Genomic DNA, 110,964 nt, shown 5'->3' with positions numbered 1-110,964 from the left:
GAGGGTGAAATGCTGTTTGGGGCACGACTTTATGCCCACAGCCCAGGGTTCGTGCACACGGTAGACACTCAATAAATCTTGAGTGGAAGGAGATTAATCAGCACAGAACTTCACCAAAACACAAGTGGCCTCCATGAGGGAGAGGGAACTAGAATTTAGTTCCACTGCCCAGCTAATAATGGTGGCTGGGCTGAGGACGTCGGCCAGGGCAGAGACTGGAGGTTGGGGGCGAGGGGCCAGGAAGTCTGAGGTCTCCTCCCCTATCCACCACCCCCCGCTCACTACTAATGTGACCAGGTGTCCGCCCCAGAGTCAGGAAGGAGAGCCGGCCAGAGGTGACAATAGGGCTCCTGTGCGGCGGGCGGCGGGGAGGGCAGGGACTCAGGCAAATGAGCGGGGCGCGCAGATATAGAGGCGTGTGGGCGGTCTGCACTCTGCTTCCAAGGGGTGCTGGCCACGATGGAGGGCGGCCTGAAGCAGCCCGGCCAGGGGAAGGGGCCCAAAGAGGTGGGGGACAGCCAGGCCCTGGCCAAGCTGCAGGAGCTGGCCTGGACGTGGTTCATGGAGACACAGGCGCCCCTCATTCTGCACGACGGAGTCCTGCCCCCCTGGTTTCACGGATTCGTCACCCGCAAGTAAGGCTGCCCCGTCCACATGCCCAGCAAGACCCACAGCCCCTTGGGGCCACTAGAGTGGTCTGGGGGCCCTGGGACAAGCCTGGCTCCTGGGTCCGCTCCTGGGGGCAGGGCGGGGGGCACGCCGGCCCCCACTCTGACCGAGAGGCAGGTGCAGGGTGAGTGCAGACCGGGCCCAGAGAACCGGGTGAGTGACCGGGGGCCGTGTCACCCGTCCCCCAACCAGAACACTGCTCATAAGGAGGCCGACAGAGCCATTTGGGGTGGGGGTCGTCCCGGGCAAACCTGGACGTGTCCTCACTCTGGAATAAAGGCTGCGGTGTGGGATCTGTAACCTGCCAGAGCAGGAAAGGAGGGACAGCAGTCAGCCTGGCCGTCCCACAGCACACACCGGCCAGCAGCCCTCGGGGGTCCCGCACTCAACTTAGCCCTTTGCGGTCCCCGTCTTGAAATGCTTACTTTTTGAGCAAGGGGATCCACACTTTCTTTTTTAATTTTTTTAAATGTTTATTTTTTGAGAGAGAGGCAGAGCATGAACAGGGGAGGGTCAGAGAGAGGGAGACACAGAATCGGAAGCAGGCTCCAGGCTCCGAGCCGTCAGCACAGAGCCCGACGCGGGGCTTGAACTCACAAACCGCGAGATCATGACCTGAGCCCACGTCGGATGCTTAACTGACGGAGCCCCCAGGCACCCCGGGGCTCTGCATTTGCATTCAGCGCTGGGCTGGGTAAAACCTGCAGTAGGCCTTCACAGAGTAGGCACTCAGTATCTGGGGAGCAAGTGGTCTACCTACTGCCAAGACAGAAGGTAGCTGGAATTTTCCACCACGTCTCCAAAATACTTGGCACCGTTCAGGAATACCCAGAGCTGCCTAGGGCTGGAAGGGACATGCAGGGGAGACGAGGACCTAGGGTTGCTGTTGTGACCAGGCTCCAGACATAATAGCACCTCCTCCCTGCAGAAACTTCTTGTGTAGTGCACAACGTGCACAACGGTACAGAGTGGTCCTGTGGCAGGGAGCTCCCTGAAACTAAAGATCTCTAGCTATATGGATTCATTCTTACCACAGAGCCATTCAGGTGCAGAGTGGGTGGCCAGGGTCAGCGGCTATTGTGCCTGCCAGTGAGGCTGCAGTGGAGGGTGGTGCATGGCGGTGGGGGCGGTGGGGTCGGGACCCCAACCCAGCCCAAGAGTAAGTCTTGAGTTTGCCTGACTGAGCCGGGACAGAGCTCAGTCCCAGCCGAAGGTCTGAGAGAGCCTTCTACAGAGGGTTGGAGGGGTGTGCGCTGGGTCTGGAGCCCAAGGGCATGGCCAGCAGGGACTCTGAGGCAGGCCCGGGGCCAGCCAGCCGGAAGGGCACAGGCTCCGGTTAACTGCACATCCTCTGGCCAGGCAGACGGAGAAGCTGCTTGGGGACAAAGCTCTGGGCTCCTTCCTCATCCGCCTCAGCGACCGGGCCACCAGCTACATCTTGTCCTACAGGTAGGAGAGGAGCCGTCTGTGAGGCCCCCGCAACGCGGCCATGCAGATAATCACAGGGGCCCGACAGGCCACAGGGCTCGGCTTTCCCCGGGCGCGGTCTCCCACCCTGTCCGCCGATCACAGGCTCAGCGGACGTTTCCTGAGCAGCACTGGCCCTAGGAGGCAGCCCCGGCCTTCAAAGGGAGCGGACCGGGAGCAGGAGAGAGCGTCCCCTGGGGGGGGCTGGGGGGCTTCCCGGAAGTGAAGCTTGAGCCGTCTGCCAGGGATGAAAGAGGGTACGATGGGAGTCCAGGAGGGCCTTTCCAGCCGATGGGGCCGCACGTGCAAAGGTACAGGGGCAGGGGAGACTGCGGGCTTGGGGGAGGCGCGGTGGCCGGGGTGGCAGGGCGCAGGCTCCTGTGGAGGGGGGCTCGCGCGGTTCGAGGGCTCTCCGGCCAGCCTGCGCGGGGAGGCCCAAGCGCCCTGTGAGATGACGAGGGCTGGGCTACGGTACAGGAGAGGGGGCAGGACAGCCAGGACGGAGCGGAGATGGTGACATCAGACCCGGTCCGGAGAGGAGGTTGGGTGGGGGAAGGCAGGAAGAGAGAAGTCCCCTCCCCCGGTCAGGAAGGGGGGGCCAGGGCTCCAGGGCCAACCTCAGAGGCCTGGGATCAGATTCAAAATTATCGCCTGCTCAGACCGCTGCACCTCAGATCCTAACCTTGCCTCTGCGCCTCTGTTTCTTCATCTGTAAAATGGGAACGTTGTAGTATCTTCTTTGTAGGATTGCCGAACGTGTTGGATGAGTTTATACGTTGAACAGTGCTTGGAACATCGTAAGGACTAAATACACATCAGTCATTATTAAGACACTATTATTCTACGTGCCCGGTACTACGCTAAGTACTTTGAAACACGTGAGCTCAGCAGTTTTCAAATGTCTTTTTAGCATCAAGGCTCTTTTTTCCAAACATGATCTTTGGTGGACTCAGCTCTGGGAATGGATCGATCCGCGGAGCACCACACGGTCCAGAAACAGTCCCACACATTCGGTCGCCTGATGTACAGCAGTTCTGTGGGGAAGGCAGTAAGTGGTGGGGAAGCAACTAGATATCCAGCCAGAAAGCAAGGGCCCGCCCATCCACACCGCACGCAAAAACTAATTCTAGACGGACCACAGATCCCGGTGAGAAAAGCAAAATAGTACACTTCTCTTTTTTCTAAGTTTATTTATTTATTTTGAGAGAAAGAGCTTGTGTGAGCAAGCAGGGGAGGGGCAGAGGGAGAGAGAGAGAGAGAGAGAGAGAGAGAGAATCCCAAGCAGGCTCCATGATTTCAACACAGAGCCCAACGTGGGGCTCAAACTCACAAACCATGAGATCATGACCTGAGCCCAAATCACGAGTTGGACACTCACCCGACTGAGCCACCCAGGTGTCCCAAAACAGTACGATCCTAAAAGAAAACGGGAAACTTTTTCAAGACTTGGAGAAAGGCAAACAATTCTTAAGACACAAAGCTACTAACCATAAAAGAGAAGGTTGATAAATCAGATTTCTTTAAAACTGAGTCTTTTGTTAATCAAAAGATGTCGTTAAGTGAATAAGGGACAAACCAGAGAGTTGGAGAAGTTACGTATTGTATTACATGTATCTAACAAAGGACTCGTACCGGAATATATCAAGAGCTCCCGCAAATCAATAAGACGAAGACAATATGATAAAGGCAAAAGACTTGACAGGCGCTTCACAAAAGAGGATACGCCAAGGACCATAATGTGTCGGCATTCAGCAGCATCAGTGACAGGGAGATACAAACGGAACCCACAACGAAGGGCTACAAGGGAAGGACGGGGGTGCTGGCCCCACCAGCATACTCCTTGGTGTATTCCCAGCATAAGTGAGCGCACACGTTCGCCAAAACACACGTAAAACAATGTCCACGGCAGCTGTATGTATAGCACCCCCAATCTGGAAAGGACCCAAACGTCCACCAGCATAATGGGTAGATTGTGGATCTTTTCATTAAATGGAATACTACGCATCGGTGGGGGAGGAAGGAAGCTAATTCCACCCGGACATGAATCAATCTCAAAGATACCATGTTGAGTCAAAGAAGAAAAACTGATTCCGTTTATGTGAAGTTCCACGACCCGCAAACTGATCTCTGACGGCGGGGTCGGGGCCCAGGCTGGAAGGGGGCAGGAGGGGGTCTCTGGGGAGCTGGACGTGTTTCCGGTTTTGCTCTGGGTGCCGGTCCCTTGGGCGTGTTCACGTGTGGAAATCCGTCGCTGCCCACGGTTGGGACATGGGTGTGTGTCGCTGTAGAATTATCCTTCCATGAAAGAGGACAGGAGGGGGGCAGGGTTTTACAGGCTGGATTGGGGGTGGGGCCGGAGCCCCATCTTTACAGCGGGGACGGGGGGGGGGGGGGACGGACAAGTGAGGCTGAGTGTGTGTGTGCCCAGGGTCGGACCTTGTCTTAAGACTTTGTCCATCACAGAACTTCTGGTATTGATTTTAATTTTCTAGAATATTGCCTTACTGGTTGTTTTGATTACGGAGCTTTGTGGTGACTCTTCAAATTCTGCACCCCAGTGAGTGCCCCCCCTCCCCCCCGCTGCTGGAGCAGGCTCAGGCACTCTCCAGGGGTGCAGACCCTGCACGGCCACCTGCCAGCCTGGGCAGTCTGTGCTGGAGCCCCCGCCCCGCACCCTCGGGGGCCCTGAGTCCCTGCCCTGAAGCCCCCACCCCGCGCCCTCCCGGCCCACAGCCCCAGGTCACATGTGCTTGTGTTGCAGGGGCAGTGACCGCTGTCGGCACTTTGTCATCAACCAGCTCCCCGACCGGCGCTACCTCGTCTCGGGGGACACGTGCAGCCACGGCACGCTGGCCGAGCTTGTGCGCCATTACCAGGAGGTCCAGTTTGAGCCTTTTGGGGAGACCCTGTCTGCTGCCTGCCCCCGGGTACGCACTCCTCTCCTCCTGAGTGGGGGCGGTGGGGCAGGGCGCCCAGGCCTGGGGTGTCCACCGCGGGGGCACATGACTGCACTCGCCTTCCCCACTCACTGCCATCCAGGGGCACTCGGTGCCGGCTCGGGGTCCCTATTTGGAAAGGGGAGACCGAGGCAGCATCCCACCTGAGGTCAGGGGCCTGGTGAGCACATGGCAATCTCCGGCAGGAGGCTGGAGGCCGGCCAGGGGTGCGTGACCACACGCCTGCTGTGCCCCCACCACCCCAGCCGGAGGACAGCGATCTGTACGATGCCATCACCCCTGGCCTGGAAAACCCGCCTGCCACGGCGTCTGCCCCGAGGGGCCCAGTCGACGCTGCCAGCCCCTGCCCCTGTCCAAAGCCACCCGTGTCCTTCCTCCACACGAAGAAGAACCTGGACGTGAGTTCCCGCAGCTTCTCTGAGGACAAATGCATGGCGGTGAGGAGCCTCTCGGGGCGGGGCTGTGCCCGTGTCCCCAGGCCCAGCCCTTGGGCTGCGGGGTGTGAGAGCCAGGCCCGGAGCAGTGCGGGCTCACCCACGCCAGGGCCTGCCTCCGGCCAGCCGGATGTGTTCAAGCCTCGGCTGGGTCTTTCTAGCTGTGTGCCTCAGTTTACCATTCCTAAGGTCCCCTGAGGCTTGAATGAGAAAATGAGTAAGAAGTGCCCGAAAGGAGGCCCCTGGGGGGCTCAGTCAGTTGAGCATCTGACTTCGGCTCAGGTCGTGATCTCACGGTTGGTGGGTTTTTGAGCCCCGCATCTGGCCCTGTGCTGTCAGTGCAGAACCTGCTCGGGATCCTCTCTCTCTCTCTCCCTCTCTCTCTGCCCTTCCCCCTCCCCTCTCTCTCAAAAATATTTTTAAAAATTTATATACAAAAAAAATGCCTGAAAATTCCTCTAAACTGTAGGGGAGGTGCCTTTACCTCCTGAGAGGGGCTCAGGGAGGTTTTCCTCCTACACAGATCACAGCACACCCCAGGCCTGAGGCCTTCCCCAGGGTCCGTGGGGGCCTCAGCAGGGCTCCTGCACCCCCCACCCTCTTCTCGCTCTTGTCCAGCCTCACTGGCCTGTGGATCTTCCCCGATCACACCAACCTCGCTCCTACCTCAGGGCCTTTGCACTTGCTGTGCCCTTGCTGCAATGTCCTTCCTGCAGATGCCTGCAGCTCGCACTCCATTCCCTGCTTGCATGCCATCTTTCCAGAAAGCCCAGAGGCTGCCCTGCCCACCCATCATTGTGCCCATCCCATTACCCTGCCTCACTCTTCTTCGCCCCACCGATCCTGACCCGACAGTCGATCATCTCGTGGCCTGTTATCGTGAGTCAGTCGTATTAGATGACGTAACAGGGTGGGTCGTTGCCCGTCTCCCAGCTTAGAGTGGGAATGCTCGCCACGAAGTCCTTGGCACCTGGGACAGTGTGTGACACACAGTTTGCTCAGTAAACGTTGGTGGAATAAATACCCAAATGACGGACTCGGGGGTGGTCTGTTCTAGAGGGAGGGAGCGGCGCGTGAGTGGGCTCAGGGGCTTTGAGGGACCAGTGGACCACTGTGCAGGGAGGACAGGGCAGGACGAGTCTGGGCGTCGACGGCAGGCCTCGGATGCCAAGGCAGAGGCCAGACTCAGGAGTACGGGGGCGGCGGGGACCTGAATGGCGACGAACGCCGACACACAGCAGGTAGGCCGAGCCAGTGCGGGGCTCTCAGCTTGTCCGAGACAGTCTTCCGCTCACCTGAGGGCATCTTAGCGACAAGGCCACCTGCAAGACGCCCAGTTTCTTTTCTGTCTCCCCAGGTCCCTGTCAGGGTGCCTCCCCTCCCTGAGAGGAGTGCCCTCCTTCTGGACGAGTCTTTCGGAAGCCCCAACGACATCATCTACTCAGACCTGAGGAAGACGAACCAGGCACGGCCAGGCCTGGGCGCGGAGGTGTCCAGCAGGCACGGCCCGGGCCCAGTTGGCAGCCTGGCTTGCTCCCCAGGCGAGGGGCCCCCGAGGAGACGCTCGGATGGAGGCCGGGACGGGCCTGACGGCCCAGGGCCCGCCCTCTCCGGGGTGAGCCCAGACCGGGGTCCTGTGGTGCCTCCCACTTCCCGGGGCTACCTCCCGGCCCCCCCTTCTGAGGCCCTAGGATCCTCTGCTGCCACCTGGAGCCAGGCGTCTCCGACGCTGAGCCACAGGGCTCAGCCCTGCTCCCAGGACAGCCCGGCAGACGCCTACGAGCTCCTACAGACAGCAGGTCCCCCACCAGAGCCCGGCGACGTGCCAGACCAAGAAGGCGGCACCCGGGCACCGGCCCCAGTTTGCTGGGGCAGCTCAGCCGGGCCCCCACGTCCCGGAACGGGCGCCCCGTCCAGCAAGCTGCCAGGATCCACAGTCTACGGTTACGGGAGCCTCTCGGGGGCCCCGGGGCTCCCCGAGCCCAGAAACACCTGTGAACAAATCCCAGCAGCCAGGAGCAAGGAGACCGGACGGACACACAAGGTGGGCTCCGTGGTGGGAGGGGGTGGCCGCCAGCCCCTGCTGGTGAGAGGGACCCGTGGCCCTCATGCGTGAGCAGCTCAGGTCACTGCGACTGCCCAGAGGGACCCAGAGTTTTCCAGCTCTGTCATATGCTCACAGGTGCTCGTTTGAATGTAAGGTGGGGGGGTCTCTGGGCCCTTCCGAGGTCCTCCTCTACAGACCAGGTTTCCCTGTCCAGGCCACTGCCGGGGTCTCAGAGCCTTGAGAGGTAGATTGGGAGCTGTGCCCCCCACCCCCACCCCACATATCCTGGGACCCAGGTCACCCAGGGCGGGGCCCTGACTCTCCCGGGACCACAGACCCTGCCTGTGGGCAGCCCCTCTAGGAATCCCGTGGCAGCCCCCCCTCACCCCTGCAAAGTCCCACACCCTCTCTGGTCCCTGTTGGTGCCACGGACACCCCCACACTACCCCCCCCCCCCGGGGACTGGCCTGGCTGCACCCAGCTCTGGGAGACCCCTTCCTCCCCTCAGCCACAAGGGACAGACCCTTCATCCAGAACCGGGGACTGGAGGTGGGATTTGGGGCACCGTGCGGCCTTCCCTGGGCTGGGGCCCCAGTCTGCAATCAGCAGGCCGTGCCGGGCCTCCCCCTGTCCAGGGGCCCCGGGCTCCAGCATCTTCTCCCTCTTTGCAGCCCGACAAGCACCGGAGGATCTTCTTCACAGACAAGAAGCACAGAGCCTGAGGAGTGCCCGCGGGGGGGCTTCCCGGGGAGCCCGCGGCCCACCCCCGCCTCCCCAGCGCCCCCCACCGGCCCCAAGAGGGGTGAAGGCCCGGGAGGTGGGGGACTGACCACAGGTAGGGTCAGCACCCCCATCCCCAAGGTGAGCACCCTGAGGCCTGGGCTCGCTGACCGGCCCGCCCCTCCCCCCACCCCGCTGACCGTCACCGAGCACGCGGCCAGCCCTGCGCTGGGGCGGCCGTTCTGTCGGGCTGAGCAAGGCCACGCGGTTGTTCCTGAGACCCAAGCCGGTTCCCTCCTGTGGCCCCGTCAGCAGAAAGGGGTGGCCGGCCGGAGCCACGCCGGGGAAGCCTCGGCCTGAGGCAACAGTTCTGACCCTGGAGGGCCGGGCTCCCGGCGGCAGCCCCCCCTTGGCCCTTCTCTGCCCCCCGCCCATCCCAGCCGGATCATGCAGGCCGGGCGGCCCTGACCCAAGCCCTTCCTGGCACGGACGGGAAATCCCAGGCCCGGAGGGGAGCGGGAGGCTGCCTGACATGACGCTGACAGCCTGCGCACACACCCCCGTAAAGCAGGCCGGGCCCGGCTGGCTGCGGGGCTCAGCCCGGGTGCACGCCTGGGCCACCCTCGCCTGCCCTCTGCCTCCGGCCGGTCTTGGCCTCTCCGGCTAGTTCTCAGACCTCTCCCCTGAGACCCAGACCCGACGGGCGGCCCGACCGGGCGATCGCCTCTGGACGCAGGCGCTCCTGTCTCCCGCTCTCCCTGGGTCCCCGCCCACAGGGTCCCTCTTCCCCACGCGTCCCCCTCGTGTAAGACTGAGCAGGCGGCGGAGGCAGAAAGCCGACTGACCCCCCCCAGAGGGAGTGCCGTGGCCCCCGCCCGCGTCCCCGAGCTGGCTCAGGCCACGCCTGTGGACTGTGGCGGCCTGTGCCGCTGAGAGGCCCCCTCCAGGGGCCTTGTAGGACAAGGGTACAGCCAGCAGCCCCGTTCAGACACGTGGTTAGCAAACGCTCCATAAATTGTCACTGGAACGACCACTGTCATGAGGGAAATGGACACGGTTGTCACCTTGGGGATCTGGGGCACCAATGTGTTTTCCTCCCAAAGGCACAAAGGTTGAAATAAAAGTTCGTGCCCAAAGCCGGAGGGCAACACTTGACCCTGAGGTGACGCGCTGGCCGTGGGACTTCAAGGGTCAGGAGAAAGGGGCCACTGAGCACGTCCTAATGATGGCAGGCAGAGCACAGGGACGCAAAAGTGCTTTACTCCCAGAAGTTCACCAGTGTGTGGACAGCACGCACCAGTGAGGATTCTGTCTCGGTGCCCAGCGCCGGGGACAGGGATGGAGCCCTCTGCCCAGCGTCCACACAGCTTCGCACTGGGTTCTGGAGAAAGACCGCGCAGCTCATAAAACCTTGGTCTCTTTCATTTTTCACTTTGCCCTGGGCGACCAGGACGCCTACCCAGCACCGGGACGCGTCCGTATCCCCTGCCCCGCGAGGCCTGTGCCTTCCCCCCTCGGTGCAGCCATTTCCGGTGGGGAGAGGATGAGGGTCTGGGGAGCTCGGGGGGACGGAGGAGGGCCTGTGGTGGGGTCTGGGGTCTGGGAAGGGCCCTGCCCTCACACCCCCCTTCCCTGGTTAAGGATTTTTTGCTGAAAGGGCCAAGGAAATGTTGGTATGACCCCAGAGGCCATAGCGTCTTTTCCGGGCAGCTTGGAGGTCACTTGTGTAGACAGCAGAGCCAGAGGGTCAGCTTCTGGGCCCCGCACCCTCAGCAGTGTCCTCAGATCCGGATGTGGAAGGTGCTAGAAAGAGAGGAGGGCTGTCTGGGTGAGGGCCCCTCGGTGGAACACCAACAGGCCCCTGGCCCGTGCTGGACGGTCCCTTAGGGAGGGTGCAGAGGACACAACTGAGCAACTCCAAGGACAGGCAGAAAGCTGGACACCCAGCTGTCCCCGGGACCCCAGCCCCCAGCCACGGCCGCAGGGCCACACCTGAGGAAGTCGGGGGCCTTGGCGATCATGTCCTCAAAGTCGGCAAAGCCCAGCTTGCCGTCCCCGTCCAGGTCGGCCTCCTCGATGACCTTGTCGCACACGAGCACCACCTCGTCCTCGTCCAGCTCAGACTTGGTGAGCCGGGCCAGCGTCCGCGTTAGGTCCTCCTTGCAGATGAAGTTGTCTGTGTTGAAGTCTGGGGGCGGGTGGAGGTGCTCAGGCCAGGGGTCCCGCCCGGCACCCCACGGCCCTCAGCCCGTTCACTCTCCGGGGCCCCCGGACCCTGTGCCCGGCCGACGGGGGCCAAGGGGGCACAAGACGGACACCACATCCGCCAAGTCAACATCTATGACCCTGTCGAGTCCCCACAATGTCCACAGGTACAAACCTGGTCTGAGACACTTCAGAGTCTGAATCTGAGGCTTGTGGGGACACCAGGACCTCCTGGCCGCACCCCACAGCAGGCCCTGTGTCCCCCCCTCCCCCCCGGAGCGGAGGAAACTGAGGCCCAGAAAGGCCAAGTGACCGAATCCAGGTCTGAGGGTGGCTTGGAGGGGGAACTGGCCGCCAGCCGAGCCTGTTGGCCAGTAAGCACACCCTTCCCTAAGCTGCACCCTGCAGCCTCCCGCAGGTGCCCCACCCCCCGCCCCCCTGCACCGCCCGGCACCACGGGCATCAGGACTCAGAAGCCCTTCGGAGGGAGGCCCAGGCTGGCCATCGCGCACAGAGCCGGGCACACGGTTTGATTCCGCTGCCCACGGCACAGCCGCACAGCTCAGAGAGGCATGTGATCACGGCAGTGACCCCGACATGTGCCCCAGTCTCCAGCCTAGCTCCCAGATGTCTGCCCTTCTTCCGCCCAGACCGTCCCCCACTTGTCTGTCCTGCAAATTCCCGTTGGTCCTTCAAGTTTCAGCTCAAACACCACCTTCAGGGGGCTTTCCAGACCTCCGGGCTCCTCCTGCTGAGCCCCCTGCACGGGCCGCACCCAGACGCTGACGGTGATGAAGAGTGTGGCTGCTGGGGGGACACCACGTGCTCTGCCTCATGCCCCCCCCTCACCCCCCACCAAACACAAGCTGATTGGCAGGTCCAGCAGAGTCCCCATTGTGCAAGGATGAAGCACTGGGGTCCTGCAGTGACATCCCCGGTCAGCACTGGACCCCAGCGTCTGGCCGCTGCCCACAGCACCGCCTCTGGGACAGGCAGGGGTGGGACTCATCTCCGCCCCACAGGGGCGCCCAGCAAGCCCTGTGCAGATGTGCGGGCTGCTGGCTGGATTCCTGTGCCCGTTTCACGTGCACAAGCTGAGGCAGGGGCGGGGGGGGTGGTGACCCTCGCCGGAAGTCAGGCCCTGATTCTCCCCAGCACCAAACCCCCTCTGTCCGGAAGCAGGGCAGCAAGGGACCTGCCCCTCCTGCCCGGCTGCGCCCCCACCCCCCCCGGCTGGCAGACAACAGCCTTCCCCGGGAGCGATGTCGGGGCCCCGGGACTGGAGGGTAGACGAGCTGCGGTCTTTCTGATGTGCGCACACAGGGGTGCATGCGTGGACCCAGACCAGGCCTCTGAAACGGACAAGCTGACTACAACAAAGTGAAAAAGCCTGAGAGGCCCGGGAGCCACCAGCTGATCCAAGGTGCTGGGACAGGAGGTCTGCCCACGGCTCCTCTGGTCCACGATGGGTCCCAGCCCTTCCCTGGGCCTCAGTGTTCCCTGAGGACTGAGGACCACCGGCCCTGGGCAGGCCCAGCTCACGAGGTTCTCTCCTCTGGGGGTCCAGCGCCCTCTGGTGGCCGTGTGGCCACGGTCATAGGCGGGGCTGGGGTGCGAAGTCAGGCGGCCCACCTCCGCCTCCAGGGGCCTGGGAACCTCCCTGCCTGGCAGAGGCGCCCTCCCCCGCCCCTGGTCTCCAGTTCACACCTCTAGGACGCCCAGTGACCTCTCCGGAGCCCAGAACTGTCCTGCCCTACCTGGAATCCTGCGGTGGCCCCGTAGTCCTGGGCACCAGATTCAGACTCCTCGGCTGGCTCCTCACAGCCTGTCCTGTGACCTCCCTGGGCTCACACCACCTGGGTGCGTCTCACCTCCCCAAGCCCGGCACGTCCTTGCCATTCCCTCCACTGGGCACGCCCACCCCCACCTGTCCTATCCAGGGACACCGCCCCGCCCCCAGGGAACCAGGACCTCCCTCCCCCCCAGGACCCCTGGTGCCCTCACACACTATCTGTCCCCACAGGTCAGGCACTCTCCCGGGGTCCCTGAGCACCCCACCACCAGCAGCGCACAGCCCGAGGGGAGCACCCCCACCACCAGCACTCAGCCCGAGGGGAGCACCCCCACCACCAGCACACAGTCCCTGAGGGAGCACCCCCACCACCAGCCCTCAGCCCGAGGGGAGCACCCCCACCACCAGCACACAGTCCCTGAGGGGAGCACCCCCACCACCTGCACTCAGCCCGAGGGGAGCACCCCCACCACCAGCACACAGTCCCTGAGGGGAGCACCCCCACCACCAGCACACAGCCCCTGAGGGGAGCACCCCCACCACCAGCACTCAGCCCGAGGGGAGCACCCCCACCACCAGCACACAGTCCCTGAGGGGAGCACCCCCACCACCAGCCCTCAGCCCGAGGGGAGCACCCCCACCACCAGCACACAGTCCCTGAGGGGAGCACCCCCACCACCAGCCCTCAGCCCGAGGGGAGCACCCCCACCACCAGCACACAGTCCCTGAGGGGAGCACCCCCACCACCTGCACTCAGCCCGAGGGGAGCACCCCCACCACTAGCACTCAGCCCCTGAGGGGAGCACCCCCACCACCAGCACGCAGCCCAAGGGGAGCACCCCCACCACCAGCACGCAGCCCCTGAGGGGAGCACTCCCGCCACCAGCACTCAGCCTGAGGGGAGCACCCCCACCACTAGCTCGCAGCCCGAGGGGAGCACCCTCCACACCAGCAGTCCCCGAGGGGAGCACCCCCAATACCAGCAGCCCCCGAGGGGAGCACCCCCACCACCAGCACTCAGCCCGAGGGGAGCACTCCCACCACCAGCACACAGTCCCTGAGGGGAGCACTCCCACCACCAGCACTCAGCCCCTGAGGGGAGCACCCCCACCACCAGCACACAGTCCCCGAGGGGAGCGCCCCCACCACCAGCATGCAGCCCCTGAGGGGAGCGCCCCCACCGCCAGCACACAGTCCCCGAGGGGAGCACCCCCAACACCACCACGCAGCCCCCGAGGGGAGCACCCCCACCACCAGCATGCAGCCCCTGAGGGGAGCACTCCCACCATCAGCACTCAGCCTGAGTGGAGCACCCCCACCACCAGCACGCTGCCCCTGAGGGGAGCACCCCCAACACCAGCACTCAGCCCGAGGGGAGCACCCCCACCACTAGCACGCAGCCCGAGGGGAGCATCCTCCACACCAGCAGCCCCCGAGGGGAGCACCCCCAATACCAGCAGCCCCCAAGGGGAGCACCCCCACCACCAGCACACAGTCCCCGAGGGGAGCACCCCCAACATCAGCACACAGTCCCTGAGGGGAGCACCCCCAACACCAGCAGCCCCCGAGGGGAGCACCCCCACCACCAGCACACAGTCCCCGAGGGGAGCCCCCCCCAACACCAGCAGCCCCCGAGGGGAGCACCCCCACCACCAGCACACAGCCCAAGGGGAGCACCCCCACCACCAGCACGCAGCCTGAGGGGAGCACCCCCACCACTAGCTCACAGCCCGAGGGGAGCACCCTCCACACCAGCAGTCCCCGAGGGGAGCACCCCCAATACCAGCAGCCCCCGAGGGGAGCACCCCCACCACCAGCACTCAACCGAGGGGAGCACTCCCACCACCAGCACACAGTCCCTGAGGGGAGCACTCCCACCACCAGCACACAGTCCCTGAGGGGAGCACCCCCACCACCAGCACACAGCCCCCGAGGGGAGCCCCCCCAACACCAGCAGCCCCCGAGGGGAGCACCCCCACCACCAGCACACAGTCCCCGAGGGGAGCCCCCCCCAACACCAGCAGCCCCCGAGGGGAGCACCCCCACCACCAGCACACAGCCCAAGGGGAGCACCCCCACCACCAGCATGCAGCCTGAGGGGAGCACCCCCACCACTAGCTCGCAGCCCGAGGGGAGCACCCTCCACACCAGCAGTCCCCGAGGGGAGCACCCCCAATACCAGCAGCCCCCGAGGGGAGCACCCCCACCACCAGCACACAGCCCAAGGGGAGCACCCCCACCACCAGCACGCAGCCTGAGGGGAGCACCCCCACCACTAGCTCGCAGCCCGAGGGGAGCACCCTCCACACCAGCAGTCCCCGAGGGGAGCACCCCCAATACCAGCAGCCCCCGAGGGGAGCACCCCCACCACCAGCACTCAACCCGAGGGGAGCACCCCCACCACCAGCACTCAACCCGAGGGGAGCACTCCCACCACCAGCACACAGTCCCTGAGGGGAGCACTCCCACCACCAGCACACAGTCCCTGAGGGGAGCTCCCCCACCACCAGCACACAGCCCCCGAGGGGAGCCCCCCCAACACCAGCAGCCCCCGAGGGGAGCACCCCCACCACCAGCACACAGCCCCCGAGGGGAGCACCCCCACCACCAGCACGCAGCCCGAGGGCCCTACCGTAGATCTTGAAGGCATAGTTTGCCTTGAGCTCGCGGGGAGCCGACTCACAGAGCACGGAGAACATGTCCACAAAGTCGTTGAAGGTGAGGTTGCCCTCACCATCCTCTGAAAAAGCCTCTACGATCCTTTCCTTGAAGGGGTTCTCCTGGAGGAAACAGCCACAGTGGTTGTGTGGGTGCAGGGTGACCCTGGACGAGTGACCTGACCCCGAGCAACCCTCCACCCCGTCCCACCCGCAAAGTGGGAACCACCACACCTGCGTGACTGGTTTGTGAGGGCAGACACAGCACGGAAGGTGTGGATGCCAGTCCAGGCACCGCACTTCGTGTCCCACCCATCGCTCAGACCTGCACGGAGCAGGGCCAAGGTGTGCTCCCCACTGCCCCAACGGGTGCACAGGGGTGCCTGCCACCATGGGAGGAGAAGAGGAGGCCCAGGGCGCAGGCAGCCCTTGGCTATGTGAGGTCAGGCCAGGGTCCTGCCGCGCAGAAGTGGGGCCCCAAAGGCTCGGAGAAATGAGCCCGGACAAGCAGTCAGACCCCGGGCCTCGATCAGCTCCAGGGGGCCCCTCCTCCAGGGAGCCACACCCGACTCCTCCCTCTGATCCCAGGTCTCTGGGGGCTCATGTTTCCTGGAGCCCCCACCCCAGCCCCCACTCTGTGCTGAGCCCAGGAGGCTCTGGAACAGCCGAGGGGCTGCTGCCAGACTGCCCACCCCTCCAGGGACCCTCTGAGCCGTGGCCAGGCCGGTGCCTCACTAACCCTTGGGACAGAGGCGCGGGAGTGGCTGCCACGTGGTGCCCTGACCCCGGGAACACACACCCAAGGGCTGGCAGGGGGCTGCTGGCAGAGTTGCACAGCTGTGTGGAGTTGTGCCCCGAAAGCCAACCTTCCCTACTGCGGGACTGCCCTCGACGTACTACAGGCAAGGAGCTCGTGAAATGAAACCTTCGTGTCAAATACCCATGTGGTGTGGCGTCCAGCAGGTACAGCCTCACCTGGGAACATGCTGCAAAACAGAATCTTAGTGCCCACCTGCTGGCCCAGACCGGCTGACCTTGACCTGCCGGCCCCGACCTGCTGACTCACACCTGCTGGCCCTGACCTCCTGACCTTGACCTGCTGGCCCCGACCTGCTGACCCACACATGCTGGCTCTGACCTGCTGGCCCTGACCCTGAACTCTTGACCCAGACCTGCTGACCTTGACCTGCTGACCCACACCTGGTGGCTCTGACCTGCTGACCCTGACCCTGACCTCCTGACATTGACCTGCTGGCCCAGACCTCCTAGCCCTGACCTGCTGACCCACACCTGCTGGCCCAGACATGCTGACCCACACCTGCTGGCTCTGACCTGCTGGCTCAGAGCTGCTGGCCCTGACCCTGACCTCCTGACCTTGACCTGCTGGCCCTGACCTGCTGACCCACACTTGCTGGCTCTGGCCTGATGGCCCTGACACTGACCTCCTGGCCCAGACCTGCTGACCTTAACTTGCTGGCTCAGACCTGCTGACCCTGACCTGCTGGCCTTGATCTGTTGGCCCTGACCTGCTCACCCAGACCTGCTGGCCCAGACCTTCTGACCTTGACCCGCTGACCCTGACCTCCTGGCCCAGACCTGCTGACCCTGACAAGATCTGCAGGCAGCCCTGTGCACGTTCAAGTCTGAGAAGTGATGGTGTGGATAGCCGTGCTAGAGAGGGTAATGCCAGACAGGGAGACAGAGGAATCTAGAAAAGCAGACATAAGGTCGGCCATGCACAGATGACCAGCCGTGTCACAAAGGGGCAAGCAGGTGACACAGACTATAGGGCAGCACTGACCACCCGTATGCAGTCCCCACACGTGTGGCGCATTTATTCAGAGAGTACAGGGGAGGAAACAGGCAGAGAGAGGTCCAGTGATCCTCTCAGGACCACACAGCCACCAAGGGCGGAGCCGGCTTCCACCAGGTCTGGGTGCCTCCGCTGCCTGCCCCCCAGCCCACCTGCCCAGCAGCAGCGGCCTCTGTCGTACCCGGAGCTCTGGCATCTGGATGATGAGGCTCATGGGCACATGGACGATGGGGCTCTTCCTATAGTCCATGGGGACGAGGTTGGGGGCCAGCTCGTAGAACCGTGCGTGCAACCTGCGAGGGAGGCAGAGGGAAAGAGCTGGGCGGGGGGGGGTGGGGGGGGCGGTGCATCCCCTGAGTCCCCCTCGGCTGATGCTGCCCCACCTGCACCCAGCCCCCCGCTCCGCACAGGCCCCATGGCCTTGCTCTGAGCGCAGGAAGTGGGGCCTGGGAGGGGGGGCAGCAGGCCCCCATGCTGATAACCGGGTCGTGTCCCCCACCCCCAGGTCTCCGTGTTCCCTCTCTGGGCCACATAAAGGCCTTCTGTATGCCAGCGGTGTCGCCCCATTAATTCTGCCCTCGGCTGTGCACACAGGTGAGCTGCGCTCCCAGCTCTCAGCGTGGCAAACTGAGGCCTGAAGAGGTTAAGAGCCGTCTGTCCAGGGCCACACAACTGGAAGTACAAGGGACGTGGCTGGAACGAAGGCCCGGAGAGCCAGGGCATTTACCCCTCCTCCCCAGTCCTTAAGCTGTCGAGCCCCGTTTGCTGCTGGGTCCCAAGCAGGCTCTGAGGGTTGGGTCTCTGGAATAGCCGCCGGCGGCACTCACGCCCACAGGCAGGCCCTGCCAGGGCCCCAGTCACTCCCACCTCCCACCCTGCCGGCAGCCCGGTCAGTGCTCAGGTGGCCCCAGGACACAAGCTGGCCTGAACGACTCGAGGACCCTCCAGGGTGTGGGACCTCCTGCCCCTAGCTCCCGGGGAGGCCCATCCTCCGTTATTCAGTCCTCTTCTGCCCCTAACATCCGGGAGAATAGCCCCCAAGTCCCGCCCCACACAAATGCAGCTCAGGTCAGATGAAATCGTGTCCAAGACGTGCTGCCAGATGGGGGGATGAGTTCAGGGGGCACCGACCAGGGGCTGAGGCGGGTGACCCACCCAAGGGGGGGCCTAGGACTCTTGGGAATTGGACTAAAGCATCCCCAGAGCCCCCGCCCTGCCTGGCCCACTCCCCTAAAGCCAGTGTTCTAAGTGGCTGGCCCACTGACACACCCCAGGCGCCCGCAACAGGCCCGCAGCCCTCTCCGGCCAAGCACTCTACTACCTGCCCGGTGCACACGTAACGCCAGCCCCGTTTAGCGAGTCCTCACTCTGTGCCAGGCTCTGGGTCGATTCCCCCGTGTGGATGACTCAGTTTAATCCCTCAACCACCCTGGGAGGCGGATGCTGGTGTCTCTCTCAGGCCGCCCTGGCTCCGCATGGGCGGGGTGAACGCAGAGCAAAACGCCATGAGGCCACTCCCCCAGACGCAAGTCCCCACGAACGTCCAGAATCGCACAGAAGCGCCACCACTGGGAAACACAGGGCTGGAGGGAAATCCCAAAGCCCGACCCTCGTCAGCAGATACCCGAGTGACAGCATGGGGCCAGGACTCTCCGCCAGGGGCATTCGAGGCCTATCTTCGCTCTCGCTCCGAGTTGAGGAAAAACCTGTCCTTGTTTACTGTCCCCAAACACAGAACCAGCACTTGCATATCACAATTTACACAGCTGGCTTCGCGTACTTGACAGACGTGCTAAACTTCTGTTACATTTCACCCTGCCCTTGACCTTTGACATGTGGGGTGTGATGCTGGGTGCCGTGGGCATTGCCCTCCACCTCCAAAGGCATGTAGGGTGGCCGCAGCACGAGCCACACGGCAGACTGAGGTCGGACCCCCACGGACCTCCCTATCAGCGAATGGGGGCTGTCCTGCTGTCCTCACACTTGCGGGGTCAGGGAGGATGGCATTAGCAAGGCCACCTGGCCCTCAGCTGCCTGCCCGCCAGGGGCACCCCACCAGGGAGGTGGGGAGAGGGCCGAGTGCTGGCAGATTGGGGTGTCCCCTGGGGCGGGAGGGCCGACTCCTGCCCTGACGCCAGGACTAAGGTGACCCTGCTATTTTATTTACTTATTTTTTCTAAGGCGAACTCAGAATTTGGAAGGCTGAATCACTGTGGGGAAACCGAACAGTCACCCCGTCCCAGTACAGGGCATGCTGGCCCTGTCCTAAGACCCCGGGGCAGAAGTCACACCTGTGCTGCTTCAACTCCCCGGAGTCCGGAGCAGTCGGGGAGGCGCCTCCCCGTTCATTTTAGAAACTTAGTAAGAACCTTGCTCGCAGAACCCGACGGGTGGCATCCAAAAGGGACCCACGACGCGCACACAGATGCAAAACTCTCGTGAAATATTGATAAATCAAGTCCCACGGTATTGAGAGAGTGACACATTCAGACCGTGTAGGATTTAAGCCAGGAATACGCCGTTGGACTGACCCTTCGAAAATCTGTGACTACGAATCGTATTAATCGGCAAAAAAATTGTTTTGTCAAGTTGGTAGCTATATTTATGACCTGATGGGTGTATGGACACAGGAATAAAGGCCAAAATATGCACCACACATTTACGCTGTTGGCCCCTGCAAGGTGGGGGCAGATAGGAGCGAGAAGAAGGGACCAGCTTTCACTTGTCACTTCACCTGCTCCCAAACTGCTTGAATTTGTAAAGTGGTCACTAAAATATAAATATTTTTAAGTAGTAATTTTATCAATAATAAAGCTTAAAATCCTCAGTAAAACAGAAACAAAGGGATGCTCTACCCCAAATCAACACCCCACACCACACCAGAGCCATCCCCAGAAAAGCCGGAGGCCGCCTATCACCACCGCTACACGGCATCGCCCCGTGACGGCTGGCCACGGTGGTCAGTGCGGGAAGAGACGGTATATTTAAGTATTGGAAAGGAGGAGAATTATTATTTGCCAGAAAACCAAAAATAATCAGTTAAAAAACTATTTGAATGAGAAAGGGCTCAGTAGCCCTTTTGCACAAAATAGTTTTCTTTTTTTTAATGTTTTATTTTTGAGACAGAGAGAGACAGAGCATGAGTCTGGGGACGGGCAGAGAGAGAGGGAGACACAGGCTCCAGGCTCTAAACTGTCAGCACAGAGACCGATACAGGGCTCGAACCCACGAACCATGAGGTCATGACCTGAGTCGAAGTCAGCTACTTAACTGACCGAGCCACCCAGGTGCCCTCAAAATAGTTTTATATGTACCAGCATCAGCCTATTCAAAAATAAGATATAAAAGACCTAAATCACAATAGGAAAAAAAAAATCACCCCCCCCCCAACAACAACTAAGTATGAAAACCAAGTGTGTAAAAAGATGTAAAGTATCTGGGTGGCAAGGTAAGTGCCTCTATTTCCTGTCTCCACATTTCTGCCAAATGAAGACGATCCTAACTGAAACCTGCAGCGGTTTGTTTGAGAACTTGCCGACCACAATCAAAAAGAATGAAATCTTGGCATTTGCAACTACGTGGACGGAACTGGGGGGATTATGGTAGTCAGTCAGCGAAAGACAAACATCACATGACTTCACTCATATGAGGACTTTAAGAGACAAGACAGATGAACAGAAGGGAAGGGAAGCGAAAATAATATAAAAACAGGGAGGGGGACAAAACAGAAGAGGTTCATAAATATGGGAAACAAACTGAGGGTTACTAGAGGGATTGTGGGAGGGGGGATGGGCTAAATGGGGAAGGGGCATTAAGGAATCTACTCCTGAAATCATTGCTTCGCTATATACTAACTTGGATGTAAATTTAAAAAAATAATTAAATTAGAAAACGAAACAAAGAACTTGCCGACCAGATTCAAAAGTCTGTGTGAAAGCACCAGTGTGGGAGGGGGGGCGGGCCTGAAAGAGGGCACCCGGGGGGGGGGGGGGGGGCGTCTGCCCCTCAGCTGTGACAACAGAGTCTGAGGGGACAGCCGGTCACCTCGCGGACCAGAGCGGCACGGACACGGCACAGCACGGGTGTGAGGACAGTCCACGACAAAGAGCATTTGAAATCACTGGGAGAAGCGGATTCTTCTGGAAGTCGCAGACTGGTTGGTGGTCCGCATTTGGGCTCAGCGCTCACGTACATATACTTAAATTAAATTGAAACAGTAATCCAAACTTGGGTTGCCAAAACTTACAAGTGAAAACAGGACACGAAAAGTCTGGACTGTTCCGGGCCAATGAGCGGCGGTTCCTGCAGAGTTCCCCGAAAGCCACCACCGCGTGGGTGGGCCCGACTGTGGGCTAGAACCCCGGGGCAGTCAGTAAATGACTGGGGGAACGGAAGACAAAGACGCAACGGCCAGCGTGACTGAGGAAGGAGGGAGACGGGACCTCACGCAGGGCAGCTGGCAGAGCAGATGGTTCAAAAGCGCTCTCAGGGGTGGGGGGCAATTTAGCAGTAAAAATCAAAAGCCTTAAGAATGTCTATACCAAGAAAGAAAGAGAGAGAGAGAGAGAGAGAGAGAAAGAAAGAGAGAAAGAGAGAAAGAGAGACAGAGACAGAGAGAGAGAGAGAAAGAAAGAAAGAAAGAAAGAAAGAAAGAAAGAAAGAAAGGAAGAAAGAAAGAAAGAAAGGTCTATACCTTTCAATTCAGAAATCTGTTAGGAACTTATCCCAGGGGCGCCCGGGTGGCTCAGTCAGTTAAGCGGCCGACTTCTGCTTAGGTCATGGTCTCACGGTTCGTAGGTTCGAGGCCCTCCATCGGCCTCTGTGCTGACAGCTCAGAGCCTGGAGCCTGTTTCCGATTCTGTGTCTCCCTCTCTCTCTGTCCCTCCCCCGCTCATACTCTGTCTCTCTTTCTCTCAAAAATAAATAAACGTTAAAAAAAGTTTAAAACAAAAAGAAGGAAAAAGAAATTTACCGCAGGGGTGTGGGGCACAGCCGTGCTGTCACAAGACTAATTACAATGGCCAAGTGCTGAAAACCTACGCATCCAGCCAAATGAATTAAGGATGTGGCAAGACCATGTTTTTAAACCTATTTTTAAAGTTTGCTTAAGGAAAAGCAATTTTAAGCACATTATAAAACAACATGAGACACATTTTTGATAAACACAGAGGAAAAATACTGACACGATACACAGCAAAACATCAACGCTCATCACCGCCAAGTGATGGGGTTACAAGTAATTTTTGTCTTCTCTCGACTGGCTTTATTTCTGATTTTTTTTTAATGTTTATTTACTCACTTTGAGAGAGAGAGAGAGAGAGTGAGCAGGGAGGGGCAGAGAGACGGAGAGAGAGAATCCCAAGCAGGATCCGCACTGTCAGCACAGAGCCCGACACGGGGCTCGAACTCATGAACCGTGAGACCATGACCTGAGACAAAACCAAGAGTCAGATGCTCACCTGACTGAGCCCCCCAGGCGCCTCTGTTTTCGAATTTCTCTGTGGTCATCACATATCACATATGAAATAAAAAGCTTAAAGTAATTAAAACAGAGCCCACAGAGTTTTCAGCACGTTGAGAAACCAAGGTACGAAACACTGACGCAGGGCAACACTCTGCGGTGCTAGCTTGAGGGCCTCTCTGCACCGGGGGGCAAGGACTCGGGTCCCCTCACCGAGGAGCACAGGCCCATGGGGGGCAGAGGGCAGTCAGAGTGCCACCTGGGACCTGCTAGGAACAGGGCTCCGCATGAGGGTGGAAAAGGTCATGCGAGTAACTGAATCCACGTGGCGGTGGCGGGGGAGGTGGGGGGGGGACCGCTGATGGTTATCGTGACCCAGGGCCGCTGCAAGGAGAACCTGTGCTCGGGTTTCCTCCGCGCCACCCACCGGGCCAGGGCTGGGGGCAGCTCACCAGGCGGGCCGGGGCCCGGCTCTGCCGACGGCCTGCCGCACGCTGCCGAGCTGGGCTCCGGGCCCCGGTTGCCCTGCCTGGACCTGAGGTGTGAATGGCGGAGAGGGCTCACCCGGCAGGGGTGGTCAGTCCCTGGTAGGCTTCACTGGCCCTCGCTGGGGCCCAGAGAGAAGGTTGGAGAAAAGAGAAGGGGCCAAAATGGAACGCAGCTATCGTGGTTCCTCCAGGGGCCACAATCCCACGTGCTGCCTGCTCTCACCACCCCTGCCGAGGGTGCACGGGTGGGCCATAAAACCCCAAGCGGCCCTGTGTTGTGCTGAACACAGGGGCCTGCTGGGGGCGGGGGGACAGTGCAGAGACAGGGAATGACCCACAGCAGGCGCTCCATCCCCCGCCCCCTCCTCCTGACATGACCACTTTGCAGAAAAAGCACCGGGTCTGGTCCCTTGGGTCCCCAGTGAGTGTTAACACAGTGGCAGAGCCTGAATGAACCAGGGACGGGACAAGCAGGAAGGGGCATCCAGCGGCCAGAAGGGATCCTACCCGTGTCTGGACCCCAGGCCCGGCCCGGGCTCTGGGTCGAGCTACAGAGGCTGGGGTGCTGAAGGGTTCAGAGTTGGGCAGGCCAGGACTGCGGGGCATCCCCCCATCTGCCTGGGGCTCGCCACTTGCCAGGGGACAAGGGACACCCCAAAGACTACCATGTTTAGTCTAATGCCTGGCCTTCGTGCCACGTGCCCGTACCACGGGCAACCTTGCTGCTCTCAGTGAGACCACTGGAGGTGGGCATGGGGTGAAGCAGACCTGTGTCCTTGGCCCTGCTGCTCCTGGCCTGGAATGTTCTCTCATGGCCAAGCCTACTCCTTCTTCGCCCACGTGGTCTTCAAGCGCTCACTGGGGGTTACCAGGTGCTGCGCCCAATTACGGGGCGGGGAGGCTGGGGCCCGGCTGACTGCGACTTCAGGGGGAGCCAAGCACATGAGCCAGGAGCCCCTGGAGCATCCAGGACACTATAAGAGCAGTGACACAGGGGACACGAGCAGGACACATGAGCTGGGGTGGCATGGACGACCACGGAGGTGGGTCTGGAAGGGGGCACGGGAACGAGGTGGGTACCAGAGGTGAAGAAGGGGCCGCCGGGCAGCGGAGACAAGCTTTCGCTGCCAGAGCAGGAATGAGCCCGGGCCTCGGAGGACGAGCAGCCGGGGTGTGGCCTCTCCAGAGGCGGGGGCCCTGCACAGAGGATGAACATGGTGAGGCTTCGGTGAGGGTCGGTGCCCAGGACGCCACCGGCAACGGCTGTCGTTACGGCTCTGAGGGCCACCCCGTCCGGACGGGGTCCCCACCCCACACGTCATTCAAGTCACAGACCAAATCCCACTGTGCAAACACCGCGCCCTGGTGCTCCCGCCTCTCAGCCCTGCCATGAGGTAAGTGTCCCCGCCCCCACTTTACAGAAGAAGCGAGGCTGAGGCTCGAAGCTTGCCCGGGGCCACACAGCTAGGATGCGGGAGTAGGGCCCAGGTCTGCTGATGCCACAGCCGGGGCTCGGCCCGTCACCCCGCCTCTCCAAGGTGGAGAAGTGGGGACCCCTGTCTACCCGGGGGCAGGCCGAAGAGTGTCCGGGGCAGAGGGGAAAGGCGGAGGGAGCTGCCCGTGTGAGCGGAGTGGTCAGGACAGTGACAAAGCACAGCTCGCCTGGGAAGCTGCTACAGGCTCTAGCCCCAGCCCGCCCATCGGCCTCCGGGGAAAGCGGTCCTGTGACCTCGCCGGCTTTTAACGCCGCCTGGTAGCTCAGGCACAGGGCCCGTGAGAGGCCGGGCCCGGCATCCTGTGGGTCGTGCTCACTGCCTGGGCCTGGGGCTCCAAGGCTGCCAACCCCCTTCCTCTCTTCCCTCAAAGCCCGCCTCCTCCATCCCAAAGAAAGGAGTTGTCCCGGAAAGGGAAGAGCCCCTGGCAGGCAGCTCAGGCATGCTGGGGGCATGCAGGCCAGGCCCTTGACTTCTGGGCCTCCCAGGGCAGAGGGACATCAGGGCTGGAGCCAGAGGGCATTTCAGGGACCCCGGGTCTGACAGATCTCCGGACACGGTCAAATAACCAGCAAGGGGCCTGGAGTCAGAGGCCAGGTCTTCAGGCCCCACAGCCAAGTAGGGACAAAAGGTTTTCCTGTTACAAGGTCGCAGGGAGGATAAAATGAAAACGTGCCTGAAACGGCCCCCCAGAGAGCCGGGCACGCAAGACGGAGACACTTGGTTCCTGGCAGAAGGGTCTGGGCGCCGGGCGGGGGGGAAGTCCTCCAGCTCACAGCGGCCTGCGCTTGGCTCCCGACAGGCAGATGCCCCCCTCGGTCCCAGCCCGTGCAGCCAGCCCACGCGAGGTGCCCGGCCCAGCTCCAGCGGGCGAACCGCAGGCCACACTTACTTGAGGATGTCCTTCTTATTGAAGAAGGTGCAGTCCTGTGAAGGGAAAACACACACACAGTCCGCCGCAGGGCCCACGCCCCGCTTTCCCTCGGGACCTCTCGGGAACCGCCTCGGCCTGGGCAGAGAGCAGCCTGGTGGCCGGGAAGCCCCCTCCTGAAGCTGTGGCCTGGCCCAGGGAACTGCAGCATGGTGTGGGGGTCTGTGGGGCAGCCTTGGGGGCGTGCACGCACAGGCAGGGGGACGAGCCGGAGGTGGATGGCACTGACTTGTAGTCTGCTCTGTGGGACGGCGGGGAAAGGGGCTGGGAGACCAGTCAGGAGGTAAGGCCGGCAGGGTCTCAGCTGCAGGGGGCGCCATCCACACTGCAGCGCGAGATCGGTGCCCCGCGTCGTGTGCCATGTGTCCCAGGCACAGAGATGGAAGGCCCCGGGCACACAGGCTGGGGAAACACCGGCATCTACGTGGCATCTGAAGCCACAGGAATAGAGGGGGTCACACGGGGAGGCGGTGGAGGCCAGGTGAGCGGAAGCGAGGGGAGGAGGAGGCAGGGGGCAGCGGCTAGGATCCTCAGGGTGGGGGCAGCGCTCGGGTCCTAAGGTCGCCCAGTTATAAACTGGTCTCCGGTGTCCTGCCTTGTCTGTGTGACCTGCCTCTGTCCACGGGCCGGCCTGCCTGGTGGCGGCGGCTGTGGTGTCTGGCCACGGTGTGACGTATGGAGGCAAAAACACCCCAGGGATGAAGGGCTTTTGTGCTTATCCTGGCCCTGGCCCCCCTGCCCTCGCCGCCGTTGCCCCTGGGGATGTGCTGACCAGGGGCTCACAGCCGCGGCCCAGGCCTGCAGCCAGCCAGGCCTGCCCCGCGTGAGACCCGGAGTCCCTGGGCACCGGCGCAGCTGTGCCGCACACTCAGGAAGCCCAGAGAGGAGGTGCCCGTGGGAGGGCTGGAAAGGGGGAGCCAGTGGGAACTTCCGGGTCCCCTGTCACCCAGTCTGCCGCCCAGGAGTTAGGCCAAAGGCCCGCTGGCCGCCCTGCCCTTCTCGGACCCCAGGGACTTGTCCTAGGGGGCCAGGCTTTGCCCTAGGCAATAGCTCCTCTGCCCCCACCCTCACCAAGCTCGGAGTCCCTGTCTCCGACTCAGGCGGGGACGGATTTCCTGAAGACCCTGGAGCAGGCCCCAAAGGCAGCCTAGCTGAGTCTTCAGGCACAGACCCTCCTCGGCCCCTCCCAACCTGCCTGGTGGGGGTGTCGGCATAACCAGGGACAGGGAGAGGCCCTGGCCTCCCCTCTTCCCCTCTGCTCTCCTTTCTCCCATGCCCTGGGTTGAAAAGGAAATATCTAGGTCCTGACCCAAAGGCCCTACGAGCGAAAGGACCCTGGTCCCTTATCACAACCACTTACACCTGTCTACATCAACCGTCCTCAAGGTGTGGTTCCAGGACTGGCCGCACCAGTATCACCTGGGGACTTAGTGCAAATGCAGGTTCTCAGGCTCCACTCCAGACCTGCTGCACCAGAAATTCTGGGGGTGGGGCCCAGGAATCCAAATCTTTCCAAGATGCTCCACCCGCAGTGATGCTGTTGCTAAAACGAGGCCCTCAGCTCTGGAGCAGAATCACCTGGGGTGGAGCCTGGCATCAGAGTTTGCAGAGACATTCCATGACTGCAACGTGCAGCCCAGGCTGAGAACCACACCCCACCCCGTCCGTGATCACCACAGGCCTGGTCCGTGGGGGCTCTGGTTATCCAATTTTGTTCAACCCTTGTCCCTAGCCCATGGTGGGGGGAGAGGGGGGAGGCAGGCAGGCATTATCTCCCCACTCTACAGATGGGAAAACCGAGGTTCGGTGAAGTTGAATAGCTTGCTCTAAGTTGCACACGCAGCCCAGAGGGCTGACTGCAACCTGGGGCTTTTGCTTCTTGACCGCAGTCCACAGACTGTAGAGTCCAGCCATGACCACGTCCACTGACCGTTTCATGTCCTGCCCCGGCCGTGTACTCCACATCCAGCGCCATGGGTGCTCGACACAGGGCTCCGGGACGAGGAACAGGTCTTCCCATGTAAGCCCTCCACACGCTTCACTGGCTGCAGGATGTCTCACAAAAGGCATTGGCCCTGCTTAACCGAACTTTCTCCTCGTCCTGAACACGTGGCAGCAGCTGTTTGTAGGTTTTCAACATTACCACCAAACTGCCACGAACCTGCTCACCCACTAACGTTTTGCTTTTTCTTCTGTTGACCTTGCTTGGACCTCATCCCAGGGAGGCAGCTCCTAGGGGGTGAGCGCGGCAAGTACCGTAAAGTCTTCTCAGGATTCTGGCAGTGTTGGCAGAGAATAAGGTTTTGTACTCAGATTCTAAGTGTCTTGTCTTGCCTTGGATCCTTGGGTGGAGACAGAGGAGGGGGTCCCCAGGTGAGTTACAGGGCTTGCTCTTAACTGAAAATGTGGGCTGCCTGTGAGACTTGAATGGCCAGAGGAGCAGTGGTGGGTTCTGAGGGAGGCTGGGAGCCCTGCTCTGCAGTTTGAGGAGTCTGGGAGATTGATCTGGAGGGCAGAGAAGTCTGGAAAGAAACCTGAACTTGGGAATCACTGGCACCTGAGGACTGGGGAAAGGGGGCCGTAACTGGGAGCCTGGCAGGCGTGGGGCTGGATGGAGCGCAGAGGGCGGGAGACTGGGGCTCTCAGGTTTCGTCAGCTCTCATTCCTCCCACCCTGCCCGGCTCTGGTGGAGGATCACAACCCAGCACTGGGACTGGCTCCCAAGTGTAACCCAACGCTAGGCTGGTGTGAGCGGAAACTCAGGCTCCCCACCCCCCATGGGGCTACGCTTCACTTCTGGGCAGGGTCCGCCTGCTTGCCTGTGCCACCCCCCAGCCTTCACCCACGTGCTCCCCTCCACCCAGACGCCTCCTTCTGGGCCTGCGGGGGCCTACCTTTCAAAGGCCCTGCTCAAGCACTGCATTCTCTCTGAATCTTGCAGAGCAAAAGTTCCCCTTCCCTCCGGGTCTTCCACGGACCACTAGTACCCTCCTTCCCTGGAGCACATCGTACTCTCACGAGGCCAAGGTTGACCTCTCCGGGACAAAGAGCACACACAGGCCCTGCCCCCAAACAAAAGCAGTGAGCCTTGGATTAACGGATTCAAATTCCAGTTTGAGCCTGGACTGTGCCAGGCACTGAGTGGCTCCTCGGCCTTTGTCTACTCTTCTGTGAAATGGGGCTGATAATCCGCCCCATCGTGAGGATCCTAGAGGGTATCCGTTCCAATGCCTGGCACACAGCAGTGCTCCATGAATGTGGCTTCCTGGTCCTTCTCAGGGCCTCACATGGAGCTGATAACCATTATTGACGGCCAGCGTTTCCGAGGAGAAGGGGCCTCAGAGGATTCACACTTCAGGCCCATTACCAAAAGAAATATTCATGAAGGCAACAGGCAGCCACAGGAGACACTGCCGATGTGCCTCTCTCCCACAGCACACTCCAAGCAGTCCCCCTCTGACCAGGGGAGTCGGGCAGAGGCGTCCCAGTTGGGGCTTGAAGGATGAGGGAAATCTGAAGGGGCGTCCCAGAGCATGGGCAAAGGGAGGGAGGAAGGAGGCCAGCGACAGCCCAGGGGTGGCTGCCGCACACAGGGCAGGGAAGGAGCCCCGGAGGCTGGCCAGGGCCCCATCAAGTCAGGGGGCTGGGCTTCATCCTGCAACCACACAAGCCTCCCCATGGCAGAAGGGCTTCGGGGCCTCGGATCTGGGCAGTTTCCTGGCTCTGGAGGCAGCAGGTGCTAGGAGGGTCTTAGCAGGTGGCTGCTGGGGGCTGAGGGACCTTGCAGGGGGGCGTGGGAACGGGCACATGGCCTGCCTTCTTGCTCCAATTATTTCCATGCTGGGGCCAGAGGTAGAGACCCCAAACGGGTAAACAGGACACCCCCAACGTAAATCTGACTTGGGGTCTGATACACCTCACTCCCCACCCGGACAGGCCCCCAGGTCATTTCTGCTCTGCAGAGACTCATTCTCCTGGGCTGATTCCTGGGATCGGGGACCCTCCCTGCAGCCCACGTTTCAGGACCCTCCAACTCCGTGCCAAGGTGGGCGCTGGGACAGGTGTCTGGGGAGGGGTTCGAGGCCAGCGAGGGGCCAAGAGTATGGAGGCTAAACGGGGATGAAAAGGAACGGCTACCGCGAGGAAAGCGCTATCAACGCAAGGGTGGGGAAACTGAGGCTGCAAGTCACATCCCAAGGTCACGCTCCTACCTGAAGGCAGGGGCAGAGTCCGAACCCAGTAACTGGCTTTGGGGGCCTCGGCACGCGGCCAAAAGCAGGGAAGGGCGGGCGCCGGCTCACCTGGTAGTTGTCCAGCTGCTCCTCCGTGAAGATGGTCTGCTTGTTGCCCATGGCGGTCGCCGCGCCGTCGTCCGGGCGCCGAGCCCGAGCCCGCGGCCACCCGGAGGCGGGAGTGCGACCGGAGCCGGGCGGGGAGAGGCCGGGCGACCCCGCCCCGCGGTGCGGTGCGCCCACCCCGTCAGGGGGCGGCCCCTTCCCTCCGCGGGAGGGGCTGCCCGGCCTCTCCCCGCCTCACTTCCGGCTGGGCGGGGCCAGGATTGGGGCGGGGCGCAGCCGGGACCTCCAGCTGGGCGGGGCCAGAACTCCCTGCTGGGCGGGGCCAGGACTCCTGGCTCGGCGGGCCGGCCCTCCGCTGCAAAGGATGGGTCAGTGAGTTGGCCTTTCTTTGCAGGTGAGCGGACCTCTGGCCTCTGCGCGGGGGGGGGAGTGGTGTGTGCATCTCGGGCCCTCTGGGTTCCTTAGCCGGACAGGATTCACTAGCCTTTCTTTGCATCTTTGGCTGCACACGAGACCGAGGAGGATTTACAGGACTTACCGTGTCCAGTGAAGTGTGACAAAGGCCAGGAACTTTTAAAATCTTTATTTATTTGTTTTAGAGACAGAGCGCGTGCGCGAGCAGGAGAGGGGGACAGAGGGAGAGAGAATCCCAAGCCGACTCTAGGCTCAGTGCAGATGGTCACTGGGCTCCATCCCACAATCCTGGAATCATGGCCTGAGCCGAAATCAAGAGGGTTCCTACACCGACTGAGCCACCCAGGCGCCTCACCTGGGACTTCTAAGCAAATGCCAAAGACCACAGCAAACAGAGCCACTGCTAAGTCCTTCCAGGAATCCCACCCAACATGTGTTATTTCCAACCCCAGGACGGTTGATTCTACTGGCATTATCTGCATTTTATAGGTGGGGAAACAGGCTGAGAGAGGATCAGTAACACTCCAGGTCCTACAGCTGGGAAGCAGCGGGACTGGGCTGGACTCAGGTGCTGACTCAGCCTGCTGTTCCACACCTGGACTTCCATGAACTCAGCATGTTATGCTTTAAAAATAGATGGTTCCTTTCTTTAAGCACGTGGGAGGCTCCACCCCCAGAGTTTCTGATTTAGTATGTCTGGGACGGCCCAGAATGTGGGGGTCTAACAAGATCCCAGGTGTTGCTGGTGCTGCTGGCCCCGACCACACTTTGAGAATCATCGCTGGAGGTTAGAGGCTCCGAGTTTGGCAGATTTCCCAGGTGTTTCTACATGTTCCTTTTACCTGAGGTTCCTGTTTGGGGTTTACCTAACATTTTGCCACCTTCAGGTGAGAACAGCAGCTATCTGCTAAACAGAACAAGCCACCCTGTTCAAATCCAAAGAGTCACGAGAGGCGATCAGAAGGGCAGGAAGCAATTCAGAAGACGTGCGATGGGGTCTCAGCCGTGGGAAAGAAGGCAGGCTATGTGACCAGTAATTCAGAGACTGTGGAATTTTAGAGCAGAGACACCTTTGTAAGAGTCTCTCTGTACCTCCCTTTTCTCCCGTGTGAGAGAGCTGGGGAGACGGGAGCCCCCTTAGACCACACAGTCACTGTTACACGTCTCCTTCTCGTCATCTTCGACGCCACACTGCCCATGAGTGAGCCGGAATTCAGCGTTCAGATCCTGCCTGGGTACATTGTCTAACACGCTGCATATTTGTGTGACACGCGCTCCATGCAGAGAAGCCAGAACCTCTGTGAAGAAGACTGGGTTTTCAGTTCTTTGATTCTGTCTTCACACCCCTGTGAAAGTTCCCTTACAACCTCCGTGATCACTATTGCAATGGCAATAGTGGAGGAGGCCCTCTGTCCTAAACTATTACAGCAGTGCCGTGAGGAGGGCAAGTTACAGTCCCATGTTACAGTTGAGAAAGCCTGGGCTCAGAGAGGCAGAGTGACCTGCCCGGAGCCACCCAGCAAGGAAGGGGCAACACAAAACATTTTATCCACGCCTCTTAAGTCTGTAGAGTTGGCCTTATTGCCCATTTCACAGATGAAGCAATAGTCTCAGAGAAGAGCTGCTCCGTTGGTAACAGGTGGATTTAAGTCTTGATTACACGATGATGGGAACACGGGGTTACCACTGCTTCCGGGAGCTCGACTCCTAGTCAGCCGCCGTCTTATACATGACACGCCCCGAGAAGGTATGCCGAGAGGGAGCTGAGGGTCCCATGGTGGCGCCTGGCACTTTGCAAGCACTCATTAAACGTTGGCTTTTTTCCTTTCTGACTCCTTCCATAAAGTTTAAAAGTTGGACGGAAAACGCGAGGGATCAAAACCCAAGGAGTGAACTTACACAGTGAAACACGAATCTCTATCCCTCTTTCCTGTCCTTCCTCCTGCACTAGTTGCCATTCTTTGTGATGAAATGTCCTTGGTCTGCAAGTAGTCTTCTACGACTTGGAGACTGAGGGGACCTCTATGACGGGGACGGAGACGCTGCCCCGGGCCCGAGGCCTGGGCGGGATGTCTTCTACGGTGAAGACGCCTCGCCTCCCGCAGACCCGGCCTTTGCTGTCCCGCCTCGGGGCCCCTCCTGGAACGTGCTACCACTATCTCGGCTTCTCTATCTTAGTGGCCATTCAAACCTCATTCCTCCCGGAAGTCTTATCTCTGGGCACAGAGCACTTGTCATCTTGGCCTCTCCCAAGCTGCAATTTATATTCTGGGAGCGGTTACTGGGTCCACCTCAATCTCATACACATACCCCTGCAACCGCCTACTTAATCTAACTCAGTCCTAGCACTGGACAGTTTGTCTCCTCATTTCCCCGTATCTCCAGCATTTCACACATAGATCTTACTACTTTGGGACGGATGCATACACAGCCTGGGGCTGTGTCTTTTGGAGGGGGCAGGTGTTGTTTCCTCTCCAACACTAGGGTTCAGGACGGCTGCAGCACTTCTTATCTGGCTCTATCCCCAGGGTCTAGGACACGGTCTTGGTAAATAGCGAATCAACATTCTTTAAAAGCCTGCATTTCCTGGGCCTGTTCACACGATGAATCAAGTAACTCCCCAAATATTCTGACGTGGAGAAGGTTTTCCCGCTGGAGGATCAAGAGACCAAGCCCTTTAGTGCACGGCAAATGAGGTGAGCCCACCTTCTCCCCGAATGGCCCCAGTGGGCCTGTTCCGGACCCTCTGCCAGAAGACATTCTGGATGTGGGAGGCTCCCAGGTGCTTGAGAACGGGACCGACCTGATGGTGACTTCCTGCAAACTGTCCTTCCAGGTGCCTTTAAAATCCTCGGGGACATCCGTGACCCCCTCCTTCCCTACCCGTACTCACCCCTCAGCACAGCCTGCTCCAGCCAGAGCCCCTACCTGTAGCACTGTATCCCCATCACTCTGGGATCACTGTGGTGTATCTGTCAGGAAATGACCAGGGCAGGGCACTCACCACCGGACTCAGTTTTGCCGTGGATCTGAGTCAGCTCCGGTGGCGAGCGGCAGATGAGCGGAGCTTTGCTGTTGGAGCGGGGCGGCTGAGGCGACGCGAGAAGTCTCAGGCTGAATTCCGCGCCGTGGACCGTCACCTATTAGCAAGGAGGTCCTCAGCGGCTACGTAACCTGCTCGGTGAGCACAGTGGACTGCATACCTGTCCTTTTAGGTGTCATAACAGGCGCTGACTCAGTCCAAAGCGGAAGCAACAGTATTCAAGGATCAGGATCCACACAACCTTCGACTCGGGATCAGGTCACCGTGCCCTCGCTCAGCAGCCTGACCCCGAGGCCACGTGGTCCTTTAAGACCAGAGCCCATGGAGTCTCGCGCTCTGTCCGTGGGAGAGGAGAGGCCCGTGGGCGGCACCTAACACACTTGGGGCACCGCTGTCTGAGCCAGGCCAGGCACTTTGCCCATCCATTTTGCTAGTGAGAGGATCCTCCACTGCTGGGATGGCTTCACACCGCAGAGGCACTGGAGGACGAGCCTCTGGAGTGTGGGCTTCTGGGGAAAGTCTGCTCGCCTCCGGGCAGCTGCCCTCCAAGCACGGTCGCCGGGATCTTGACAGAAGGTCTGTGAGGTCGGCATTATTATTTCCACAATGTAAAACATCGTTCGCTGTTTTCACTCTCATCTTCTCACAAGTGCACGGTGGAATTCTCCAGAAGTTTCACGCACGGTGCTGCAGCAGGCTGAACGAAGCAGCAGACACGAGAATCCAGCGGCCTTCCGCTAAATTAAGCCAGGCTTTAAAGACATTTGCCAACATGTGAAACAACGCCACTCTTCTCACTAAATGTTTACGTCTTTAAAGATATTATTTTCCGTAGAAATATGTGCACTAAGCTAGCACATGGCGGGTTTATTGTTATAATTGTTTAAAACATATGTTTAAAATAGCTATTGGGGGTCATGTGCAGCTTTAACTTCTAATACGATAAATATTAATAATCTGTATTACCAAAGTTTGGGTCCTCAAATTTTAAGAATGAGAAATAGTCTTGAGACCAAAATGAGCATCATTACTGTATGGTTCAGTGAGCCTTTTCTGTTTGGGCCAGATGGGAAAGAGTTCAGGCTTTGCTGGCCCCACAGCCACGGCCTCTGGTACATCTACTCCCCTCTACTGTGGATGCGGCCACCAAACACACGGGCTTGGCCGTGTTCCAGCAAGACATTACTTAGCGACACTGCGACTCCAATTTATATAATTGAAGTCTCACAAAGTGTTACCGATTTTTATGAACTTGTTGATTTTATACACTTTTAAAAGTGTAAGTGTGAAAGCAATTCCGTAACTCCTTAGCTTAGAGGAGGCCGTGGGCCAGAGCTCACCCGTGGCCTGTAGTTTTCCAGCCCCCGCTTTCCTGACACAGGGCCCCCGAAAGAAACCTTTGCAACTTCGTGAGGGATAGGAGTGTCCTTTGTTCTAATGAGGTGATCCCGGGTGGGCTCCTGGAGGGGTCTGGTCAAAAGAAAAGTCCAGCCATGATCAGAAGTTTCGAATTTCCACCCCCTGCCCATCCTCTGGAGAAGAGAGAGGCTGGAAGCAGAGTTAGTCATTGATCATGCCTACATGATGAAACCTCCGTAAGAGTCGCACACGCCTGAGGTTTGGGGAGCTTCCGGATTGGTGAACACGCCCATGCGCCGGGGGTGACACACACCAAGTCCACAGGGACGGAAGCTCCTGTGCCCGGGACCCTCCCAGACCCCGCCCTCTGTATCTCTGCATCTGGCTGTTCACCTGCACCCTTCGGCGCACCCCTTAATACACCGGTGAAGAGTTTCCCTGAGCTCGGGGGGCCACTCTGGCAAAGGAACCGGACCCAAGGAGGGGAATGCGGGCAGGTCGTGTTGGCAGCTGACTGTCAGAGGCAGGAGGGACTACCTGCACCCAGTGCTGTCATGGGGACAGTCTTACAGGACTGAGCCCTTGGTCCTCGGGATGTGACAGCTCCGGAAAGATGGCGTCAGAATCGAGTTACGCGGTAGGACACCCAGCTGGTGCTGCAGAGTTGCCTGTCGTGGGGAAAACCCCCCATCTGGGCCATGGGGGGCGGGAAGCAAGAGCAGACTACTTAGGGCCTGAGGCACCATGGTCAGAGCGCTGGCTTTTACTCCAAGGGACAGATGTCGCTGGCTGTTCTGAGCAGAGGACGGTGTATTTGTCCCCTGCTTTAACAGGACCCCTGAGGCAGGACACGGACTGTGAGGGGCAGGGGGAAGCAGGGAGACCAGCGTGCATGCTATTGCCCTCGTTCTGCCCAGAGAGGACTCTGGCTTAGACCTGGGAAGGCGGGGAGCATCTGCCTGTAGCTCAACCTCAAAAAACAGAGCTGACCCTCAGGTCTTCTGACCTGGGCACCTGGGAGACTGGAGCTGCATTTCACGGAGAGGAAGGCTGAGTGAGGGAGCTGGTTCCCGCTCGTCATCGCTCACACGTAGAAAGAGGTGACGGAGCACAGAAGACACGTTCAGTTTCGATGTATTTTTTCTGACTATTGAACCGTAAAGAATTACCAAGATGCCGAAGAGTCTTCCCAACGGTCACCTCTGAGGGCGGTGCAGCGCTCCACTCGATTCTTTACCCTAAATCATGACCATTCCCTCGTTAATCATGAAGACTGCTTTTCTTTCAATTAACAATATTATAGACAACCCTATAATGAGTATCTTTGTGCCGATGGATCTGTCTTTGTGGGGTTTTTCGAGGGACTGATTCTCAGGAATGGATTTATGTACGAGGTGAAAGAGTGAAGACACAGAAGTCTTGAGACACACTGAACTGTTTCCAGAAAGGTGGTGGCGGTACAGTATTTGGGAGCCAGCCAGAACTCAGAGTGTAGCCGTTTCACCACCAATTAGACCGTAGAGGACATGAGCATTTTATCCATACTTTCTAATAAAAGGGCCAAAGAAGTTTCTAACTTTTAAAAATTTTGCATGTACTTGATTATGGTTAAGGCTGGTTAAAAGTTTCTTGGTTTCTTTGGCTGTGAAAGGATTGTTCGGGTCCCTTGCCCATTTATTTACTAAAGTTCTAATATTTAGGAAAATAAATTAGGGAAACTCTACTGAAAAAAATTTGTGTTCCTTTTGTAAAAAAGCAAAAAGAAGCATTTAGCATGTGAATAAATATAATGTATTTTGCTGATTTATTAATTTAAAGGTCACCACCTTGATTAAAACCATTTTGTAGAGTACAGCACCCCTGGACGGGGTAGTGCTGTAGTCACAAACAAGGACACACCTTCCAGATCCTTCTCCTGAGTGGCAAGCATACCTTGGTCCCAACATGCCTTGCTGATGGCACGTCTGGGCGCTCCCAAATGCCAGCACAGGACAAAGGGGCTTGTCCAGGGGACACTGGCCTGCATGTTGGAGGAATGCCAGAACGTCTATGAGCAGTTCTGGAACCTGTGGCCCATCGAGGGAGGGGCTCCCAGATGACGTCTCTCCAGCTGCTCGGGAAGCAGGGAGCACCTTGCCATGGGGGCTGCACCGGGCGACCTCTGAGGGCTGTTTCAGTCTGAGAACCTAAGCTTGTGAGGATTCAACGCTTTCCTGCCTCCAAGTCTTTGCTGGCACCGGTCCGTTCGGACCCCATCTCAGGCTGCTGACATCTTACCTCCTCAAGGACTGCTTTAAACACCATCTCCAGGACGGGATCTTCCCCAGCCAGCCCCACCCGGTCCAAACCCCTTCAAGCACCTGTCACTGAATTTCTGTGTTTCTCCCTCACTAGACTTGGAGGGTAGGCCTGGGCGTATTCATTACTCGTCCTCAACCAGCACCTGATAGGACTTCTCTTGGGAAGCCGTTGTTGAACTGCATGGCCCCTCACAGAAACTTAGCAGTTAGGAGAACTGTCTCAGTAATCAGGCGTCCCAGTGTAATGCCGCCATCACTGCTACTCGCTGTGCCTCGGTTTCCTCATGGGGTTGATGTGAAGATTGGATATGGACTGGAGAAAGTCCTTCAATCTTTGTCTCAAAGTCACTGAGCAGCTGGGTGTGCTGTTTTCTGTTCCAGAAGCAAAGCCATGAGAGATCCTCTCTGGGCTTGAGGAAGATCTTCTCAAAGACACGTAGCAGGAGAGAATGCCATAAGGTCCCCAGGAGCGGGGAGGTGGGAACCAAGTGTTGGCGCTGGGGTGGGGGATGGGGGTCCTGAGTAGGGAGAGGGATAGGTGGGCAGGTAGTGGGTGCTTCCCAAAGGAACCAACATCCGAGCTGTCTTAACAAGTGGCTGGAATTTCAGCAGGTGGAAACGGGGGCAAAAGGGCAGTCGGACAGTCAGAATGACATGAGCATGGGGCAAGTAAACCATGGGAAGCATTTGGGGGCTGGCCAGCAGTCCTACTTGGCTGGTGCTCCAGGACAGTGGGGCTGGAAGGAGTGGCGGGACACTATGGCTGAAAATAGCGGTGAGTGGTGACTGCGAGGGGGAGCCAGGGGTTGGGGAGCCAGGCTGGTCCCTGGATGCAGCTGTGCTTGAGGGCGGACTGTGGGGAGGAAGGGTGGTCAGGTCGCACCTGAGCGGGGGGGGGGGGGGGGGGGGGGGGGGGCAGGGCAGGGTGGGGATGGAGGCGAGGGTCTGTGAACTCTTCAGGGCAGGACTGCCAGGTCAGAGGACAGGAAGGGCCGGCGGGAAGTTGGCGAAATCCCTCTGCCCTGACCAGGCCACAGACGTAGCTGCAGATTATTTTATCCCCGAGGCCTTTGGCGTCATTCCCGACCCCCGCCCCGATTCATCACCTCTCTGGGCGCGGGGGCGGCTCCCCTCCGGACTGAGCCCTGGCAGGGCAGGGAGGGGAGGTCTCGTGTAAGTGACCCCGGCCGCGGCCCCCCGCAAAGTGAGGCGAGGGCGGCCAAGAGGGGCCGGTTCCGGCATGATGGGCTGGAGCCGGGTCCCCGGGTTCGCCTCGCGGACCTCCTGGCGCCGCCGCTTCCCGGCGCGTCCCCGCGAGGCCCGAAGCGCGCGGGCGGGCTGAGCGCAGGCCCGCAACACCCGCGCGTTGGACAGGACCGCGGCGGCGGCCGTGCAACCGTCTGCGCTCACTACAGACCATCGGACCCCCGGATCCGTGGGTTACCCATCGATGAAGCCGGCACACAATAAGCATTTGTGGAACGAGTGAGCCGTCCCATCATACCTGCGCGAGACTGCAAACTCCGCGAGAGAAGCCGTAGCCTGAGCCTGCGAGTCTCGGGGAGGCGCGGGCGCCCGCAGCAGGGAGCCCACCCCCCACCAGACCTGGACGCCGGCAGTCGGAGGCGCAGAGCTCCAACGGATTCCGACGCCGGCGGCCGCGAGGAGAGGGTGGGGCCTTCCTGGAGAAGCGCGTTGGGTGGCTTCCGGGTCGCCCCTCCGCGCGTCACCGCGAGGTCAGCCAGGCGATTGGCCAGCGGAGCCGGCAGGGGGCGGGACGGGGACCGGGGGGGGGCGTGGTCACTCGGGGGCGGGGCCCCGGGCCGTATTGCGCGGTTGCGCACTGCTGCCGCTGCTGTCGTCGCGGCGCGAGGAGGGTCGCGATGGCTGGTCCCGCGTGGATCTCCAAGGTGAGCGCCGGGCGGGCCGGTGTGCGGCGGCGGGCGGCGGGCCGGGCGGGAACGGTGCGGGCGCCGGGGCCTCGGCCGGCGTGGACGGTGCGGGCAGCCTTGAGCCCGGACGGTCGCACCTGAGGCGGGGCCGGCCAAGGTCACGGCTGGGCCCGGGTGCCCCCGCGAGCGCCGCGCCGGGGCCGGGCCGGGCCTGGCATCGAGCCCGGGGAGGCTCGAGCGCGGCCGGCGGGGCCGGGGTGTGGGCGCGGGGCTCGCGGGAGCATGCGGTGCTCCCTTCGGAGGGCGCGGGGCCCCTGCACGCGGGAGTCCCCGTCCGAGCCCCCCGCCGCTGATGTTGGGGAGAAAGCCGCGACCTCGAGAGCTGTGGTGCCCTTGGCAGCTCGGGGCCGGAGCCGGAGCCGGAGCCGGGAGGGGCTTCAGGGGCTCCCCGCAGTTCCCCGGTTCCCCGGCGGAGCCAGCCTGCGTCTGCGGATGCTGCCGCTCAAGGTCACGCGGGAGTCGGTGTCGGAGCTGCGGGCGGCCCCAGGGGCCTCGCTGCCTCGTTCCCCGCCGCCTACACCAGAGTCTTAGGTTCGAATTCGGACCGTGCTGCTGATTGGCTGTATGACCTTGAGCAGATGACTTAACGCCCCTGGTCGTGTGTGCACCCATCTGTGAAACACCTATGCTTGCTCCCCGAGTTGTGGAGGTTAAATGGTGTGAAAGCAGCAGCACACAGATCTGAAGCTTTCAGCTTGCCCTCGCGAGCAGACCGCGGATCTGCTTGGTTAGCCTCTTCAGACCTGGGCTTGTGTGTGACGGTGACTGTTAGGCCACACTTGCTCTAGAAGGTGGAGTGGCTTTCGTGCCCCTGTCGCCCCACTTACCACCTGATTCCTGTTTGGTGAGTTCACCACGCCTTCAGACGGTGGACTGAGCAGCCCACCTGGTGAGGGATGTGCGGGTAAGTGCGCTTTGCCCAGAGTGTGGGGTCCGGCGTGAAAGAAGATGTTCCCCTCTGACGTTGACTGGCTGTGAGGCCTTTGACCTCTGTGCGGCCCGGTTCTTCCCTTGGGGGTTGGACCGACGCCCCGGGACGTGGGAGACGCTGAGCTAGTGGCGGCTTCAATCAGAGCAGTTCCTTTATTGGGGTTCCATTGAAGGCTTTATTTGAAAAAAGTGATTTCAACTTAAATTGTTTTTTTTTTTTCCTAAAAAAGCCTCGATTTAGAGAAAATACTAGGTTTCTAAAGACCTTTCTGGTTCTAACATGCTCTGATTACAACAAGCCAGTTCCCTGCAGCAGACACTTACTGAGAGAGTACCAGCCGTGCGCCCCGCACTGTGTTTGTATGTCTGAGTTGGGCAGGAAGGTGACAGGAGGTGAGGGGCTGTGACAGGAGAAGGACCGGAGGTCCCGGCCTCAGGCTCCTTATCTGCAAAGGGCCACTGACACCTCTCTCTCCAGGTTCTGTAGAAACTAACATATATGCACGTAGATTGTAAAGTACAAGCCAGCCTGTGCTCGAAAAACATCTTGCTTAGAGTTCTGGGTCATTTTAATGACTTGGACGAATCCTGCCTTATTCTAAGATCACATAGGACAGGTGACAGACGCCGACCGGACTGGTTGCAAGTATTAGAGGCGTTTGCGGGGTGAGAACTTGGCCGACAGAGAGGTGATTGAAGCAGGCTTTTGTTTTTCCAAAAAATATTCATTGAGCACCTACTGTGAGCCCCCAGCTGCCCTGGGCCCTGGGGATCCCAAGGTGCTTGTGGATTCACATCTGAAGCTGGGTCTTGGTCACGGAGACGGGGCCTGTTCCGGATGGATGTCCTTCCCCTCTTTCTGGGGTGGGGAGGGGTGGGGAGGGGAAGCACTCGGGCAGATCTGTCTTCCAGCAGCCATCTGTCCGCGGGTGAATCATGTTCCAGGATTAACGTTTTTGCCAGTGGTTTTGGCATCGAGTGCTCTTTGGATCTGGCCCCATCTTGTATTTTCAGAGCAGGCAGATGACCGTGGACGCCGGGTGGGAGAATACCGCTCGTTCATACCTTCTTGGCTGTTGGTTGGCATCTCGTTAGTAGATGCCAGTATCACAGCAAAGGTTCGGGCCTCCTGGGAAGTGACCCCAAAAGGAAACACTAAGACAGGACGTAACAGATGTGTCTTCACTTATGTATCCAGCGTGAAAAAAAGTTACCTCGAAAACTTCTAACGGCTTTTGGTAGCTTTGGTTGATGTACTCAATTTCTTTGATTGTATTCTGTTTATGCTAACGTAGTAGGACTTTGTCCCAGTGTTCAGTGACTGAGTTATTAAAGCTCAAAATGACCTTTTAAAGTTTCTGTTCCTGGGGCGCCTGGGTGGCTCAGTCGGTTAAGCGTCCGACTTCGGCTCAGGTCATGATCTCGCGGTCTGTGAGTTCAAGCCCCGCGTCAGGCTCTGTGCTGACAGCTCAGAGCCTGGAGCCTGTTTCGGATTTTGTGTCTCCCTCTCTCTATGCCCCTCCCCTGTTCACGCTCTGTCTCTCTCTGTCTCAAAAATAAATAAATGTTAAAAAAAAAAAATTAAAAAAAAAAAGTTTCTGTTCCTGGTGTCTAATAGTGTTAAGTGGAAAACAGTACACCAGTGGTACCATCTTGGGCTAGTGGCGTTGGTAGGTGACTTTTCTTTTTTTGTGTCCCTTTCCCGGCAATTAACAGTAATGACCATGTTACCTGTGTTGTGAGAAAAAATAAGTAACTTATTTAAAAGCTTCATTCTGTATGACCCAAGTATCAAGTCAACTTTGTTAGATTTTTTGTTATTATAAAGAGTAAATACTAAATATTCCTGGGAGAAGAACAGGCATAATGTGTAATTAAAGGAGCACTGGACTGGGAGTCAGGAGACCTGAATTCTGGTCTCTGGTCACTCTGTGGCCTTAGGCAAATCCTGACCCTTTAGACACCAATGTCTCCACCTGTGTGATGAGTGACTGGGCTCTGGAGTTTTTAAGGACTCCTCCAGCTCTAAAATTAGTGATACGATTATGTGGTACCCCCACCTTGAAGCGGTAGTCGAGAATGTTGACATAAAACCTTCCAGATCATCTGAGAAAAATGCAGTGTTTGAGTTAAAAAGGTATATGGTCTCAGTCCACCTTGAACACTTTTTGACAACTCATATGCATCAAATCCACGTTGAAAGTATTCAGTACTTAAATTTTCAAAGCGAAGGTAAACTGAACAGTTAGCTTTTCAGATCGGAGGTAGCTTGTCACATTGAGCTAATACATGAGAAAACTACTCCTCAGAAGTTCCTGAATACGTGCGTGCAAACTTGTAACATTGTCAGCCCTCGGAAATGGCCTGGGCTGTGCCTCTCGCTTCGAGTGGTTTAGTTCTGTGAGTGACGTTTCTTTGTTGATGTTGGCGTAGGTCTCTCGGCTGCTGGGGGCGCTGCACAACCAGAAACAGGTGACCCGAGGGTTCGCTGGTGGTGTGAGTACGATTACATCTTTCGTTTTTTCCTTTTAGAAGTTTCTCAAGAAAGATGCTCTAACATGTTTATCACACAGTCTCTTGTCTCTGTTTACTTCAAATTAAGGAAAATTTGCCATACGTCTCCCGGATATTTAAATCACTGGCTCGCACGCACGAATGCATCAGGTCACTTGCACATTTAAAAGAATGACATCACAGCTGGCTTCGTAAGCCTGTCACGTTAGTATCTTAAAGGAGTCTTGTTAAAAATTGAAATGGCCCTTGAACCTGTTACTTTATTTCACAATCTCATTTTTGTAAGACAGGTTTTTTTCCAGAACTAGTGCAAGTTGAGAGAAAATTGTTGAGAAGCTTCAAAACCTGCTTTGCATCTTTATTTTGTGGGCTTCCCTGAACACGGTAGATGGCCCACTAACGAGGAGCAGCTCACACATCTGTGAGCCCCGTGGGCTCACGCTCCCCTCCTCGGCCTTCAGAGAGGATCGTGTTAGTGGATCATCTATTTCTCATTAAACCTGCCGCTTTTAGAATCCCCGGCGTTAGAACTCGGTGCTTTAAAGGCTGATACCACGTTTTTAGAGCCTTCTGAGACTGTGGGTCAGTGAGTTCCTATTTGGTTTTATTTTACCCCTTGCTACAGAATCTGATTTGGATTTCACAATTCCTGTACTCCCATATCACGTCTTGCTCTGTGAGGGTTCATTAGGTCCTCGTACCTTTTCGCTCCGGTCGCTCTCTGGTCCGTGGAAGAGACGCAGATTTCTTCTGGTGGCCTGGTGACACTTACTATTACATGTTGGGAGAACAGGAACAAGAAGCCAGAAGGTTCTTTTGGCTCTGCGTGTGCAAAAGACACAGAATGAGGCTTGCACTCCTAGCTCACGGACAGCCAAGCTGGCATTTCAAACGTTTTCTGAAAGCTAGTGAGAAGATCATTGCTCTCTGCTATTATTTATTTTCGGGCCGTCCACGTGTAAAAAATATTAGCCTGGTGGGGAGGGGTTTATATTTGAAAGAAACAAGAAGAGGAACTAAGTTTTTAGAAGATTTCTTCAGTAACACAGAAAAATTAAGAAACGGTCCACGCGCTCAGTGAGTTGCAGTGGGAGGCAAAAGAGCAGGGAAACTCGAATCAGTGATTTGAAACAAGGTAGCACAGACGACTAGACCTGGAACAGACCGGGGACCGTCGCCCGGGCCAGACCCCCAGGCAAGAGAAAGGCCCCGCCTAATGACATGTAGGGTCTCCAAACAGGGAGAGAGGGTCTGAATATTACCTTAACTCGTTGAAATCCTGTCATCATTTCCCTTTACGCGTTTTTGTTTCTGTGTTTGAAATGCTGGCTTGACTGTTTGAAGCCTTTGAAATAAACCATTGGTGTCACATTATAGACACTCGTGTCCCTCTGCGTCTAACTCAGACTTTGCCGGTATGAGCGCGTGTGCTGTTCTTACAGGTGACAGACAAGCGCTGAGCTCAGTTAGGTGACATTTGTCCTCGAGGAGCCGGCTTCACAGAGGAGCTCAGAGAAGCGGGGATCCCCTTGTGACTGGAAGTCCGAAACAGACCCCAGCAGTGTTCTGGAAATGTGTCTGAAGTGTTTTTAAGACTGAGCAAACTGTGTGAGAAACCTAACTTTCCAGGATCCCAGTGGAGAGGAGAGCGGTTGCCTTCCTGAGAAACTCTCTGAATTTCAGCGAGAGAACATGGTTGAAATTTTTGTTCTCTCTGCTTTCACAGACTTGAATTAATTGGGCTCTTTGTAGCTTGTCTGGAAAAAAAATACGAATTAGGAGGTCTACTCTGTGATTTATTTTTGTTTTCTCTAGAGCATCACCTCAGTTTTTTTAAAGCCTCTGAACTCAGGTAAAGAGTAGAATTGAGTCTCTTGACTCTTGCCTCCGTTCAGGTGAGCTCTTGGGAGGCACCCCTATTTTCTTGAGGGCCTTTGGGTCTTCTTGAGACACCCCCCGGCCCCCGTAAGCCGATTTCTTTGTCGGGGATACTCTTTTCCAGACCGCCAAAAATTGATTCTTCCTGTCTTCTCTGGCGGTCTCTTCCACTCAGGTTCAGACGGTAACTTTAATTCCCGGGGATGGCATCGGCCCAGAGATCTCAGCGGCCGTTATGAAGATTTTTGATGCTGCCAAGGTAAGCGCACTTGAAAACGACCTTTGCTAATGCTCGCAGAAAACTTGTCTTAGCCGGCCGGAGTCCGTGGCCTCGGGATCAGCCGTCCCATCTGGCGACGCGGGAAGGCGTGCGGCCATCGCCACAGCACCGACGTCAGCAGCATTCGTGCTGGGGACGGCAAGCCCGTGCGCCGGCTCCGCCGTCCGCCAAGAGGCCGGTGTCGAGTGGCCGTGCGCGTGGGTCCCTGAGCCCTGCCAGGTCACCTGTCTCCTCAGTATGTGCCCTCCCGCCGAGAAGAATAGAACCAATTTTGCAAAACACTGTGTAGGAGATTTTCAGAGATGAAAACAAATTTCTGATGTGGTGTCACCATCCATCATGAGGTGTGATTATTCTAGCAGCCCAGCCTTCTGCACAGGTAGATATTTTAAAATGCTTTCATTCGGGGGTAGCGGACGTTGGGCTTTATTTGACACGATGCTCAGTTAGGGCAGTTACAGCTGCCAGGTGCCGTCACGTGCAGGGGGAGGACGGGGGCAGGTCTGAACCGTCCATACCCTGCTCCCCGAAGCACGCCCCCCACAGAGGAGATGGAGCTCGCCTGGTGGCGGAGTCCCCAAGGAACCGCACAGTTCCCCCATTTGCTGTGTGCGGTCCAAGCCAGTGGCGAGGCGCACACGAGCCCAGGGCCGTGTCTAACTTTAGAGCACCGTCACCACCCAAAAGAAACCCTGGGCTCATTAGCAGTCACTGCCCTCCCCCACCGTCCGCCCCCTCCCCTCCCACGGCCGGCCCCAGGCGGCTACCCGGCTACTTTCTGTCCCTACATGTACCTCTTCTGGACATTTCGCAGGAATAGAATCTCATGCCGTCTTCTGTTGGCTTCCTTCACTCAGCACAAGGACCGCTAGGTTGGTCCGTGTGTCGGGACCGTGTCGTGTTTCCGTGGACCATGTTTCTCAGCTCCTTGCGATATTCTAATTTTAGCCGCGTTAAGAGTAGTGAAAACACATAAGTGGGCAGGTGTCAGTGAGGTGTGGACCGGACAGGGCAGCGCGGAGAATGACCTCTCTTTCCGCGTGTCAGGAACTTTCCGGACCTTTATTGTACGTTTCCACCGGCTGCGCCGGCAGGTGAAGCAGTTTGTAACCAGTGTCGTGTGAGTCCCACTCTGCAGCTTCCTGTGCTCTGTGCCGCCTCTAGGCGCCCATTCAGTGGGAGGAGCGGAATGTCACCGCCATCCAGGGACCCGGAGGAAAGTGGATGATCCCTCCAGAAGCCAAAGAGTCCATGGATAAGAACAAGATGGGCTTGAAAGGTACTGGATCCGATGGCGACTGTGGCTTTCTGCTACAGCGGTTACGGTTTTGAAAGTTTGTGCATGTAAGCGAAATACGGCCTGACCTTGTTCAAGTGAAGCCACCCTTTTTGAAGCAATTTACTTATTACTTCCTCTTTCAAAAATTTTTTGCCGGAGCACAGCCAACACAACGTGGTACTGGTTTCAGGCGCGCATCGTAGTGACGCCTTCTCCACGTTCTGTTGTCACCACACGAAGCGACTTACAGTGACAGGCCGTGGTTTTCATCCGGGGACGTATTTCTCCCCAGGAAAAACACGAAGGTGTTACTGGCCAGTGCCAAATGGAAGTATGTGTTTATCTGCACCTGGATTTATCTCGTGCACACTTCGCATGTTTTCGGTGCTATTCTAAGTAGCATGCGCTTCAGGTCATGGTTCAAAACACTGGCGTGTGCCAGACGCCCGTTCGGCCCAGGCATTCAGTCCAGACAGATCCAGGTTGCGATCTCTCGTCTGCCACTGACCGCCGGGAGGCCCCGGCAAGTTTCTTTCTCTTGGTTGTGGTTTTCCTGCTCACTTTTAACCGACAGCAAGGGCGATGTCACCTCCCGGGTGGTGGCGAGGGTCACACACTGGAGCCTGGTCCTCCACCAGCGGGCGCACAGCGATGTTCCCGGAAGCTTCCGTGCGGATCTTCCTCCTTCACCGGAGTAGAGGGTAAAGCTAGAGACAGATGCCTTCTCCGGAGTAGCCCGGGGGAGTTAGCGGGTGACCCTTGCTCGTTGTGAAAGTGCCCCTTTGTTCGTGGGCACGCACGTTAGACCGACCGCACGGCTACTTCTCCCCCGAAGGAAGGACCCTAGCTGAGCTGCGACCGAAAAGTAAAACAAAAGGAAAGCTGGAATTTCCAGTAATCGTGAGGTACTTGTGTTTAGAAGGAAGCAAGTGTGCCCGCTGGCTCGGTTCGTGGAGCGTGCGACTCTTGATCTCAGGGTTGTGGGTCCGGGCCCCGTGTTCCGTGTGGAGATTACTTGGAAGTAAATTCTTAAAAAAAAAAAAAAAAAGAAGAAACACCCCCGAATGTACCCTCTTGTCATGTGGGTTCTCTTCTTTATCACAGGCCCTTTAAAGACCCCAATAGCAGCTGGTCACCCATCTATGAACTTATTGCTGCGTAAGACCTTTGACCTTTATGCAAACGTGCGGCCGTGTGTGTCCATCGAAGGCTATAAAACCCCTTACACCGACGTAAACATTGTCACCATCCGAGAGAACACAGAAGGAGAATACAGTGGCATTGAGCATGTGGTATGTTCCTTCCACACTTAAATTCTTACTGGGGTTGCTCTCTGTGCTCTTGGGACAGTTGTTCAGACCCCCAGTTGTTGAGAACACCTGGCAGAGACGGCTCACCTTGACCCCCAGGAGGCGAGGGCGGTTGCCTTGGCCCCGCCTTGCCTGGCAGCAGGAGGGGGGGCGGGGGGTGTCCTCTGTTTCGGGTTACAATCCTCAGCTTCACAGGCGGGTCCTGGGGCCCGGGGCCATCTCTGCACCTGTCTTCCTCATCTGTGCAGTGGGCCTTATTCTACCTACCTCGTAGGGCCGGGGTCGTTGTTATTGGCCCCGGCGACACCCCACGTGCGCGACGCGAGCCGTGGCAGCTGGCACTGTGTGAGCACGCCCCCAGTGGTGGTGCCCCCTCGCTGCCAGCGGCCTAGCGCGGCCGTTCCGGTGAGGCAAGACCCCCTCTCCCTCAGATCGTGGATGGGGTTGTGCAGAGTATCAAGCTCATCACCGAGGAGGCCAGCCGGCGCATCGCCGAGTTCGCCTTTGCGTACGCCCGCAACAATCACCGCAGCAACGTCACCGCCGTGCACAAGGCCAACATCATGTGAGTCCGGGGCCGGGCAGAGCCCCGCTCGCTGTGTGCAGGGAGCGGTGACCCGGCTCTCCTTCCTTCTCCCGGTTGTGGAGCAGATTGGGGGGCAGGAGCTCAGGATCCGGGGTATAAGGCGGGCCTGAGAATTGTCAGAGACGCTGGAGACGGGATCCCCAGACGCTGTGGCTGTTCCGCCGAGGCTGCGAGTCACAGGGCAGGGGCGCTGATGTCCAGGCAGAATCGGGAGCGTTTCTGCGGTGACCGAGCGCCCGGGGCTTCCCTCGGCTTCCCCTCACGGGCGAGCCCCTCCCCCACTCCGTTTAAGGCCAGGCGGGTGTGCGCAGAAGCAGTTTCCCCAGGGCGCACGGGGAGGTGTTGAGCATGCGTGTACGGTAGTAAAACCAACTGAATGATCCGACGAGTTAGTCTTTTAAAGCAATTGTAACACTTTATTGATACACATTTCTTAATTCTTGCTAGACAAGACTATTAAAAAATAATAGTCTTTATTATGACCGAACTATTTTATATTTGTATCCTTTTGTGCTTCCGGAAACATCCCCAGACATTTTCAGTTTGTGTCTTATTAACTGCCTGAAAAACAATTTTACTATAATTGAAATCGGACATCTGGGCTTCTGGAACTAACGTTTGTTGACCTTCTTTGATCTGATCCTTTTCTTTCTGCAAGCCTTTCCTTCAACAGTTTTTATTTAAATCAATGCAGGCGGATGTCAGATGGGCTTTTCCTGCAAAAATGCAGGGAAGTTGCTGAAAACTGTAAAGATATTAAGTTTAACGAGATGTACCTTGATACGGTGTGTCTGAACGTAAGTACACCCGCTTCCTTGCCTGCTGCCTTCTGCGGTGCTTCCCGCGCGCGGGCCGTGGCTTTGATCGCTAAACACACCGACGCATTCCTCGCAGATGGTCCAAGACCCGTCCCAGTTTGACGTTCTCGTTATGCCGAATTTGTATGGAGACATCCTCAGGTGAGTCCGACTACACCTTTTCGGCCTGTAGTTTATTTATAAATGTCCTAAAGTAAACGTGGCTTACAGAGTTTCGGTCAGGTGTCATGAACCACAGCGTGTGTTATACGGGTCCTCGTGACTCAGGCGGCCGTGTCAGCGATTACACATTGGGTGGGTCATTCGTTTCTTTGCCAAATCGGCTCTGGGCTGTTGTTCCCTAATGATTAGTCCCTTTTCCCGTTTTGAGATGTTTTATCGGTTGAGTGATTTCAGTGTGTTGTCATGTATAGCCACCTAGTGAGTGGTCATTTGTTCAGCATTTTTGTGACACTTGACACGATTTCAGACTTACAGAAAGGTTGCCGGAAGGTACAGGGACTTCCTGTGTGCCGGCACCCACAGCCCCCAGGTGCTGACGGTTGACCACACCGACGTTATCGTTCCCCGGCTGCCCTCGCTGCCGCCCCCCCCCCCCACAAAGTTGGCCATCACTCCTACGTTTCTAGCTCCTTCACTTGGGCCTTAGGAGTTTCAACACATTTCTCACAGAAGTGCTAAACCTAGAGGGACAACAACTAACTTTTGACTAAAAGTCATTGCTGAGTTCTTTTATCCCATTGTATCATTTAATCCTGACAATTCCATAGAATAGATTTTGCCTCCATTTATAAATAAGGCAGCCGAGGCTCAGAGAACCTTAAGTAACTAGCTGGAAGTTTCGGGAAGCCTCGATTTAGACCCCCAAAGTGTCCAGCCCCAACGACTGGGCCCCCTCCAAGTGGGTCCTGCAGGAGGGGCTGGAGGTACAGCAGCGGTGGTCTGTCTTTGAAAAATACCACGTTTGTTTCCCCCTGAGTCTCGCTCGTGATGTGAGTGCAGGATTTGGTGGAAGAGGGTAAGCAGGAGAAAGGGCCTTTTGGTTGGCGTTGTGCGCATAAGCTTGTTTCTTTGCGTACGTACTTCTCCGTTTGGACGCATGGACGTCACCGTGGGCGGGACCACCACAGCCATCATCGTATCGGTGCTCGGGTCACCCCATCCTGGCCGCTGCGGGTCCCTGTGAGCTGTGGCCTCTGGACGCGGCCCACCATTTGCTTTCCGGTGCAGCAGGATGCCGCGGGCTTATCCTGGACCTTCTCACTGCGGTCCGGGATTGGCCATTTCTCCGAGGAACCCCGTGCCCTTTGGTGGAGGGTGGTAGTTAAAAACCAAAGTCCGGGTGCTGGGTGAGAAGCTTCACTTTTCAGAACACCCTCAAAATGCTTTTCCGCCCCCAGTGACCTGTGCGCGGGATTGATTGGCGGTCTTGGTGTGACACCAAGTGGCAACATTGGAGCCAACGGGGTCGCCATCTTCGAGTCGGTAAGACCCTGGTGAGGCCTGAGGCGGGACTCACCCGAACAGCCCGGGAGCCCCTGGCGGGTTGGCCGTGTAGATAGGTTCCAAGTGCTGGGTTTTCCCTGGTGTCGAAAGAAACCGATGCTTTGTGTAGGTTTGTCATGTGAGCCTGGTTTATTCATTCACTTCCCTCTTTATTTTGTGTCCGTGTTATTTATTGGGCGTCCTCCCTCAGAGCATCTTCCCGAAAGTTGGGCATGGTGGTTAGTCCCTACGTTTGCACTTTCTCCCCTTACTTTGGCTCTTTCTTTTTCTGACACTTGCCTTCTCAGACCCGCGTCTGCTGAAGGGCACGGTGGCCATTCAGCGATGCCCCTCGTCGGTGAGGAAAGGTGGCCGGGCCCCGCGTCCCCAGGGGAGTGCTGTCTGCGGGGGCCCCCCCTGACTCTGCTTCCATTCCCATGGGCAGGTTCACGGCACCGCCCCGGACATCGCGGGCAAGGACATGGCCAACCCCACGGCCCTCCTGCTCAGCGCCGTGATGATGCTGCGCCACATGGGACTCTCCGACCACGCCGCCAGGGTTGAGGCTGCGTGTTTTGCCACAATTAAGGATGGGAAGGTATCGGCGGTCGCCCGTGCTTGGGCCGTGTCAGACGCGTCCCCCGGCGTTGCGTCCGCTGCCTGTGCGTTTTCCGTGGGGGGAGCCGCGTGTCAGGTCGGGGAAGGGTCGGGGAGTGCTGACGCGGAGACGCCCGGGCAGAAGAGCCGTGGCCTGGGAGCCACGGTCAGTTAGGCCTCGGGTCCCGTGGTCAGTGTACGATCTGGGTCAAGTCGGCTCATTTTTCTAGACAGCGTTTCCTCCCCAACGGAACCAAGTGTTTTCCCACGTGCTCTGTTGGGATAGAGGGGACGTTTTGGAAAGCCTCCCTGCCTCCTTTTGTCGAGACCCTGTTGTGTCCTCCTCAGGGCGCCCTGGGCGCTGAGCTGGGCCTTGGTCCTCCGGGGTGGGGGCCTCCCTCTCCAGCGGGAGCCAGATTGGCTGGGCCCACGTCTCCCTGGGGGCTCTCCGGAAAGCGTCCTGCCTTTGTTTCGGGTGTGGATCCATTCTTATCTTGGCCGTTCTTTTCTCAGAGCTTAACGAAAGATCTAGGAGGCAACGCCAAGTGCTCAGACTTCACGGAGGAAATCTGCCGTCGAGTTCGAGATTTGGATTGAAGCTCCTGCGCGTGGAGCCCGCGTCCGTCACGCGCACCACGTCACGCACGCGTGCGGTTTGCTTCTTTCCCGACGGTACATTTCTAGATCCGGCCTTTTCTCAACCAGATTTCCGTGGAGGGTGCGGGGACGCGCTAGGCCTGCTCTCCGAGGACTTTTCCTGAGGGCCCGTTTTATCGATGACGTGTCTGTCCGGTGCGCGTCTTCTGTAAGCTCTCAGTGGGCTGTATCATTGGCCACGTTAATCATTTTACACTTCAGTTAAAACGGTTTTTCCTCAGCTGTAAATACGATACAGGATTAATAAGAGAAAACATCTAACTTTTTAAAGAAAACCCTGTTTTCCTTGGTTTATGAAAAACATAATAGGAATAAGTTGGCATATTGGCAGGATAGCACAAGAGGACATTCTCATAAAGCTACGCGGCCACAGGAGAGGGTTCCGGGAAGTTCAGGCCACCACCCACCAGTGAATGCGGCATATCTCTTAGTGCTGTGGGAAGTAGACACGTAGGTACATTCTCACGTGAATTAGTATGAATAAAGACCTCAAATCCAAGAAATCCATACGAGATGTAGACGTAGGTAGAGTGTGGGATAGCAAGACACACGTGCGTCTGTGTGGATGATTCGGTTTATCCAGATGTACCCTTCTTGGACGGAGCTTTAATGGCGCGGAGGGGATTTCCTTTCACTGGATGTGCGAGGCGCTGAGTCGGCCACGGGAGCCTGTGGCGTGAGCCTCGCTCGGCCCAGAGCGACCTGAAGGCCTGACCACGAATATTTCGGCCCCCAGTTAACTGGGGCCGCTGGCCGTTACTTTCCTATCTCAGTGGCTGCCCCTCCCCTTCCCCAAAGCACCGAATCAGTGCCACCCACCCCAGCGCTGGTGAGAGAGGAGCCCGCAGTGGGGGTTGGGCGCAGCTGTGACCCTGCCCTCCCCCCCCCCCCCGCCGAGCACGTTGTCCTTTACGGCAGACACGCAGTCGCTATTTTCATGAACAGACTGCCCTTCGTGTGGCACTGCAGGCCCGGGGGCTTCGCAGAGAGCACCCAGATCACAGGGGTTTCTTAGCAAATCTCACCGACTGGGTGCTTTTTTAGGCTTGTAACCAGACCCGAGCCTTAGGTGTCTTTTACTTTGTTTAAGCCGCAGCTTCCTCTTTTCTGTTGCATTGTGCTAATTACCAGTGACCCTCGGGTTCGCCCTAATAAAGAATTCCAGAACTGCCTGGAGTGTACCCTTTCTCCACCTGTTTCCTGGCGATACGCCAGAGGCCATTTCGGCTCCAGGCATTTGGGGTGAAGGGCTGGGATGGCGGTGACACTCCGGCACAAGCCGGTGCGTTCTCACAAAGCCCCCCCGGGGGCCGTCCTGCCCGATGGCCTCACGCCTGTGGCACGCTGTCCCCCGGGTTAAACACCCACGACTCTCGGGACTAGTCCCGCCCGCTCAACTGACAAGAAGAGTCAGGGGCTCGCCGGCACTTCTGTCGAGTAGTTTAATGTTCAGATTTCGCTCTCCGTACAATCACGTAGGCAGCCGCGGTTTTATCAAGCGTCCGATCAGTCGGCAGGTGCGAGTCACGGGACGGCCTGGTGCCTGAGCACCTGGGCCGCCCTCCCCCTGCGCGCGGCCTGCGCCCCGGCCCGGCTGCCGCAGCCCTTGAATCCTCCTGGCGCTCCGGCCGGGACCCATCCCCCGCCCTCCCGTCAGCTCTGGAGGGAGAGCCGAGCTCACGTGTCACCTGAACAAAAGGCAATGCTGAAAACGAAAAGTACCCACGCGCGAAGCTTCCTGGAATTGTCAGCTGCCGTCGGCAAAGCGTCACTGCCTCACCCTGACCTGGAGACCTCCCAGACCCAAGGGCGCCTGGAGCTCAGGATGTCCCCGGGAGGCCTGCCGTCTTCGGCAGAGACTGGGAGGATGTCCCCCTGTCACTTTTTCTGCTCCTGGTAAAAGGAATCGATGACGTCTTTGTACTTGTCCAGGACTGTGAACCGTCTCAGTTTCAACGTGGGACCTGAGAGAGCAAGTGGAAGGAGGGGTGAGGCCCGGGCTCGGAGAAATCTGGGAAGATGTGTCGTGGGGATCCGCGCCTCTGACGGCAGCTCAGCGGTACCGAGTGCTTGCACCCCGCCTCGGCCTTGATGGCTCAGAGGGCGCTTCCCGGGGGAAGCCGCTCCCACCCGCCCCGGGGCGGACACGCCAGCGTGCTACAGTGGAGAGCGGCCCCCGCGTCCAGCTGAGGCGGCACCAGAGGCCTGCTCTGGTCTGTGGGCTGTGCCGCAGGGGGGCTCCACCCCCGACTTCACAGGAGATGCCGGTGGTCTCGCCGCCCCCCCCCCCGGGAGCCAGCTGGCCCCAGCCCAGGCACCAGTAGGGCCTCGGTGTCAGTCCGGGGGTCCCATTGTGATTTCAGGGAAAACGGTCCCACGGTCGAAGCAGAGTTAAGGGTCGTGTTGGAACCGATCTGTGGGTTCGCCAGGCTCACCCTGCCAGCCCACACCCCTGGCCAGCTGTGTCCTCCTGCACGGCCCCCGGAGTAGTGGGGACAAATGAGGGAACCCCTACCCAGCTCTCCCCCTGCCACGGAGAAGTCCTTCTGGAGAATGGCCCACTTCTGGATGTGGTAGGGTTGGGCGGCTGCCTTCCTGTTGACTCTCTGAATCCCTTCTTCGATGGCCCGGTACACGGCCTCGTCCCTCCTCCCCACGATCTCAGACACGGTGGTGGCGCTGCTCCCCACCTGCCGGCAGAACTGCACGGCTTGCTCGGTCAGGTGGTCCGTTGGGTGACAGGCGTCTGGGTCCAGCGTGCACTGAAAAGCCAGAGGTCAGAGCCGGCGCGGGCCTCACCCCATGAGACGCGAGCCCCTCTTGAGGAGGGTTTGCTGGGGCCAAGGATGTGGCTCGCTGTGAGCTGTTCCCGAAAGATGGCTCAACGGTGGGTAGGATGCCACCCCGGCTGTGTGGGGCCCATGGTGCGTGGAGCCTGTGGCGGGATGACACCGGACGGCCCTTGGCCAGCACACCATGGTCTAAAGCAGGGACCCTCTCCCGTACGTCCGGCACCCTGGGCTCTGAGCATGAGAGCGGGGCAGCGCTGGGACAGAGGGACGGTCACAGCAGTACATTGTCAGTTGTGGGGGTTGGGGGCGGTGCGCAGGGCAGAGTGTGTTCCCACAAGCTACACCACCCCTTGTGCAGGTAGCCAACAGGTCGTCCCAGGATATAGTCACGAGACCCCACGCGCGTCCCAGCCGGGCCTGCCTTCTGCTGGGGCCGGACCCCCAGTCCGGCCGCCCCTCCCGAGCCAGACGCCCAGACGCACCTTCAAGGTGAGCAGCATGGACAGGAACTTCCTCTGGTCGCCGACGAGCATGGCGTTGCTGATGATGGGCAGCTCCATCTTCACGGCATCCTCGATGGGCACAGGGGTCACGTTCTCCCCTCCGGCTGTGATGATTATCTCTGGGGAGGCAGGGCCAGGCCCCGGGCACGGGCTTTAGTCCAGCACCCCCGCGGAACCAGGACCCAAGCCTGGGCCACGGCCCCTGGAAGCCACACCGGCCACTTGGGGAGGTGCAGCCGGTGGGGGGGGGCGGCGCACACCCTCGGAGGCACCTCTCACTCGCCTACCCCCTTCCCAAACGCCCTCCCGTCCCCAGCAGTCCAGAGCGCACCGCCTGCCCTCAAGGGCCGCTCAGCTCAGGAGGCCCCCCCACCTCGTCCACGCTGGCCCTCCCGTGTCTAAGCTGCTCTCGCAGCGTCCGCCCCTCGTCCTGCGGAGGGCCGTGCGCGAGCAGGTGCTGGCACTCAGTGCTCTGGTCTCTTCCCGCCAGGCCAGGTGGGAGTAAGCGGACGTTTACTGAGTACACCTGGACTGCTCTAGCTGGATTGCGCCCCCTGTTCTAGTTGGACAGAGGAATCAGTCACACTGTGTGCAGGCCCCATGTTGACGTCGGGCAGAGAAGAAGGAGACAGCCCTGGCTGCAGCGAGCTCACCGGGCCGTGGCACAGAGGACGGCCAGGGAGGAAGCCGTCAGACCGGGCGTGTCCAGGGCAGCGAGAGTGGGCGTCCCTCACCACCCCTGCCTTCCTGCGCTTTCCCTGACCACCCGCTCACCCCCACCTGTGTCTTACACCGTCAGTACCCGCTAGAAACCCTCAGCAAACGGCATGGAGACAAACACCCCCCAAGACACCACGCGAAACACATCCAGGATAAAATGTTGTAAGTGTCCCTCCCGAGATCAGGAACAACACAGGACGATCGCTGTCCCCGCGTCCATTCACCGCACGCGGCTCCAGTTGTCCTGCCGGCGCAGAGGCAAGACAGATAGAGGAATGGAACGACGGAACGAAACTGTCCTTATTTGAAGACGATCCGGCCGTGTCCCTGAAGGTTTGGAAGGAACACACAAGCCAGCAGAGTCACATGATTCGTCGAGGCCCCGCCACCCCAGGAGGGCGCGGAAGCAGCCTGTGCGCCCTCGGCAGGCAAGCAGAACGCAGATTTTATGTGATGCTATTTACGACAGCACCCAAGATAGAATACTCAGGGCATATCTAAGGAGAGGCGTGCAAATACCTGCACGCTGTGAACGTTGCCGACAGACCTCAGTGTAAGCACACCGAGGGCGGGGGGCACCTGGGGGGCTCAGTCGGTTAAGCGTCCTGACTTCGGTCACGATCTCATGGTTCATGGGTTCGAGCCCAGCGACGGGCTCTGTGCTGACGGCTCAGAGCCTGGAACCTGCTTCAGATTGTGTGTCTCCCTCTCTCTCTGCCCCTCCCCCACTCGTGCTGTCTCTTTCTCTCTCTCAAAAATAAGTAAACATTAAAAAAAAAATTTAAGGATGCCGAGGGATAGACGGGGTCCTTGTTTAAACTGGACCGCGTGACCCCGAATGACACCACAGGGGCTGCGGACACTTCCCCAGCTTCGTCGCCCGCCTTTGCTCGTGGTGGTTTGACCACTGGTTTGTTCTGTCTGTAATGTAGTAAAAGTTTGTTAGTCCCTTTTCACGGCTCCCACGTTTGGAGCCACAGACCTCCCGCCTTCTGACACGACACAGAATTTCTGTTTTTCTGTTTTTCTCCAGTAGTCACAGGGGCTCCGTTCTTTGCGCGTAAACGTTTTATCCTGTCTGTTGTGATCGTAGATGGACTAGTTTCTTCCGCAGTCCTTCTAAATCGCCGTGCAAACAGAAGCCATGGTTCCCGGTGGCGGTCTTGGCTTTCCGTGTGCGCGGTGCTGTCACCCTCCTTAGGGAGCTGGCTCTCCGTCCCGCGGCCGTGGCCGGCACCACGAACACTGCGGGACGTGGATAATGGGCATCCGGTCCTGCTCCTGGCTTCTGGCTTCGTTATGCTAAGCAAGTGGTCATCCATTTCTGGTTTTATCCCGTGCTTTTTTCCACGAATGAGGACATTAACGATTCTTGTGAAATACCTTTTCAACATGTGTGCAGATGATAAAACTTTTAAAGTTCTCTTAATACATATCCCTGCATTTCCATAACTTAGTTATGATGGGTTATTTTTTTAATGTGCTGGCAGACATTGTTTGCGACTATTTTATGCAGGATTTTAGCATATATGCTCATGAAAGTCATTGGTCCACAGTTTTCTTTTTAAATACAACCTTTTCAAGATTTTGGTATCAATGTTATACTCACCTCACCAAAAATTTGGAATTTTTCCTTCTTTTCTGTGCCCAAAAAACTGTTGAATTGTCATTGGGATTCCTTAGGACACCTGCTGGTCTCCGTGTTTTGTCTTTTGTGTATGTGTGTGGCAGGGGGGCGGGGAGGGGCCAGTCACTATTGTTTCCATGGGAACCGGTCTGTTTAAATTTACTATCTTTTCTGCAAGTAGTTACATTTTCCCACAAAATGATCTCATTCATGTTTTCAAACGTATTTGTCCAGTGTTGAGCGACTGGTACCACGTTTATGGATCGGAACTCAGTGTGGCGAAGAGATACGTTCTCACCACATCAGTCAGTAGATCCGATGGAACCAAACTCGAAATCTTGGAGGGCTTTTGGAGGCAGCAGGCCTGTTGGTAGCCAGCACCGTCTCACAGAGGAAGGCCACGGCCTCACGTGGACGTCTGGCCGTGTCACAAAGATACTCGGGGAGCTGGTGCGAGTCCAGGCGGGCAGACCAGCCCCCGACGGCGACGCCGTGGGACAGGCGGGCTTCTCGGCGGTGATGCTGGGCGCTGACCTCCAAACGCACTGCACCCTTCCCCCGCCATCACCGAGCTCAGCCCTAGAGGGCGCTGTCAGTCCACCCCTGCAGCAGGGAGCTCGCAGCCTGGGCGCCCAGACTCGGCCGAGAGCCCGCCCTCTACGGCCAGCAGAGCCCGGCCCGATGGCACCCCTGCCTTGGAGAGATCCACTCATGGAGCCGGTTTCCCCAGGAAACGGGTGGGGGTTCCTGCAGGGATGTGTTTGGGCATTACATCCCCTCGGGCCAAGTGGGCAAAGCACCTTTTCCGCGGAAGTCCCCAGCTCTCCTCCTTGGGAGGGCCCTGTTCGTCATGGGAAATTTGAGGTCTCGTGTTTTATTTTAAATTTTATATCCAATCTGTGTTCTCGGTATCATCCCCGTGTTTGTGTGTAAAGATACGTGATATTTACACCCCAGAATCTTCTGGAAAGACTTGCCTTGTTTCTTTAAGAAGTCTGAAACCCAGCTCCACCACTTACTAGCTGGGTGACCTTGGGCAAGTTCCTTAACCTCTCTGGGTGTCGTCATTGGGAAGTCGGGGTAAATAAAACGATGTCAGTCCAAGTGCAGGAACTTAACATGCGCTCCGTACTCGGGGTACAAACAGTACAGGCAGTACACCCCCCCCCCCCCCACGCCTGCAGCCACGAGGCCGGCCAGCAGAGCTCACCTTTGAGGCGTCCAGTGATGAAGAGGAAGCCGTCCTTGTCCAGCCGCCCGGTGTCGCCTGTGTGTAGCCAGCCTTCGGCGTCGATGGCCTCGCTCGTTTTGTCCTCCATGTTTAGGTAGCCCATGAAGATGGTGCGGCCCCACAGACAGATCTCCCCGACGCCCTCCGCGTCCTTGTTCACCAGCTTCACCAGGCAGCCTGGCACCACCTTGCCGGAGCTGGGGGCGGTCAGAGGGAGACGGCGCCTCAGGGCAGGGTCAGGCCTCACCTGGGAGCCCCCGGGTTCCCCAGCTCCTCATTCTTGGCCGACGGCCAGAAGGCGTCCCCTCCCAGGATTTGTGTATTGCAACAGGGGACTTAGAGCTGAGGGGGCGCCAATAAGAAGCTTTAAGGCGAATGAATGAATGAGCGAACGAACGAACGAACGGAGTCCCAATGCACAACTTCAAGCCCTGTGATGGGCCGGCAGGGAGGGGAGGTCTCGAGGCACAGCAGGTGACCCTCCATTCACCCCCTACTGGGGGGCTGGCCCCGTCCCCCAACCCCCCGCCCAGTGGAGCCCGGGCCATCAGCCTCGGGGGGACCCCCTCCCACACATCCCACCCTACTGGAGGGAGGGAAGTCCCTCCGTCAGAACCTGTCCAAGGTCCCCCGGGGTATCAGCACGGGCACACGGGCACGCGTGTACCTGCCGGGGCGGTGGTTGGAGAGGCTGGAAATGAAGTGGGGCCCTGAGGTCTCGCTGAGGCCGTAGCCGCCATACAAGTGGATGTTGAGGCCCAGGAAGAACTTCTCTGTCTCTGTGGTCAAGGGGGCTGCTCCGTAGAAGTTCCTCCGACATCTGGCAAAGCCCAGCGCCTGGCGGACCTTGGCCAGCACCAGGTAATCTGCCAGCCTGGCCTTGAAGGACTTCAGGTCACTGGTGGGGGAAGGAGAACGGTCCACAGGAAGAACCACACGCTCACATGAAAAAGTGAGCATTTGGTGGGCGCACGGTGGCCTGGCCACCTGTGAACGTGCACGCACACACAGGTGTGATACGTCCTGAGCCCGGAGGTCAGACGGGTCCAGCTATGTCCAGGTGCACACGCACGTACGCGCAGAGACTCGAAGCACGTGTGCGTGGACACACAAGCACAAACACGTCTGACCCCATCTGAAGCCCACGAATGAGTCGTTCATGCGTCTTCACGCTCCGTTGTCTGTGCAAATGAAGCTGTATTTGCACACATGTACATGTCTCATGAGACGCGATACCGTTTCGCAGACTCACTAGTAACGGAAACTGTTTCTAAATCGGCACAGGCCAGGTTTATGCCACTGACCCTCCCACAGCACCTGTGGGAATGTGATAAGTGGTCAGAGGCAGTGGGGTGACCTCCAAGTGGTCACCTGGAGGCTGGAAAAGCCCACGTCAGTGTGACCTCTTCCCCAGACACCTACTGAAGTCAGGAAACCCCTCTGGAGACCCAGGAGCCGCTCCAGGGAGGCGAATGCCACCCCAGACGGAACAAGTTGGGCCCCCCACTCAGAGCACAGAGATGCGGTGACGGAGGTCTCACGCCCAGCACCTGCCAGGGCCTCCGCACAGGGGTCCCCGGGATGAGCCCAGCCTGTCCCATCCACGGTCGCATGGCCCCGCCCTGCCCCCACCCGGCCTCCTGTCCCCTCGTCCCGGCCCGCATGGTACCTGCTGGGGCACGTCACGTTCTGCTCCAGGGCCACCGACATGGCCCACAGCAGCATCTTGCGCCGGATGAAGCCGGACCCAGCCCCCACCTCCTGGATGCGTTCCATTATCTTCTCCCACACCCGAGGCACCCCCAGGTGGGACGTGGGCTCCACCTCCCGCAGCGTGTTCGCCAGGCTCCCCTGTCCGCCGCCAGAGGGGGGGCCTGCGGTCAGTGCCAGAAGCCCCCACACCCGAGTCCGCGTGCACACCTCCGAGGCGTCCTGCACACAGGCCCCACACGGGCGCCCACATGTGGACACGTACATCTGCACACGACCCGCCTTGTGCGCTCATGCTGCCAACCCTCCTGGTCACGTGGCCAGAGGCCTCGAAGCTCCTGGGTCCCTCCCAGCCCTGGGGGCGGCTCTATCCCCCAGACGTGACCGTTGAACCCCCCGAAGCAATGGACCAGTGTAGGAGCCGACAGGGGACACCACTCAGGGCCAGCGAGCTGCGGGGGGCCGGGGGCAGCTCCTCATGGTTAACGGGAGTTTTCACCGCATGGGTGTAGTTTATGGGACTGAGAAGCAGGGCTGTGGCCTGTCCTCAATGGCGTGTGGACCCGCCCATCCACTCTGGCCCTCTCCTCTGTGTAACCTCGGCAGTCATTTCCTTCTTGTTGGCCGCGCGGGCCATGCTGATGGCCACCGAAAGAAATGTGACAGATGCTCACAAGCACGTGCGCTCGGGGCGGGGGTGGGGGGCGGGGGGCGGGGGGTACAGTGCACTGGCCGAGCAGACTGACCTGCAGGGCGTCAGGCTCGGCGAAGCAGATGTGCGCCCCGCACCGGATGCCCGCCCACAAGTCGTAGAATTGCGCGGCGATGTGGCTGAGGGGCAGGTAGCTGACCACCACCTCCTGCCGGACTTCCGCCGCCTGGATGCCGCCGGCCTGGCTGCAGTGCCGCGCTGTCCACGTGACCTGGAGGACGGGCAGACGGCCCCGGCAGGGTCCACAAGCCGGCCCTGGAAGACTCACCCCGGGGCTTCGGCTACTTCGGGGACATCTCTGCGGGGAGCTCCCAGGACAGGCCTCCCCTGCCCCCCTCCTCGCCTTTGCTGGGCTCGGCCGCAGACCCACGGGCTGTCCTATGTCTCCTGGGCCCCTGAGCTGAGGGGCCAGGGCAACGTCCACCAGCAGCCGCGCCCACCCATCTGGGCCCCGTCCTACGTTGTCCTGACTCAGCATCACGCCCTTGGGGCTCCCGGTGGTGCCCGAGGTATAGATCAGCACACAGCACTGGTTGGGCTGCTGGGCGCTGATGACGGCGTCCAGGGTCTCCTCCGGCAGCTCGTCCCCCAGCCCCATGACTTCGTGCATCTGCAGCCAGGCGGGGAGAGCGGGCACTCGGTCAGCTGGGCCGCTGGCCGGGCGCCCCCTGTCCCCAGGCCCTCCACCCATACCGTGTACACGCGGGCCATCTTCCTTGCAGGGGCCTCTCTGTATGTCACTACGGCCTTCAGATGTGGCAGGTTTTTCCAGATCTGTGTGGACGGGAAACATAATGGGGTCTCATTAAAGAAAGTTACCCGCTGACAAGAGCCCCGTCTCCAGGCACTGTGGTCGCTGCGGTCTGCCTGGCAGGCACTGTGGTCGCTGGGTCCCCTGGCTCTGACCTGTGACCCACTGGGACGCTGGCCACCCTTCGTGCATAGCCGTCCCCTCAGGAGGGAACCAAGCACCCCAGGGGCTGGCTGAACCAAGTATGGTTCATCCCACAACAGAGAGGGATAGGGAAGGAACAAAGGGGACAGAGACGAGGGGACAGAGGGGAGGGGACAGACTGGGGCAGGAACAGAGAGAGGGATGAGGAGGGACAGAGGGGACAGAGAGGGAGGGGACAGACTGGGGGACAGACGGGGGGTACAAAGTGGGGGACAGAGGGGATGGGAGGACAGAGAGAGGGACAGAGGGAGAACAGAACTTGGTCATCTTGCTGAGTGGAGGTTAACAGAGCCCAGAGTTCAGGAAGGCCATGGGACTGGACACCAGCGAGGAGACACTATGAAGAGAGAGAGTTCTAGAAATCTGTAGTCAGGGGCCCTGTCCTCCCGAGTCCTTGGCTGAGCCAGTGTGCACGGCAGAGAGTGAACCACCAGGGAGCTGGAGGACCACGGGAGGCCACAGGGGCCAGAACCATCCACGTGTCTGTCAGCAGGACACAGGGCCCCTGCCGTGCGGAGCGGAGACCTGGAAAGGTCAGATCTGAGTGCTGGAGCTCACCTAGCCTGAGGGTGAAGACCATATAAACCGGCCCAGAAGGGCCAAACACGAGTCTCAAAGTAAAGTTCAGAGAGAAAAAAGAATCCTGGAAAAACACGACCTAAGGGAGAATATCAAGACCCCTGACATACATGTAATTGGAGTCCCAGGAAATTTTTTTCTGAAAATTGAAAAGCAGCCTGAGAAGTTTCCACATTTTATTATAAACCCACCAGTTCAAGACTCACAACGAACCCCAAGCAGGATAAACAAAGGAAAACCACACCAAGATACAACGTAATCAAATGCTGATCACCAGCGATGAAGAAAAAATCTTAAAAGCAGCCAGAGAAGAAAGAGGAACCCTCGTGCACTGTTGGTGGGAATGCAAGTTGGTGCAGCCACTCTGGAAAACAGTGTGGAGGTTCCTCAAAAAACTAAAAATAGAACTACCCTATGACCCAGCAGTCGCACTACTAGGCATTTATCCACGGGATACAGGTGTGCTGTTTCGAAGGGACACATGCACACCCGTGTTTATAGCAGCACTATCGACAATAGCCAAAGTATGGAAAGAGCCCAGATGTCCATTGATGGATGAACGGATAAAGATGTGGTATATATATATATATATATACATATATATATATATATATATATATATACATATATAGGAGTATTACTCGGTGATCAAAAAGAATGAAATCGTGGGGCACCTGGTGGCTCAGTCATTTAAGCATCAAACTCTTGATCTCAGCTTAGGTCATGATCTCATGGTTAGTGAGTTCAAGCCCTGAGTCAGGCTCTGTGCTGACAGTGCAAAATCTGCTTGGGATTCCCTCTCTTTCTGCCCCTTCCCTGCTCACACACTCTCTCTCTCTCTCAAAATAAATAAATAAACTTAAAAAAAAAAAAAAGAATCAGGGCACCTGGTGGCTCAGTCATTTAAGCATCAAACTCTTGATCTCAGCTTAGGTCATGATCTCATGGTTAGTGAGTTCAAGCCCTGAGTCAGGCTCTGTGCTGACAGTGCAAAATCTGCTTGGGATTCCCTCTCTTTCTGCCCCTTCCCTGCTCACACACTCTCTCTCTCTCTCAAAATAAATAAATAAACTTAAAAAAAAAAAAAAGAATCAGGGCACCTGGTGGCTCAGTCATTTAAGCATCAAACTCTTGATCTCAGCTTAGGTCATGATCTCATGGTTAGTGAGTTCAAGCCCTGAGTCAGGCTCTGTGCTGACAGTGCAAAATCTGCTTGGGATTCCCTCTCTTTCTGCCCCTTCCCTGCTCACACACACTCTCTCTCTCGCTTTCAAAATAAATAAATAAACTTAAAAAAAAAAAAAAAAAGAATCGGGGCACCTGGGTGGCTCAGTCGGTTAAGCGTCCGACTTCAGCTCAGGTCATGATCTCACAGTCTGTGAGTTTGAGCCCAGCATCGGGCTCTGTGCTGACAGCTCAGAGCCTGGAGCCTGCTTTGGATTCTGTGTCTCCCTCTTTCTCTGCCCTTCCCCTGCTCATGCTCTGTCTCTATCTCAAAAATAAATAAAAATATTTTTAAAACAAAGAATGAAATCTTGCCATTTGCAACAACATGGATGGAGCTAGACAGTGTTATTCTAAGTAAAATAAATCAAGAAAGACAAATACCGTATGATTTCACTCATACGTGGAATTTAAGAAACCAAACAAGCAAAGGGAAATAAGAGAGGAGCAAACCAATGAACAGACTCTCAACTACAGAGAGCTCACTGACAGTTACTGAAGGGGCAGGGGTGGGGGACAGGGAAACGGGACGGGGAAGGAGGACACTTGTCCCGATGAGCACCGGGTGATGTAGGGAAGTGCAGAGTCATTATCTGTACACCTGAAACTACTATAACACTGAATGTTAGCTGTGCTGCAATTAAAATAAAAACAAGAAGCCAAAAAACATCAATAAATAGAAGCAGCCAAAGAATCAAGATACCCAAATATACGGAGAGGAACAAAGATATGAAATAATAGACTTCTCATCAGAAACTATGTAAAGTTAAAAACATTGGAATGGACTCTTTAAAAGGCTAAAAGAATAAAAGAAACCCTGTCATCACAGAATTTTAAACTACATGAAAATATCTTTTGAAAAAATGGAAATAAACATGTTTGCAGACAAAGAGAGGCTGAGAGAATGTGTTACCATCAGATCTGTGTTACAAGGAAAAAAATTTTTTTTAAGTACGCTTCATGCCCAGCATAGAGCCCAGAACAGGGCCTGAACTCACGACCCTGAGATCATGACCTGAGCTGAGATCAAGAGTCAGATGCTCACTGTCTGAGCCACCCAGGTGCCCAGAAGAAAACTCCTAAGGCAGGAGATGACACCAGATGCAAACATGTATCCACGTAAAGGAACGAGGACTGTAGGTGGCAAACGTGGGTAAATATGAAAGACATTTTTCCTTCTTTCAAAATGTCTGTGGGGCACCCGGCTGGCTCAGTCGGTTAAGCATCCGACTTCGGCTCAGGTCATGATCTCACAGCTCGTGGGTTTGAGCCCTGCGTCGGGCTCTGTGCTGACAGCTCGGAGCCTGGAGCCTGCTTCCTGCTTCAGATTCTGTGTCTCCCTCTCTCTGCCTCTCCCCTGCTTGCACTCTGTCTCCGTCTCTCAAAAATAAACAATTAAAAAAATTTTAATTGTGTTCAAAACAGTGTACTGTAGGGTTTATAACCTTATAGACGTACGTTGCAAACAGCGCCAGGGACAGGGGGGAGGAGGAAGTATGTTGTTGCAAGATTCCTGCATTACATGTGAAGCAATGTAGTCGTGTGATGGTAAGTAGTACGGCCTGACACTAGATGGCAGTATAGATCGTGTAATAAAGTGGACTGTGCGTAGTTAAAAAGGCAAAGGCAAACCCTAGCGTAATAGCAAAGAGGGGGAGCTAATTAGCCACTGGAGAGAAAACGGAATACCAAAAAACAAGATAAAGTAAAAATAAAAAACTCAATCCAAAAGAACTCCGGGAAGGGGAGAAAAGGGACAAAGCACAGGACACGTAGGAGCAGCAAACTGGTCGATTTAGTTTGTCCGGTGGGACAGAAAGGCAGGACCCAAGTCTGTGCAGTCTACAGGGGGACTTGGCTCTAAACCTAAGGACCCAATAGGTTCCAGGCAAAATAAAGCAGAAATACACGCCGTGCAAACACTAATCACAAGAATTCTGCGGTGACTCTCGCAGCGTAAGACAGAGTAGCTCTGGGACAAGAATGTTTCTCTTTAGGGATGTTTCTTAGCGACAAAGCGGTTACTGAATTGAGGGGACACACAACTCCATGCAGGTATATATATAACAGAACTGCAAAATCCCCGAAGCCAAAACTGATGGAACTGACAGCAGAAATGGACAAATCCACAATCACAACTGGGGGTTCAGCTCTCGGCCCTGGTCTTCGGTGGAACAGACAAAATCAACAAGGACACACACGATGAAGCCATCAGCCATGCCGACGTTAACGTCGCCGACGCGTGTCCTTTCAGACGTGCACAGAGAGCAGTCGCCGAGACACCGCGTCATCCTGCCCACCACACGTGTGTACAAACAGGGGCTTCCGGTGGCAAAGTGCCCCAGGCAGTGAGACACAGTTCTCTCTCTGGAGAAAAGTCCCAGCCGGTGAATTAGAAAACCGACATTCTGCCTCCACTCAGTGGTGACCATCAGTGGAGAAAGGCTGGTGGGGACCGTCACGGTGGAGGAGCGGTGCCCGCCCCCCACCCCCAGAAGTTGAGGGAGAGGAGGAGGGCAGATCAATCCGGATCTCGGGACACTGCCCGGGACCGTTGACCCGGCTTCTGCCGCAGGCTGACGGCAACAGCCCCCACGTGTGGTCCCGTGCCGCGCCCCCCACCCCACCCCCCCGCCTGGCAGGCGTGTTCAGGACAGCGTGCGGGGCCCCACGCCCCCGGGGTCAGACGCAGCAGGTCTGGGGTGGGGCCTCGGGGTTTGCATTTCAAGCAGGTTCCCAGGTAAGGACGCTGCCGGCCGGCCGGCCGGCCTGCGCTTTGTTCTGAATTAAAGACAGAGACATGGCCACACACGGCCTGTGGCCGGTTCGCGTCCCGATTCAAAGGCACCTATGTCAAAACGGCCCTGCGGTGGGTGGCTGATGAGACCACCGGGATCGTGTGAGAGACATTTCGTGTGCTCGTGGAGAATGCGTGCCTATTGAAATACTCAGGGGGGACATGAGTTCATGTCAGAGATTTGCTTCAAAAACTTCGGCTGAAGAGGCAGACTGGCACACTGCACGACGGAACACGACATGTGGGACCAGCACACGAGGGCCGGCCACACTCTTGCAGCCTGGTCTGCTCGCGGAAGCTTGCATGATGCAAATTTTACCTGGGGTGGCATTGCCTAACTCTGGGCCTCAGCGGCCCGACCAGGCGAGTGGGCGGGTACCCGTTGCCCTGTCTTGTTGTACGTGTACGTGTGTGACGTGGGGTTGCTGTGGAGGATGAGGGGGAGGGGTCCGGGAGGGAGGGATGGAAGAGCGCTTTGTAAGCCGGAGGTCTACGAGGACACCCGGCCCGGGGCCCCCAGGCCCAGTTCCGCACTCCCCCAGACCTTCAAGATCTTTTCCAGCTGCTTCTGTGTGTCGACCACGATGATGTTGGCGCGGGAGTCGTGGGCGATGTACTGACAGGCCTCCGGGGAGCTGGTGGTATAGATGCCGGTGACGATGCCCCTGCGGGAGACCCAGGAGGGGTCCTGTCTGAGCCAGTGCAGAGGCCCAGCCCCTGCCCTGGAGGGCCCAGACAGGCAGAGGAGGCCCCCGGGAGGAAGGGGAAGTTGGGGAAAGAGGAAACAACCCTCCTTCCACTCTCGGCCCACCCCCGACCCACCAGAGACCCTGCCCCACCCACAGCCACTCACCCTGCAAACACCGTGCCCACCGCCGAGAAGAACCACTCCGGGGAGTTGAAGCCAAGGATGGCCACGCTGTGGGCCCGCTCCAGGCCGAGCTCCAGGACCGAGGCAGACAGGCCCGGTCAGCCGGCTCAGAAGGGGGCCTCTCACGCCCGGCGGGGCCCCTTCCAGAGCGCAGGGACCAGCCTCCCAGGCACCCAGTCAGAGGGCACCCCGGGCCCTTCCCGCCCAGCACACCAGGCGGCCCCGCTCATCCGAACGCGAGCACAAATGAAAAGTTAAGTGCTGAGTGCCCGGCGGGTGACGAGGGCTCAGTAAAGGTAAAACCCTCAGAACGGGGCCCGGCCCACCGCACCCACCCAAAAAGTGTTGGAGGCTCCACAGTTATCATTTCTAAAGGCTTGTCAGGCGGGGGTCGGGGAGCAGGCCTCCGAGGGCCCAGCGCTGGAGGGCAGGTCTGGGGAGGGGCCCTCACCTTCAAGAAGCCCTTGGCGGTTCTCCGGGCCAGCAGGTAGTACTGGGAGTAAGAGATGTGCTCCCACACGCCCTGGCGCTTGAAGCCCAGGGCGCTGAGGTCCCCGTACTTGTCCAGGACCTCGTGGAACATCTGGTGCACGGTGTAGGGCGGCTGTGGGCAGGTGGGGTGGACACGCAGGTGGACGCGTCCGTCGGCCCGGGTGGTCCACAGCGGCTCCCCTGCAGGGGGAGACCGCGGCTGGGATCACGCCGGCCTGGGGTCGCCCCCTCCCGGGGCCCCGGGGCCTTCCTCGGGCCGGGACTTTGGTCCCGAAAGCGCGTTGGCTGCTGGCAGACAGGCGAGGGATTGGGGTGGGCGGGAGGCTGCCCGGAGGAGGAGGTCTGATGGCCCCGAAGCACGGACAAGGCTTAGGGATGCAGCAAGGAGGCGGAGGCCTCGGAGACACGGAGGCCCCTGTGTCTGCTCCCGCCGTCACGCCGGCTGGAACTTGTCCCAAGGCAGGGCTCCCTCAGATCCCGAGGTCCTGCCTCTGCCTCCTGAGAACGGGCCGGGGACAGACCGGCTGGACAGAAGGTCAAAGCAACAAGAATGGCAGCGCCCCGAGGGGCTGATCTGAGCCTCCTTCTGTTTCTTTGTTTCTGGTAAAGACCAGCATGGTGCCCGACCTCACCCCAGCCTCTGTGTCAGGGAGGAACAGGGGTGGTGGGGACTGGGGGGCACGGCCCCGCCGAAGGGGAGGCTGCCCTCGGCCTGGGAGCTGCCGTCTGGCGGCAATGGATACCGAGGCTCACCCGACGTCCGGGAGTTGTAAATGTCGGCTCGCACTTCTAGAAAACACTGTGTGGACCAGGTCACCCATCCTCGGTTCTGTGACCCCAGTAAGTCCCTGGTGGAGCACATCTCAGCCACCCCCGCCCCCCACACACACTCAGACGGCTCCCAGCTTTCACCCTCGTTCTAGGCTCCCCGCAGGAGAGAGTTCTAGAAGTGTTCACTGGATCAGAAGGGAAAAGCTTTTGGACTTTTGGGGGGGCATTTTAGAGCTCCTTCATCTAACTTCTGCTCTCCTGCGCCCGGCGCGGACCCCCCTCCCCGTCAGCGGCCTCACCTCACGGCACCTGCGCTCCCGCTCGAGGGAGGACAGACGGGAGGGAGGAGAGAAGGGCCCTCTGTCTCTGTGCGGGGGCGGGGCCCGGGGCTCCACCTCCAGCCCCTCTCCATACCCAGTCCTCACCCCCCGGAGTCACTCCCCTGTGGTCAGAGGTCCTGCTTCCCGAGCACCTGCCTCGTGCCCGGTGGGGGTGTGTGTCTTCTGTCACAACCTCTGTTCCGTCCCTGCAGACCCCATGAGAAGCAGGCCGGGGAACAGCTTCCGGCTGCTGGCAAAGCTGGGGTTCCGACCCACAGGCCCATGCTGACCCCAGCTCCTTTGGGAAAGGACTGTCCTGCCTCCTGCCCAAGTCCTAGAAGCCTCAGGAGCCGTGATCCTGGACAGCTGTCACCTTAGGCCACTGCCTCTTCCCATGTTCTGGGGCTCCCGGAGTGACCTTTCTGAACCCAGATCTGACCTGTTCGAGGGCCTCCCATGACTCCCCTTGACCACAGGGTTGTGTCCACACTGTGGCCTCTAGGAAGGCCCTCCCCAAAGGGCTCCTGGCCCCTGTGACCTCGGCCCGCCCCCTTCCTCACAGCCAGCCTGAGCGGCGCTCGGCCCCCCTGCCCCCGCCACGCTGCTGGGCCCCCACCCCACCACGCACGGGGGCTTCCCGTCCTGCAGGCCTGGGAGGCCCTGCCCTGTTCAGGATCCTTCTGGTGCAGCTGCCACGGCTCGGGGCCTCAGCCTCTGGTGCCGGCTGCCCAGAAGGAAGACAGAGCATCTCCGAGCCTGGGGTGTCTCACGCTCCCCTCTGTCCCCTCACCTCCACGTGCTCCCACCGCTCAGCCTTATCTCTGTCCAAATAGAAGTCTCTGGACCTTGAGTCAGAAGCCCCGTTCTCAGCAAGGTGGACGGAGCACTCGGAAGGACGCACGCGCCCACAAGCCTGAGCCGTGGACCCCAGCCGTGTCCCCCGACCGCAGGACCGGGCACAGAGCCCAGGCCCTGAACCAGGCCCGCGAGGCCACTGCGCCACGCACGGAGGCCGCTGTCTGGGGCAGGCGCGCTGACCTACAGGGTGACGGAGGCCACGGCGGGCGGGGAGCGGAGCCCCTGGCCACCTCCTGGGCTCTTTCCTTCCCTGCCTGTCCTCATGACCACCTGCTGGGACTGAAGCCGCCGGACCCACCGCCAGCCTGCTGACCTGGGTCTCTCCCAAAGTGGAAAGCGTGAAGCAGCAGAGATGTCCCCAGGCACCCAGACGACACTCACTGCCGGCCAGGGTGCTGTGCAGGGTGGGAGCGTGAGCTGGCGCAACCTTCCTGGGGGCAAGCGGGTGACACGCGTCACGGGCTCCAAGACGGAGTCACCTTTGAGCCAGAAATCACGCTTCCAGGACGCGCCCGTGGGAACCAAGCAGAGATACAGAGACAGCACTGTGGTCACCCATGTCCAACAGGGGCTGGGGACCCACCAGGGTGCGGCCACGCCCTGGGCTCTCGGTGGCCATTAAAACGAAGTGTTTAAGGACGTTGAACGACCAGGAAGCGTCCACAGGAGGACATCGGGTGGACAGTGCGCGTCACAAGTGCAGGCATGTGCGTGAGCGTCACAAAGCTCCCACGCTCGGCCTCAGGAACCTCTCCCTTCCTCCCCTAGACTCCGCACCCCTGCAAGCGCCCCCTGGTGGGAACACGTGTGCCACCCATCAGGGATGCCGACAGACAGAACTTTAGCTGGGGGCTAGAGGGCCAGTCGCAAATTCCCACACAGCACGTCAGAGTGAGAAGGCTTGAGTCCCGGAGAGGCAGGGGTAGCCAAGGTCACAGCAGGGTAGGGGCAGAAGTGGGACAAGACCTCAGTCCGTCCTGGGGGCTGCCTTGCACCCAGAGCGGGTCAGTGAACGGGTGTAGGCCTGGGAGGGCCACAGTCCGTTCCCTTGGGGACGCTGTTGGGGGAAGAGAAAGTGGTGGCCGAGTCCCCTGACCCTCTGCCACGGGGTGGGCCGCCCAGAACCAAGCAGCAGGGAGGGACACAAGCCGTGTGGTCCCCAGGCTGATGGCAGAGACATACGAAGTCAGGGTGACCTGCCAGTCCTTTATTCTTTTCATTTTTTTCTTCTCCACCCCAGCGTGTGGCCCGAACTCACGACTCTGAGATCGAGAGTCACATGCTCTACCGACCGAGCTGTCCACACCCCACCTTGAAGTTCACAGGGACACAGATCTGCCAGACCCAACCAAGCTCACTGCTACAGTAACAGCCAAGGGCACGGCCAGGACCCAATCACGGTCCCTGTCACCCAGGAAGGCACCCTAGATCCCGACTGGACCCAGCTCCAAAAGGCAACCAGCCATTCAAGTGACAGAGAACCCAGCCAGCAAACAATACAGCCCACGGCCCAGAGCACGAGGCAGAGGATGACCGCTGAGTGCTGCGGGTGGGCTTTCCCAGGGCCCGCCTGCCCTTCTCCCTCCTCCTCCCCCTCCTCCACCCCCGTCCTCCACCCCCCTCCCTTCTCCTTCCACCTCCTTTTCCTCCCTCTTCCACATCCTCCTCCCCCCTCCTCCCTCCACCTCCTCCTCCTCCCTCCTCCCCCCCCCTCCTCCTCCCCTCTCCTCGTCCTCTCCCTCCTCCTCCTGTCTCTCTCCCTCAGCCCAGGTCACGGCCTGACCTTATCAATCACCCATTATTCAGGGGGTGGCTGGGCAGGCAGGGAGCTATTTTCCTTGGGGCTCTGGAATAACAGCGTCTGAATAGCAGAGGAAATCACTCTCAGTTGTCTGGGGAGGAGAACTCAGAGAGGAGAGGCCCCAGGGATATTTTCTGTGGGAAGTGGCCTGTTGTACAGATGGAGGGGTACGCTGGCCCTAGGAGAAAGGTGGTTCTCGGCCAGGGACAGATCTCTCTCCAAGAATGCTCCTTCTGACTGGACCCTGGTGTCCCTGCCACAGAGGCCAGTCACGGACTAGAGCCGGCACACTCCCACTCCACACGGGCCCTTGGAAACCGCCCACCCCATGCCAGGCACTCTAGGGGAAGTATAAGAGAAAGAGAAGGATGTGACTCCAGATAAGGACAAGGCCGGCCTGGGACAGAACGGTTTGTCTAGCCCTTGTACGGAACCCACTAGAATGGAGTGTTGGCTCCACGGTGTCTGAGGTTTCTCAGTGGTTCAGGGGAGACACCCGTTCCACCTGGGAGCCAGCCTTCTTGCCCGAGGGCCAGGGGCTGTGGACTTGTGGCCACTAAGCGGAGAAACCCTGGGCTCCCTGGGCCTCCATTTCCCCATCTGAATTGCAACCTGGATCTGCAGGGCGGGGGCTGGGGCGGGCTGACATGGGCTCTGGGGACACGGCGGTGGACGTGCTCCGGAAACGCACAGGGGACCCTGAGCTGGTCTCCATCGGCTGGAGAGAAGAGAGGTCTGGGCCCGGGGTGGGAGCAGCTCAGCCCGGAGCCCTAGGGCACGGGTGCCCCCAACCTGTTTTGTGGTTGAGGAGGCTGGGGTTCCCACTGTTCCCGCTTCTCAGGTGAGGATCTACCTGCTCGAGTGTCCTCTGTTCTCTGGGAAGCCTTCCCTCCCATCCCCTCCCCACCCCCACCCCACCCCCACCCCAGGCTCAGCTGAGCTGTCTTCTGCCTCCCACTGTCCCCAGCCTCAGGCTGTGGGCTCCCCAGGTCAAGGGTGGTATCTGTCTCCTTGCAGCCAAAGAGAAGCCATGACCTTGAGCATCTGGGGAGGGCAAGACTGAGAGACTGAGCGGTGCCCTTTGTACCCCCTGACCCACCGGGGACTTCACGGGGCTAGAAACCCCCAGCACCAGAGCTCCCCAGTGGGTGTGGGGGGTTCCTAGGAAGCACGGGTATGGGGAAGAAGCCCCGTCCCCAGCGGCTGCTCTCCCCTGCCCTCCTCCCCTTCCCTGGGGTCTTGGCCTTGCCCTGCTCCAGCTGGGGGTTTGTGCTCAGCTAGAAAGAACTAGAAAGCAATGTGTCTCCAGGCCCTGGCACAAGGCTGCCTTTGTGTAGGGGTCAGATTCTGGCAGCTCTGTGGCCCTATTCAGGGGCTCCCGCCCCCCCGCCCCCCACCCCCACCACCAGCTCAGAGCCTAGCCTGGACAGGGGCTTGGGGACCTTCAAGCTTCTGGGAACTCAAGGAGACTCAGGTGGACGCTCGCTCCTGAAGGAAGATGCCCAGGGGGGCTGCTAGCCCAGCAGTTAGCTGGAGGGGAGGCAGGGCCTGGAGGGGACCGTACTGTCACCAAGGCCCAAAGAGGCAGCGTGGCCAGTTGAGAGTTCTACTTCTTACTAGCTGTGTGACTCTGAGAAACTCATGGGGCCTCTCTGAGATGGTTTCCTCCATCAAATGGGAATGCGAAAGTGCCTGCCCTAGGGCTGTTTTGAAGATGAGGTGAAGAGTGCCAGCAGCACAAAGCCCGGCCCAGGGGACAAGTCCGACAGAAGCCCGCCCTCTTCTCAGGGCTCAATCCCGGTGGTGGTAGCCTCCAAGCCCCGCCCCTTAGTCTCCCACGCAGCCAGCGCCTTCCCCCGCCTTGCAGAGAGAAGCACGGGCTCCCGCCCCCTTCCCGGGGAGTTGAGAGCCGGGCTCCTCAAGTCGCCTGGGAGTCTGGAGAGAAGCCCCCCCCTGCCCCGCCCCACCCCGCCCCTGGCAGCAGGCTGGCACCTGGCCGGGCGCGTCCCCGCAGCTGCTCCCCAGAGACACGGGGGCTGCACAGGGGAGGCTGGGCCGAGCACGAGCCGCACGCCGGGCCCGTGGGGGCTCAGGAGGCCTGCCCGGCAGTGCCCTGGGCAGTGCAGGGTCCCGTGGGGCGGCTCCTCCCGGTGCCCGCTGACAGAAACGGTGCCAGGAGACCCCTCCGGCCGGCGACGCTCGGCCTGGGAGAGGAGCGGCTTGTCTGATGGCAGCAGGCGCCCCACGGCGGGAGGCGACCGGCATTTGCTCCGCAGGAAGCCAGGCGGCCCGGGGCGCCCAAGGAAGCCGCCCTCCTTACGCCTCTTTGCGTCTCTCCCAAGGGGCATGGCGACCTCCGCCTTGACCCTGCCTCTGTCCTCCCACCAGGCCCGTCCCCCGCCCAGGAAAGCCAGGCCAGAGGAAATCTGGGGGAGGGGGCCCCGGGCCTCCCCTTCCACCTCTTGTCTGGTTCCGCCCTCACCCGCCAGGGGCCCAGACACCACCTCACACACTACCGTTTGCTCCCCGAAACCCACGCCTCGGCTGACGACGGGGGGGACGCCAGGTTGGCCCGGACTGAAGATCATCCTACAGAGATACGCCCGCCACAAAGGCTTCCACCAAAGCCCCGGGCCGGGGGTTGGGGTGCTCTGGGGGCCGGGGCTGCTCTGAGGAGCCCGGGGGACTCAAGCCCGGGAAGACCCGCCCCTCCGCGGGCCGCTCTTTGCCCCCCAGAGGTGACACCGGACAGGGACAAAACGACAACAGTGGACCACCCCACGGACAGCGCAGAACTCAGGAGACGGCGACCCTCCGTGCCAGGCACTCGCCGTGTCCGTGTTCGTTCAGCTTGTGCTTTGCCACAGCGTTGTCACGAGCCATTAAAAAAACGAGCACGCCCTGTGTTACTACCGTTTGGATGACTCTTCGGGGTAAATGGTAACTCTGCCTCCCTCAAAGTGCAATTATCTGAGGGTCAAGGTCTTTAAAAGGGCCCATGACTCTCCAAGCCTCCGCACGGACTCTGCGGGCTGCCACCCACCGGCCTCGCCGCAGGCGACAGGGGCTCCACCGGGGGGTCCCGGCGGCCCGGCAGCCCGGCCCCAGGGGAGGCCCCGCCGCCTCCCGCCACGGCCCTCCCGACCACCCCTTGCCTTCCCTCGCGCTCGGCCCCGACGCGGCCCCGAGGAAAGGGTGTGCTGGGCCCCCCCCCCCCCCCCCGGCTCGCCTCTGCCTCTGCCCGCAGCCCACAGCCTCCCGGCCGCTCACCTGAGCAATCCAGCTGGGCACCCCTCGCCTTCTCCGGGGACGGGGACGAGAGCGGGAGAGCATGGCCGAGGGACTCTTTGGAGAGCGCCTGCCCATCACTCGGAGAGCTGGAGGGGAGGGGAGAAACGACGTGAGACCCTCGGGGCCTGGCCCGGCTCTCCGGTGCCGGCCCCACACCCACATCGGCACCTGGGGGTGCCGCCGGCCTCTCTCCGCCTCGCGGGCTGCTCTGCGTCCCCGTGGGGGTCAGGGAACAGGACCTCAGTAGCTGTAGGGCCACCCTCAGCCCACCCAGCCTGTCCCACAGGCTCCGAGGGCTGCTGCACACTCCTCTGTTGTGTGGCTCTCTCTGGACTCGGTGTCCCCGTCCGGACAGGACTCCGAGCACGACTCCAGCGGGGGCCCCCCTCCTCACCCCACACCCACCAGGCCTCGGGCATTGAAAACGGTCACGCTTAGAAGCTCAGAGCAGAGCTGAGGACGGTGCCAGGGCTCCCACGGGCCTCTCCTCCCAGGAGGGCGTGTCGGGTGCCCTATGCCTTCCCCAGTGGAGAGGACAGGCATGGGCTAGAGAGCTCCGGCCCACATCCTCCTCGCTTCCCAGGCATGGTGGCCCTGGACAATGATCTCCCTTCCAGCCAGAGAGCCCAAGGGGTTATAGGGCCTCGTGGTCAGCCTATTGATCCACAGCAGCATTCTTCCTCAGGGTTCAACCGGCCAGACCTCAACCGCCTGGGTGATGAGCAGACGGAGGTCAGTGCACACCTCAGCCAGGCAGGAATGTAACCCCACACAACTCCAGGGACACATTTCACAGTCATCGGCTATGCAAACAGTGCCTACTGGAGTTGTGCAGCCTGCAGCCTGCACAACTGGTCACGGCAGCCCTGAGGACGGGACCCTGGCTCCCGTCAGGGTGGGGCTAGTCCCACCCCCACCCAGTTCCCAGGCTGTCGGGCCAGTTACCTGTTTGTCACACTCGGTCTTACTTCTTGCTGGTACTGCAGGTTCAAACTAAGTTTGCGAACACACCCAGGCCCACCTGGAGGCAGTCTGCTTAAGAACCTGATAGGTTTTAAATCGAAAGACATCAGGAGGTTGTGAAGGGAGGGGCGTAGGGACAAGGGGGCTGAGTGGGGGCTGAGCTGGTCCCCTTCTTGTGTGTGAGCAAGGTGGCCTGTCCCAGGGAAGCCACCGGAGGGGTGAAAGGATACAATTTCTGGGGTGGGGCTTCCGCACCAGGTGGAGGGTTCTGAGCTTGGAGCTCGTCCAGCCGACTGTGGGTCATCGGTCACCACCATTACGTTGGGGTCGCAGAGGGGCCCCTCCACATTATACTGACACAAACAGCCCTGAGCTCTGGGCGCAGACACGAATGAGGTCCCCCACCGGGAGCCCCAACGCGGGTGCCACAAACTTGGTGCAATGTCCATGCTGTCCCGGCCACGTCCCGGAGACGAGCGAGTCTTCCAGAGGGTTGGCCTTTGACAGCACCCGCTGGGCAGCTCACCCTCGGACGGGCCAGGGCCGCCACTGGCTGTGATCGCTCGCCATCCGAGCCACCTCCTCACAGACAAGTCTGGAAACCCTCGCCATCAAAAGGCACAGACGTTTCCCCCGCTAATGAAATCTGTATAAACTGGTTCTGGATTTAAAACAGCGAAACCCAGACTACAGGAAAAGACGGCCGCCTAAGGAAGCCGGGAGCCAAACATACTCATCATGACTAGAGCCTTCTGTTTGCTGGGGACCTTGGCCAGTCTCTCGTGACTCAGATGTGCTGACGTCCACTCCCCCATCCTGCTCTGTCCTTCCCTCGGTGACAGGGTGGAGTGGGTCCCCTGCCTCTGCCTGCCGTGACAGGGACACCTTGCTCACGGCCCATGCGGCGCAAGAGGTTCCCACTCAACCCCTAAGCCCTGTGCCCGAAGGATACCGGATGCCTAATTAAGAGAAGGCCAAATTCCAATTTTCCAAGTGAGGAAAGCACGCTCTTCCCCTCACCAGAGCCCTTGAGATCCCATCTCTTTCCGGGGATGTCACCCTCGCCCACCGACTGAACCCGACCTTCCTATAACGTTCCTGCTCACTCGGGGCCATAACTAGTAACTGGTGTCCTGTCCACTCAACACGCCCGGGAAGGGAACCACGCCCTGTCACGCTGGGGTCTGCGCCCTCCCGTGTGGCCACAGCCCCCATATCAGCGTTGGGGACGCCGCTGCTGTATCATCGCTCACCCCCGCCTGCGTTCCTGTGGGGGCAGCCGCTCACCTGGGGCACCCTGGGGCGCATCGTGGTGAAGCCGGACCACCCAGCCTGCTGTCCCCAGACTGTAAGCCAGAGGCACAGCTTCCAGAGTGGGATCTGTCATCCTCAAAGGAGGGCACGTGACATGCGAAGCGTCCCCACAGCTCTGACCCCTCACACGCACCTGGGCCCTTCTGACTCCTGCGCTCTGGACAGCGTGGCACCGGGATCCACTCAGGGACCCTCAAGTGAGGTGGGGCCACCGTGATTAGCGCCCCGGCCCGACGTAGGTGCTTAGCACAGTGTTCCCGGCCTTCTGGAACACCACACTCCTCCTGCCCTCACACACCCCATAAGCACCTAGCCCTCTTCTTACACAGAAACCAAATGTCTTTAGCACCTGCCCAGTGGCTCTGGGAGCAAGGAAGCCCTCGAAGGGCGCGTGGCGTGCCTACACTGTGCGCGGTGGGGGCTGGGCCGGGGCCTGGGGGAGCCTGCACTCCCTCTCCCGACCATCTCTGGTCAGGTGGTCTCTCCCTTCTCTGCCTGTCTTGCCAGAGGCGCTGATGGGAGAGCCCACTGAGCCTCATTCAGCAACTCCTCCAGGGAGCCCTCAGGGATTATCTGCAACACTCTCACTCTCACAGCCTTTGAACACTCAGGTTTAGGCTCTGAAGGCCACACATGGCTTGGTAAGCTCTGTGGGCCGTGTGTCCTTGGGCCCTGGGCCACACTGAGGTGCAGAGCGGGAGTCAGCAGACACACAAGCCCATGGGCTTTCCCATGGGAGCCCCTCCTGGACGGGGGTGCATCGCCTGGCTATTGCTGTGGTCTTTCTTCCCTTTCAGCGTTTAGCAGCCAGGTCACTGTCCTGTACACAACAGGGGCTCAATAAATGCCTTCTTGGACAATATAGCATTGAGGTTCGTCAGAACTGGCCTGCCTGGGTTCAGCTCGCTTCACTAGCTGGGTGACTGTGGGCAAGGCACTGCACCTCTCTGAGCCCCGGCGCTCCGCGCCAACCCTGTGGCGTCATGAGCACATGTGAGCCCGGCAAAGTGCATGTGCACGTCTGCTCTCCTCCTACTTCCGGGGCCGTCACGGATCTTTCTGGGAGTAAGGAGGAGACAATGCTTCGGTACGACTGGGAGGGTGATTAACTGCAGTGACGGGGGGTCCGGCGCCGGTGGAGGAGGCGGGGCCTGCTTCCTTACACGGTCCTCAGGACGGAGCCGGCAGACCTGAGCAGGAGCATCTCTGGCATGGTCCCCGCGGGGCCGCGGCCTCTAGCTCACCCAGGACGGCGCCGGGACCGCAGGGAACTCATCAGCCCGGGGGAGGCCCCGCTCCACCAGACCGCCCTGCAACAGAGACACAGCGTGTGTCACGGCCGAGGCCGCTCGGGCCCCAGGCAGGGCTCACCCTCTCCAGGCCTGGCACCGGTCTCTAATCTGCTGCCTCCTGAGCCCACAGGGCCACTAGCTTGAGAAACGGACCCACCGGAGGCCTCCGTCTCTGCTCCCGGGCGGGCTCGCTCACTAGGATGAGGCAAGAGACCGGGCCCCCTGGCCTCCTGCTACGCAGAGTCCTCACCGCCCTTGGCAGTCCTCCCCAACCCTGTTCCCGACGTCCCTCTGCCCAGGGCGCTCAGAGAGCCCAGCTCCCGGACACCCAGGGCGTCCAAACATTTCCCCAACCCTGAGAGGCCCAGGCTGGGAGCTGAGCCAGATCACCTCCAGGTGCCCCGCTCTGTGTCGCACGGTCGGTCGCAGCCTGCCCCGGTAGCGGCTTCCTCACCGGCTCCCGGACCCCGCCACAGTGGCCCTCGCCCCTGGTGGCCCGTCTCACCTCGAAGATCAGTCCCGGCAGCTCTCTAGGGACCCGGCTTCCAGGCAGAGGACCGCGCCGAGGACTCTGGGCCGCGTGGGCCCAGCGGGCCTTCCCCCTCTATGTTGGCTGGTCCGGAGCGTGTGCCCGCGCCGTCGGCCAAGCCAGCCGTCGTCGAGAGCTGGGAGCCCGCGCTGCTCCCGGTAATGAGGCAGCCCAGGCTGGGCGTGCTTGCGGGGACCCGCCCCGGACCGCCTGAGGCACCGGGGAAGGCGTGGCCGACACCTCTGACCCACCTGGCTCCGGCCCAGCGGCCCACCTGCAGGCCTTACATAAGCAGGTGGGAAGGCCCGGAGGGGTCTGCGGGGGCGGGCGGGCGGCCGGCCTGTTGGCAGCGGTCCTCGGCAGGGCGACACCGCTCTGCCACTGGGCCCTGCACCTGGGCCGGCCTGGGCCCCGCGGCTGCCGGAAGCGTAACTTTTCGTCCTGTTTTGTTTTGCCTTTTTAACCGTTCCGGAATGCACGACCGTGCCCAGGCTCTGTGTGCGTCGGCTCCCGGCGCCCTGCCCGCAGCCCCGTGCCGGGGACTTGGGGACAGGCTCCACGGCCCGAGGAGGCACCTACACAGGCCCCTGCACAGGCCCAGGGGCCTGGTGTCCGTGCGCAGACGGAGGCAGAGCCGGACGGACGCCACGCCTCCCGGACCCCGCGCTGGAACCAGGACGCCACTGCACCGCGTGCACCCCATCTGCGCACCGGGAAGCCCCGCCCCCTGCCCCAGGATGACCTCGCGCCTGCGCCTTGCCCTCCGGTGCTCCTCCAGGGCTTGTCTCGGTCCAGGGACTTGAACATGAACCTTCTAACACCAGGGCCCCTGCTCCTTGGAGTTTCCGCCCCCCCCCCCAGGCACCCCTGCAGGCCCGGGGTCCCTCACCCCTACGGCAGACAGCCCTACTGGGTGTTAAGGGGAAATTTTAAATCCTGTGAAGGCCCAGGAGCAGGGCACAGCGGCCGCGACGGGGCTGGGCCGTTCCAAGGCCCTGAACCCAGTCGGAGGGCAGAAGACCCGCAGACCACTCCGCGGAGGGGGTGGGTCGGTGCTCACTTCAAGAAAATTCTGCCCGTCACCAAATCCCAACTCTTCGAGTTCTCTGTTCCTTGCAATACGTGACCAGAGCCACCCGCGGATGCCCGGCAGCTTGGGTCCGCGGTACTAGCCCCCAGCCTCCCACGGCTTCTCCCCGTCCTCCGCCCTGGGGTCCCCAGTGGACTTTGGAAACCTGTGCTCTGACCCAACCCCTGAGGACATGTCTCTGTCCCAGAGGATGAGCCTGGCTCTTGGCCTCCCTTACTGCTCTCCCGCAGAGGGCCAGCAGGTGATGTTAATCATTGGACTTGGTGCTGAGCATGCAAGTGGCTGGGAGCGGCGGCAGAAAGTTCAAGGGCTGGCAAGAACCCCAGGCTTGGCTCTCTCAGCCCCCTGGGCAGCCTCATGTGCCCTCCCCTCTGGAGGTACAGTTTCTAAACTGATGAGGAGGCCAGGCAAATAGGCTTAACTCCAGGTTGGGGATGGCTGGGGACACGTGTCGTCTTGGCTTTCCATCTCCTTGCAGTGCCCACAAGCTGGCCTGCCCCCTGTTCTTCAGATCCCTCCTCTTCCAGGAAGCCCTCTGGGAGGGACCCTCTGGAGCTGCCCTGGCTGAGCCCTCCCAGAGCACTTAGCATAGAGGCTGGGTGTTATTTTAGTAAACATAGTTGTCTACCATGAAATAAAAATCTTAACTAAGCCCACATTCTCAGAGCTGATGTCTCCCTTCCGCACGGCCAACGGTTCCAGGAGGGTCCTTCTCTCACGGTGACGACCGGCTTAGCAGCAATCTATGCAGACACTGCGGGGGCATGGGGCAGAGGGACTAAGATCCTGGCTCTCGCCTTGGAGGCTGAGAGATGGTGGCAGTGACAGTCAGCAAACAGAGAAGGATTCAAGGTCACTGGGGTCACCAGACCCAGGCTGGGGCTGGGGTTAGAAAGTTGGCAAGGAGCGAAGGTTCGACGATTTTACAAGTGTCCCAAGGCAGTGGTGCAGTGGGGGAGGCTGGCCCCGAGGGGGAAGTGCCAAGGCCCTGGTGACAGGTCAGCTCAGGGGGACCTCGGTCAAGCAGAGGTCTTCTGGGGACCCACAGTCTCTCCGAGAGGTGAGGACAGGGCAGGATGGTGTAAGACACGTTCCCCGGACCTGGTGTCTGGGGCAAACGCCCTGCGGCCAGCAGGGGAGTGGGTGTGGGAAGAGGCTTCAGCCTCCCAGGCTGGTCCCGGTCTCTTGGGTTGGCTCCTGCCATGTTGGGTGGGGTCAGCGCCACCGGCCAGTTCACTTCTAACCTAGTTGGCGAGAGCAGCATGAAGAGCGCTGTCAGGACAGATCACAAAGCTGCATAGAAATAAGTGCATCCATCCTCAGGCTCTGTCGCAAAACCCAGAAAGAGCTGGCAGGTAACCCGGTTGTGCCCGAGACAAAGTTCTCTGGGCCTGGACATGTGGCTTCTAGCCTGGGGTCTGCCTCGGCTGGCTGAACGTGGTGAGTCCCTGGTCCTCTCTGGGACTCGGCTTCCTCAGGTACGTCCCGGACACCGGGCCTTCCGATTTTCCATCTGTGACCGGATGTGGGTGCCTCACGGGAATTCTGCTGCCCTAGGCAGGGTCAAGGCCACAAGCCTCCGTGCTGCCAGGCCCCTCGGCCTGAGGGGCAGAGGGAAGGGGGTGACGTAATAAACTTACGTAATAGCTGGTACCGGGCATCGTGCAGCACCTGTCGCCCGCGAGGCCACTCCGTCTGCACCTCATGCACATCAGCACGTCCAGCCCTCAGGCAGCCCGATGAAGTAGCTCTCACTAGCATTCTCCCTTTACAGACAAGGAAACTGAGGTACACAGAGATTTTTGTCACCTGCTCAGGGTCTCTTGGTTAGCAGAGTCAGGCAACAGATGCAGGCAGGTAGGTTTCAGAGTTCATACTCTTTTTGTTTTTGTTTTTGAGAGAGAGAGGGAGGGACAGAGAGCGCCAGCCGGGGAGGGGCAGAGAGAGGGACACACAGGATTCGAAGCAGGCTCCACGCTCATCACGGACCCTGCCGTGGGGCTTGATCCCACGACCTCAAGGTCATGACCTGAGCCAAAACCAAGAGCCGGAGGCCTCACCGACTGAGTCACCCAGGTGCCCCATTTCACTTTTTTTCTTTTTAAGTGCAAATTAACATGTACGGAGCACTTAGCATATGCCAGGCGCCCTTCCGATTGCTTTACATGTATTAAGTCATTTAATTATATCAATAATCCTATAAAGTAGGTACCGGATTACAATATAACCCCCATTATATGGGGCTGAGCAAGCGCAGAGACAAAGTCATTTGCTGAGGGCGATACAGCTAGTCATCAGAATAGTCGGGATTCAAAGCCAGATGGTCTGACTCCAGACTTTGAGCTCTGAGGCACCACATGAGCTGCCTAACCTGGGGCTCTGGACATCTCTGTACACAGCTCGGCAACAGCAACAAGGGATTTCTCAGGGCCAACTGACTCAGAAAGGCGGAGCACTGTGGCCGAGACACTAGTTAAATTCTTTGAATCGACATACTCCTAACGGATCATCACGATCTCCAACATATGACAAAAAATGACCAGACCTCTGAAAAAGCAAGAAATGTGAGCCAAAATCAAGACAAAAGGCAGTCAATAGAAACAAAGTCAGATATAATGCAGACGGTGGAGTAAACATGCAGAGACTTTCAAGCAGTCATCAACACGTTCGATAACTTAAAGAAAAAAATGTAGACATAATTGATGAGCAGCGGAGGACTGCCCCATGAAAATGGAAAGGGTAAGAAAAGTACCACCTCCGAAATGAAGAACTTACCAGATGAGTCCAACAGATTGGAAACTGTTAAAAAAAATTTTGTGAACTTAAAGATAGAATAATAGAAATTTCTCAATCAAAAGAATAGAGGGGAAAAAAGAGTTTTAAAGTTAAACATGACAAACCATTGTTGAAAAAAAAGAATTAAGATCTGAACAAATGTTAAGGCATCTCGAGATCAAGAGCCGTAACATTGTAAGTATGACAATACCCCCCTAAACTGATCTACAGGTCAACATAATCCCCATCAAACCCCAGCTGACGTTTTTGCAGAAATTAACAAGCTGGTCTAAAGTTTATATGAAAATTCAAAAGACCCAGAATGTCCAAAACAATGTTGGAAAAGGACAAAGTTGGATTGATTTCAAAACATACCGCACACCTACAGTAATTAAAACAATGCCGTGCTGGTATAAGAATAAACACATCAGATAAATGGGGCAGAGTGCAAGCTCCAGAACCCAACCTCACAGTCATTTGGTTTTCACAAGGGTGCCAAGGCCATTCATGGGGCAAAGAATAGTCTTTTCAACAAATCATTCTGGGACAACCGAATATCCACACGCAAAAGAATGAGATCGGACCACGTCATACACTCAAAAACTTAACTCAAAACATATCAAAGGCTTAAATGTAAGAGCTAAAACTTCAAAACTGTTAAAAGAAAATATAAGTCTATGCGGCCTCGAGTTAGGCACAGCGTTCTGAGATATGATGTCAAGGGTACAGGCAAAAGAGGAAAACAGGTGAGTTGCACTCCATCAAAATTAAGCCTTTTGTGCTTCAAAGGACCTCACAAAAAGCAAAAAGATAACCCACAGTGTGGGAGAAAATATTGGCAAATTATGTATCTGATAAGAGAATTACACGTAGAATATACAAAGAACATCGACAACTCGGTGATAAAATGACAAATCACTTGATGAAAACAAAGCAAAGGATTTCGACGGACATTTCTGCAAGGAAGACGCACAAATGGACCACGGGCACGGTAACTGGTGCTCCGCAAGGTCAGCCATCAGGAAGCGCAAACCCAAACCACCGAGACACCACGCCACCCCCGGGGACGGCCGTAATCAAAATGGCAGATAATAACAAGTGTCGCGAGGACGTGAGGAGTCAGAGCCCTCACACATGGCTGCAGGGAACAGTCTGGCAGGTCCTCAAAGGTTACACGATGACCCAGCGATTCCCTCCCTGCGCAGAGACCCAAGAGAAAGGAAAACATGGCCAGGTAAAAACTTATACATAGGCACGCACGGCAGCATCGTTCACGAACGCCCGGATGGGAAACCACCCCCAGATGTCATCCAGCGGGCAAGCAGGTGAGCAGAATGAGGCGCGTCCGCGCTCTGGAACCCATGGCCCCTCGAGGAAGGAGCGATGGCCCACGGCACAATGTGGCTGAACCGTGGAAACGTGCTCGGTGGACAAGCCATTCACGGCGGAAGAGAAGTCACACGAGTTCACGGAAGTGAAATGCCCAGAAGAAGAAATCGATAGAGACAAAAAGGAGGTTCGTGGTCTCCTGGGGTTGGGGGCTGGAGGGGAAAGGTAACTGCTGACAGGCTTAACCCCCGCTAACAGGGTTTCTTGGGGGAGGACAGGAATGTCCTAACAGTGACTGTGGTGACGGCCACACTGAAGACCGTTGAATTTTACAGCTTAAACAGGTGAATTGTATGACAGATGAATTCTGCCTCCATAAAGCTGTTACGTTCAAAGAAAGAGCAAAGCCTCAGTGACCTGCGAGACAGTATCAAATGGTCTGGTGCACATTTAATTGGAGCCCCTGAGAAGAGAAAGAGAATGGGGCCAAAAGAATCGGAAAACATAATGTCTCATTTTCCCCCAAATTTGGGGAAAACACCAGCCTACAAATTATAGGCAAAATCTAGAAATCATACGTGTTGACTGAGCCTAATCTGCATTAAATAAAGTAAACCCACACTTAAATCCATCACAGTGAAGCTGCTGAAAATCAGACCCTGTTTTAAATTTTTTTAATTAACGTTTATTTATTTTTGGGAGACAGGCAGAGCACGAGTGGGGGAGGGGCAGAGAGAGAGGGAGACACAGAATCCGAAGCAGGCGCCGGGCTCCGAGCCGGCAGCACAGAGCCCGACGCGGGGCTGGAACCCACGAACCCTGAGATCGTGACCTGAGCCGAAGTCGGACGCTCAACCGACTGAGCCACCCAGGCGCCCCCCACTTCTTTTTATTGACGTTCATTTATTTTTGAGAGACAGAAAATCAGACAACGTTTGAAAAGCAACCGAGGCGGGTGGAGGGGAAGCGTGCCACCTAACAGGACAGCAAGGTGGACACAACGACTGACTTTCCATGAGGACAAAGGGGCCTGAAAGACGATGGAACCCTATGCGCTCAAGGGCTACAGGAAGTGGTCACCCTGGCACTCTTTCCCGTAAATTGCCTTTCAAAACAAAGAGGAAGTGCTGACATTTCATCTGAATGGCAGGTGGGAGGGCTTCCCACCCCCTGCCCCCGCACGTGTGTGCAAATCCTCTCACGCCCTCCGACTGGGGTTGTGTCCTCAGAGACGGCTGGCCTTAAACGACGGGCTTCCATCGAATACAATGTAGCGGCAGTGACGCTCTGGTCTCCAGGGCTAAATCCTAAAAGGTGATATGGTTTCTCCTGACTCTCGGGACACAGCATTTTGGGTCCCTGACCCACCACATCAGAGGTCTGGCTGCCTTGAAGCCACCATGAAGGAGGCCATGTGAAGGCCCCACGTAGAAATACAAGGAGATGATGGGGAGCCCAGCTTCCAAATCCCAAATCCCAAGCCTTTCCTCCTCAGGCAGCTGCCGTATGCGCAAGTAAAACAGACCTTGGGACGACCCCAGGCTCAGCCGCCCGCTGGCAGGTCAAGACGTCAAGTAGCCTACAGAGAGTCCACTGGCAAAACTAAAGTGTCTGGCCAGCAACCAGTGTGGTAAATGGAGAACTATCCCCCCAAAATATCCGTATCTTAATCTCTGGAACCTGTGAACAGTACCCTTTACTACCCCACCCCACCCCTAACCAAAAAAGGACTTTTGCTTATGTGATTAAATTAACGGTCTTGAGACAGGGAGAGGGATCAGGATCCTTCGGGTGGGCCCTCCCTGCAATCCCACGTAGTGCTTACAAGAGGCGGACAGAGGGACACTCACGGGAGGGGAGAGCGACCACAGAGACAGGGATGGGAGTGGTGCGGCCACGGGTCCGGGGCGAATGCCGGAAACGGGACAGAGGGACGGACTCTCCCCGAGGGCCTTGCTGACACCTTGAGAGCCCAGGGAGAGTATGGCCTCCAGGACCACGAAAGAATACGTACCTGCTGTCATAGGCCACCAGGTTTGCGGTGATGCGTCACAGCGGCCACGGGAACCTAATACAGCTGTAAGGGAGCTCAAAAGCTCCGGTTCTGGATGACAGCCACCTGGCTGACACCTTGACTGCCGCCTCAAGAGACCCTGAGCCAGAATTACTCAGCTAAGGTGCCCGTAGATTATTGACCCATGAGAAATAATCAACGATCGTTACCGGTTTGAGGCACCACACTTTTGAGTGATTTTTTTTTTTGTTTATTTTTTTTAACGTTGATTTATTTTTGAGACAGAGAGAGACAGAGCATGAACGGGGGAGGGGCAGAGAGAGAGGGAGACACAGAATCGGAAGCAGGCTCCAGGCTCCGCGCCGTCAGCCCACAGCCCGACGCGGGGCTCGAACTCACGGACCGCGAGATCGTGACCTGAGCCGAAGTCGGACGCTCAACCGACTGAGCCACCCAGGTGCCCCTTGAGTGATTTCTTAAGGCACAGGATCATTAGGACACTTGCCCTGCAAGAAATGCTACAGGAATTTTCAGGCTGACAGGATTGCATCAGAAGGAAACATGAATCTACAGAAAGGAATGCAGATCACTGGAAATGCCAACTGTATCAGGAACAGGTAAGGATGTTCCTTCTCATTCAGCGTGATATTGGAGGTGCTAGCCAGTGCCATAAGGCAGGAAGAATTTAAAGGCAAAATGACTGGGAACAAAGAGGTAGATCTATCCTTATTGATAGATAATAAAACTGTGCAAATATGAAAGCTTGGGGGGGTCTCCAAAAAAAGTTACTAGAACTAATAACAGACTTTATTAAGATCACAGGATGCAAGGTCGGTCATTTAAAAAATCAGTTGTATTACTATATACCAAACAACAAATGTTAGAAAATTAAGTGCAAAATACATTTACGTAGCATCAAAACCCATGCAATTCCTAGAAACAAATTTAAGAAAAGACGTGTAAGCCGTCTGCGATGACAACTATAAATCACAGATGAGAGAAATCAAATATCTCAATAAATGAAAATACGACTATGTTCGTGGACCAGAAGATTCTCCCTGACTTGAAATATAGAGTCTGTTCATTCCCAGTCAAGATTCCAACAGTCTCTTGTAGAAACTGACAAGATGATTCTAAATGCTGCACGGAAACGCAAAGGAGTGAGTGTATCAGTCACTCGCTGTTGCGTAACAAGTGTCCCACGATGCAGTTGCTGTGGGTTGGGACTCCAGGTGGGGCTTAGCTGGTGCCTGTGGCTCAGAGTCTCCCACGGGGCCGCAAACCGTCAGCCAGGCCGCATTCCACCTGCAGCCCCAACCCGGGGAGGACCTGCCTCCAAGCTTACTCGTGTGGCTGCCGGTGGTCGTTGGACTGAATTCTCCAGAAGTGAATGGTTGGACTGAATTTCTCTGGCTGTTGGCTAGAGGTCTCCCTCGGCCCTTGCCCCATGGGCCTCTCACTTGGAGCCAGCAGGAAAGTGAGGGACGGCAATCAAAGAATAAATAAGAATAAGAATAAGAATAAATAAACATTAAAAAATTTTTTAAGTATCTTTCTGACCTTGGTGTAGGCAGATTTCTTAGAGAGGACATGTGTCAGTAACCATTAAAGAAAAAAGCAGATAAATTGGATTTTATCAAATAAAAGATGTTTGTTCATCAAGACACAAGTAAGAAAGTGAAGATAATTTACGCACTGGAAGAAAATATTTGCAATATATATATATATTTTTAAAGGTTTTATGTATTTATTTTTTTAATGTTAATTTATTTTTGAGAGAGAGATAGAGCATGAGCAGGGGAGGGGCAGAGAAAGAGGGAGACACAGAATCCGAAGCAGGCTCCAGGCTCCGAGCTGTTAGCACAAAGCGTGATGTGGGGCTCAAACCCATGAGCTGTGAAATCATGACCTGAGCCGAAGTCGGACGCTGAACCTACTGAGCCACCCAGATGCCCCTTGACTAATTCTACTTTAATGATTAAGTCCATTCTGTTAAATAAATGCACATGGGAAATATCCCACCTATGGCTCCAATTCAGATCCTGGAGCCTCCACTTGTCTGGTTAGATTGTTGGTCTCAAGGCTTTTGAGATTCTCTGCAGAAGAAGAAAATGTCCCTGCTTCCTTCTTAGCATTTAGTGTCGATCCTTCTTCCCTAATTAGGAAAAATCTGACGCCTAGCAGAAATGATTGATTCAGTGTATGGCCCCAGAAGATCAAGAAGCTAAATTGAGAATTGCAGGATCATTTCTAAAGGAAAAGGAATATCTCATTATGGATTTAGAGAAATCCACACTCTCCTCTGGACATCCTGAAAATTAATGCCACTTTTTAGACCCCTCTGGCTTTGTTTTTTGTTTTTTTTTTAATTTAATGTTTATGTTTATTTTTGAGAGAGACAGAGCATGAGTGGGGGAGGGGCAGAGAGAGAGAGAGAGAGAGAGAGAGAGAGAGGGAGACACAGAATCCGAAGCAGGCTCCAGGCTCTGAGCTGTCAGCACAGAGCCTGATGCGGGGCTCGAACCCACAGACCAGGAGATTATGACCTGAGCCAAAGTTCGACGCTCAACCGACTGAGCCACCCAGGCGCCCCTGCAATACATATATTTAATGGGGGACAGATGTCCAGAATGTATGAGGAATCTCTACAAACGATAACAAAACGACTAAGAACCCAGTTACAAAATGGGCTAAAGGCTTGAATAGACACTTCACAAAAGAATATAAGAAATGGCCAGTAAGCACCTGAAGATACAGTCAACATCGTTATCAGGGAAATTAAAATTGAAAGCACCATGAGATCCCACCATTCACCCACTGGAATGGCTAAAGTTAAAAAGAATAACAATACCAGCACTGACGAGGATGCGGGGCTCCCCAAAATGCTAGTGAGGACAGTACAACCATGTGGGAAAACTTCTGGTGACTTCTTCAAACGCATTGATCCAGCAATGGTAACCCCAGGGATTTATCCAAGAAAGTGAAATATGCACGTATGCAAAAAACTTCACACAAGAATATTCATCAAGTCCCCAAACTGGAAGCGACCCAAAGGCCCTCAACAGAAGACCGGATAATGGGACTGTGGGCCAGCCGCACAGCAGCGTCCATCAACAGCACATGGGCACGAGCTGCTAAAACACTTAACACGGAGGTAACGAGTGAAGGAAGCCAGACGTTACCAGGTATTGCTGTGCGATCCCCATTACAAGATGTTCAGGAACAGCCACAACAGTGTCTGTCAAAACAGGCTGCTTACACAAGAGGGGGCGAGGGTTGCCTGTAAGGGAGCAAAGAAGGTTCCGGGCTGATGAAACGTCTGTATTTCTACAGCGTTGTTGATTACAGAAGTGCATGCTTTTTGTCAAAAGTCACCACATTCCACTCATCTCTGTACATTGCACTGTATGAAAAATGTGTTTCCATTGATAAAAAACAAAACACACAACTATTAGATTCTGCAAGAATCTAGTCGTATGCTTCCTGCGGCTAGGGTCCAAGCCAGGTCCTACATGTCCTTCACGTGGTCACGACCTTGTTTCCGAAGCACCTTCCCAGATCTTAGGTGTCCCTCACAAGTGCCCCTGCAAGGAGCCAGTGCTGCTGGGAGGAGGGACTAGAGCCAGGACCCAGGGTGACGTGGAGCTTTCTCCTAGCACTCTATCCCTAGACGAAGCCATGTCTTTGCAGAGACAAAGAGGTAAGTAGTGAGTTCCTCATCCCTGTAGGTATTCAAGCCGAGGGTAGGTCGATCATATGTGAATGTTGTGACAGAGTGGGTTAGTGACCTAAAAAACCCCACTGGCCTGAGAGTGTCATTCAGGGGCTTGCCTGGGGACAGAGTGAGTCAGCTTTGGGCCCAGCGTCCTGACTCCAGGCCAGCTTAGGCTGTATGGTCCCCAGGCAACAACTGGGCATCCCCTGCAAGGAACCAGGGCTGGCCTGGGCTGACCTGCATCCTGAAGGCGTCCTGATCTGTATTTGGATGTCTGGGACCAGGGACTGTGACATCCGAGATGTGCCCTGCCCTTTGTCTGGGCACTCCTGACACTGGCACCTTGCCTTCCTCTGGCACTTATACTCCCAAGTTCTCTGCCCTGTGCCCACTGGCCTTTCAGAGTCTCAAACATTATGAGTTCCTTCCTACCCCAGGGCCTTTGCACGTGTTGTGCCCTTTTCCTAGAAAGCTCTTCCCCTAATCACCTACTCATCTATTAGGTCTCAGCTTAAATGTTGCTTCCCCTAAAGAAGCCTTCCTCAACCCCCAAGACTAGGGTGGGACATCTGTTACATTCTGTCCATTATTTAAAGAAAAAAAAATTTACCGACATTCTAAAGATTAAAAAAAAAACATTTTTTAAAAATCTTTATTTATTTTTGAGGGAGAGAGAGAGACAGAGTGTGAGCAGGGGAGGGGCAGGCTCCAGGCTCCCAGCTGTCAGCACAGAGCCCGACGCGGGGCTCAAACCCATGAGCCGTGAGATCACGACCTGAGCTGAAGTTGGAAGCTTCACCAACTGAGCCACCCAGGTGCCCCTAAAGAAAGTTGCAATTTGGTGGCATTGATCACATTCCATCCTTCTTTTTCTTAACTTCCTCGTGGCACCGGTCACACCACGATTTAATAGGTTACCATACACTTAATGTTCACTGTCGGTCTTCCCTGAAAGTATGCGGACTCCTCAGGTCAGAAGCTTGCCTTGTTTTCCATGCTATTTTCCAGTGCTTAGCGCAGTGCTGGGCAGATTCAACAATAAATAATTCCGGGTAAACGGGTGTATATTTACGAAAACAGAGAAAGACAATAAAGATACCCAAATATAAAAAACAACGAACTGCCACAGCTGGGTTTCATACGATGGGGAAGTATGGGGAGGAGGTTGGCAAGAACCAGAAGGCACTGGATATTCCATTTTCTTGCCATAGCATTTACATTCTGACCGCTTGCTCCTCCCAGGCTTGCATACCCCAGAGATGGGGAGCTTACCCCTTGTTGCCCTTGGAAAGCTGAGGGAGCAGCTTCCCCCTGGGCTCCCAGCAGCTCCTGAACTTGCTCCACGTCCCTGGCCCCGAGGGGCCTCCTCTCTGCACCCAGTCTTTGGGTGGGCGGTGCTGGGAGAGGCAGCTGGGAGCCCAGGGGAAGTGTGGTCCCTTCACCACCCTTCCCTGGGCCAGACTCCACCCTCCAGGCTCCAGTCTCCTGCCTCCAGACCCCCCTTCCGGCTTCATCTCCCCGAAAACTAGGCTCTCCTCTGCCGCTGCTGCTTCTATGCCCCCAGGGGCTCCTTGTTTCTTCCTCTGGTCCTGGCCGCCCCCAGTCTGGCCACGCCGGCCTGTCCAGACCTAGAAGTTAGCCTGGTCCCTGCCTGACCGGTCTGATGGCACCCGTAACCCCTCCACACCCACACCTTCGGTCCTCATGGTGCCCTTGCCTGCCACCCAGGGAATCCACAACCTTCCAGACCTAGAAGGAAGCACCCCTCTCTCTGGTTCCTGTGAAGGCCTCCTCCAAGCTGGGGGAGAATCGAACAGGAGCTCTGGACATACGCAGCGGCGCCCCTGATGGATGGCATGGCCGCCACAGCCTCGGAGGGCACAGGCCAGCCCCACCTGGAGCTCCACGGGTCCCACCTCTCTGGCCCTGGCCTGGCTCCTTCCCTCCAGACGCTGCCCACGCCGCTCAGCTCCACGGGGGTCAGGCCGCTGGGCAGACTTCCTCTGTGTCCCAGTTCCTGCCTCCCCCTCCACCTCCAGCCTCCCCTCTGCAACGCTGGGAAGACATGTCTGTCTCTGGCTGTTGGAGGAATGCAGGCCCGCCATCTTCAGGGCGGTGGTTACAAGCCAAGACAGAAGACGGGCAGGCCTCGGTGGAGGCCTTTGGTGCTGGGCCTGCCGGGCAGAGATCAGAGACGAGTCTTGCAGCAGCCGTAGCCACTTTTGACTTTAGAACAGAGTTCTCTCCTCTCAGCTGCACGAGGCTGACAGAGCAGGAATGTCTTCCCCGGTTGACAGATGGGGAAACTGAGGCTCAGGGAGGCCATCTTGCCCGGGGTCAGAGTAGGTCCGGAGCAGAGCTGGATGGGAACCCCAGGCACGAGCCCAGCACGGCCCAGGGCTGCTCGGAGAGTTCCCGGCCTTGCCAGGATGCTTACCATGCCCAGGAGGCTGGCCTGCTTCTGAAAGCGGGTGCCATCCACCCCAGCTAACAGCGAATCGTCTCCTGCAAGGTCAGTGGGGGTCAGTGTCCTGTCTTCCCTTGCACAGAGGGTGATGGTGAGGCTCAGAGAAGATCAGTAGCTAACCCAAAGCCCCCAAGCATGAGAGCAGAGGGACGACATGGCACTGGGCAGCCTGTGACAGAAGTCTGGGGATTCCGAGGTGGGGGAGGTCCAGGGCCTGGAGGGCGAACCGGAAGAAGGCCAGGGTAATCGCCAGCTCTGAGGCCACGGAGGCCACTGTTCCGATGCGGAGTGGGCGTGAGAGGGGGAGGAATGAACACCAACGGGCCTCAGGCACATAGGCCCCTCCAAGGGCCGGGAGCTGGGTCTCCAGAAGCAGGGGCTCCTTGCCCGCAGGGCCTCGAGGGCATGGGGTCCAGCCCCTCCCTGGACATGGGCCACACAGGGAGGATCACCAGGCCCCTTGAGGAAAGCCGGCCAGGACTCCCTCACCCAGGGGCAGTTTCTGGACTGCTCTGGACACCGGTGGCCCTGCCACGTCCACTCCTTCCTGGGGGCAAAGCACTCACAGGCCCCAAATGGGAGGGGGCCCGTCACTGGCTCCGGGTCACGTGTGACCAAGAGGGCAGGACACTGGGAAAGGAGAGGACAGACAGTGCCCCCGGTTAGAAGCATCTCTCCCTACCCCTTGGCCAGCACCCCTTCTGGGCACAGAGCACGGCTGTCTGGACTCTGGGGGGTGTCTGCCGTTCCCCTGCCCCCGGGCCGGGTCCCCTCTTCACAGGAGCCCCTGCTCCGTGGATGGTCAGAGCCTGGGCCAGAGCAGACACCGTGTCTGACTGCTTGAACCTGCTTCCTCTGACTCACAAGTTGGTAGAACATGCACAGTGGAAGGACTTTGGGGAAGCTGCGGCCCAGAGAGGGGCAGGGCCCTGCCAAGGCCACACAGCCAGCGACTGCTGAGCCCTCTGGCTCTCCCTTCCTTGTCCATTATCAACTCCACGGGCCAGAGGGCCCCTGTGTTCTTGTGGACCGAGTGACCCTCCCCCCACCCAGCAGCAGCCCCTCGCCCAAGCCCCTGGGGGGCAACTCACTTTTCGGTTGAGCCCCCGTTGGCCACACAGGGGGGCGGACACAATAGCACCTCCAACGACTCACGTCCCAGCCCAGTGCTCCTTCCAGAGGTCATCCAGACCCTTCCCTCCATTTCCCAGATGAGGAAACTGAGGCTCGGAGAGCAGAGCCGCTTGCCCAGGTCCATGAGGAAGAGCCCCGACCCCAGACACAGGCCTGACCGCCGGCTCACCTGGCTGCTGAGCTTTCCCGGGGGGCCCGGCCCGCCTGTGGGGCATCTCCACCGTCCGGCATGCTGGGGTCCTCGGGGGCAGCCGCGTCCGGCTTCAGAGCTGCGTGGCATCAGCTGCGGGCACCTGCGTGGGAGCCCAGTGTCCCCCTGGGCGAGGGCTGGCCTTGAGTGGGCAGTGGGGGCGGGCCCGGGCAGGAGGCGGGTGCAGCGGCCCAACCGGGCCCTTTCCTCTCTCTTTTTAGAAGCTCAAACTGCTCCTCAGTGGTGACGTTGCTCAGGAGAAAACTTTCCTTTTCTTGGAGGTTTTGTTTCACTGGAGATTAGGGGAATCTCAACGAAGCCACTGTTCTTTTTGGTGCAAATCTGCTCAGGCTTTCCCAGGAAGACTGGGCAAAGGGTTGGGGCTTCCAGAGGTCTCGGCCCCCAGAGAACGTCCTCCCCGGCCATATGGGCCACACCGGAGCACGAGAGCTCAGCACCTGAGTGCACCGGGCCGCCGAGGCCATCCCAAGCACCCACGCCCTGCGACCTCACCCTCTGCCTGCAGACACAGCCCCGGGAGGGGCTCTCACCTCCGGCCACCTGCCCAGCCCTGGGAGCGGCAGCTCCAGCCCGCAAGGAGCCCCATCTGGGGGAAAGAGAGACATTCCCAACCCTGACAACTGTCCTGTCCTACAAGCATCTGCAGTACAAGCAGACACGACCGTGACCGTGCAGGGACGCTGCCCCCTCAGTTAAAGCATAGAAGGGTGTCAACGGGGGTGTGCAGGCAGCCATGAATAGATGCACGTGGGTCAGCGAGGATAGAGGGCTTTGTCCGAATACCAGACCCCCCCCACCCCTCCGCACTTTGACTGTGTATTGCTTTCTGAAGGCGGCCGGGACAGAGCACCACAGAATGGGGGGCTCAACACACAGAGGTTTATTGCCTCACAGTCTGGAAACCAGAAGTGTGCGGTCTGGGCACGAGCACCCCGGGCTCCCTCCCGGGCTCTAGGCGAGTGTCTTTCTCCTCTTCCAGCTGCTGGGGGGGCTGTTCTGAATGACAGTGATTCAAGATAGCCACGCTTTGGGTTTCGTGGAGGAAGACTTTATTAATCATCGGGGAAGGGAATCTAAGGAAGTAAAAAATTAGAATAAACGTAAAGAGGGAGAGAGTTCAGAGAACAGAGAAGGGTCCGTACGTCAGGTCAGGTACTCAGAACATTCCCCCTCCCGGCTGGGGGAGCCCTGCGGTGAACGGTCCTGTTGGGGTCCTGACTGAGGGTCCTGGGCAAAGCGTCCTCCCCTCGGGTGAGGCTTCCGACTATTCCTGCCAGGTCAACATATACACCGCCTGTGTGTGATCAGTGGTCAGTCACGGAGTTTGTCTAAGTGCAGACCCCAGCCAGCTGGTTTTCTGTTTCTTTGGCTCCCTTATCGCATCGCGATCTTAGCAGCCTGGAATCTGTGTGCTCCTGTTCCCTCCCCGATCCATCCCAGGGGCGCATGCCCGTCCAGCTCAAGGAGGAACTCAGGCACATTAATCCCTCTTGATGTCGGGAACAGAAGGGCCCGTTCTGACCCTGAGGTCGGATACAGAGCACAAGCCAACTAAGCCCCCCGTGGGTGTGCACGTGCAGTTCTGGGCAGGAACGCACAAGCCACACGGGGATTTTACACGGAACAGGTGGCTAGCTGCCCTTGATGGCCTGGCTCGTGCGTGTCCCACCCCCATCTCTGCTGTGACTGGCTTCCTTCCTTGTGCCCACATCCCTCCTTGTCTCCTTTTACAGGGACAGCGGTCATTAGGCCAGGGGCCACCTAATCCCAGATGGTGTCATCTTAATTAACCCCATCGGCAGAGACCCTACCTCCAAGTAAGGTCACATTCCGAGGCTCCGGTGGGCGTGAGTTCTGGGGACTGATTCAACCCAGCGGTAACTATCTACAGGAGGTGTCGGTGGAGATTCCTGTGAGGTGTCCCCAGAGGGGTCAGAGGGTTCAGCTGGGCCCCCGGGATTGCCGTCTGCACTGGTGGTGGCAGGTGGCTGAGTGCAGCTGAGAAGGAGTCTGGCTGTCTCCAGGGATATTCGGGCCTCAGCCTCAGGCCTTGGGGGGCTGCCTCCAGTGCTGCCGAAGGTATGCAGGACAGGAGGCCTGAATCTTCCCCCACGCCCCCTCCCCTGTGACTTTGGGTGAAGGCCTGAGACTGGCCGCCTGGACACGGAAGGTGACGGGGGCCTGCGTTCCTGGGTGGGTGTGGCAGCAAGACTGTGCCTGGCGTGACCTGGGAGCCCCCAGCCAAGGGGCAACGGGGTCAGAGAAGAAAGCTGTGGAATCCTTGGCTAAGACGAAGGCCTGGAAGGGTTTGGAAGGCCGTGTGAGCAGGCCTGGCAGGTGCGTCCCCCTCCTCCTCCCTCAGGTTCTTAGGGGTCCTAGGAAGGGGTGCAGGGAGGGGCCTGGGCAGCCCTCTCCTCGGAGCAGGCAGTGGACCAGGGGCCCGACTGGGGAGGGGGCAGAGTTGGGGGCTGGCAAGAGACGCTGCTGGTGCCCCATGGGGTGTCAGGACCACAGGCACATGCTATGCAGGGGATCGGTGCCGGGCTCGGCGCTGAAGGGAGGGGTGGGGAGCAGCCCAGGCTGGTTTAGCTGAATGGACAGTCAGCCTGTCCCACTGGGAAGGGCAGCGGTGATGGTATGCTGGTTATTCTGCTCTGCCCCTCAGAGTCCCTGAGCTGTGTGCGTGTCACTGGGGTTGAGTTAGGCCGACACCGGGGGACACAGGGTGGAGGGAGTGGCTGGGGGCTGGCTCCTGTACGTGGCCCCCAGCAGCCCAGGGTAGGGCTGCCCTGCCCTGATCTGTGGCCACAGGCCAAGTCTGGCTCTCGGCTGCCCCCTGTCCCCTGGGGTCCTGTCACCTGCCCTCACCTCTCTGATCCACCCCTCATGAAAGTCTCCAAGTGCCCTTTGAGCGGCTGTATCTTACTTGCCTGATGTAGTAGGACACGTAAAACATACGAAGGGGGCAGATTGTCGAGTGGGGACAGGGTTTCCTGTAGGGGTGGTGGAATGTTCTGGAAGTAGATAGAGGCAGTGGTTGCACAACATTGTGAATGCACTAAACGCCGCTGGATTGTGCAGTTCAAAATGGTTCACTTTATGGGACCCTCACTTCAATGAAAGGTGCAGAGGGCTCGCGGTGAACGGTACCCCCCTTCCCCGCCCCTCCCCCCTTCCCCTCTCTCTCTTGCATCAGGGTGCGGGTGTCCTGGACGCGGACAAGGTGGAGCACACGGCGTGCACACCGGCACCTTGCTTCCTGCACTTGACAATACTTTCTGGAGGGCTCTTTTCGGACGAACAGCGTCTGCACTGAGCCCCAGAACAAGTTCCCGCAAGCAGAGCTGCTGGGGTTTGACTTGCAGTTAAAAACAACAGTTTTCGTGCCGCGGACACATTGGAAATTCCGCCACTAGGAGGAACTGGGGCAAAGGTTTTAAAACATTTTCACCAAGTTACAGAGAGAGAAATGTGAGTTTGTGGCCAGGGAAGCTGTGCATTCGGCACCAGCTGGAGGGCCCGCCTCGCCAACCGGGCACCTGGGGCGCAGGGTGGGGTGGGGAGGGCTTGCCGCCCGCCACCAGGTGTCTGCAGGACGGGGTCTCCAGGATGCTGCGGGCCCGGTGCGGGAAGAGGGGGCTGCGGATGGGGTGGGTATTCTCGGTTGGAGTGTGGGAGGGAAGTCCCTGAGGTCACAGGCCACGTGTGTGTGTCCGCATTTGTCTGCAGCTTTCTAGGGAGAGGACTCCCAGCCCTTAGTAGACCCCGAGACTACCGGACAGTGAGCCCCCAAGCTTTACACAGATCTGGCTTCAGCTTGTGATCTTCGGTTCAGGGGCTGGGCAACCTTGGGAAGGGACCGCACCCCCCAGCCCTGCCGCGGTGGGTGGGCTCGTAATCGCGACTCCACTCGGTGAGAGTCGTGGGTGAGGAGAGAACCACAAGTTTGGGAAGGGGCCCAGCACGGAGCCCGTTGTGCCAATAGCCTGGTCTCTGCGTCCTTAGTTCCCCGAGGAGGACGATGTCCCCGCCCCGCCCCCGCCCCAGTGGCAAAGGTTCCCAGATGCTGCTGACCTGGAACAGGAGGTGAGAAGGTGCACACAGAGCCCCTCCTCCTCCCCAGAGATTAGAGGCAACCGGGCTTGGGGAAGGGGAGGGGAGGGGAGGGGGCGGGTCCAAAGGGATGGGGGTGTCAGTGCTGAGGGGGTGGGGGTTTCGGGAATGGAAGTGGGGCTTCGGGGAATGCGGGGGCGGGGGCAGGGTTGCGGGGAGTGGGGGGAGGGAGGGGAGGAAGGGGCGGGGTTGGGGTGGGTCAGGGTTGCCAGAGGGAGGGGTCCTGGAAGGGACCCTGGGGCACGCACTGCGGGGGGGGGGGGGGGAAGGAGGAGCGGAGACCCTTCCTCAGCAGACAGCAGAGGTGGACGAGTGCACCTGAGAGTGAGCCTTCCTGAGCACAGAGGGGTCTCCGACCCACGCAGGCCCCGTTATGGCTGAAGTCTGAGGGCGCGTTGCTCCTCTGCCAGACCCACCGCAAAACCTCCCTTGTCAGAATAAAATCACGGTCTTTACCCTGGGCCAGCAGGCCCGCTGTGATCTGGCCCCCACCATCTGCCATCACCTCCTACAAGCGCTTTGCCCCACCAGCCACACGGGCCTCCTGGCTGTTCCCGCCGCCCTAGGGCCTGTGCACGGCCTTCCCTTGGCCGGGAACAACACACCGTCCCATACACCAGCCGGCTGTTTCACCTCCCTCAGCCTTGCTCTGGTGTCACCTTCCCAGGAGGCCTTCCCCAACCACTCCAGCTGGAAAGGCAGGCCCACCCAGCGCTCCCCACCCCCTTTCTGTGCTCCTACCATCACCTAATTCTGGGATACTGTGGTTTTCATCATTTACCTGTCCACTAGGATGCACATTCCCAGCAGGCAGAGATTTCTTTTTTCCCTCTGTACCACGGTACTCACAAACGGTGCCTGGCAGACAACAGGTGCTCAGTAAATATTTGGCAAACGAGTGACCTGTGCCCCATGAGTGTAAATGTGGATAGCTGTGGCCCCTGGCCACGGGGCATAATAAAGAGCTCCTTTTGGATCTAGCTCCTGGGTGTCTCTCCCTAGAAAGGGGCAGACGCAATGACTCAGCCTGAAGGTGTGCTGTTTGATGATTACAGGAAACAAAACAAAAGGTGATTTGGAACACCAAGAAACAACTTGCAGAGGTAAACCTGGGGCAAGTATGAATTGGCAACATTGTAGAGAACAGCTAGTCCCTGATCCTCCGCGGGGGCTCCAGGGGTGCAGCCCGTCTGTGGGGTAAGCTGTCTGGACGATGAAGGCCAGTTTCCCAGGCCATCCCAGAGCCCTGTCACAGCGTGCACACCTCTGGCATCTGGCAGCCTTAAATACTCTCGCTTTCCCCGACCCACTTTCAAAATTTAGAAATTGCGTCTGGTTTCATCGTAAGCCAGTGAAGATCCGTGAAGTCAGAAAGCCAAGGACTCACCTTGACACACACGTTTCCCAGTGCATGTTAAAATTAATATAAGACTTGCAAAACATGTTTGTATCCATCTGTAATATCTGACCATGGGACACTTTTGGGATCTGCTACGGAAAAGGCTGGGGAAACTGGTTCTATTTTCAATGAGGATTGTAATTGTTTTTCATTTTAACAACGCCAACATCAAGGAATGCCTGCCAGGAAGATTCCAGTGGGTGAGTGGGAGTGGGGTGCTTGGGACCCCCATGTTACACTGGGGACTTTCGGGTTCCGTGCATGTGGCTGGACTGCAAGGTGGAGGCATAATCGTGTTTTTAAAGGTGCGGAAGCAGATGATCGAGCCAAAACCCAGAACACAGTGCCCGAGCATTGCCAGGAGGCTGGAGGGAGCTAAGTGTTATGAGCTAAGTCACCGTGTGTAGTTTACTGCTGAAAAACCAAGACCTCGAGAGATAAACCTGTGGAACTTTATCAAGAAAGAGGTGTTGCGAACAGAAATGGTTAAAAATGGATAAATGAAACCCACGCAGGCCTCCAGGGCCCCGTCAGCATCCGCTGCCCTGGGCTACTTTTCTGTTACCAGGCATGTGTATTACTAGGGCATGGTTTTTGTTCTCTGTTTTTAATTTCCAAATGCTGATCCCTGGGTGGAAGGCTCTGGGCCCAAGTCCAAGCAAAGCCTCAGCAAGTCAGGAGAACTAGAGTCGCGGGCCCAGCGGCTCCCACCGCCCATTTTCCAAGAACACGTCCACCCCGGCAGGATGTTCCGTCAGCCGCCCTGCTGTGCCCTAGACATTGGGTCCGGAAGCCCAGCCTCAGGGCCCTGTGCACCTGAGGGCTCTGTGGCCAGGGCTGCGTCAGTGTCCCAGGGGTCCCTCTCCGCACTGGACAGGTGGGGTCCCGGGCTCAGAGCGGGCTTTCCTCCAGCTCTGGACAGAACCCAGGGCTCCCGAGGTTCCGACTCCTCTCCCAGGGCCTCAGGCTCTCAGGACTCACCCCCAGGGCAGAGCTTTCCTGAAGCAGGGAGGCAAGAGCGAGGTGTGTTGGGCTTCCGACCAGGGGCACAGGGCTGCCAAGAGCAAGCCCTTTGAGGAAGGAAGTTGGGACGGATGGGAAGGAAGTGGGTGAAGCCAGAGGCCCGCACGGCCTCTGTGCAGGAGGAGACACCTCCTTCCCTCACCGGCAAGGCCCAGACGGAGGGCCGCACAGCCTGTGTCTTCCGGGGCCGGGCGGCCCAGGGCAGAGGCCGGACACCGGTGTGGGATTAGCTACGTGACCTGGGACGAGCCAGCCCCACCCGAGTCTGTTTCTTCATCTATAAAAGGGGGACTCTTGGTTGCAAGGGGCAGAAGCCCCAACTGAAGCCAGCCTGCGATAAAAGGACAACAAAATGTTGCACTCCAGGGCAGGGCTGACAGGGCATGAGGCAGGCTGAGGGGGGCAGCCTGGGCCTCACGCCTCCCCAGCCGGTTCCCTGTCTGTCCCTGACGCCTCGTCTCTGGCTCTGCACCGGCTCCCTAGTGTGGACACATAGGACCCTGGAAGGAGCCGGCGGTGTGTTCCCGCCCGGTGCCTCTCAGCAGAAAGGTTCCAAGTGCAGAGCACAGGGCCTGTCTGGATGTCACACGGGATGTGACAAAGAGCTGTTTCCTTGTGCAACGGTGGGCAGCTCACTACCTTGTATTTGCTTTCGTGCCTCATTCCCCACCCCCCCGCCCCAACCGCTGTGCCCTAGGAATACAGAACTAACAGAGTCTTACAGCAGAAGCTTTGCCTTGGGGTCTGTTTCCTAGAGAACCTGGGATGAGATAGCTGCTCATAAGCTGTGTGACCTTGGATACTTGCTTAATCTCTCTGTGCTTCAATTCTCTCATCTGAAAAATGGAGTCATGGGTTACACTGAGTTAAACATACAGAAGGCACCGGGAGCTGGGGAAGCTTTCTTTTTTTATTTTTATTTTTTAAGTTTGTTTTTATTTATTTTGAGAGAGAACAAGAGTGAGCAGGGGCGGGGCAGAGAGAGAGAGAATCCCAAGTAGGCTCTTACACTGACAGCACAGAGCCCAACGTGGGGCTTGAACTCACAATCCTTCAGATCATGACCTGAGCGGAAATCAAGAGTCTGACGTTTAACCGACTGAGCCATCCAAGTGCCCATGGCTCTAATTTTACAATTGAGGAAACTGAGGCCCAGAGAGAGGAAGTAACCTGGCCAACTCGAGGGAACGGGCAGAGACAAGGAGTATATTGGGGGAGGAGGCACACAGGTCCCATCCCCAGCCTAGCATAGACCCCTCTGGAACAGATCCCCCCCAACATCAGGGAGCCAGGGGGCAGGGCCTGGGGACCCTGTGGCTTCTGCCTGGGTCGGTTGTGTCTGTGGCCTCTCCAGGGGATGGCCGGGAACAGGAAGCATGGGCGCCCCCGCCAAGGCCTCAAAGTCCTGGTGAGTGGCCCAGACAGCCAGGAGCCAGGGCTGAGGCAGCGGTAGGCCAGCAACGGTCACCATGGGGGCTGAACATCCAGGTGTGGAGTTTGCTCTCTGCCTAAACCCTGTGTCCTACTTAATGACAAACCTCTAAGACCAGGCAGTGGGGTGAAACAGAGGAGTGTCTTTAGCAGAGTCAGGCTGGGGTCCCCTCAGGTTCTAGCTGACCCTTTCCTATTCCAGGCCTGCTCCTTGATGTCCGGGTGGCACTAGCTGGGACCAAATGACACGCCCAGGTAAGCTCACACTCAGATGTGAGTGCCAGCAGCCTGGCCTCCCAAAACAGGAGAGGGGAGCAGGGTTACACTGGGGCCCCTCGTGCCCAGAGCATCCATATCCAAGGCTGGTGTGTGTCAGGACGGCCCCATCATCGTACGGATGGGGACACTTTGGGAGGATGAGACATGCCAGCGTCACAGCCAGCCAGACAGACCCAGGTGTCCAACCCAGGCCGGGGTGTGCAGAGCGGATGTGACCGAACTCAAGGGCTTTATCCCCCAGGGTGTGTCAAAGTGAACACAACCCGAGGGTGTGTTGCAAGCAAAGAACTTTGTGTTACTTGTTCCAAGCGAAGAGACAGGGAGATTGCTCTCAAAGCACCGGCTCCCCGTGGGGTCAGCGCAGGAAGCTCTCACTGGGGGGCTGGGGGCAGGGGCAGGGAGCTTGAGTAAGCAGGTCGACTGTGGACACACGTCGGTGTGCATGCACACGGTGTGTATCCTGTAGGTCCGAAAGATGGTAGAAAACTCCACCCACAGCAGGGACACTGCGGGTTGTAATGAGCTAAAGGTAACGTCCAGCCGGGGGCTGTTGTGCCGGCCCTTAGCTCGTGCTCACACTGGGGGCCTGGCCCCAGCCTGGAGCTGTTGTTCTGCAAAACCAAACCCACTCCTCCCTTGCCTTTGTCACTTCCCTTCCCCGCTTCGCCTGCTGGTTTTCAGCCCTCTGATTCCAGTGACTTCCAGACACGCAGCTTAGCGGGCACCCAGGGCTCCGCGAACGGTGGGTGGGGGCTCAGAGGAGGCCCACGGACCCAGGGGACGGGTCTTCCCTTCTCGAGCTCCAGGCGCCTGTGGAGCTCAGCACAGGGCACAGTCACAGTGGAATGAATGCCGCCCAGGAGTCTAAAAACCTTTTTTTTTTCTTTTTCCAACTGAGAATCTGATTGCCTCGATAGACTGGTCGGACTTCAAGAACTTCACTCTTTACGGAGGCTGTCCTGGGGCGGGACTGAGACAGACCTTGAACCCCCAGCCCTCAACACGGCGGAGTGGAGCCCCAGGGGGAGAGAGCCCTCATCGGAGCCTACTGGGGCCTCTGGAGCCACCTTCAGTCAGCCCTTTCTGAGGACCTGCATTACCGAGGAGCCCCATCACCCCCGGGACCGTCTCAGCATTCGGAATTGAGTCCTCTCGGGTTTTGCCACGGTTTGGAAAGAGCATTCGCTCCACAGGGCCATGGGGGCCTGAAGAGTTGAGGTGAAGTTGCAGAAAGTGGGGAGAGCCCAGGTAGAGAGGCTGTCTCCCTCACCCCAGGCTTCCCACACTCACCTCCTCTGGGAAGCCTTCCCGGATGCCCCTGTATTCTCCGAACTTTCCTGGCATCTTCCATGGAGACTTCCTCCCTGCCCCCTCTGCTCGTCTGGGGCCTGCCCTTCCTGGTGGCCCTGAGGCCTGACCACACGCAGTGCAGGGATGAGGAGCACGGGTCTGCTTCTATGGGGTTCCGGCCCCGCTGGGAAGGGAGCCTTGGACGTCAGGAACAGTGGAGAAAGGACCAATGTGTAAATCAAGCTGCTGTTTTCCAGGCTCTATGCTAAAGCATGTTACGCACATTCTCCAATTTAACCCTCGTGTAACCTTCTAAAACTGCCATGATTACCATTATGTTATAGATGAGGACACTAAGACACACAGACATTAAGCTGCTGAGGTCACACGGGCAGCACATGCCAGAGCCCTACTTTGAGCCCCAAAGGGCCACCTGTCAGAGCCATCCTCCACGTGTGCGGCTCAGGGGTGGAGGCAGGCGAGGGGTGGCTTCCTGGAGAAGGGGGGGGCATGCGGGCGGGGACAGGAGGGTGGGTGTGGACTGACCCCTAGTTCCCGCGTTTGAGGGTGTGATTGCAGGCTAAGGGTTTGGGGCAGAATTATGGCCCCCCAAATATCCATGTCCTGACCCAACCTGTGACTACGTTAACTCCCACGTCAAAAGGGACTTGGCCAATTTGGTCAAGTTAAGGATCTCAAGATCATCCCGGATTATCCGGGTGGTCCCAGGTGGTCCCAAGGGTCCTTATAGGAGGGAGACAGGAGGGTCCGAGTGAGGGGAGATGTGACAAGGGACAAAAGTCAGAGAGAGAGCGGAAGCCGTCACACCACCGATGGAGGAGAGGTCACGCGCCGAGGAACCCAAGTGGCTTCCGGGGAAGCTGGGAAAGGCAAGGAAAGGGGTTCCCTCTGGAGCCTCCAGGCGGAACGCAGCCCGGCCAACGCCTTGACTTTCGCCCCGCGGGGCCCGCTCTGGACTGCTGGCCTCCAGCGCTGGGAGAGAACACGTGTGTGTTCCAACGGCAGCGGCCGGAGCAGCCACGGGGCTTGGGACAGCACCGCCTTCAGAAAGCCAGATTCAGTCCTACCTTCCGTCTTCCGGGCCCTGTGATGGGTCTCGGGGACACAGTGGCCAGGGGGACACCGCCCCGGGCCCGCTGAGCTAGGGGCCCCTCGAGCCGAGCAGGTTATCAGTAAGTGGCAGCCGACAGAGCCCGCTCCCTGGCTGCACGCAGGGCCTCTGTTTATCGGAAAGGGGCTTATCTGGACGGTGGGGCCGGGCTCTGCAGGGGCGAGGCGGTGCCCACTGCTGCCCACACGCCCCGCGGGGGGTCCTCACCGCGCCGAGTGGGGGTCTCCACGGGCCTGCGGGGAGGCACGAGGGGTCAGCACCGGCGCCGACACACAAGTGCCCGAACACCGCCCGGCACGTCCGCGGCTACACTGGCCCCGAACTGGAAACGACCCTCAGGCCATCCGCAGGGCGGCTCGGGGGCCGCCTTCTCGCTCCGTGGGGCAGTAGAACGGCCCCGAAAACATCTGCTAATTCTCATCAGGCTCACACCGAGCCAGAGAGAACCTCTTGCACGACCCCGCTCATGCAGTGTTCACAAGGAGGAAACACCAATCTGCGTGTTGGACGTCAGGTGGGGCTGCCCGGCCGGGCGTGACTGGGGGCACTGGGCTTCGGGAGAACTGGTGACAGTCCGCTGAGCGGTGTACTCACGGACAGTGTCTTTTCTGAGCGCGCCTTATATTGCGGTAAGAAGTTCATTTTTATTTTATTTTATTTTTTGTTTAATTTTATTTTTTAAATATGGTCATTTTTTAAAAACATTTATTTATTTTTGAGAGAGAGAGAGAGAGAGAGGGAGACAGAGAATCTGAAGCAGGCTCTGTGCTGTGAGCACAGAGCCTGATGTGGGGCTCGAACTCACAAACTGTGAGATCATGACCTGAGTTGACATCAAGGGTTGGCCGCTTAACTGACTGAGCCACCCAGGTGCCCCAGAAGTTCATTTTTATTTTTATTTTTTATTTTTTGAATTTTAATTTTATTATTATTATTTTTTTAATTTACATCCAAATTAGCATATAGTGCCACAATGATTTCAGGAGTAGATTCCTTAATGCCCCTTCCCCATTTAGCCCATCCCCCCTCCCACACCCTCTCCAGGAACCCTCAGTTTGTTCTCCATATTTAATGAGTCTCTTATGTTTTGCCCCCTTCCCTGTTTTTATATTATTTTTGTTTCCCTTCCCTTACGTTCACCTGTTTTGTGTCTCGTGAAGTCCTCATATGAGTGAAGTCATATGATTTTTGTCTTTCTCTAATTTCACTTAGCATAATACCCTCCAGCTCCATCCGCGTAGTTGCAAATGGCAAGATTTCATTCTTTTTGATTGCCGAGTAATACTCCATGGTGTGTATATATATATATATATATATATATATATATATATATATATACACACACCACATCTTCTTTATCCATTCATCCCTAGATGGACATCTGGGCTCTTTCCATACTTTGGCTATTGTCGATAGTGCTGCTATAAACATGGGGGTGCATGTGTCCCTTCGAAACAGCACACCTGTATCCCATGGATAAATGCCTAGTAGTGCGACTGCTGGGTCATAGGGTAGTTCTATTTTTAGTTTTTGGAGGAACTTCCATACTGTTTTCCAGAGTGGCTGCACCAACTTGCACTCCCACCAACAATGCAAAAGGAATCCTCTTTCTCCGCATCCTCGCCAACATCTGTTGTTACCTGAGTTGTTAATGTGAGCCATTCTGACAGGTGTGAGGTGGTATCTCACTGTGGTTTTGATTTGTATTTCCCTGACGATGAGTGATGTGGAGCATTTTCTCATGAGTCAGTTGGCCATCTGGATGTCTTCTTTGGCGAAGTGTCTGTTCATGTATTTTGCCCATTTCTTCACTGGATTATTTGGTTTTTGGGTGTTGACTTTGATAAGTTCTTTATACATTTTGGATACTAACCCTTTATCTGATATGTCATTTGCAAATATCTTCTCCCATTCTGTCAGTTGCCTTTTAGTTTTGCTGATTGTTTCCTTCGCTGTGCAGAAGCTTTTTATTTTGATGAGGTCCCAGTAGCTCCTTTTTGCTTTTGTTTCCCTTGCCTCTGGAGACGTGTTGAGTAAGAAGTTGCTGTGGGCAAGATCAAAGAGGTTTTTGCCTGTTTTCTCCTGGAGGATTTTGATCGTTTCCAGTCTTACATTTAGGTCTTTCATCCATTTTGAGTTTATTTTTGTGTATGGTGTAAGAAAGTGGTCCAGGTTCACTTTTCTGCCTGTCGCTGTCCAGTTTTCCCAGCACCATTTGCTGAGGAGACTATCTTTATTCCATTGGATATTCTTTCCTGTTTTGTCAAAGATTAGGTGGCCATACATTTGTGGGCCCATTTCTGGGTTCTCTATTCTGTTCCATTGATCTGAGTGTCTGTTCTTGTGCCAGTACCATACTGTCTTGATGATTACAGCTTTGTAATACAGCTTGAAGTCTGGGATTGTGATGCCTCCTGCTTTGGTTTTCTTTTTCAAGATCGCTTTGGCTATTTGGGGTCTTTTCTGTTTCCATACACATTTTAGGATTATTTGTTCTAGCTCTGTGAAGAATGCTGGTGTTATTAAGTTCCTTTTTATTTTTATTTAAATATTTATTTATTTTTGAGAGAGCGAGCAAGCCCAAGGCGGGGAGGGGCAGAGAGAGGGGGAGAGAGAGAATCCCCAGCAGGTTTCGTACTGTCAGCACAGAGCCTGACACGGGGCTCGAACTCACAAACCCCAAGATCGTGACCTAAGCCAAGGTCCAACGCTTAACTAAGACACCCAGTCACCCCAAGAAGTTTATTTTTAATTTTTTTTTTTCAACGTTTTTTATTCATTTTTGGGACAGAGAGAGACAGAGCATGAACGGGGGAGGGGCAGAGAGAGAGGGAGACACAGAATCGGAAACAGGCTCCAGGCTCCGAGCCATCAGCCCAGAGCCCGACGCGGGGCTCGAACTCACGGACCGCGAGATCGTGACCTGGCTGAAGTCGGACGCTTAACCGACTGCGCCACCCAGGCGCCCCAAGAAGTTTATTTTTAAAATCACTGAGCATACACTTTGTGATAAGCACTGGATGAAACTAATATAATGCTGTATGTTAACCACACTAGAATTTACAATAAAATAAAGTAAAATGAAACAAAGTAAAATAAAATAAAAAATAACTGAGCATATGCCAGTGATTAGGGTATTTTGTGGGCTCTGCGATACAGAGGTCATTGTCTGGAACTCAGGACGCACAGGCTCTGACACGAACCTGCCTGCACTGAGATGCTACGTGACCCTGGGAAAACTGTGGCCCATTTTTGGGTCTCAACTTCATCCAAAAATTGGAAGGGTGTGCATGTGAGTTCTATGATTTTTGTAGAAACTAAGCAAAATGTTCGAACTGCAGCTAATCCGTATCCTCCCGGCCTTGGTTGGGGCTGGACGTGTTTTCCCGTGTCCTGTTGGTGGTCATGTGAAGATTTGGCTCCACTGCTAACCTTGGCCACAGAGACAGGTGTGTGGGCGTCTGGAGAGAAGGTGGTGGGCATTGGGATCCTTCAGACGGGCTGGAGTTTTGTGTGACCTTGGGTTAGCTACTTAACCTCTGTTTGTTTCCTCACTGGTGAAGTGAGTGTGATGGCATCCACTCCACTGGGCAGGTGCAAAGCTCAGGTAGATGCCATGCTTCCCCTACAGCTGGGGAGGACCCTCGGCCGGGTGGGGAGGACTCTCAGCAGGGTGGGGAGGATCCTAAGGATGACATCTGATCAGTCTGACAGTTTGTTGATCCAAACTAGACAAAGAGGGTAGAAGTGGCCGGGGCCCCTTGTAGGGCAGAGGCCGTGGCATGAGGGTCTCCCCTTGCCAGCCCACGAGCCCTGGAAGGAGCAGAGGAGACGGAAAGGTAGATGCTGGTGTCCTAGGGGCCTGCCTTCGCTCCCCGTGGGACGCTCCCAGGGCCCTGTGGATGTGCCAGTAACCGCAGGGCTGGAGACGCCTCCCTGAATTCTGCTCGGGTGGGGGCCGCACTCTGTGGAGCAAACAGGACTCGGCGGGGGGACGGGGGTCCTGACCCACGAGGGACAGCCATGAAGACTGCTGGCTGGGCGCTGCAGCACAGAGAATTTTCTACGGGCCTAGGGTTCCCAGTGCTGCAAGCCAGGGGGCTCTGAACTTCTGGCCTTCTGCGTGGAGGCTGGTGCTTCTCCCAGCCTGTGTCAGAGAATCCGAATCTGCTTATTTTTAATGACGTTTTCCTAATTATATTTTATATAGATGCTCATGCAAGAAAAAGAAAAAGAAAAGAAACACGTAGAAAAGCAAAAGTAAGAAAATAAAAATCACCCATAATTTCATCCTCTGGAGACAGGAGTTGTGCACGCCCTTCAGATTTAGGTGCCTCGTGACCAGATATATTTTATTAGTTAGACTCTTTGGTGGCCGGTGGCAGAAGCTGACTCCGGCTATCTGTATTAATTAAAGCACACTTTGCTGGATCGGGAAAATTCCCAGACTGCCACAGCTTCACACAGTGCACATTTATTTTCTGCTGAGAGGCCCCACACAGCTGTTCCAGCAGGTGGAGGGTGTGGGGGCCGCCTGGTTTCACTCAGCCACCCAGACGCCCAGGCCGAAGGTGCTTCTGGGTCTCGGGTCCCCCGTCCACACGCAGTCACGGGCAGAGGAAGACAGCCGGTGCAGGAGGGGTCTCCGGGCGTGGCATCCAGACCATCCCTTTGCTCTCCGTTAGCCGAATTCGGACCCATGGCCACCTGCCAGGAGGCTGAGGCTCCAGCTTTGAGGGCCAGCGTCCCTCAAGGTGCCCTGGGAGCCATGGAGCGGGAGGCATAAAAGGGCATCCGTCTGTAGTCACGGAGACCGGCCACTGCAGCTGCCAAGAACCCTTCCCAGGCTCTGGGCCCCTCCCGCAGGGTTCAGCGTCTCAGACCAGAGCATTGGTGGTCAAGGCCGAATCCTACCACGTCCCTGGCCTTCCAGTAACCCAGGTGCAGGGGGGAAGGCTCTGCCCTCCGCCGGGGTCGCCCCACTCTCTCTCCAGGGAGAGACCACTCTCTGAAGGGCTACTGGGACAGGAGATCAGCGCTGGACACTCAAATAACCGTCTTTCATATTGCGCACTTCCCTGCTCTGTGTTGCTGGGCCTGGACCCTGTCCTTTGGCCGGTCCCACTCCCTGGGCCTCCCCCCACCATCCCAGAGGCCACAGCCGCCCCAGGGTTTCTACAGGATGGAGGGACGTCAAGGCCAATCTGGTCAGCGGAACTGCCCAGAGGCCTCATGGAAAGTAGCCACATGGAGTCCAAGGTGGCTCAGCTTGGGCCACGTGTCACCAAAGTTTCCGTGTTACGCCCCCATGTAAACAAGAAGACGTCCCCAGTCCTCCCGTTGCCACAGCGGTGACCAGCCCACAGAAAGCAGCGGGAGGGGAAGGGAAGGAGGGCCACAAAGGCAGAATTCACCTCTCGTTCCCAGTCTGGAGGTGAGTTGTCTTTGGGGGACCTCCCTCTGTGAGTTCCTGGGTCCCTGACATACCCCAGTTGGCATTTGAAAAAAGAAGTACGTAACGAGATGCTCGACACAGTTGGTCCTCAGGGAAATGCCGACTGAAGCCTTGAGCCGTGACTCCCTTCACGAGATGTGACTCCAGTGGACAAGACCGGTGACAGCTGGTGTCGGGGAGGCCGCAGAGCCGCTGCAACTCCCGCACGCTCATGGCGGGGCTGCGCGATGGCCGCTGAACAATTATTCCGTGAGTGGCTGGTGTGAGCTCTTCTGTGACCCTGCGGCGCCCTCGCAGGCATTTGCTGATGAGCAGAGAAGCCCTGTGTTCACACGAAGATTGCACGCGGCTTTGTTCTGACAGGCGGGAGCCGGGAACAATGGCACGTCCCTCATCAGGATCAGGGACGAACAAACTGCCGTCTGCTCGCACGACAGAACACCTCTCGTCAACGCAAAGGAACCACTGCCCCCCACACAGCCACGGACAGACCTCAGAAACACGGTGAGCAAAAGCAGCCGGGCTGAAGGGACGCATTCGCGGGGGTCCACCAGACGTGGGTTCAAGGCAGGCAGACCCTCCCCGTGGGGACGGAGCTCAGGAGGAGCAAACTTGTGGGCGATGGAAATGCTCTCCGTCTTGACGTGGGTGGTGGTCACCTGGGTACATGTGCCAGGGGTCATCGAGCCATCCGCTTGTGCTGTGCCTTTGACCGCATGTGATTTATACTCTAATGAAGTACCGTGAGAATCTGTGATCCCTTTCTGGTGAATGCTGGGCTTTTCTGACTGTGGTCCCACCTCGGCTGCTGGGCGGGTCGGGGATCCACGGGCCCGGAGGCGGGTGGAGGGGGACCTCGGACCCAAGCTCAGGATGGGGTCACCCGGTCTCACTGGTCCTGCCTCCTCCGCGAGCCCTCGGCAGGTGAGCACGGGGCGGTCTCTGCTGCACGGTGACCTGTGGCCTCCCTGGTGGCCTCGCCACGCCCGCCCCCCCACCCCCCCACCCCCGTCCTCACTGGCAAAGAGTAACATGGCGCTGCTGTTTTAACCTGCATTGCTCTGGTCCGTAGTGACGGGGAACTTCTAAAGCGTGATCACTGACCATTTTCATTTCTCTGTTCAGGGCCTGACGTCTTCTAGGGCCCGTTCCGCAAACCGCTCGTCCGCTACCCAGAAAGGAAAGACAAACGTCTGCCAAGCAAGGGTTTCCGAAGGGATTTTTACTTTTCCCTGCGAGATTGTGCTCCTCTCTTCTGTGCTTCTCCTGAGAGGGGTCCCTTCTGCGGGTGTTTCTTTTGTAACGACGGTGACAACGGAATCAGATGATCGTCAGAGTAGGTAAAATCGGGTCAAATCCCTCAAATCCGACAGCCTCAAATCCAAGCTCCTCCACGGCTTCTATGCCTTTCCAGAGGCGGGGCATCCCGTGGCTTCCTCTGAGTGTTCTCAGGGTCCCCTTCCGGACCCACCCTGCCCTGCACACACCCGCGAGTGCACACACTCACATCCGTGTCCCTGCCCTGCACACACCCGCGAGTGCGCACACTCACCCACACCCGTGTCCCTGTGTTCAGCCGACGCAGGCTGGCAGGTGGAGGTGAGGAGACGGACAGCTGCCAGTCGCCTCGCCCGGCTCTCGTGTGTCCGCTCTCCCCTTCCCTTGGCCTCCACTCTCCTTTGTCCTCTGGGGCCTGCCAGGCCACAGAGGTGCCGTCTGCAAAGAACCCTGTCCTTAGAGTCACAAACTCCTCTCTAAACTGCTGATCGATGTGTTTTTCCGACCGTGAGAACAACTCAAAGCTAGCTACCACACATTTTAGACGCTCCTTCGCCAGCACCCTAACGAAGTGCGGTGTCTCTGCTCCTGAACCGACTCCAGACTTGTTCCCTGGCCCTCCCGGGCTGGCCAGCCACACTGC

The 110,964-nt window shown here is 57.9% G+C and overlaps 4 protein-coding genes across 9 annotated transcripts; 2 read left to right on the top strand and 2 right to left on the bottom strand.

Moving 5' to 3' along the window:
- The first annotated feature begins 459 nt into the window (after window positions 1-459).
- Window positions 460-8,296, top strand: SH2D7 (SH2 domain containing 7). Its single transcript, XM_042940455.1, has 6 exons — window positions 460-635; window positions 2,029-2,118; window positions 4,898-5,063; window positions 5,339-5,530; window positions 6,885-7,571; window positions 8,246-8,296. Exons 1-6 carry the CDS (start codon window positions 460-462, stop codon window positions 8,294-8,296), a joined length of 1,362 nt encoding a protein of 453 aa, XP_042796389.1.
- Window positions 8,297-9,695: 1,399 nt separating this feature from the next.
- CIB2 (calcium and integrin binding family member 2) lies at window positions 9,696-29,619 on the bottom strand. 4 transcript variants are annotated; one of them, XM_042940770.1, is made up of 7 exons: window positions 29,436-29,619; window positions 25,096-25,130; window positions 23,791-23,907; window positions 16,943-17,054; window positions 14,924-15,071; window positions 10,287-10,482; window positions 9,696-10,097 (listed from the first exon to the last, which is right to left on the bottom strand). In XM_042940770.1, the coding sequence occupies exons 1-7, from the start codon at window positions 29,484-29,486 to the stop codon at window positions 10,076-10,078; spliced, it is 681 nt and encodes a 226-aa protein (XP_042796704.1). In that variant the 5' UTR covers window positions 29,487-29,619; the 3' UTR covers window positions 9,696-10,075. The 4 variants fall into 4 exon arrangements, with proteins under 4 accessions (XP_042796704.1, XP_042796701.1, XP_042796702.1 ...); XM_042940767.1 differs by lacking the exon at window positions 23,791-23,907; XM_042940768.1 differs by lacking the exon at window positions 23,791-23,907 and having other exon boundaries at window positions 14,975-15,071.
- An 8,746-nt stretch (window positions 29,620-38,365) lies between these two features.
- IDH3A (isocitrate dehydrogenase (NAD(+)) 3 catalytic subunit alpha) lies at window positions 38,366-52,005 on the top strand. 2 transcript variants are annotated; one of them, XM_042940766.1, is made up of 11 exons: window positions 38,366-38,458; window positions 41,864-41,902; window positions 43,998-44,081; window positions 45,267-45,381; window positions 46,486-46,673; window positions 47,123-47,256; window positions 47,972-48,074; window positions 48,172-48,236; window positions 49,496-49,580; window positions 50,026-50,178; window positions 50,691-52,005. In XM_042940766.1, exons 1-11 carry the CDS (start codon window positions 38,432-38,434, stop codon window positions 50,772-50,774), a joined length of 1,077 nt encoding a protein of 358 aa, XP_042796700.1. In that variant the 5' UTR covers window positions 38,366-38,431; the 3' UTR covers window positions 50,775-52,005. The 2 variants fall into 2 exon arrangements, with proteins under 2 accessions (XP_042796700.1, XP_042796699.1); XM_042940765.1 differs by having other exon boundaries at window positions 41,864-41,926.
- Window positions 52,006-52,199: 194 nt separating this feature from the next.
- Window positions 52,200-78,370, bottom strand: ACSBG1 (acyl-CoA synthetase bubblegum family member 1). Of its 2 annotated transcripts, XM_042940764.1 has the most exons (16): window positions 78,163-78,370; window positions 77,529-77,675; window positions 75,034-75,132; window positions 74,068-74,174; window positions 67,007-67,227; window positions 66,538-66,626; window positions 66,229-66,349; window positions 60,823-60,903; window positions 60,590-60,739; window positions 60,164-60,340; window positions 59,377-59,558; window positions 58,375-58,605; window positions 57,687-57,904; window positions 54,109-54,248; window positions 53,350-53,596; window positions 52,200-52,798 (listed from the first exon to the last, which is right to left on the bottom strand). In XM_042940764.1, exons 2-16 carry the CDS (start codon window positions 77,576-77,578, stop codon window positions 52,713-52,715), a joined length of 2,199 nt encoding a protein of 732 aa, XP_042796698.1. In that variant the 5' UTR covers window positions 77,579-77,675; window positions 78,163-78,370; the 3' UTR covers window positions 52,200-52,712. The 2 variants fall into 2 exon arrangements, with proteins under 2 accessions (XP_042796698.1, XP_042796696.1); XM_042940762.1 differs by lacking the exons at window positions 77,529-77,675; window positions 78,163-78,370 and having other exon boundaries at window positions 75,034-75,425.
- Between the last annotated feature and the right edge of the window lie 32,594 nt (window positions 78,371-110,964).

This window comes from Panthera leo, chromosome B3, assembly GCF_018350215.1.
Source record: "Panthera leo isolate Ple1 chromosome B3, P.leo_Ple1_pat1.1, whole genome shotgun sequence".
NCBI classification, from domain to species: domain Eukaryota; kingdom Metazoa; phylum Chordata; class Mammalia; order Carnivora; family Felidae; genus Panthera; species Panthera leo.
The sequence above is the reverse complement of the archived record's forward strand: the minus strand, read 5'-3'. Positions and strand labels throughout refer to the sequence as shown.

Coding starts and splice junctions, on each gene's coding strand:
- SH2D7 (XM_042940455.1), top strand. CDS start 460: ATGGAGGGCGGCCTGAAGCAGCCCGGCCAGGGGAAGGGGCCCAAAGAG. Junction 2,119..4,897: donor AGCTACATCTTGTCCTACAG/GTAGGAGAGGAG, acceptor CTTGTGTTGCAG/GGGCAGTGACCGCTGTCGGC. Junction 5,531..6,884: donor CTGAGGACAAATGCATGGCG/GTGAGGAGCCTC, acceptor CTGTCTCCCCAG/GTCCCTGTCAGGGTGCCTCC.
- CIB2 (XM_042940770.1), bottom strand. CDS start 29,486: ATGGGCAACAAGCAGACCATCTTCACGGAGGAGCAGCTGGACAACTAC. Junction 23,908..25,095: donor AATAAGAAGGACATCCTCAA/GTAAGTGTGGCC, acceptor TCCTCTGTGCAG/GGCCCCCGCCTCTGGAGAGG. Junction 10,483..14,923: donor CTATGCCTTCAAGATCTACG/GTAGGGCCCTCG, acceptor ACCCGCCCCCAG/ACTTCAACACAGACAACTTC.
- IDH3A (XM_042940765.1), top strand. CDS start 38,432: ATGGCTGGTCCCGCGTGGATCTCCAAG. Junction 44,082..45,266: donor AGATTTTTGATGCTGCCAAG/GTAAGCGCACTT, acceptor TGCCGCCTCTAG/GCGCCCATTCAGTGGGAGGA. Junction 46,674..47,122: donor ACAGTGGCATTGAGCATGTG/GTATGTTCCTTC, acceptor CCTCTCCCTCAG/ATCGTGGATGGGGTTGTGCA.
- ACSBG1 (XM_042940762.1), bottom strand. CDS start 75,368: ATGGTGGTGACCGATGACCCACAGTCGGCTGGACGAGCTCCAAGCTCA. Junction 60,341..60,589: donor TGATGCTGAGTCAGGACAAC/GTAGGACGGGGC, acceptor CCCGTCCTCCAG/GTCACGTGGACAGCGCGGCA. Junction 59,559..60,163: donor CCGAGCCTGACGCCCTGCAG/GTCAGTCTGCTC, acceptor GGCGGCGGACAG/GGGAGCCTGGCGAACACGCT.